Below are 144179 nucleotides of genomic sequence, written 5' to 3'. Positions count from 1 at the left end.
GTTTAGTTCTTGAAGGCAAGGCAGAAACAAAGGCATGGCCATTTCATTATATGATGGAGCTCTCTAGTAGCAGTAGTATTTGACAGGTCCTGGTGAACCACTGTGCCCAGCAGGGAACCTTGTGATGCTGAAGTGCTTTTACCAAACCATCTGTCACTATCAGCACAACTCTCCCATAGTTTAAGTCACTGCCCCTCTGAGATTTACATTTGCATCTAAAGTTAGGTGCTTCATACTCTCTACCCTGCTGTTTTGCTGGTGTTCCTAGCCCCTGGAAATGGCACCTGCTCCCTGTGTCTGTGGCACGACAGCTCACATGTAGCCCAACCCCTTCCAGACCAGCAGGCTGAGCTGAGGACAGTGATGTCCCAGCTATGAACACAAGCTGTGCCTTCCCTCCTTACTGTGAGCAGCAATGTCCTGGTGACTGTGGAGAGTGTTGTGCCTTCAGCCAGTAAGGACCCATGTCCAGAAGTCAAAAGGCTTCTCTGCAGCATCCTAGAACCTTTGGGTTCTAGGGCCTGCCTCGTGGGACAGGTATCCAATATTCTGTTTTGTTTTGGCTCTGCCTGTAGCCTTTGCATCTCATTCACCCTGGTGTTATTTCAGTTTTATGGGATATGAGTCCATCCAGCCCTTTACTGACAGGAAGAGGGATTTGGAGCCTTTAGACGGCCTTACCCAGCTCTGTAGGGGATGCCCAGACAAATGCTGCTAAATTCTCTGCAGGAGCAGGTTCAGCTAAGGCAGGTCTTGTAAGGACATCCAGCCTCCTGTACAAACCACTCAGGAGATCCTGCTCATTAGCCTTTAGCTACACTTCAGCTTTTGCACACTGCAAGATCCTTTGCTGCCCCTTTTGGAACTAGAGTTTCAACCAACGATTCCAGCATTTCAAAAAGTATTTCAGTGCCTCAGCTACTGTAGAAAGCTATGCTATCCTGAGAGTTTAGTCAATATTGTACTAGACTATTAAATATCCACTGTGTGAGAGTGTCTCATGTTCAGAGTAGTCACTTGGCTAATCCAACAAATTGACTGTTTTGTACACAAAGTGGAAGACTTGCAAGAGTAGAAGGAGAAAATATCCTTGCAGAGTTTCTCAAGGTCCCCAGGGGAAGTGGTAGGCAGTAAGTCAGACTCAGCTCAGAACACAGCAGTAGGGATGAGGTTTGGTTTGAGGCTAATGCTACACCCTGGCCCCTCTGTCTCCTCACAGCCTGCTGGGTCTGTGCCTCTACATTCATTAAAAATTAAATTACCCCAAAAAATTACCCAAAGTAAACCAAAGAAATATATTTCAGGTGGAACAAAATGCATAATTCAAATCAAATGCATTTGTAGTTTTTTTCCCTAATGGCATCTGAGTGGAAAAGTGTCTGGCACAGTTTACCAGTGACTGAAGCCATCTGCCTTAAAGGCTGGAGGTAGAAATGTGCTGTTGACCTTCCTGCAGGAGGAGCCTGATCCTGGAAGGAGCCCCAGGTGTCACCCCAGGTTTGACACCAGGACCCCAGTGTGGGGAGCTGGTTGCCCAAGCTGTACTCCAGCTGTGGTAGAAAGGGAGTGTTTCATTCCCTGTTTTTGGGTGCTGCCATGGCAGACTGGCCTGTGCTGGGTGCTGGGGTGAACAGAGGTCCTGCTCTGGCAGCATCATTTATAGTTACAGCAGATCTGGAGTTCTGGGGAGTTTAGCTGTTCAATTCTGCCAGAGTGGGTGGTGTTTTTCAGAGGCCGCTGACTCCATCAGCTGTGGGAGTTTGTTTTAGTCACAGCACAGGGTAACCATCTTTCCAAACATCAGGGGTATAGTGCAGCACAGGACACTGCTAAAGCTGCAACATGAAACATTTTAGTATGGGAGGGGAGGGCAGCTCCCTTGCCTCTTTTTGAACATCATGTTTTGGCTGGTAGTTTCCAATAAAAATCAACCAAGCATAGAAAGATTCGAGGGTGAAAAAAAGTTGTACAGTTGGACAAAATCATCAGCAACTGAAAATAAGACCTTGAAACAGCAAATCTCAGGGTATTTTTGACTGCATCTGTCACTGTCTGCTCTGCCTGTCAAAACAAGAGCCTGTTTCATACCCCCTTGTGTTTCTGACAAGTTCTGTGCGAGGTGTTCTTGGACCAGCTTTGCAGTCTGAGGGAAATGCAGCTGCCTCTGAGATGGTTGCAGCATGGGGGACCAACAGATCAGGGAAGGAAGATGGATACATTCATCAAGTCTGTCTTTAGAGTAAATATTAAGTAGACAGAAGTCAAATATTTAACTGGAATGTAGCCAGGATTCCAGCCTCCTATGTAAAACAAATACAATCAACTTTAAAAGGTAAAAGAGACTTGTATTTATCTTTGCATATTTTGTACAAAATTATTTGAAAATATTAGAGAAAATAATTAAAACTTGTAAAAATCTTTTTAGTAAGAAAGGGAAATCTCACAGCAGTTGTAGCTGAGACAATACTTTTGACTTATCACTTTTCTGAGATAATTAAGCTAAATAATCAGACTGTATATATGCCTCCAGGCAAATAATTAGTCATCTACTTTGATTGTTGTTTCTGTAAGGGTAGTTCTTTATGGTAATTTGCCAGTGATGAGTGGAAAGCAATGCTTCTAATGTTCATCTTCCTTCAGTGCTCTGCTGAGCATGCTGAACTGCAGATAGCACACTGTGCTGTATTAATCGTGTGAAGGGATTTATGGTCACTGTTCCCATTGGAGCTCGTGGAGATAATGTGCATTCATAAATCCTGCAAGCTTCCAGATGCCAGCATGCTTGCTAACTAGCAGACCTGGCCAAAAATATTGAGAGATGTACATTTTTTCCCCTAATTTGCTTCAGGATCGAGGTTCCCTGGAGAAATTTTTCCGAGCTGAAAATGCTTTGGTGAGTAAAACCAAATTATAAAATATGGATGGCAGGCGGTTTACAGATTTCCTTCTCCAAAGAAAAGCTAAAATCCCAACCTGACACCTCATCCTAAATGTATTCTTTGTGAGACAGTTGTAGGAAGAGCAGTGGGGACAGTCAGATCTCCAGGGCAGCCGAGCCAGGAACTGCCAGGAGGTTGCAGCAGACCCTTGCCATCAGTTTACCCACTTGTAAACTCATGCAGACCTTTCCTGTGCTGCCAGAGACACTCTCTGGAGGTGAGGGTGAGTGCTGGTCCCAGGAGTGATTTGAGTGGTGGCCCTTGCAAGCCAAAGAGGCTCAGAACAGGGGTGAAGAGAGCCCCAGGTGTGAGCAGAGCACTGATACCCTGCAGCCTTGAGCCTGAGCCCCCAGGCTGAAAGATCTACCAGGACCACACAGGCTGTGCAGTTTTTTTCACAAGTTCATAGACATACAGGTGGGAAGGGACCCCAGGACGTTTCCACTCCAAGCCTTCCACTCAAAGGGGTGCTATCAACAGCACTAGATCAGCTTGCCTATGGCTTTGTCTAGCAAAGTCTGGCATAACTCCAAAGATGGGAATTCACTGTCTCCCCTTATCTGTTCCAGTTTTGCACTACCATCAAGGTGGATGAATTTTTCCTAATGCGCAGCCTGACCTTGCTGAACTGCAGTCTGGGCCCTTATCTCATTTAGACATTTGCCACTACCAAAAATTGTTTGTTCTTTGCATCTGCCTTTTCAAAGGGGGCTCTTAGACCCCTCTTAGCCTCCCCTTTACCAGACAAAGCAAACCCAAAGTCCTCAACTTTCTCTTTATCTCATAAATTCTGGCTCCTTAATCATCTTGGTAGCCGTTTTGCAATATCCTTCTTTAAGTGGGGCCTCAAAATTGGTCCAAAAGTGCAACAAGTCTAATCCACTGATTTTATTGTAGATGATTTATTGACACCCAGGATTCTGGTATGAGTCCTTAGACATCACAAACAGCACAAAATTTTGAGGCATTTGTGATGTAAAAGTATTCTGTGCATGTTCATATTGATGGTGCATCAGGCAGATGCTGCTTAGGGTCTTGTAGGTCAGTGTGGTGCTGAAGCACTGTCTCAGCAGATGCCTCTAGAACATCCCGGAGAATGAGAATGGAGCCCTATTTTAAAAAATGCATTGGCTATAGATTGCGGCTGACATACATGAACTGGATGCATGACTGTGAACCCCACTGATGAGCAAAAGTTTTAAGATTGCCTTTTCTTCAAAAAGACAGGCAGACCAACAGATTTCTTTCATTCAAGCACTAAACAATATTTTTAAAGCAATCCTTTCAGAAGTCTGTACGTTTTGTACTACTAAGCCTAATTAGCTTTTTAAATGTATAGTTTCTTTATTCTGTATGTTATGATAAAAAAATTGTGATCCAGAGCTGTCTTTGGAAAGGATATAATTCTGCTGCAATTTCAAAGAGAACTGAAAATAATTGTTTAAAATGTATGTGTTAATTAGCATTTTTATATCACTCATCCTTGAACATTGGAACCTTGGGAGGCCCGAAATGATTTACTAGAACTTGGACATGTGGTAAGAAGAAGAAGGTATTTCCATCATTTGGTCCCAAGGCCAAGTTCTTCAGTGTTGCTAAAACTGCAGTTTTCTTGGCACAAATAAAGACATTTTCTTTAAACAAAATTAGGGTTTTCTGGCATACTCTAACTGGCAGCTCTGAGAAACTTTACAACATCTGAGGAAAAAAACTGAAATGGGAAAGGAAAACTGAGGCATCTGACACCATGTCTGGCCTTTGCTTATGGGTTTATTTGGAGGATGCTGACTTCTCCCTCAGCTCTGTTGTACACTCCATGTGCTATTTGTTCCAATTCCTGTGGTTATGGCCAGATGTGACCAGGGGCAGCTCTGTACTATTCCAGCAGCCCACCTGCATACATCCATCTCTCCACCTGCCAAGACACTACAGTGGGAAACAAAACCCCAGTCCTGCACTACAACATGTGATTCGTGGGGTCTGAGTAGTTTTGTCATCTCTGTGGCATAAGATTCTTTCCTCGTGATGCAAGCTGTGCCAGTGGGTATGTGAGCACTGCAGATAACTTCTGGGTGGAATCCATTTCAAGTAAAGCTGGAAGTCTGAGAGCTGGCTGGATCTAAAGTTGATTATGTGAGTTCCCTCTCACAGTCATGGGACAGAAATGGGCACCTCTGGAGGGGGAATCACCCTCCCTGTTTTGTCTGTTGCTCCTGACTGACACACGAGGAGCTCTCTAGCTCCCTAAGGCTGACAGCTGAGCAATATGGCTCAAGTTATTCTCTTAAAATTTTGTCCAGGTAAAAAGTCATGGCTGTTTCTTTGTAAAACTTTTCACTAAGTGGTCTGGCTTATTCCTTTATTCTTCCCACATCCAGGCACAGCCTTAGTTTTGACAGGTTAGAGACTGGAGCCAAACAATTGTGTGTAACAATCAATAGAGATCCTTGTTGAGGTCACAATCGTAAAACTGTATCACTAGGAAATAAAAGCAGATGATGTTGACATTAAAATAAATGTCTGTGAAATATGTGCCAAAAATTAATTTATTAGGCAAGTAACGCTGGTTCCGTTTTACTGATAATTTGTTTATATTATGCAGCATTCCTTCACTTATAGTTGTGACATATCACTTATTTCTTTAGGACTATTCCAGCAAGTAGAAGACCATATTAAGTCCTAACTGGACCTCTGGGACACAAAAAAGTTTCTGAATACTTTGAATTAATTTGCCTTTAAAAGCATAAAATAAATCATGGGCTAATCAGACTCTTCATTGAATTTTGCCTGCAAACCATACATATATTTTGAGTTCAGTTTCTTTATCATAGCAACCTTTTCCAGCAGTTCTTTTCTAATTGTACAGAGGCAGCAACAAATCAAGCACCGTAACTGTGGTTCTAAAATGCAGTAAAAAAATATCCTTACAATGTTAAAGATGTAAGCATGCGTCATCACACCACTTTTAATACCTGTGTATATTTGCAGTAGGAAAAGTCACAGCTAGAGAATATTAATAAGAGAAGAAAAAAGTCCTCACTATCATTCACACATATGGAGAAACAATCTTTCTTTCGACCGATGATGTCACCTTCCTAGAACAAAGTGCTGAGGAGGGCCAAGGAATAATGGAATAATTCATCTTGTAGTCTTGCTAAGTTTTCAGTGTCTGGTTTGTAAGATAAGTAATTGTTTTTACTGTATGTGCACCTGAAACAGACACAAAAGCTCGTTTTAGGAAAGAGAACCATCAAAAATGGTCAGAATTTCACAGGTTTCAGATTGAGGTATTCAAGCAATGCCTGTCTCAGTTTTCTGTGCAGCAACGCTCCCAGGTAGTGTGTTGCTCTGCACAAGCCCCCCAGTGAGTCGAGGAGTTGGACTGAGGATGTGGAGGTGTAACACACTGGTCAGTGAGGATTTAGCACAACAATATAAAAGGTGTGGGGCCTCAAGAAAGTAACGTGATTATTAAAAAAACAAATGGCCAGCCCATCCTGCATGTGGTCTGTACTCCTAAACCTACTAGCAAAAACATAAGAAAGTCATGCAATGAAAACTGTGTGTGGCCCAACAGAATCAGAAAGGGAAAAGACTGGAGGAGATTACCCAAAAGAGGGAACAGAGCACCCATAAAACATGGCAGCTCAAATGTAAACAGAAAAATAAGAGAGCTACAGAAGAAATAAGTGTGCCTGGGAAAGAGGGAAAACAAAAAGCTGAAAAGCAAGAATACAGTCAGGAAACTAGTAGGAGTACTCTGTGACCAACATGCCAAAAGGGCATTTACAGATCATGAAGCCAGAGCAGCAAAGATCAGTGAATTTTTTACATCAGTCTTAACGCAGAAGACCATGAGCAGATTCTTAGCAAATAGGGGAGCAGAGCTAGATCAGGTTGAGATGGAGACAGGGTATAGCAGTCTAAACAGAAAACCACATCCTGTCAAGTAGTGAGATTGGGATAACACTGATTTGGGAGTGCTGAAGAGCTCCTATGCACAACTAGGGGGCTGTGCGCCAAGGTGTGTGAGTTCTCATTACAAACAGCTTGTTAGAGAACTAGTGGATTTTCAGTGGAACTTGTAGCCACAAAAGGCTCCAAAAAGGCACCAGCAGTTCAGTGCCTCTGACTTCCAGCCCTGTAAGGTGACAAACTCTGATGCAGAACAGGATCGTTTGACCACATGGGCTAGCATTACTTTTTGGGAAAACTCAACAGAGCCTCTGTGAAGAGTGATGCCTTGGGTTTTAGCTTTCATATTTTTCAGATTCTCTGCTGCTTAGTGTATAACCCTGAAACTTCATTTTTGCACTGCCCACAGTGAATCCTTTCAATAAATGCCTATTTTATTCCTTTTGTTCTGTCTAGTCTCTGTTCCAGGTCAGCCTTTCCAGGCATCACCCAGTGATGCTCTGGGAAGGTGGTAAAGGGAGCATGCTGATAAAGGGAGCGTTCTTATTTGGATATAACAAGTGTAAAAAGTGTAGATTTGCAAAAAGCTTATGATAAAATTCCACACTGAAGGTTGTGAAAGAAGTTATGTTGCTATGGGACTGAAAATAGGTTCTTTTTGGACTGGAAGTTGGTTGAAGGATTGGAAACAAACCATAATTCCTAATGGTAACTTTCCAAATTCTAAATATCAGGGTTTTTCAAAACAGAAAGCATTTCTTTACAAGGTAGGAAAAAGTTTTTCATGGAAAGGGTTGTCAAGCCCAGGAAAAGGCTGCCCAGGGAAGTGGTGGAGTCACCATCCCTGGAGTTACGTAAAAGATGTGTAAGTGTGGCACTTGGGATGTGGGGATATGGTTTAGTGGCAGTGCTGTGTTAATGGCCAGATGCAACGATCTTGAATGTCTCATCCAACTTAAATCATTTAGTGATTCTAAGTGAGTAGTCATATTTTTATTACTTAGTTCTCTCAGGAGGTTGCAGAGCTGGGTAACCAGAGCAGATTAAAATAGAAATGAAACAGATTTATAGACAACAGGTTCAAACAAGAACTAAGGGGGAAAGACAGGTATTTATCCTTCAACATCCATCATGTAGATTAGGAATTGATAGCAGATTATGGGGAAGTAGGATGGGAAAGGACCACAGAAAGTGGCCAGGTGTCAGTTCTCTTGATAGTAGCTTTTTCCTAGGAAAAGTCAGAATTCTGAAAAATAATATACCTTGTTAAAAGTACCTGTGTTTCTAATCTCACCCAAGAATTGAGGGCTATGAGGAGGGAAGTTTATGTTTTTAATGAAAGGAGGCATGCCAATCACATATAAATGAACACAAGCAAAAATAGGGGAAATCTGGGGTCAATCTAACTACTCCTCAGGTGCAAGTCTGGCACCTGAAGCCCTCAATAAAAATGGCAATGTAGACCCCATGCTGGCATCATAAAACATCAGCTGGGATTACAGAGGGCACACAGTCAACAGAGTAAAATACCCTTCAGTCTTTTGTGTTGAACAAAACTTTTCTCTACCAGAACTTTGTCTTGACAAGAAAAGGAAATCCAGCTGAAGAGTCTATTTGGCTTTATCCCACTATGTCCCTTCCTTCCCTGTCTTGCCTTCATCTGTGCTGTGTCCTGTGAAGCCTGTGCTCTACTCCATCCTGGTACTCCCCTATCCCAGGAACCCCCTGGGGCAGATTGCTTCCAGGCAGCTTGTGGACATCAGGCTTGTGAGTGGAAACTGTATTGTCCATGTGCAGCACAGAGAAATTGCTTTCACCACCTGGAATTCTGCTGCTGGTTGTGAGCCAGCAGCTCCTGCTTATCAACCTGTTTGTCTCCCTCTCCCTCCTTCCATCCATTCCACCTCAATGGGTACTCTTCAAGGCATCATTTGTCTCCAGCTGTACAAATCCCAAAGCTGGCCTGGCAATCACCTCCCACAAACTTACCTGCTGAATGTTTTAAGTTTCATGGTTGGTAATTGCTCCTCTCATTAGGTACATTTGAAAATCTTGCCTTAAAACACTTTTTGAAGTTAAAGCTGTTTTTCCCGATTTGTTGTTCCCAAAGGATTTCTCCCTTTCCAGGTGTTCTCTGATTTCTACTGGAAGAGGGATTAACACCTGGACTAACAGCTGGGTGATGCCCCTTGATGTAGCAGTGGTGAGAACCAGATGTCATTTGCACTTTCACTGCTGTACATGCAGTACTAATATATGAAAGTTGTTCGCAGAGACACTTCCCAGTCTTCCCAACTCAGCATGGATTGTGTCATTCAGCTCTGCTGGAAACCTCTAACTGGAGGCATTAAATGATTTTCCTCTACAGAAAAATGCAGGCACTAGTGGCTTGATCTAAGTTCTTCCACTGTGTTTCTGTGTCTGTTTCTGAGTGTGAATTGTTGCACATTTATATTTGCTGGGCAGTGTAGGGTCAGATGGATTTATAGCAGATAAACATGTGCCTTTGAATATGCTACATTTATTTGTATGTTATATTCTTTTTTCTTTTCATATCTTGATCTGAGGATTATTAAATCGATATTAGAAAACACTACATTGCTAATGTTGTCTTTATGGCTCTTTGTCCAGGATGCCTCAATGATTGAGAAGAGGAAAGAAAATGGAATGAGGGCATTCTGTCAAAATGAGGGGTTTAGTTGCTATAAATCTCCATATACTGCTGGGAGACCTGGTAAAAATTCTTGGAAAACCAGTAGGAACTCAGAAAATGTTGGAATGTGTTTAGAAGACACTCTTCTTGTCCAGAAGACTCCTAAAATCTTGACAGAAAACTGTTTGACAGCTCTTATTTTGGAAGTGACGGAGGTGGTTTGCTGGATTAGAACGTGCAGCACCAGCATTAATGCAGAGCCTGGCTTATCTTCACAGCAGCAGAGGTCATTTGTAAAATCACACTATCAGCACTAGCATAGACAACTTAGAAGAGCTTCAAATATTCTGTGAAAAAATCCTCACAATTAGTTCATAGTCAAAAGGAGTATCTCCACTGCTGATATGAAGAATGGAGTCTATCTTGGGGATGGAAATTGTTGTGAAGAACCTTTTGGGACCATGTCTTCGTCTTCACAAAGGTTTTATGGGAACCTGCTGATTCTTATAGATGCTCCAGAAATACTAACTGAAGAAGATCACTGCATCCTGGTTTTTAATGTATAATTATGGAGCAACTCAGAGGACCATGACAAGTTCCTGATGGTTCAAAGTCTCTTCTTAGATGTCTGGAGGCAGACTCTGACTTTGGGTTGCTGAGATGAGTGTGTAGAGCTGATCTTGCCAGGCACTGAAAATTCTGGAGGGAGTCAGAAACGAGTGGTTGTGGTTACTCCACCAATGTGGAGTAAGCACAGAACTGGTTCCTTTGGCAAAATTACTCAACTGTTTAAACCTACGATCAGAGCCCTTTCTGGACCAAGACTGTGTACCCTACTTTAGGCATCCCCCACCCCAAAGATCTTACAAGAAGGAACTTATAAGTGACCTAAAATAACTGTGCTTTTGCTGGTGCAGCATATATGGAGGGAGATTTTGTAAGAGATGGGGGGCAGGACCTGGAAAATCAGAACAGTGAGAGGAAAGGGATGTGAATTCTATGTCCTCCTAAGCTTATGGGAAAGTGAATTGAGACCTCTTCTCAAGAGAGATCAGATTGCTGGGCAGTAATCACCTTTGTGGGCCATCCTCCACAGCCAGGGGCCCATGAGAAATTATTTTGTCATCAGGGCACTTGGCAGAGGGGCAGCTCCCAGGGACATGGGCCAGATTTTTCTGATCACTCTTTACAGACTTGAGGAGAAGTGCTTTCCTGAATCTCATCCTTTATCCTCCTGCATGTCCAGGATGAGCAAGATGAATATTCTGAATAGCTTTCACCTCATCCTTTACTGAGACTGTCAGGAGCAGCAATTCTCATGGTACACACTTTATCATCAAAGTGATAACTCCAGCTGGGAATCACCTCTCTGAGAGCAGCACATCCAGGTACATGCCAAGCCACAGGAGGACCAGCATCCACCAGCTTCCCTTACATCTTCCAGTGGTAGAAGTGCTGCCCCAGTGGGCCTTTCCCAGCCCTTCCTCCCCTCCCTTGCCAAGGAGGGGAGTTCCACATCCCCTCCCAGTGTTGTGTCAACCCCCCTCAAGCTGCCTCACACCTCACTTGAACCCTTTCCATCTGCTGCCCTGGAGGTTTAATAAAGGTAATGACACTTGTCTGCCCCAGGCCATCCCTCTAAGTCAGCAAAGAGTGCTCTGATCTTGTAAATCACACTGTAAATTGCCTACATATCTCTCAGATTTTGTTAGTTTATTTGTTTCAGTTCTTCTCTGCAGCTCTCAGCTGGTGCTGGACAAGGGAGACCGGATCAGACCAGCCCAACCGTGGATTTCAGCCAGCATGGCAAATCTGGAATAATTTATCTTCTTTCTTTTTTCTTTTTTTTTTTTTTTTTTCCCAAGTAGAGCAGCAGCAAGTTTGCTTTTGAGCCAGCACCTCACAGTCCCTTGTGACTATCACAGATACAAAAATCATGTGAGGTTGCTTGGTAACACTCAAATGTAAGTACTGTACATGTCCCAAGGACTGTGCTGCATTTAATCAAAAGTTACAAATACTATACAAACACACCAAATTCGGGGGAATCTGCTAATAATTCAACAGAGCAAGGGTAATAATGCTGCTCATAAATTTAAAACTCTTTACATATTAAACAGGAACTGCTGACAACATAGCACTTACCATAAAATCTGTAAAAATGGGAAAAAATATGATTCTCTGGTGATTGATAAATCAAAGACATGAAACCTATGGAGTAAACCCAAGAAACAGTGAAGGAAGTCTGCCAAAATCAAAGAAAACAGCATCCAAATTAACCCAAGCAAGATCCAGACTCAAGCTATAGCCACAGATCAAAACATTCCTTTGTATATAAACATCCTGCCATGGGGGCTGATCAACATCTCACACTAGTAATACTATATTCCCCTAGAAGGGCTTTCAAGGCGCACATCAGCACAAAAGATGTGAAGTTCAAAGCCAACAATAAGAAAACAATTAGAAACAGAAATCTCCCGCTCAAGGACTCCACCAAGAATGGCAAGCTATTTTATTAGCACAATAATCCTTGCAGTGGCAAAGAAGAACACTCAGAGAAGTCAGAGAAGAGACAAAATAGTCTGCAAAAATTAGAATAACGATATGCTAGTGTACAGTATTTTATATGTTCAAAGAGGGAAACAAACTTCTGCTTCAGGAGCTCTTTTTCTCTATCCATGTTTCCTAGATTTCTGCTGCAGCTGTTAGAGAAAATATCTCGTTGTAACTGTCATGGTGCTAATCAAAAATTGTTAAAATAACATTGTCTTTAAAATAAAACAATCCAGAGGCTGTGCTGCTGGATCACGTTCATCCCTTTTTCTGTTTTCTGACAACTGCTCCAAATAAAGGGCTTTACCTGCCCCCTCCAAGGTTTGCCACCATTACTGCTGTTGCTCCAGTTACTTCAGGCAATGTTGGAATTAGTTTGTCTTTTCCAATATTTACTCTTCCTGTGATTTTATTTGTTTCCTTGGCAAATGTAATTTCAGTGAATTGACACTGAAGAACCACCAAAGACAGATGTTTGCTCAGAGGTTTCCTGTGCAGTAATACAGTCCAGGGAGAGCTGTGAGGCCACTGAGAACAGCTTAACCACAGGTGAGACTTCCCTCCCAGGGAGGTACCCAGAGACTGGCTGGAGTGGAACACGTATAGCTCATCTAAGCATTGGCCTTGAGACCCCATCTCCTCATGCTTTTGTTGAAATGCAGCATCCACAGCGCTTCATTTAGGCAATTAAATGGGAAGGCTTATTTGGGGATGATCAATCATCCCCAAATATTCCATGTCTTTCCTACCAGCACTTTGATGTGCTGGATCATATGAATGTTGGAGAACTTTGGCTAAGATACAAGGGCAGATTTTTACTGTTCAGAACTGTTTCTTCAGAAACATTGAACAAGAGGAAACCGAGTAGTGGAGGAGGTGTCTGTGCCAGAGGAGTGAGTCGCCAGGGTGATTTCCATGGGTGAACTCTGTCCCATCACTGATGACCACTGCTCCTGTCACTCCTCTCCTGTGTTCAACAGCCTAAAAGGGAAGGAAAGAATGGGTGTTGGAGGACCATGCTGCCCTTCATTTCACACCATAAGCGTTTCCTAATTTAGTTTGAGAAAACATAAATCTCCCTGGAGTGGGCTGTCAGTGAGCTTCTTTGGGGAGGGGGTTAGAGAGAGACTGCCTTGGGCTAAAATAAACTTCCCCCTTCCTATTTGCTCAAACCTTTGGCAGCCCCTAGGAGCATAAACCAAGCAACTTTGTAACTGTGCCTTATTAAAAACAAGTTATATAGAACAAAAAGGACAAGTTTAAAAAGTGATAGGAGTGGTGATGTGTTCCAGACCTGGTCCCGAGCGGCAGGAGCCGTGCTCGGAAAGGTGTCCCAGGTATGGTCCCTGCAGCCATATCTGCTAGCAATAATTTCTCCAGCAGTTCTCTGAGGTTGTGAAATAAATATAGACTCCAATAAAATAGATGGTGCTTGTATTTAATTATTACTGTGCTCAGAAAGAGCTTGCACAGTGTCAAGAGGGCCATAAGGTGAACAAAGAAAGTGAAATGTAAGCTGAAGAATATCATGCAGCCATGAATTTTGATTGATTAAATGGATGAGAGGGGAAAAAAATCAATGCAGGTCTTTCACTCTGGGATATGACTGTGAATACTTTACTCTTAAATCCTCCAAAGACACATGCCAAACAAATTCTCACATGGGCATTTTCAATTTTCACTGACTGCCCTCAAAACAAAGCCCATTCAATGAACTCCATCACAATGCAAGACTTTTCCAGGGGACCTAGATCCCAAAAAATCAGCCTGCTATAATTTCCGAGTGCAAAGCACAGATATCAGCTCTGGTTGCAGGTTCTGGGTTTGCTTCCAGGGTGATGATGGAAGGTGTGGGTTTCTGCATCCAAACTGGGTGCTTCACCCAGTCATCTGTGAAATAATGGCCAATGAAAGGAACAGCGAATTTGGGCAGCTATGAATGAAGTGTGTTTAGATAATAGTGCTAAGCAACATGATACCCCTATGTCACAAATGTTTAGACAAACTCTGATCTGTCAAAGGTTATTTCTGCTGAGAGGACAAAATTATCCCACCAAGAGGTTTTACTGTTGAATCATTCTGTTTACTTATTGAGACAAATGGAGCTCTGTTTCTTGAACAGAAAGAAATCAAATAGCAATTAGCCATTAGTTTCATTTGCTCTTAGTTTCAAGTGTCTGTCAGTCATCTCTCAGCCCCTCATCTTTAGAGGTCTCCCTTTCAGCTTGTTCTGGGATCTATAACCTTCCACCTTTTTTCATATTGATACAATTTTGGGCAAAATGGCCAGTGACACTTGTTCATTAACATGTCATTTTAGTTTAGAGAGTTGTGCCACAGAAGCCACAGTTACTTCAGCTATTTGAGTTCACAATAGAGCATTGACAGTTTTGTGTGTGGATCTCAGCAGTTTGTAGCCCATCCATAACACTAATTCACTAGAAATGGCTGAGTAACTATAATGAATTAGCCATAAACTTTGTCATCAGCCAAGGTGGCTGTGCAAGGACATTAACCCAGAAGAAGAATGGTAGCAATCACAGAAGTAAAAAACTGCATCACAAATGACTGCATTGCTTGAGTAGAGTAAAACCACTGAAATATTTGGAAGGTCTCCTCAAGATGAGCCCAATTCCAAGCCCCACTACCCACAGGCTTGTGAACCATAGGGTTCAAATGAGATGAATAGTTGAGTATTACAGATGGTATTCATTCTTTTTCATAGCCTTGTATAAATTAAATTTTTAAAAATGGGACAATGCTGATTGTGTTGGTTTATACCTTAGAACTTTGTCTAAATATAGTAATTTTTAAGGTTATTTTCATGATTCTGTAATCATTTTGCCACTGACATTTACTTCTTTTCTAATCTATGTAGGCATTATGGTAGGCAATAAAATTAAAATGTCGGTTTTCTTTTTCACTGTGCCCTGTCTTTTTTATTAAAGAGAAATTAAACCCTATAAGGAAACACATATTCTTTTAACAATCATATTTAGATACTGTGTCTTGTTTAGTGTTTTTGGTTGGAATAACAAATCATTTAGAAAGGGCCCAGTCTGTTTGGGCCTTGTGGGGTTTTAATTGAACACCTTGAATGAACTGCTGTGAATCACAGTGCCTCTGCGAGGTCTTGCAGCCAGGAGGGTACATAGAGACATACTGCCTGGGCCTGGTGACATACTCTGTGGCACACACTGCAGACTGCCTGGGGCTCCAGCACTTTGTCTGGAGCAGATGAAACGTAAAACGCCCTTTTGCGAGGCAGCCCTTAAAACTCAGGTCTGGTTTATCCATTTGATGTAAGCTGCTGTGAAGGGCAGTGCCTCACTGCTCTGTGGAGCAGAGGAGGTCAGTGTGAAGGTCGTGCCTGGTTTGCAAGGCTGTGTGATGGGTTCACTGGGACCCGCTGGGGACAGAGGCTCCCGGATGTGTCACTGGAGCATCGGTGGGATGTGCACCAAGGGCATGGGCTCTGTGGGCCAGCCGTGTTCACATACAGCTGGGAATTTAAAAACAGATCATGCCCATGGGTAAGGTTCATCCCTGCAAGAGAAGAACATCAGAAAGAGCTTTGAATTTTCAATAAACAAAGATGAAACTGTTGACCAGAAAAGTTAGTAATGTGCAGGCCTTCTCTAAACCTTCAGAGCTTGCACCTTTTCCACATTCCCACCAATCTTCTCATAAATAATGGCAGCTGTGCCCATGTGTATGCCTGTGCAGCAGGCAGGAGAACATGCTAGAGACTATGCTTATAGCAATGCCAATAAATATTAGTGAAGAAATGCTAATTTAGAGGATAGGAGAGCCCTGGTAAATGGAGACAGGAGAACGCCACTTGGAAGACAATGTTCAATGGAAAACAGGGTCATTCATGTGAAGGTAAAATAGTTTGGAGACAAAAGCATGAAGATGAGAGTTAGTTGGAGGATGTGTTAGTTGGAATGCAAGTCTGCTATGGGAAATAATTGGGCACTGAGGAAGGGCAAGCCTGGCTGTACCACTCCTAGGAAATGAAATGGGCCAGGGAACATCCCTGAGCACAGAAATTTGCCTGTCTGTATTAGCACTAGCTATTTTTCAAGACGAGTTTAGGTTGCTCTGGGTCAGCTGGCCTTTCATTCATTGTCCAGTACAGAGACAAGCCTTTTGTGTATGTTTTTCAGATGAAGATGTCCTGAGTGTGGCTGAAGAGTTTCCCTGCTTCATTAGAGAGGCAATTTGGAGTCTAGTCACACTGCTCACATGGTGTGGGTTGGGTTATCCTTGTAACATGAAGCCAGGTCTCAGGAAGCAGGGAACAAAGCTCCAGTCAGAGCACACAAAGCAATTTTGGTCCTTGGTGCCTTTGCAGAGTGTTGCTTGGTGTGTGTGTGTGCAATAAATGTTTCAAGAAATTATACCACAGTGGCTCAGGATTTGTCCAAATAATTCCTGCTCCAAAGGACTTAGATTCTTCTGTTTAGATGAGGTTGAAGAAGTCAAGTTGGAAAACAGAGGGATAAAGGCTGCAGGAGGATCAATGAGATAATCGAAGTCCAACATAAAGGTTTGTTCAGAGTGATGAGAGGAGCTGCAGAAGAGCCCAGAGCCATCAAAGCATACACACAGGAAACATCAAATGTGCTGAAGGCTCACCAAGGTGAGAGGAAAAATATGAACCTCACTGGAGATCCTGGAGCATCCAGCCTCAACCATGCCATGCCGGCAAACATAGTAGTCTAGGGTATCAGGAAAGACCTGGAAGAGGCATGGGAGGACAGGTCTGTAGGATTTTAAAGATTCAAGGAAGGGAGAGAGAAGGGTGCTCTCTGCATGTGCTATGTGAAAGGTCATCAGAAGGAATTTGAGAAAGAATGGGAAGATGCAAGAGAACATTTGCTTGATGATGTTAAAGAGGGAGGGCTTTCTCTGTAACTGCACTTACCTGAAATAGCTAGCTCGCTCCTTCCTTCCTTCCTTCCTTCCTTCCTTCCTTCCTTCCTTCCTTCCTTCCTTCCTTCCTTCCTGCCTTCCTGCCTTCCTGCCTTCCTGCCTTCCATCCATCCATCCATCCATGCTGGAACACGACAGGTTTAAGGCAAGCAGATGGTCTTCAGGCAGAAAGAGGTGCTGAAGCTGCCTGGCCCAGAGGCATCACCACACATTTATTCAGACTAGGGTCTATTTTGGGCCTGGCCCCCTTCTTGGCACAGACCTGAGCTTCTCCAGTGACTCTGCCAAACTGTGAGCTGAGTCTCTTTTTTTTTGACAGAACTGGCACATGTTGTTCTTCATTCACAATCTGTTTTTTTAGAGTCATTTTTACAGCAAATAGCCAAAGGAAACAACATTTTATTGCATAACAAGACAGCTCAGAAATAGTGAAATGGAAGTGAGAAATACGTTATCAGGAATTAAATTAATCATTAAAAAAGAGGTATGAGAGCAGATTAGTTCATGCCTTTGTGCTATTTTTATGACTCCTACTATTGCATTGTCAAGTCCTGGCATAGCACTGTGTCTGGAGCTTCAGCCTGTGGTGCTGACTGCAAAATAAGCGCTCACTTTGGAATGCTCTTCTCATTTTGTAAATCATCTTTCCCGAAAGAAAATCAATGAACAAGTGACCCAGACAGTCAGGTTCACTCACTCCAACTGTGCTGCAAAGCCTGGCATGCCAAGGGCTGGTTGTGCCTGGTGCTTGCTGTTCCCACTATGCATTTGGACACTGATTAAATGGAGCAGGAACAAACCCACCGTCCCCAAGCTCCAAGCAAGGTGTGCAGGTGCAGGCTCCTCTCTTGGAAAGTCACTTGTTGTCCTGCCAGGTCTGAACAAGCCACAGCCTCTCAGCTGCTGAGGCCTGCATTTCCAGCATTGAATTCTCCAGCAGCCTGGCCTGAAACACAAGTATTGCTCCAATGTTCCTCTTCTTTAACATGTGCCATCAGCATTCCCCAAAGTGGTTCCATATCTCCTGTCACTGCACTGCTCCCAAACCTCCAGATACTGCTCTGGTGCCTCCTCGCTGTGGCAGCTTCTCCTACATGAGTGGTCATGGAGCAGACAGGCTGTGCTCTGAGCCCAGGACTGTGTCTGTTCTGCGCATGGGGCAAGCCCAGTGCTGGCTCTGAGCTATGTCCAGCAGCTGGTTGGGATGGGTTAGCTGTTCTGCTCCAAAATGTGCTAACGACTTAGAAGGGTGGGCATGTTCCCAGGCACTCAGACACAAACCAGGCTGTCTAACCAAGTGAAAGTTTTGCAATGTCCTCCCTGGGTAATGGGATAACTGGTCCCTCTGAATTTCTGTAGGTCTCAGGCTCCATGTCTCTCAGAGCACACAGGTCCCAGGTTTCCTAGTCTTGGCCATCCTGGAGTTTCATCCATCAAGAAACTGAAGGGCTACTCAATGAAAGTAGGAACAGGCAGAAGGAGAGAGAACTTTGACACCCTGCAGGTCATTTCTACCTACAGACTGTTTTGCAAAAGGAAAAGTGCTGGCATGCTAAAGGGAATCCATTTTCGGGAGGTTGTGTGAGTGGATGGGTGGATGGATGGATGGATGGATGGATGGATGGATGGATGGATGGATGGATGGATGGATGGTTCAATGAAGAGATGATGAGCAGGACAAAGACAAACTGAAGAACATTTACACAATATCTAAAGGCTGTGAATATAAACATGAAAGAAAAGTAAGGATAAGAAAAACACTTTCTTTCTAGAACCATCTTTTAATTTATCCACACCTTGTGCTAAATAGGGATCCTATTTAACAACCCTCTTCTAACCACAGACCCAAGGGAATTTCCATCTATGAACACGTAAACCAGGATTAGACACAAGGCCTTTAAAGTCATGGGAGACATTTCACATATAACAGCAATTCTTTTTATCCTGAAACTTATGTTTCCCACCCTTATATGCTCTTAAATCCTGTTCTTCATGCAGATGCAGACAAGTACTTTTGTAAACCAACCATTATAAACATACATCAAGAGAACCAAAATTAAGGGCACACTTTAACCTTCCCATGTTTTGTTGCAAAGACTAATATAAAATGTAGTGAGTATTTAGTAATGTGCACTGCACAGGTTGAACATAACATGCTTTTTTACAAACTGACCTTGGCTAGACTGCAACTTTTTTAGAAGGTTTCAAACCTCAGTGAACTGAAGAACTGCAAAGAACAGCTGGAACAATTTTAGCATCTAATCTCTCCTAGAAGTTTCTTTGGTAGAAATTCAAAGTTCACGTTTTTGCCCATTGGCAGGCTGATGTACGTGAGAATTCGCACGACATATGCTCTAGTTCATTAAGAAAGTAATAAAATTTAAATCTTTCTGCAGTCATACAAGTATTTCTCACCTGAATCTCCCCTACAGAAGTTTGTGAATGTACAAATTCTGAATGTTATTAAATCAAAATAATTTTCACCCACATTTGACATGCGCACACCAAAACATCAGCCTTACTACATCACAAATTTCATCCATTTATTTCCTTTACTTCTCTTTCTTCTCTTTTTATTTCTATTATTATTAATAAATCTCACAGAATCTAAGGAGGTAGAAACAAATGTTTCAATTTCTTAGGACATTGCTTGTTTACCTCCAGTTTTCCACAGCAGAAGGGATACACATTCCTTGTCTTCTGTCTCCTGGCTCTCAGCTTTGAATGACCAGGTTTGGTTTACTTAGCTGGTGCAAGGAATCATGTCCCAGCCTTCTCTCTTTTCTAGTGCTTATGCAAATATTTAATAGGAGACATCAAGACTCTTCCAAGACAAAACTATTCCAAGACTCTTCCAAAACTTCCCTATTTGATAGAGAAGGAAGCATCATCCATGCTGGCAGTGGGGCTGGATGCAATAGAGGCAGTCAGCTGCTGCTCCTGTGCCAGATGTGGTTCTTTGCATAGCAGTTACACGTCAGGGCAGAAGTTTGACCAGATCCCCACAGGTCAAGCTCAGCACATATGCTTTTTTTAATATCAAACTCTGGATGTTTTTTCTCCTTGCTCTAGCATGCAGGACCACATCCACATCTTCCAGTGCACGCAAGCACGCTGCACTCCCACCCTGTATATTGCTCTACAGAAATATCAGGACTTCTGTCCCTGCCTTGGTCCTGAAGCAGTAAAGGCTTAGCTGGTGCTTTCAGGATCGGTCAGGTCCTCTTTTAAACCCCAGGAGGGGGTTGCTATTCTCATGCCTCTGCATCCTCTAACGAATTTCTTTGTTTTTATGAACAAGCTTCACCAGTGCCATCATGCTGGGTCACAGCCTGTGTCTGGTCATGCAGTGTAGCAGCCACAGTGAGGCTGAACAAGCAGTTTGGCAGTGGATCCTTAGGACTGTGTGCAACAGGCATCCCTGAAAGAATGGGAATGATCCTCATACCGAGGGAGTGGGAAAGTATTTAACTGGTGGGAAACCAGCTGAATTTCACTAATGAAAATTGTTTCTTCATTTGGATAGCATAGGCTGCCAGCTTTTCTCAGTGCTGTCAGCTTTTCTCAATACTGCCTGGCAATCAAGTCCTGCACCCATATCTGGCAGGCCAAGTGTTTCCCAATTTCTTGACTTTCACCCCAGCTTTTAACTGTGCTCATCAGAGCCATCACTGGTTTATCTGGCTTCTGCCTGGTGTTGACCTTTGACTTGAGAGCTGGAGGTTATTTCCAAACTGCTGCCACAGATGGTTGATGAAAGTTGAGCCTCTCTCAGACAAGCATCACTAACAGCTTCCATTTCTCACAGGTGCTGCAGTGGGAGGTCCTTACCTCTTGCACCAACTGCAGAATCTTCTCTCCAGTTGTCTTAAATGTCTCAGCACTCCTGAACTATGCTCAAGCTAAAAATTTGCACTGAAAAAGTTCATGCAGATTGATGCTTTTGGACAATATGTCAAAAGCATAAACCCATGTTTTTTCCTACATCTTTTCCATGCATTTTCCTTCAGTGTAGTGCTTCAACTAACTCATCATACAATCTGCTGTAGATTAACATTGGAATGGAAACTTGTGTAACATCTTTTCTAACACAGAAAAAAGCAACTTGCTTACATTGGTACTTGACATATCAATGTGCATATCATCCATAGAAAATGTCAATAGTTGGCATAAGCAATTTCATCAGAGGGAATGAAATTAAAGTGAAAAAATGTAATTGTAGCTAACTTCCATTCTCTAGAAGAACATGTTATTGAAAGTTGTTATAAATTAAAAGATATCTTAAACTACAAACACTAGCAGGTAGCGGATCATTTGGTATGAATGTGTGAGCAAGAGACTGTCCAAAAATGAACTTTTGAGTGCTGAAGAAGAAACAACCTGCCTGTGGGAGGGACACGTAGGCCTGGAGGGAAGAAGGAAATGACTGCAGGATATAATGACAGAAGGCAAGAGCTTGGAATTGGGCTCTTAAATAAACCCCAGTACCCAGATCCACCACGTGTTGTTATTTACTATGTCTCACTTCTGACAAAGTTGTAATTAAACCTTGAGCAGAGCAGAGAGGACTCCATCAATGAGTAATGCAAGGAGGTTTTGTTTAAACAGGCATCTGTGGAACAGAAAGGGAAGAATATATGACTGGACATCTTCTTTTATAAATAAATTTTGGGTTTTGGATTTTTTGGAAATGGGAAACAGTTGGCTTAACAGCTGCCAGTTATCTGACTGCACAAGATTTGCAATGATGATATGATGAGCGTATTTGGAATAAGTTTTTGCTACACTATTAAAAACACACTGGCAGGGGAAGAGGCACTTAAAGTGTACAGATTTTGTTTTCTGTATCTGAAAGCATTCTTATCCCAAAAGATTTCTATCAGATTCTGAAGCAAATGGTATAGCAGGAAAATGAAGGCAAGGTAAAACCTGATAATCAAACAAAATGTAGGTGTGTAAAATGCAGTTTCCTTCTGACAGGTGAGAGAAAGCAAACTGCTCCCACAAAAGGAAAACTCCTCTTTTTTTCTGATCATCTTTGCAGTCAAAGTTTCTATAGTTTGAAAGAGATTATTACTTATTTTTTCATGAAGGGGACTTGTGAAGACTTTACAAGAAGATATGTAAGCCATATAAGAAGCTATTCCATGTCTTGGAAAACTCAGAAATATGGAAAGAGACATGACTGTGGTAACTAATCACAGCAAGAAGGAAGGATACTGTCAATGACACAGTCATACCTGGCATGATAAATGGCACTTGAATTTCCCAGGTAAGCACATTTCTTAACTAAACACTTCAGAATATCATTCCCAAGGTGGATTGATAGAGCTGTACATATATTAAAACAAAGGTGCTGGGGAAAAGACCTGAACACCCACAGAGGGTACACCCAGGACCCACCCTGTCATGGTACTAACCTGTTACACTACAGCTGTCCCCAACAATGTTTGATGGCTTCTGAGAAGTAAGTGCCTGGTATGTGCTTATCCAGCACTCCTTGAAATGTCAGCTAGGAAATATCAGACTGAAGAGATGGAGGGTTGTACATGCAAGCACAAGACCATCAACCCACCCAGCTCACACTGGCTATTCCACCTGGAGCTAGCAGGAGCCACTGGGAAAGGTTTCAACATAGTTCATGATAAGTAAACATGGAGTTCTCCGAGGTTCTGCCAATGTTTGCGTTGTGCTGGATTACAGAATCTGTTTGCACAAACTCCTGTCACCTCAGCAGCAGTGAGCTCAGCATCATGAATTTTGGGAGGTGTCTGCAGAGGGATGCTGTTATGCCCTGCTGTGCCATGCCACTGATCTCTGCCTTTGGTCTCTGAGGGACTTAGAGGGGCAAATGAGCAGGGGGGCTTGTACAGCCTGGATCAAATCTGGGCAATGCACAACTACTTACAGCTTCTGGTCCAAGCCCTCCCTTTTCTGTAGTTGACAAGACAGATAGTGAAATAGCTCCTTTCAAGTTATTATCACCCTGTTAAACCATCCACTTGATGGCTTTTCTTTCCAGTCTTTTATTCAGAAGCTTTGTGCTTAGAAGCATTTTTGTTGTTGATCACAGAGTTTAAAAAGAAGGGTTACCCAAAATAATGATCTTGTTGCTGGGTTTATGTGTGATTTAGTCTTATCATTCCTGATTTTCAGTTTATGAGGTTCATCCATTCTTCACATGCTGGAAGCCCTGAGATACTCCTGGAAAACTTCAGAGTGATGAGCTTAGGAATTTTTCCATTTCAGTTGATACTATCTCTTCTCTCCTCCTCCGTCATTTCTCATGGCAAGGCTTATGTCAGACACAAACAGCACTGCTTCTCAAATAACTCAGCCTCATAGAAGGAGGTGAGCTGTCATTTATTTTTCAATCTTGCCTAAATAACTCATAGAATCTGAATGACTAATTTACCCTGTGCTTGAAGAAGGACAGGAAATATCAGGGGAGTGCAAATAAGCAGACAGATTTTGCAAAGTCAACCTTCATGTAGGCTAGATTTCACCACTTAAATTAATGTCCCAGACCTCCTTCTCTCACTCCCTACACACAGTGTTCCCAGCCTCAAATGGTTTTGGCACAGCTGTGTGCCAGAACAAGCCCTGTGTGTTGTGCTTCACCTTAAAACACTGCTTATATGCTACCAGGATGGTGCTCAGGCTCTGTACCAGCCCTCTGGTTTCCCCCGTGCAGGGGAACCCTGGCACTGCTGCCAAACTCTCAGGGACTTGGGAAATGCACATTGCTCACATGGGGGAGATCCAGCAAATCTGCTGCTACTCAGAGATGCTTTAATAAGCTGGATAAATGGCTGATTAAAGCCTTGCCCAGCCCTGCTGGAGGCTGAGCTTGTTGCTTTGCTTAGACGGTGTCTTGGCTGAAACAAAGCACCTCCTGCAGCTCTGCGGGAAACCCCAGCGTGATCCGTCCTGTGAAGGTGTCACGTCCCAAAATGTCAGCAGGGAAATAAGCAATGATTTTTCTGGCTCTACAAAGATGGTTCTGCATGTACTGCCTCGTATCACAGCAGGACTGGGCAGATGATAGACAGGGCTGGTGGGAAAAGCTATTTTCTCCTGAAGCTCACAAGGCCAGAGAATGCTCATGTTGCTCCAGCCAGCTTGGTTGTGCCAACTCCTCAGATAAAAATCAGCTTCTTGACTGTGGGCTTTGAACAGCCCTTAAAAGGCATCACAAGATGCAAGAAGATTAAGGTGCTTCACAGTTTTCACTTGCTTGGAAAGCTTTTGGAGCAGAGAAATTCCCCTCTGCTTTAAGTTGTCCAGCATCTACTGTGGTATAAATCTTTCTAGCAAGCAAATACATGGAGTATCCTTCCTGGCAGGGCTGCTCAATCCCTTCATCTCCCATCCATTCTGTATGATACCAGGGGTTGTCCTGACCCAGATGCAGCACTTGGAACTTGGCCTTGTTAAATCTCATGAGGTTCGTATGGACCTACTTCTTGAGCCCATCCAAGTCCCTCTGGATGGCATCCCATTCTCCAGGTGTGTCAGCTGTGCCACTCAGCTTGGTGTTGTCTGAAAACTTGCTTGATCCCACTGTCAGTGTCATTGATGAAGACATCAAGCAATCTGGTTCCAATATGGACTCCTGAGGGACACTGCTTGTCTCTGATTTTCATCTGGAAATTGAGCTGTTGACCACTACTATCTGGATGTGACCACAGAACCAACTTATAAAGTGGTAACAAAGGGAGGATTTTCTGGAGGCTGTCCCCATACCCCATGGCCAATGTCTTGGGGTCAGCCAAGAAGTGGACACGCTCTGCACTGTCTCTGAGGACTGGTGGGTGAGGGGTGATGGACAGGGCACCTGTTACAGATCCAGGTGTTCATACTTTATGGAGACACTCTGGCTGTGGGAGATACTTGCACATGAATGTTTTAATTGCAGCTGGTAATGCCTCCTGCTGACAAGTCACAGTGTTTGTGTCCAGCACATTGGGGACAATCACAGTTCTAACACTTCAGAGCAGTTTCTACCAGGATCTAGTTCTGCTTTAATACCCTAAAGGGTAAATTTTGGGGTTTTTTTAATAGTGAAACAGAATATGTCTCATGTTTGCACAGGCAGGTGCAGTTCTCTCAAGGTTCTAAACTGCGAGAGAAAGTTGGCTCCTGAAGTGACAGCTATGTCAGTGTGAAAACTGTGACTACAAACATTGCTGGAGGTGGACTGAGAGTCTGAGCATAGTCTAGCTGCTCCTTAAGAAAAGCAGTGGAAGCTCCTTCCCAGAAAGAGAGCAAGTAAATTCATGACAGCTGATTTTTCCCCTATGACAGTTCTTCCCTTGGCAAAGCAAGATAAATTAGAAACAAAATCCCAACACAACATCAACTCTGCCCTTGTGGTGTGCAGCTGAAAGTATTGTAGCAGATGTCTCTGATGCCCTCTAAGAGCACAAGGACATGGTTATTTCAGCAGAGCTGAGTCCTTAGTCAGAAAAAGAGAGCACAACACAGTGGCTATGGGCTTCATGAGATGGACAGAGCCAGAAACAGACTGGAAAAAGGCAGGCATCACTCTCACCTTCAGGAAGGACAGGGAGAAGGCACCAGGCTGGTCAGCCTTGCTTCAGCTCCTGGGAAGATACCAGAGCAAATCCTCCTGAAAGCCATAATTATCATGTGAAGGAAAAGAAGGTGATGGGGATCCAGCCCCACTGGACTTACCAAGAGCAAATTGTGTCTGGCCAAACTGACTGCTTTCTATGGTGAAAACTCTGTGGTCAGGAGGGAGTTGCTGGAGATTTCAGTCAGATCTCAACAGCCTGGAGATGTGGAGAGACAGAGCCCTCATAAAATTCAGTAAAGACAAATGGAAAATAGCTGGAAGGGAATTACCCCTCTATCACAGGGCAGGCTGGGAGTGCACGGGCTGGGAGGCAGCTTTGCAGAGGAGGACCTGAGGATCCTGGGGTCAAAAAATTGGACATGTGCCAGCACTGTGTCTTTGCACCAAATAATTTCAACAGCATCCTGGGTTGAATTAGGCAAAGTGTTGCTATCAGATCAAGAGAGGGGATCCTTCACCTCTACTCAGTGCTGGTGGGACTCATCTGGAGTGCTGGATCCATTTCTGGGCTCCTCAGTGTCAGTGAGACATGGACACATATGAGTGAGCCCAGAAGGGGCCGTGAGGAGAGGCTGAGGGCGCTGGGCTTGTTCAGCCCCTGGAAGAGAAGCTCAAGGGGGACCAAGCTGCATTGTTGGCTACCTGGTGCAAGACACAGCAAAGATGGAGCTGGACTTTTCTTGAAGGTGAACAGAGAAAGGCAAGAGACAATGGAGACAAGTAGCAAAACAGGTAATTTCTCCTGCACAAGGAGAAAATCATCTGAATTCGGATAAGGATTGGAACAGAGGCTGAGAGAGGCAGTGAGAGCTCCATCCTTGGGAGGGTTCAAAACTCATCCAGGTAACCTACTGCAACTTTGCTTTGCGGGGGTGGTGGTGAAGCAAGAGTTCTTCCAGCGAAGAGGAAAAGAGAGTTTCAAGATTTTAACTGGAAGATACCATACAAAATGATTCCTGTAGTTCATTAGATGGAGTGCTGATGATTTCACTGGTAATATTGCCTGTCTCCATCTTCTCAGCAGGGCAGAAATTGTTAAGGGTTTGCTGGGCTTCCCTGGGCAAATGCTGACACCAGAAAGCAGAGTATAAATACTGTGACTATGCTACACTGAGCTGTCAATCTTGGCTTGTTTTTAAGGCAATCCCCATTTCTTGAAAACACCCTTTATTTGCTTTTCTCTCCCCACCTGGGTAGGGTTACACAGGCTCCTATGGAGTTTTACATGCTGTTTGTTGTCACTAATGGGCAAAAAAGAAGTAGCACAATAGAAAGGACTATTTCTGCTTTGAATTTGGCTCAGTCTCTTCTTTCCTCAGCAGCTGGGATAACGAACTTGTGATGGAAAGATACACGCGCTCAGCCCATTGGCTTCACACATGCCTGACACAACCAGATCACCAGATTTGCCCTTGAACTCAGAGAGCGACTTTGAAAACAGACTTTGGAAATATGGATCTAGCTCTGGTACAGCTTGAAAAATCCCATGTCTCAGGGACATTTCATACTGGTGTCAAGTCTGCTTGACATCAGCACGAGAGTGTGACTGCAACCCCAAAGGCTGTTCTCACACCAGGGGTGTGTACTGGGAACGTGCCTGAGAGCTGGGGAGCAGCCATCCTTCCCTGCAGTCCTCCTTCCCTGCAGCCCTCCATCTCTGCATCCCTCCTTCCCTGCAGCCCTCCATCTCTGCATCCCTCCTTCCCTGCAGCCCTCCTGCTCTGCAGCCCTCCTTCTCTGCATCCTCCCTCTCTGCTGCTGCAGCAACACTCCTGCAGCAACACTCCTGCAACAACACTGCTGGGGCCCGTGCCAGTGTGCTCTCAGCTGTCACCACCCTGCCTCCTGCCCTCGGCTCCAAAATTAAATTGACAAATCACCCAAACTAAACATATGCAGTCTGACTTGCAAAATGGAAATAATTGTCTGGATGGAGGAGTGCATTAACTCTGTGATGTTCAGGGGTGTCTAAGAATCTGTCTGCTGCAGGTGTGAATGTTCTGGGGACCTTTGTGCTGAGTGCCATGGTGCAAGGCTCTAATCCATCAGGCTGAACAGCACCTTGAGCACAGCTGGACTCTGTACCACCAGGTGACCCAATGCATCCTTTTATTTGAGCAACAGCTGAACACAATCTCAGTTTCTTATTGCACCCTGGCCAAAGCAGAAGGGACAATCAGCTTTCAAAAAAGGGAGAATTTCCCAAAGATGAAAATATTTATGAGAATAATTGACTGTAAGGAAAAGTGACACAGATAAATGTGAGCAATATTTGGAAGTTAAACCACTTTACCATGTGGTAAAAAAACCCCATGTTACCATGGGGTCCTAAAACCATTATGGCACAAACACATTAGGAACCTATAGATGTGGGTTTAAAAAGCCATGTGGTGTAGAAAGCAGGAGAAAGGGAACAAACACAAAAGGATGGAAGTTGATCTACCCAATTTAGACACCTGGTTGTTGGAAAATAACAGCAAAGCATCCCTTGAATCAGCCTATTTCTCACTGCTGACTGGGGGAGATATACAGACATCTTCTTCAGGAGGGTTTATCTATTCACTGCAAATTAGGAGCTCCAGCTGGGCACCCAGCAGGCTCTCTCAACTGGAAAAACATTCAGTGGTCAAACAGAGAGGTTATAGAAATGAAGATATAAGTAGCAAGGGAATCAACAAGAGAAGCAGAAGAGACCAGTGAGAAACTGGTGTCCAGTGAGGATAACAAGGACGATGCCCTCTCTTCCCACCTGAGTGGTCCTGTCATCCATCTCAAACTTGAAATGAGGGAACACCTCAGTGCAGTGCTGGACATCTGGAATATAAGGTCAGTAACAACTCAGACAGGATGCACATGGTTAATAAACTCTGCTGGGCTGCATTTAAATGATATTTAGCACCATGTAGTGATAAGGAGTTATTTTCTGTCCAGCATTAACTGAAAGGGATGTTAAACAGTAACTGCTAACAGATTAAAAACCTGGTCAGTATAGCTTATATCCAAAAGATCGATGTGCACTGATACTAAAGCAGATGTTACTCTTGACTAAATCTTTGACAATAAGGCAGGTTCCATCATAAAGCCCTAAGGATGAGGCTGGAGCAGTTTTCAGAAGGGGGAGATAAATAGCCAGACAGCTTTGCTAACACCACATGCCTCTTGTACAAAATGATGGAATGCCCACCTCCTCCCTGCAAGGACACAGTAAGGAACACAGAAATACCAGGGAAAATCACACAGGCAAAACAGTGTCCCAAATTATCATGCCTATTAACCACCTAGGAGCCATCCCCTTACCTAGCAAAACAAGGGTATAAGAAATCATTACAGTTTTCAGGATTTGTGAAGGATCCAAGGGGATTCATAGCTGTTTCAGTCCTCTTGATTTCACTTGTGTTTGTTAACATGCACCAGGCTATGCTCGTATGCTTGTATGCTTGCCACATTAGCTAAAGTGGCCTAAGTTCTGTATTTTGGAGGGCGTGTTTTCCTGGATGACCCTCATACTAGCTTCTTTCCAAACATTTGTTACATCATCCATTGTTTCTTGACTGCTTTTGTGTACGTGTGCATTTTCCACATTTGTATATTTGGATTCTGTTTTTGTTCTTTGCATCCATTTTCAGAAAGTAAATATAATGATTAATCCAAACATTTCCATATTCTCAACAGAGACATTTTAATAGTGATTTGAACAATTTTCTCAAGAGAAAGAACAGAGTTGAGGCTGTTTTATGTTAAAACTTCCAAACACACTTGTTTATCTTTTTTTAAGTGTCAGAAATTTATTCTTTAAATAAAGGAGAGCTACGAAACCCTAATGGGAACTAGAAAAGTACTTAAGTGTACTGTTTAAATGTCACCTGTTTCCATTACACATGTTGTAAGGAATCTGTGCAGGCTCTGCTGTAGCTGTGGTTTATGTCCTGTGGTGCCACGTCCTGCTGTGACACAGGGACAGAGGCTCCAGAGGGCACAGGAGTTACCACAATGCTCTCTAGAGGCAAGGACTTGTCTTCTAAATGACATGTACCTCAAGACCACAACTTCAGATATCCTCAGCTGGCAGCCTGATAGCAAGCTGCTAGCAAAATAAGAAGCAGAAGGTGCCTTTAAAGAACATGTACTCCAGTTTGGAATGGCCCTCAGGTTTTGCTTCATGAACTGGAACAGGTAGGAAACAGCTTATACTGGGGACAGAGTACAACACTACTTAGCCTCGTGGCTGGGATCAGTTCAGTCCTAAAAGTTGTGAGACACAGGTGTGCTGCAGGGAGGAAGAGATACAGGATACACCTTCCTGAAAATCTGAAAAAGGTGTTCATGGATCTGCTGGGACATCCCCAGGAATGATTCCCCCTCTGGCTGCCCACGAACATCAAAGATGGGTAGGGGAGTCTAAAGTGATTAAACACCATTTCAGGTGTCCCAACCAAGTGCTTAAATGTAGGTGAGATGGCTCTGGGCAAGAGTAATCTTAGTGCAAAACACAGGCAGTTATCTGAATTTTCCCAGTGGATACAAGGAATATTTTGATAATAAACCCCATAAGCAACAGGAAGCAGCACTTTCCTGTACCTCTGCAGCTGTGAGCAGAGCACTGAGCTGAGCTGTCTATAGGTCTGTGCTGCTCAGGGCTCCCACCTCCAGATTGGTAGGCCCTTTTACCATCGTGATGACTTCCAGCTCATTTTTCATTAATGAGAACTTAACTCATTACAGTAATTTCACAATTACAAGCCGCATGGACTATAAGCCGCATCTCTGGGTGTTGGCAAACATTTCGTTCTTTGTCCATACACAAGCCGCGCCCAATTATAAGCCACTCTGTCATTTGCAGCGAGGACCCGCGTGCAACAAAGTTGCCAAATGACTTGGCTTGGGCAGTGAGAGCTCGGGGCTGCCAACGGGGCCAGGTGGCCCAGCCCGGCACTGCCGCTCGGCAGGGCCGCTCGGGGCCGGCCGCCACTGCCACTGGGCTCACTCGCCCTGGTCCGACGCTGCACCGCGGTGGCAGGTGGGGACAGAGCCCACTGGCACCCATGGCGGTGGTGGGAGGTGGGGATGGAGCCCCCCCGCTCCCGTGGCGGTGGCGGCAGGAGGGGATGAAACCCACTGGCACCCACAGCAGCGGTGGCGGGAGGGGACGGGAACCCCCTGCCTTCCCCCGAGCCGCGAGGCCAGCAGGAGAGAGCCCCCTGCCTCTCCCCTGGGCTCCGCTGCCTGAAGGAGGGAGCTCCCCCGCCTTTCTCCCCCCCCGCGTTGCCTGCACCGAGCCTGGCTCCACCCGCGGTGCAATAGAGTAACCAATGTGTAACAATCGCGTAAATGCCGGGTTTTACTGGCAGGTTGCTTGACTCGGCACCTCGGTTTGCACTTCCGGGGTTGGAATTGTCAGAAAATTATTCACACATTTGCCGCTCCTGAGTGTAAGCCGCATTTCCGGTGTGGGAGCAAAATTTTAGTCAAAACGGTGAGGCTTGTAATCGTGAAATTACTGTAACTTAGGAGCAGATTCTCGTGCTTTTATTCTTGATGAGACATGCCACTCTTCACACACAGTCCCATGAAGTTCAAAAATCATTTTTATTGACATCAGCCTCAGTAAGCATATTATTTCTGCATGTGGAAACTGCAATGAAATAAGAGGATGTTTATATCTCCCGACTCTGAGACAGGCACTAGCCTTAGAAGCTCCATGTACCATTTGATTTTTGCATTTCCTTGTTATCTGCATCTCTTCTTTGGTTAGGGTAAAAGGTGCCAATCCTGATTCCTGCATCTTCCATGCTTCTGCTTGGACCTGTGAGCTGGAGGCACACAGGTCCCAGAGAAGGGACTGCTGGCTGTGTGTTCTCCACACCATCGTCTGCTTGATGATACAGATCAAAGCTTCTTGACTTCTGTAGCATTTTACAAACTCATTCTCTCAAAGTCCTGCCCATTGAGATATCAAGAATGGCAGGTCAGTGACAGACCCAGGTTTTTTTTCTTCCTTGGCTTCCTTCTCAGGGAAAATCTTCTCTCCATTCACCCTGCAAGTTTTAATGGGCGAAGCGACGACGCCTATGTGAAAAATAGCTGGGATCAGAGCGGGATGAGCACAGCTGGGTGCAGTGAGTCACTTCTCACACCTGTGTGACACTACTGACTTTCAGGGAGAGCACTCAGACTTACAGCCTTGCTGGTGTAACAGAGCTATATGTCTATTTCTTCCCTAGCCACTGAAGTCTGTGCAGCAAATCCTCTGGCTGAGAGAAGCTGTAGCTTGGTGCTGGCAACGACCAGCAGTACCAGTTGATGCAACTTTTCCTATGGAAACTGATTGTACCTCCTCAATTCACCAACCTGTTTCAAAAATAATCAAGAAAATATAAAACCTAGCCTGTCTGAATGGCAAATAAAGCTACAAGCACACTTCCCCCCCAAAAAATAAGAAATACCCAGGATCTTTGGCACACCCACAGTTGAGTGCGCCACTGAAAGAGCAGGCTTTAAACCAAACACCTTAGGCAAAACTCACACAAAACTGACCTAAGCAAGTGGCATAAAGCCCTAAGGAACCTGCTCAAAAGAAACAAAAGTTCCAGCTCTAATAACTACATAAACTTTACCTAAGCTGTTCTGAAAATCTTCCCTTTCCTTGTCTCATGAACACAGTTGGTTAAAAAACTCACTGACACAATAATTACTGACAGATAGCCTATCATATTTTTGTCTAATACAAAATGACACACAAAAACACACTGGAGGTGATGAAGTCACCCACAGTTGAGTGACTGTCCTGTCCTCTATGTTGAGCAAAGAACAACTTGGGGATCCAGCAAAATCCTCCACCCAGAGTCCACAGGGATGGGTGGTTGCCAAAATGCCAAAAAGCAAAGAACCAGTTCCCCCTGTTCTACAACATGACCAGGAGCTCAAAGGAGCAGAGATACTGGCCCAGACCACACAGCTTTTGTGTCCTGGGTAAGCATAAGCTGCTTTGAGTGAAAACAAATACCAAGGTAGGTGTGTTCTCACCAGAAAAAAGCCAAGGAAGAAGCCAAGAAATGGTCCCATTTTGGTTATGATTTTGAGGTTTATCAAATCAAACAGGGTCCTACTTGCTTTGTTCTCACAGTGCCCTCATCATGCGCATGTCATCAAAACTTACTAAGCAAAAATAGAGGCTGATGGAGAGGAGCCTTTATAGAATGTGTTTCATGTAACCATATCCCTGGAAATGTCTTTCTGTTCAGATCAAAGTCCTGCCTTGACCTGCAGGGGTGAATAATGGGGACAGGGGAGTATTTTTAACTCAGCAGCTGGAGCTGTGGGTGCATCCCAGAGGGATGCCCAGAGGCACCAGTCTATAAAAGGGATGGGAGAAGCAGCCTGGCCTTGAGCTCATGAGGCTGGGCGCAGTGACCTGGGTCTGCAAGATCTCCTCAGCCCACTCCCCAGACAGTGACACCACTGCAGGAATGGGAAGGGAACATTAATTTTTGGACAGACCAGACTGAGAGGGCTCCGGGGAGGTGACATACATTGTGCATCCTGACAAGTGATACACATCTGTGTGTGACACACACTTGGAGTGGTGAACTGGGGTCCCAGCACCTTTGCCAGTTTGGAATCAACCACCCATGCAGCTGGTAACTAGCAGTGACACACTCCTGACAGGTACCTAAATCCAAACTTCCAATTTCATATTTAAACATCCAAGTATGTGACCCAGAAAAGCTCTTTTTGAGCTGCCTGTTACCAAGCATCCCAGAAAGCCAATGTAAATATTGTTGGTATGAATTGTGGAATTAAATGTGAATTTAAGGGTCTAATTTTTGGCTACTAAGTTACAAAAATCTAAGTTTCTTGGTCTAATTCATAAGGGAAAATCCTTAATTTCAGCCTTTGTGAGATTTCTTTCCTGATGTGGCTATATCTGAGCAGTGTCATGTAATTTTAATCTGTGAGACAATTTGTGACAGGGGGCTAAGTGTTACTTCCTATTAACAGGAAACTGAAATGCTAGGAGCATTCTTAAAAATAAATGTTACGAATAGCAGAGGAGAAAACAGGGAATAGAGGAGAGAGTGGAGACAAGGCATTTTGAACAAAAAAAAAATGGAGGCAATACAGTATGTATTGTACTGTATTTATTATTAATGGGACAAATCAAATGAAATGCAGATCTGCTTTCCAAGGAGCCCACTGTGTGAGTGTAGGAGTGCTTACAAGTGCACACATTTCTCATCCCCTGACATCCTGGAGGTTTGGGGATTGGTTGATTTATGGCCACTGACTCAAGCTGCAATTCTCTTTCATGGGTTTTATTTCAGTGATACGGGTAGCACTAAAGTCAGTGTGGTCATAAATCACGTGCTGGTAATTCAGTGACAAGTGGCGATGCTTTGTCAGCCCTCATCAGGGCTGGCATGGTCCCCACACACGCTGCACCTCCAGCCCTGCCTGCACTCTCCACCCTTGCTCAGAGGGTAAAGCAAGCTCCTGGGAGGGAGGGACCCTGTGGCCTCCTGGAGCAGGGAGGGCACAGCTGTGCTCACAACAGAGCTGATTTTTCACGAAGAAATGCTTGATTACAATATTCTTCTCACTTAGCATGAGAAGTGGAGATGTGAGAGAGATTTTGAGCATGGTTCCCCAAATGGCCCCAGTAAAGCAGGAGACAGCAATTTTATTCTAAGGGATCTGACTGCAGTATTCATTTTAAAAGGAGTTTAAGTAAATTAAGTCTTCCTGCCCTTAGGAAAAAGCTGCAACACCTTCCTTAACATGCAAACATACTCATCTACCCTGTGCCAAATTATTCCAGTGCCCTGTCAGAAAAATCCCTCTCTAGAATAATGACAGAGCAAATGACTATGGCCAAAAAGAGGGATCCCATCCAGAAAACATATCCTGGAGATATGTCAAGGACTCCATGAGATCTGCTCACCTTTTGTGTTCATTTTACATGACAGACACTCAGCTGTGGCAGCAGTGGGAGACAGGTCCCCTACATAACCCACCCACATGAAGCAAAGAGGAGTTTGCTCTTTGGAAATGCCTCATTATCTTGGAAATTATTCTTAAATTAATTATCTTAACACCAATTAATTAATTACAGTAATTTCACGAATACAAGCCGCACCAATTTGACTAAGATTTTGCTCCTAAACCGGAAATGCGGCTAATAATCAGGAGCGGCTAATACAACCTCAGAAGTGCCTGCCAGAGTGCTGAGCCGAGCAGCTGCAAAGTCGGCATTTTGCGATTGTTACAAATCGCTACTTTGTTGCACCGCGGGTGGAGCCTGGCTCCGTGTAGGCAGAACGGGGGGCGGGGAGAGAGGCAGGAGAGCTCCCTTTCCTCCTCTGCCACAGCCCAGGGGAGAGACGGGGGGGGGGGGGCCCGGCGCCGCCATTGCCGCGGCCCGGGGAGGAGAGGGGAGACCCGGGCCGGCCCTACCGCGGCCGGGGGAGGGGGGGGGGGACCCGGGCCGCCATTGCTGCGGCCCGGGGAGGGGGGGGGAAGCGCGCGCCGCCATTGCTGTGGCCCGGGGAGCCGACGGGAGCCCCGCGCAGCCATTGCCGCGGCTCGGGGAGCCGACGGGGTGCTTTGTCCCCGCCCGCCGCCGCCGCGGCAGGAGCGGGGAAACTCCGTCCCTGCCCGCCGCCGGCGCCACGGGCGCGGGAAAGCTCCCTCCCCGCCCGCCGCCGCTGCCGTAGGAGCGGGGGAAGCTCCGTCCCTGCCTGCCACCGCGGGGCAGCGCCGACCCGGGGTGACCGAGCCCAGAGGCAGCGGCGGCCGGCCCCGAGCGGCAGCACCGGGCTGGACCACCTGGCCCCGTCAGCGGCCCCTAGCGGGCCGAGCCTGCACAGCCTTAGCTCAGCCAGTAAACCCCGCCCTCCCGCGGTTCTGTTAGTAATTGCACGCGGGTCCTCGCTGCGAACGACAGAGCGGCTTGTATTCGTGTGCGGCTTATCTATGGACAAAAACCAAAATATTTGCCAACACCCAGAGATGCGGCTTATAGTCAGTGCGGCTTGTATTCGTGAATTTACTGTAATTGTCTTTAAGTTGCCTTTACTATAGAGGAAGCTAACTTTCATCAGTTCATATTAGATGAGAGAAATGTCCCTTGATGTGTTTAGCTCAGATAAAAATACTGCAAGCCCAAAAGAGTTAATATTTACAGTAAGCTGAAAATGAGAGGCTCTGAGAAAACAATCACTGCAAAACTTTTAAGCATGGTCACACAAAGGTACTGAGCCATAAACAGTGCATCAGACTTTCCCACTTGAGGTTGATTTGGGTTAGGAAGTTTTTAAGAGATAATCTTTCTTTTTGTCTTTGGAAAAAATAAAAAGAAAAACCAACACACAACAAATTTCTTCTCTTTGATGAGATGTGAGATTACATTCCTTTTAACTTCACATTTAATGATACGCTGTCACAGCAAAGGGGTGATGAATATCCTGCGTACAAACTATTTCCAGCTGTTGATAAAACCACCATGACCAGTGGCTTGCCCTGGCCAAATGCTGCAGCAGCCTCTGCAGCCAGATTTAGAGGAAAGGAGCTGCTGTCTTAGTCCAACTCAGGAGGCCAGTGAGTTTTACTGATGGGCTTTGCTGGGGCATATGGAGAACCGACTGAATTTAACCTAATCCACCAGTTTTCTGGAGCTGGGATTCACCTAATTTTTAAGTCCAGACAGTTCATATATTTCTTGAAACACTCTTCCTTCATGTCTTTCTTTGAAAGCATAAGCACACCCAAAATTATGCCCTACGCCACCCTCTCCTGATGGATGCTCGTTCCTAAGCTCACACAAGAGACAGGTTTTGCAGCAGAAGGAGGAGCAGGATGACTTTTCATTGCTCTCCCCTGTTGCACAGAGCTGTGTGAAGGAGCTGTGGTGGGCAAGACAGAGCAGTGACACCACTGTGCACAACAGGCTGTGTTGACTGGCTGGTTTTCCAGGGACTGGAGTGGAGAGGAACAGCATATTGCTGACACCCTACCAAAACATGCACCTCTGCTCATTCTCAGTGCTGGGAAATGCCATGATGGTTTTGGTCCAAAGAAGCTTCTCAGGTTGGAAGAGCATCCACACCCACAGGGGCAGGACAAGAAATCCTGATACTTTGAAAGGCACTGGGGGCACTCTGGGCCCCAGATGCAGGGACAGGCACTGAGCAGAGGAGCAGGCTGCCCGGAGAGTGGCTTGTACATTGCTGGAAGTATTGAACTAAACAGATCAGAGGAATATGTTGGGAGCAGTGGTTGCTCTCCTAGGGCAAGGGGGATGAACTAGCAGGAGGCAGAGCCTACAGATATCCAGAAAATATATCTCTATAAAATACCTCGTGGGATCCAGAAAACAATGTTTCTAAGATCACTAATATATCTTTATTCTCTACTGGTGCCATTGCAGCTGTGGGTAATAAATATGTCTACTTAAGTAAATAAGTATGTTTGATTTTATTAAGGATTGCAGAACTGGAAACCTGATATGAGTTGTAAAGTGCTGTAGTGTCTTCAGTTTAACTCTTCCCTTAAATTGTACCAGATCCCATTTATGCTGTTAACAGGGAAAAAGAACCCCAACAAACAAAAAAAGCCAAATTATTTATTGTTCTTTGAGTCTCTCTGCCAACAGTGACACCATGTTTCTTTTCCACACTTTTGGAATGATACTCTCCTTGTTCTGAAGTTGTACCAATCACAGCTGTTTTTCCAGGCTGTGCAGGATTCACAGATGTCTACATGCAGGTCATATGCATTTCAGTGATTCAAGGCTCATCTCCAAAGGAGTAACTGCTGGCTGAAGACATTTAGTTTAAAGTAATAGAAGTCTGAAATTCTGCAAAATATATCAGGAGCTTGAGGAAGACTAACACATAGCACAGCCATAAGACAATTCCTCCCATCACTTGGAAACTAAAGCAGGCTGCATGCTGAAATTTCTATGCTAATTCTGTAAGTATTTTGAACAGCAATCATATTTGCAGGTTTTTTCCTTGCAGTTCACTAACGTGTGCATGCGTGTTGGTTGTGTCCTGACCACCCTCTGGTGAGCTTGACATCTCCACTGCTGGGTGATGGAGATCTTTCACTCCTCTGTTTTGATAAATTATTTCTGACAGGGAAAATCTGAAGTCATTGTATCACAAATGCATTCCCCTGGGCCTCTTCTAAAGAGCAGTGGCAGAGTGGAGAGTCTGAAGTACATCTAAGTGATTGCTGCCTGCTGAAATTTATTCCGAGTTCTCTGGTCTGGAGAAGAGGTTCAATATGTCACGAGAACAAGATGTTCAGCTCTTACCAAGCTTTTGGCCAGGTCAGTAATAATTTAAAAACTCTGTCATACTGTATATAACCTTATCTAGTCAACCTGCCAAGGCATGTGCTGTGCTTATTACACCCTAGTATTAGACTGCTCTGGCTGAGAAAATAATTACCAGGAAAGCCTAAGAGTGCAGGGCAGGATATATTGGAAGAGACAATATCTTTGATTAGACCTATAGATAGAAATTTTGAAATGTGGACAGGCCACCCCTCCTTTGGAGCTGAAATGGGGCTGGGGTCTTCCCTTCTTTTCTCTGGTGACACCTTCTCCTCTCCCAGATACCTTTTTCTAGCTGTCTGACAGATCAGCACAGTCAGACTGCACCCAGAACTGTTGCTCCGGACCTGTGTTGGATTCTTTTGCTGTGCCAGTCCTAACGAAAGCACTGGTTTCTTCCAGGCTTGTCTTCTCCAACTATGTCCATCCATGGAGAGATGGTATTAGCATTGCCTTGATTTGCCTCAGAAGGGGAAGATCCTTCAGGCCAGAGATCAGAGCAGGGCATAGAGAGGAACAGGAAATTAAAGTCACAATATGCAGCAATATGCTGTTCACAGGCTTGACCTGTTACACTGTGATTTTGCACCATGCTTCTACTTGCAGAGCTCTTGACCTTGTAGATAACAGCAGGCTGCTCTTTACAGCTGGCAGAGGGCAACCTCACCAGCCAGGAAGCTCAGGATTTGTGGACCACTTGGTGCAGCTCTTGCAGGGTCTCACTGGGTCTGGCAGCCCATGATGCAGAACTGCTTCCAGAGTGTCCCATGAGTGAGGGGTCAGACCCTGCCATGCACCCACATGTTCCTGGATGGGGAGCAGCCCAGTGTGGGCTTTGGGATGGCCACTCCATCCTGCCTGTCCCTGAGGAAGCTGTCTCATGTTGCAGGCAGCAGTGACAGCTACGTGCCTCCATGAGCCATCCCACCAAGCACCCACATCCATGGGAGCTTATTTCAGTAACCAGGTTGTGCAAACAATGCCTTTAAGAATTCCTCTTCTACTTGTCAGTTCTCAGGGTGTTAAATTTTTCTCTCTCAGCTTTTCCTTAGACTTTATCTGCACAGTTTTTCTTACTGATTCATGATGTCATCCTCACATGAAGGCTAGGACGAGCAATTAGAAGAACAGCAGAAGCTGTAATCTGGGTACAGCTGTATTCATGCAAATGTAATAGTAAAAAACACCATTATAGTGCAGTGTGGTGTAGTGCACTTACACCACCATGCCAAGCAGATGCCATTAAATAGCAGATGCCACCTTCAGCCACAGCTTGTCCCCGCCAGCACAGTTATGTAGGAAAGTCTTGCCCAAAACTGATGCAGCTGAAATTGTAATGAAAATTTGTACACTGCCTATGCAGGCAGGGTGTGCTTTGACAAGGATAAATTTTTATATCTGGGCAGAACAGACAGCTAAGACAGGACAGAGTCTAGACCCATCTGCTAAAAGTCCAGCATGTATACTGCTAGCAGTGCACTAGCAGGGTGCTCTTTACACTGTCCTGGCCAAAGAGTGATCCCCCTTGGAATGAATCTGCTTGGAGCACTACAAAGGTACAGTTCTTTCAGAAATACTGCGTCTGGAGCCATGCCTGTGGGACTGTGCTAGCACCCCTTGCCTGGCAAGCAGCATTCATCCCACTGTTTAGGAACCTCCAGCACAGCACAGACTCCTCTGTGAACAGCAGAAATTACTGGAAGGACTTTGTTTCCTTTGTAAATGCCCCTGAAATTTCATACATGTCTGTGCATCCGATGGCAATACTTTTATTTACCGCGGTGGGTATTGCATGCCTTGCTGGTTCCTGTTACTATTCCCTTAGAGGTGTAAATTCTGTCCATCAGTGTTTTAGGCCAATAAAAATGACTTTGGTTTCCTATTTCTTTATGCAGCTTGTCTCTTTCTTTGAGCATCTGTTTCCCAAATGTACCCCCTTTGTTCTGCACTGGAAACTGGTTAAAAACGAGGTAGGAGGTTGGATAGTTAGATTACACCCAGGGCTCTAATTTCAGGGGAAAAAATGAATAAAGGCTTGAAGGTGTGGGCTGCTTCTAACCAGAACAGCGTTTAGGGGACATATGCCCCAAATCTGATGATGCCTGTATCTGGGAGAGGAAAGATGGTTCTAGTGAAGTTGTGGGAGTTGTGCAAGATGGATTGCCTCTTGCACATGGGTTTTGTAAACTTAGCAGGACGCTTTACCTCACTTTCCCATCTTTACATCAGACCTTGCTGGGTAGGACTTTGCATCAAACATGCATTGCCCAGATACTGCAGGACTTTGCTCATCACTGTTGGCAAAGCACTTGGAGGAGCAAGTGTTCCAGGCATGCATAGATGTATCTTGATGTCAGATGATGTTTTTGGCAGAAAACATGAACTGCACCACTCTTGGTACAACCCCTTGTGCACATTAAGTCCTGCTTCCCCTTCCACATCGCTGCAGCCAGGCATGCCAAGACTCGGTGCAATTCTTTATGGACTGCCAAAGAAACAAATTATTATGCACTACAAAAATGAAACTGGCATTTTAAATCTAAAACACATGACATCATCATTACACGTGGAACCAGTACCATCAAATCACATGCCACCTCATAAATATTCAGGCTGGTGGGGCAAAACAAATGAGTGGTGGATTGCTGGACAGCAATGCTCCCCAGGGTCTACTACTTCATAAAAGGCTTTTAAGCAATATGGGGAGTGTACATACAGTTCATTCTGGATAACCCATGAGGAGCCGACTCTGCAGGGCTTTCAGATTAGCTTGGGAGGCTGCAAGAGGGATCTTTTTTGTACCAGAGCACTGGGATGGCTGTGTGCATCCAGCACAAGGCCCACAGGAGGGGACAAAGGCCAAGTAGCCATTAGCAGAAGTCATTTGGCTCAAAATCCCACAGGAGTGCATTGCTGCTCAGCATCTCTCTGCTGCCTGATAGTACATGTGGAAGTGTGTGAAAGCCCTGTCTGCTACCCCTCCCCTAAAGCTTCCTTCAGAACATGGAGGAATTGTTCCAAAAAGTACCACTTGTGGTACTTGCTGGAAGAGAATGTGGCTTCATGTCTGGCTTGCCAAGATCCCAGAAAACTGATGTACAAGATGGAAATTGTGGTTTGGTTGAATCAGCCCCTAATACAACCTCCTTCCAAAGCAGCTTCTAGATATTTTAAAACTAACCTGAATAAACTTTGCATTTGATTAAAATACGATTCACCAGTTTTTATTGGGGTTCTTTTTGGTAGCATTGGAAAAAAAATAATTTTCAGAGAAAGAACTCATCCAGAATTCTAAATAGCTTGGTACATAAGAAATGTAATCCTCCCATTATCTCCCTGCACAACCTTTGTGAGAAACTCTATTTAAATCCCATTTACATATTTCTAAGAATAGACTGTTCTGCTCTTAGTATCCATCCATCCTGAATTTATTATGGGTTCAACAAATATTTGCCTCTTTTTTTTTTTCTGAATGTAAAAATGATTTGAATTCAGAAAAATCTTATAGCATAACTGGAAGCTAAGCTTACAGAGGATTTGGAAAGCACTTATTATAAGACACTTCAAAATTGCTCCTAAGGGCCATGACAGGGCTCTTCCAGCATTTTTGATATAACCTGCATGCTGGAAGCAATAACTGCATGCTGCAGTAATAACTGTTCCCTGGTTTTTATACTTTACTTGTGGAGGACTGTTACCCCAAACTCAGAGAAGACAAAAACAGCAGAGTGCTTGGGGGAAGAGAGGATGAATTAGGGTTTTCTTTGCTCCTGAAGGATCTCCATTGATCTTCTACTCAGGCTGTGGAAGGGAATGGCTCCCCTAGCTGTTCCAAAGAGAGATATGGAGAAGATGTGTATGACCTCTGTCGGAAGCAGGGTGCTCCAGCTGGGAACCTCACTGCAGAGACCTGGCAGAGCTGCCACAGCCATGGCACTCCCATGTTGGCTTTGTCTCCAAAGGGGAAGGCAGAAAAGCTTTCCAAGGAACTAAATTGCAGTCTCTGCAGCCCAACATCCTCACACCAGGTGGGTGGTGTGTTTCCAGCAGCTTGGATGTCGGATGGAGGTGGAGACAGGAGACGTTTGGGCTAAAATTTAATGGCTGAAAAAATGTTTGACTTCATCATGAATGATCCTGCTGTAATTTTGCAGACACTTTTGCTGTCTCTCTGTGTTGTTACAGGACAAGGAGTGGTGGTAGCTGACTCTGCAGTGGTGAGCAGGAGGGTCCTGCATGAAGCCTGACTGTGCTTAGACAGGACCTTTATGTGGTTCTGAGGGACATGCTTATCTGTGCAGTTAAATAAATAGGGCACCCAGCTGTACTGTGGGGCTGCAGGGGAAGCTGTGGTGGGGTCAATCCACCCAGCATTGCCCACTAAACAAGTTCCCCAGGGCTAATTGCCAGAAAAGGCTGTAGCACACAGCAAAAGATCCCTCAGCCTGAAACACTGGGAGCATGAAAGGTGGCTGTGGTGGCCCTGGGCTGGGATGTGCCATCTCCTACACAACCATGGCCAGCAGGATGGCGACTTTCATCTCACTTCTTACAAACAGCAGATTTCCAAGTCCAACAGTTATCTGGAAAATGTGACCTGCAGAGGGTCAAACATCAGAAGGTAGGAACAAGAACCGGCTATTCATAAGTTTTATGGCACTTAGAGCCAGCAGGGCTGGGCAGCAGATCCATGCTGTTTGGACAGCAGGAGTTGGGAGCAGGGCACAGGGCAGCCTGCACCACTCTTGGCCCTGTGGATACTTCTGCCCTCTTCCTTTCTAGAAACGCAGGTTCAGGAGCAGTTAACAAAATAAGGGATTAAGGTGCACAGCAACAAACAACAAGCAATGAACTCACTACTAGAAATTGCTGCAAGACAAAAAATGAAGTTCTTTTCATTTGTTTTAGCTTTGGTTTTATATTCAGTTGGCTTACAAGTGCAGGAAGGGTCTCTGTCTTCTTCCCAAGTCCTGATATCTTTTTTTTTTTAAATGAAAATCTTTTCTCCTCTTCTGCAGCTGTACAACCAACCTCTGAAGATGGAGAAAGATTGCAGATACAAAGAGGCAATAGATTGCTGCAAAGTGATAAAGAGGGCTGGGTGAATGCACAAATTGGGGTGAGGCAAGCAAAATAAAAGAGACTTTTACCTCTTCTTTGCTTTCATTTATATTCAGCTACAGCTTTATTTGTGGCAAGGGACAGTAAGTACTTTACGGGCAGAGATGCAGTAATTTTTAAATTGACAGTGCCCTTGTGAGTACTCACTTGTGTTTCTAATAAATCTATTTAGGACAAGTCAAGATAAAGGAGGTGACTTTTTAATAAATGTGGCTTTTTGCTATTCTCCCAGACATGTGGGTTCTAGCCTTTTCCTTGCAAAGCAAAGGGCAGAATGGCTGTCTTTTCCCCTCTCTGCTGGTAGAATAGACAGAAACTGAAACTGAAGTGGTATGTAAAGTAAAATATTAAATAGAACAGAATAATACATGTTAAATTGCCATCACCTTTAACAAGCACAGGGAGGATTACAGAGGTTAATAAGGACATATTTTAAGAGTGTCTGCTTATCCTGAGTTCTACTCACTGTCAGTGCAAATGTTGATTAAGTCAAGTGGGAGGAGTACAGCCTTTTTTGATTGCACATGATGAGAAGAAGCAACCAGAGAAATATAAGAAACAGTTAAGATATATTCTATGCCACAGTGGATCTGTTCACCTGCTTTTCTGTTACTCTCTCTCATGAGCACTTTCCAGGATTTGTTTCTTAAGCCACATCTTGCTTAGGAATATAATGCCATAGAAGTAAACTTGCTTGCCTGCAGTTTAGACCTCAACTTTCTCCTCTTCCCTGCCATGGGCACAGTTCAGGTAGGCTCAGTGTATGATTTTTGGGGGCTTCCCAAGCTGTCACCTCCTTTTGAGGTACCAGAGCTGATGAGCCACAGCTGCACCAGGGTTAAGCTGCTGTAACCAAGCCCTGAGCACATCTCAGCCCGTCTCTGCTCAGGGGAATGGAGGTGAGAGGACTTGTGCCCCAGAAGTCTCGCTCCTGTGTGACAGCTTTGGGTGAAGCCTCCTTCAGCATCTTACTGAGACATGTGGCTTGTTGGGGCAGGGGAACACGCACATGACTGTGGTGACATCCACAAGTATCACAATGCTGATGAGCCTCTTGGCAGCTCACACCAGGACCTGGCTAACCCTGCCCTCAGCCGGCCCAAGCGTGGGGTGACGGATGAGGGGCAGGGTGACCTGGAAAAAAAACTCCCACTTTCAACAAGGGTAGTGAAGCTTGCACAGGGCTTGGGAAATATCTGAACATGGCTGCTGGTGCTAAGTGAGCACCCACTGAAGGGTGGTGTCTGCACACTGTCACTGGGGCAGTTGGCAATTCCTTATCCTGGGTATAAACACCACTGCTGTGCGAAGGGACACCATCAGTCTGCCCCTGTGCAGACACACACATGTACACAGTCTCTGCTCGCCAGGCTCTGTGTTTCCAGAGAAACAGAGGTGTCTCTGTGAAAATCAAGGTACAGGTGAGGCTGTGGCTTCATGCTCTGGCTGAGTCAGTGCAAGCTGTGACAAGAGGGACAGTCTGGCCCCCTGGCCCTGTCACAGTCTGTTCCTTGCTGTGAGAGAGGGGAACGCGGAGGAACAGAGGAGGAAGGACTGCTGGGCTATTAACAGGTTTTATACTTCAGCATACGCACAGCTTGGTAACACAGCATGATGGGTACTAGTAGAAATAAAGTCCCTTTCTGTCTGTGGCAAAATTTACTGCAATACTTGTAATATTTCCATTTGGCAGTGACGACATCACACGTACTTAGTATGGAAAATGTGTTTTTTCCCCCCTAGTTATTCCATTACATACTGGTCCATGGACTGCCTGACCAATTAATGCCAGTGGGAAAAGGCTGCAAGTTTCACTTATGAACTCCTTATTTTTTTAAGCTGCTACTAGGTTCTAAAAAAAATACACAAGTCTCTAGAACTATGTGTGATGTTTAATTGTCACTGCTTGAAGAGACCCACCTACCACTATCAAAGATTTAAATTATTCACTGCTTAAAGATATGTTTTTAATCACAGAATAATTTCGATTATTTTAAGGCCAGCTAGTTCCAATCCACTTGCAATGAGCAGGAATATCTTCAGGCTGATCAGGTCCTTCAGAGCCCAAACCAACCTCATCGTCAAAATTTCCAGGGATAGGGTATCTACAACTTCTCTGGTCTGTTTGTGACACAAGGTTTTCTCACAGAGGATGGCACAAGCATGCAGTAAGCCCTTCTTTGGACTTCCCTGACTCAAATACAGGGAAACAGCCTTTCTATTTTCCAATGGAAAATTTAAAAACGTGCTAGTTTGAGGTAAGAGATCCTAATGAAATCTTGATCATGTCTGTTAGCCAGCAAGAGAAACTTACTTCTCCTGTTCCTGGAGATTAATATACTAACAGGCACAATTCTTCTGAATTACAGAATATTTATTAGCTGGTTTTGCTTGTTTTCTTTTAATAAAAAGGGGGTTAAAAGTAAAAGATATTGGTCTAGTGGTGCATTGCCGCTGAATCCAGTGGGTAAAAGAGTGTACCTGGGTTTTAATAGCTTTATCAGGTGTTTTCCAGATGTAATGTCTTCTCAAATGTGATGATGCCAACTAACAACTTACAAGATTTCCATTCTCTCGTCATCAAGGGATATATCTGCTTGTCACCTCCATGTCTCAGGGCACCAGACTAATTTTTCGTGGTAGAACTGGATGTTTCACACTGGGATGCGTACAAGACAAACCTCAAAATGAACTCTAGCAATGCATGATTCATCCCAAAACATCTCATCAGTGAAATGAATGATGAGGAACTCCTGGTACAGAAGAGTTCTCTTAGTGATGGCATGTTGCCTAGAAAGAGCAGTTTCCAAAACAGTTGTGAACTTAAAACTCCAGAGTATGAATGTTCCTTACAGATGCTAAATTAATTACAAATAATATAGTCCTCGCTTTCTCCCTTGATTTAGCTTCAACTTTGACCTTCATTTAAGAATAGGGGACTGGCTGTACAAAGGGGTGAATATTTTAATTCAGAATGAACTCTTCAAGGAAGAACCATGATTTTGAAATTCTGTCATTTGGTTAATGGTGCAGAATATTATGAATTAATATCCTAAGTTAAAGACAAATTTATCTCCAAGAAAAATTAATCAAAAGGAGTTTAAGCTATTATGCTAATTTTCAAATCTCAGTTGGCTTGTGCTATTCCAAAATCAGTATGTTGCTTAGCTCCAGAGCTGGGTGAAGACTCTTGGGGAATGGCATGAGCTTGTTTGGAGCTGGCTTTTATAACATCCAGATTCAACTATCTGTGTTTTTGCTAGCCAGAGGCAGTCACACTTCAAATTGTGATTATTTGTCTGAATCAGAAAGCTTTTTTATTATACTGGTTTTGGTCACTAGGTATCTGGGACTGCTGCAGAAGGTGTTATGGTCCATTTTTATCCGCAGGGGCTTGCAATCCCTTAGCTTAACTTGTCAGCTGGCCCATGGCAATGGGCTGAGTACTCAGAGCTGAGTGGTCTCTGCTCAGGACAATGGTTTCTTACCCACCCATGGTCAGAGGTCAGCTGGGTAGGATCATTTTTATTATGCTCTATGACACAGATGACATCTTCTGATGTCCTGGGTCTCTTACTCCTTTTGCTTCTGCATAGGGCTGCTTAGCAGACCACTCAGTCTGCATTTCTCTCTGAATTTGCCTCTAAAGGGTGTACAGGCAAGTAGCCTGCTGTCAGAAAAGACAAATCACTGCAAAGTTGATGAATAAGAAATGTTAGTCAAACCAATTGAATTGATTTATCCTGCTTATCACAGTGGCTGCTACTTTGGGACTGACTTTAGACATGACTCATGTTGGACTTGCAAAATACCTGCCTTGAAAATACTTTGATAGGGTATCTCAAGTACTTGGCAGCATTTCTGTTAATGCTAAATGCTATGAGTGCCAGCTAACCTTTACAAACACAGTTCAGGGCAGGTAGAGAGGAAAAGGAGAACTTGGACTAATTTTGCCAAAGCTGAAGTACATGACAGGAGTTGACACAAACCCACTGATCTGCCTGACCAGCTCCTTGTCGTGCTTCTCCTTGCCAGGACATCTTGTGCTAGAGAAACACAGCCTTGCATGAGATGGGGGGCATTTTGACAGTTAACAAATGGCTGATTAAATGAACTACCAACCTAATTAATCATGAGCCTCAAATTAAATGACTGAGGGACTGATTCAGGTCAGGAGCTGTGAAACTAAATGAAGGTTATTGGGGTTATGGGCACTGATTTGCAGTGGAAACTGTTCATCACCGGAGGCTGGAAATCAGCCTGGTGTTTGAGATCCAAGCACATCACTTTGCCAGTTAGAACAGTTTTTCCAGGCAAACAAATAAAATTTAAGAATGTGATGATGAGGATGGTCTGCAAACAGTTATCACTGGTGTCCAGTGAACTGAGCTGCTATGTCTGTGTTCCTGGAGCAACGCTGGCGGGTGTTCCATCAAGATCTGATGCCCTGACCTTCAGTAATTTCATTATCCTATTTTACAGTCTCAACTGGTGTTCTGCAGCTCCTTGAGCCTCATGAGACAACTGTGAGCTGTGAGGGGCTGACTGCAGGCAGCACACCTGAGGGGCACTGTGCCATGGCAGCACAGTGCAGGGCATGGCCAGCTAGCCCAGCCCTCGTACTCTTCCCAGGCAGGTTCTTCTTTTGCTGGTGTCTGAATTTCATAAGGGAAAACAGGAAAATAAAATGTCTGGTCTGATATTTGGTAATCTGTTGGCCATGCAGAAAATGATGAGGAGTTGAAAACATGTCAATATGCAGATCTTACCACAATGTGACTGTATGGCTGGAAAACTGTTTCTGTTTTCCATAATCATTTCCCTCAAGTGTCCACAGCCTTCCAACATCTCAGTTGTTTAGGAATCATAACATGAGAGTTGCTTGGGTAACCAAAATCTGCCTGAACCCCTATATCCAGCTGACTGGCAGACTCCATGTTTCAGAACATGGGTCAGTCCTGGAAAGAAACATTGGCCAAGTGTGACATGGCTTTTCTGCAAAGGGCTCCAACAAGGTGCTCACAGTAAACTGAGACTCATGTACACAGACCACCTCCATGTGAGGAAATGGACTTGAACCATTGCAGTACACACTGATTGTAGGGTTTGATGCCTTGACAATATTTGGCATCATTCCACTGTTTAAGATGCCATGGGTCTCTGCTACAGGCATTAGGAAACATGTCCTTGGGGGACTGAATGAGGTACATCAGTAAGGTGTGCACTGTGGAAGGAATTGTGCTCTGGAAAGGAGCAGGAGACAAGCTAGCAGCATTCCTACCATGAGATCACTGCTCTTTCCCTCTGTTTCGTTACAGCTCAGAACCTGCAGGAAAAGACCCACTCTGTGGTACTGCCCAGTCCCTCTGCTTGCAGTGATTTCAATGCATGTGGGATTTTGTGCATCCTCTTTGAGAGCTCTTCCAGAGTTAGCCTGGACCTAGAGTTCTTTGTCATGCTGCCTCTGTGTGCCTGATTCCCTGCCATCCTCCACATACTTGTCTATTCTGGTGAGGAAGCACTGGCCTCATTTGAGAAATGGGGGCACAGGTCCTGTATCATCACAAGACAGGTTCAAAACTAGTTGCACAAGTCCTTTCCCCATGAACTATGGGCTATCTTACCAAGACAATAAGGTACAATGAATAGAACACTTAATCTTGGGAACAGAGGGCATGAGCAGCTCCCCTACTGCTGGACTGGACCCCCATGGTTTTCAGGACATCTCTCCTGGTTGTTCTTTTACGCAGATTTTTAGCTCTAAATTCTGATTTGGTGACTGTATACTGGAAAATTTCAGCATGTCCCCTGAAGATACTTCACCAGAACTCTTCTCCTCTCTCTGATTTTCAGAATTGATGTCATTCTGCTCCTACTTAATTAATGTGACCTGTTGTGCTGTGCTACTGCTTTTGCTGTTAGGGCTTTAACATCTATTAGAAGTGTGATGAATCATTTATGTTTTCCTGGAAATGTACTTGAATCTTCCACAGAATTGTCTTCAGTCTGTCTTCTCCCTTCCTGTCCAAAAACCTGCATATGTTTCTGCTGTGCTCTTTGGCTGGAAAGTGTTACTGAGTTCAGGACTGACTTGGTCTGAGCAGTTCTAACTGCTTATGATGCTCAGAGTTGTTATAACACAATGTTCTTTTGAAAAATAATTGTTTTCCCTGCTTTGTCTAAGAAGACATGCAGTGATACCAGGAGAAGTGTGAGCTCCTCACTCAGGGTGTTTGTCCTACCGGAGCACTCCAGCCAGGCGGGCTGAGGGCCCGTGGCAGCAGGTTTTGTATGAGCATGGCACAGATGGTCCCAATCCAAAGTGCTTACAAGCTAATTGCCATGTCTCTGTACTCATTAGCTGCGGGCACTTTTCCCAGCCCGTGGTGCGGGGCTGTACGTGCGCCTGGCCAGCTGATCCACACAATCACAGCGCTGCTTCCCTGCTTCCTCAGTGCAGCCGCCCGCAATGCTGGACCGGAGCCACCAACCTCCAGAGCCATGTTCAGGGCTCCTCCATTGTGCCAGGGTCTTCTCCTGTGTGTGAGGCTGCCACTCAGAGCTTCTCCATGCCTGACTCCTGCCAGCCTCTCCTCCTGGCACCGGTGACTCAGGCAGCCACAAGGATGGACTCTGCAGCACTTGTTTGACCCTGTTGTCAACAGCAAGAGACACCTGAGGACTTATGTGACAGCATGCAGATTAACCAGGGAAGTGTTCTCTGCTGGTACTGCCCCAAAAACATTCTTGTTTCTTCAACTGGTGGTAGCATCACATAATAAGTGAACATGTACTTACCTAAAAAGTCACTTCTTTGCCCATTTGAGAAGAATTGTTTCCCAAGATTTGCTTGCCCTCCTTTTGTGGCTTCCTCTTTCTGAGATGGCTGTCCTGTTTATCTCTTGTTTTTCACACTTCCAATTTGCTTTCTCTGAAAAATATCTGCAAGTAGTTAAATGGTGCTAATATATATCCACCAAGGGATGCTGTAAAATTTTTAATTGGTGATTGGGTGTTTGGCAGGCAGAAGGTGAATTGCTCTGTCTTTCCATGATCTCACACATCGCATAAGGGTGAACAAGGAATTTTCTGAACTGCAAAGTCCCAGTGCTGCTGTCATTCAGCAAATGTTTGAGCCACACATTGAACAGCTCCTATTTTTACTGGAAATATTTCACTGCAGCAAAAGGGAGTTGAAAACCAGAATACCATCCTGTTTCTCAGTCCCAGAGGTGGAATTCTCCGGGTCAGAGTCGAGCAACTCTGGAGGATTCTATGGCTGGGGAAGTTTGCATTGCTGTGCTGGGTGGGTGAAACTCACCGCTAAATACAGGATTTTATTAGGATACAGTTGTCACCAAGGTCATATGTCTTCCCTTCTTACTGACCTGTTCCATCCTACAGGAACAAAAGCTATGATTCTTCAGTGCCTTCATTCTGAAAAACCACATAAATAATATGTAGAAATAAACAGCCTCTGTGTGTGTGTTAGACCGGAAAAATACTGCCACACAGACTGTCCTGCCCTTGCTCTCACCTGTGCTACTGGCTATCATAAGTTCTTAGCCTCCCCAGGACCAATAAACAGGAAAAAGCGATACATGGCTAATTTTCCCAGTCTTTCCAGTTTTAGCTGCTTCTGTGCAGTGATTTATCTTCCCTTTTTAATGTGCTCTGAAATACATGAGCAAGGAGTGAGGACAGAATGGCTGTATTTCAGTGGTTGTGTCTGGAACAGCTTTATGTTGATGCTGAGCACATGTTCATGCTAATAATAATGACACATACGTCTCATTCCTACAGAGAACCACATCCAAATTAATCCCATGCATACAAAACCAAGGGAATTACTCATCATGCATAGGCCACCAAGATGATGAGAGACATGGAGCACCTTTCCTATAAGGGAGAGCTGAGAAAATTGGGGTTGTTCAGCCTGGAATAGAGAGGGTTCTGGAGAGACCTCATTGCAGCCTTTCAGTACCTAAAGGGGGCCTACAAGAAAGATGGAGAGAGGCTATTTACATGAGCATGTAGTGACAGGAAAAGAGGAAATGGCTTCACATTGAAAGAGAGTAGGTTTAGGTTAGATATTAGGAAGAAATTCACTACTGCCAGAGTGGTGAGGCACAGGTTGCCCAGATAAGCTGTGGATGCCCCAACTCTGGAAGTATTCAAGGCTGGGTTGGATGGGGCTCTGAGCAACCTGGCCTAGTGTAAGGTGTCCCTATCCATGGAACTAGACAATCTTCAAGGTCCCTTCCAGCCCAAACCATTCTATGACTCTTTGAGAGGACTATGTGTGCAGAAGCAGGACTGTGGCTGGCAGACAGCAGGGCATGTTGCAGCAGCATGATGTGGGGTGATGCCAAACCCCTGTGAGCCACCCTCTGGCCCTGTCAGAGCTCCTCAGGTGTGGTTTTGCTGCACAAAAAGCAAAAGGTTGTTTGAGAACAGTCTGCCCCAAGAGCCTCCGTACAGGGTTTGCATCCAGCACCGCAGGAGTGACAGCCCAGCCCAGCTGATCTCCCACTGGAGATGGCTGCATCCCAGAGAGTGCAGTCTCCCCACCACCAAAGGAGAGTTTTCACCTGCTTCCAAAAAAGCCCTGTTCTGGGCCAATCTGCCACACCTTTATTGTCTTTGTGGAGCTACACCTGCTTCAGCAGTTTCTGGAGCTGTACAGGGCAGCAGCCAGGACTGGGGAAGCTTTCTGAGAAACCTTTGCTTGCTGCAGTGGGGAAGGGGGCACAACAGATCACAGGTTAATTCCTGAGGCTTGCCTGAAAGTGATTCCTCAGAAGGAAGGAGAAAAAACACGTGCTTTGTCCCCTCCTCTTTTTTTTTTTTTTTTTTTTTTTTTATGCAATCTGGTACATAGCAGCCTGAGTTACCAGCATCTCATATTTTGGGTTGCTTCATCTACTCTAAATATCACTTCTTTCCACAATCTGTCCTGACATATTTCTCTCAGATTATCTCATTTTGCTGTGTACAAATGCATCTGTGGCTTTACCTAAAATTGAAAAGGAAATATGATAAAAATGAGTTATTCATGCCAAAGCAACCAGAAAGAAAAGCTTCTCTTTAGTGTCTAAGCACAACATTCCCCGTAAGTATCTTTGGGCAAAACCAGTTTATTCGAGTTAAATCTTGAATGTGGGTCACAATTCATCAAAAGACATTCTTAGCTTCCAGTCCATGACTGTCTCTATAGATGTCTAGTGAAAAACATCAGGATGTGCTGAAACCCTTCTGAAAACGTGCATAATTTGGGAATAAGTGCCTTTTGTGCCCTTGCTGCTTGAGTCTAAAAACCCGGAAACATGGATCACAGTTTTTAGCTTTGGAAATCAGTTTCTGCATAGATGTCTTTAGCAGGCAGGGTATAGAAAGCCAGGAAGGACTGGGTGCACAGCTGCAGTGCCCAGCAGCTATAGTAGTCCCACACTACACAATCTGTAGTATCACCGACATGCTCTGCCAAACCCCACGCTGCACTGTTTCCAAGGAGACATGAGACCATGTTAGTGGCTTGTAGGAGTTTGAAACCTGCTCCATCTGACAATTATTTAGTATTTCCATTAATAGAGCTTGGTGAAACTACCAATTTCTGGTCAAGCTTCTCTCAGGTCAGAGGCCAACAGCTACTCTTGCATATAAATGGGAGTTTTGGTGTTCACATGTGAAAATAGTGGGAGAAAACAGAAAAGAGAACTTGGAAATTCTTTGAGGTTAGAGAAGGAACTTGCAGTGAAATTCCTGAGCCAAATCCTTGGTTTGCAAGGGGCATAAATGATAGCAGAGACTGTTAGAAAACTCAGGGAAACAAATGGAAAAATGGAAGCATTTTCTGTTTTGTAACACCCTAGTCATCATGCGTTCAGGAGGAAAATGCATTAAAAGCTGAGTTTTGCTACTTAAAATTCACATTTTTTTCTTTCTCTACAGGGACATCACATCGAATAGTCATGAGTACAGAATATAAAAGGGACATGCCCAGGGCAGACTAGAAAAGCACACTCCTCTCCTGGGCTCATGGGGAGAGATGAGCGGAGCAGCACTGCTCACCTTCATGCTCTGAGATGCTCATTTGTTTTCCCATCTATTCTTATCCTCCAGAAAATGTGACTGTGTCAATAACAGTTTCACTAGTAAGGCAGTCATGAAATACTTACTTTGGCCTGGATTTTGACCCTGAACCCCTATAAGATACCAATGAGCTCTCAGAACTCCTCTTATCCATTGTTGCATTACCTCCCTGGGGATGAGACTGGCACACAAGTGGTAGTCAGCTAAATTTTGCAGCCAGAGACATTTAATTTTACAACTTTCTAATTAGAAGGATAATTAAATTTTTTTTTAAGACAAGGTCAGAGAAACATGCGTCAGGGACAGTCTGGATGTCTTGCAGCCTGTCTCAGCGCGGGGTTTGGACTGTGATGTCCCAAGGCGCTTTGCAGCCCTGTGCTTTCACACCTTCTGGTTGGAACGGCTGCAACCGGCTCAGCTCCGGACACAGCGCTCTGCCTCGCCAGCTGTGCTGTGCGAGCTTGTGCTGACAGGGAACACGGGAGCCTCTCCAGGTGGGAGAGCCTTAAAAGCAAATATAATCTTGCATTTTAAGTGGCAGAGCTGAATGCCTTCCCGTCCTTGCCAGAACCACTCACGTGTCACCTCACTGACATTAATTTTACTCTCACTTCATGCTGGAGAGCCGGACTGGGCTATGGATGATTGCTGAAGAATCCAAACGCTTTAGTAAAGCATTTGGGCTGCATGCTTCTGTTTTCCAGCCTTGTGAGAGGCTCTCGTGTGAAATACTGTTGCTCCCCAAGGAGGGATATGGGTCAGACCTGATGAATTTGCTTACTGGATTAGTGGACAAGGGGGAAACAGTAGGCACAGTTCATCCAGCTGTCAGGGGTGCATTTAATACTGCATTGCACAACAGATTGATTTGCAAGGTCAGAAAGCATGGCATAGAATAGGCAAGAAGATGCTGAAAGGGATTAAAAAATGGCTTAAGGGCAGAGAAAAGGCAAAGTCATTAATGAGGAAAATTTTAAGCAGTTATCTTTGTTATGGTACGCCTCTTTTTATTTTGGTGCCATTTCTCTTGAGGAAGATACTTGTAAAACAGCGAAGGGGGAGGATGCTCTGGCCTGGGAGGATGGCAAAGGAAGCAAATGCAGAGCATTCTCCTTTCTGTCCTCAGGAACTGGGTACCAGTTTACATCAGATTCAGATTGAACCCAAAAAACAGAAGTTGATGAGCAGAGGAGTCAGTCTGCTTCTGTGGGAACCCGGGCTCCTGCTTGCACACACAGCAGGACTGAGTTTTCCCCCTTTGCTTTCACATCTTCTCCCCAAGGTCCCCTATTGTTTGAAAAAAAGAGATATTTAAGTCCTGGGTTTCAATTCACCAAACAGATAAATCTTTCTCCCAGTGATGCTCAAGAGCTTGTCTTAGGTACTTGCATGGCCAGGCCAGGCTGTGCTGAAGTGCTGGAACATGGGGAGTTCCTGCAGAATGACCCTACACAGCTCCAGATCCTCTGCTTTGTAAGAGTCATTGAAAAAGTGGCTATAAGGTCACTTCAAACATACCTGAGCTGTAGCCCTCTTTGAGAAATTACGAGACCTTCTTGGCTTGAGGCAAAAAGGTGAAAGTGTAGGTTCTTGACACCACTTTCAGATTAATTTCTGCCTGAAATTATTAGGAAACATGGTTGCGGTGCCATTGCTTTTGGAAACCTAGAGCTTTTTATTTCTGCTTCTTTCTGGTTTTCAAATTTAACACATTTTCTTTTTTCAGCTATATGCTAATTAACATCAAACTGTAATGAGATAGAATAATTTAAAAAATAACTTAAACGAGCCAAGAGTTATAAAAATAACAAATCCTGTGGGTAGCATCCAAAAGACTTTCTATCATGCTGACTGATTAGAAGACTCACTTAATTGTCTGTATGGAAATTTTGTGTCACCAATTCCTGGCATTCAAAAATTTTGAAATTTTAAAATTAATAGGCTCACATCACTTCTATTTGCTTTTTGATTGATTTAGTAACCTCTATACTGCAGGTTCCTTTGTTTCGATATGAGGATTTTTTTCTGAAAACACAAGGAAAAGGAGCTTTTTTAATTCTTAAAGGCAAACTGGGATTCTCCGATGTTCACTGGGTTTCAGGAGCAATGGTCTTAAAATATTGAAGATGTTGGGCATGTCACAAAGGCCAAAAGGAACTGTAGGAGTAATTTATTTTCAATACAAAGAAAATACACAGATTTCAGTTTAAAAAAAAAAATTCAGTGTTATGATATTTCCATCAGACTAACTGTGTGCTGCTGGGCTTTCACGAGGCTGGTGGTACAAGGTGGACAGCCTGGTTGGAAAAGCAGGCCACACAACATGATTTTTTAAGGGTTGCATCCTGGAGGATTTAAATTCTTCATTCCTAAAATTACTGGAAAGGGTCTGACTCAAGTATGCCCATCACTGCTTGTCAAACACACTGGGATGGTGCCCATTTCTTTGGGTACAAGGGGTGTTTCCACCTCCATCTCACTCCACATCTGGGTTGAACCCTTCCTGCAAGCCAGGGCTGGACTCTCCCAGCAGCTATCCAGGTGGGCCAGGAGATGGATCCCTGGGCAGAGGACAGAAGCTCTGCATGGTGATGCCTTTGGGGAAGGGGATGTCAGGAGCACTGATGCTGCAGGATACATTTCAGGAGAGCAGGTCTGCTCAAAGTCCTGCTAACTGCAACCAGCACCTTGGCTACTAAGCAGAACTGGGAGACAACCAGTTTATCTCCCAGCTTCTTCTCTTTAGCTGGAGACACTTCACCCATGGTGAAGAGTGCTTTCCAGAAGCAGTCCCAGTAGCAGTGGAACTGGCCACAGCCAAGCTTTCGTCAGAAGTTCATCATCCCTGTTTCAGAGGGCTTACTGAAGGCAAGGTCTGACTTGAGCAGACAGGCAGTGCCTGAGAGCTCAGGAGACCAGGGGAAGTGACACAGGAGGGACAGAGCTGCATCATCATTCCTGGTATCAAGCATGGCTGTGGCCATAGCTGAGCTTTCTGTATAATGGTGTTGTTTGAAAACTGTGCTCAGGCCAGGCTCTCCTTGGCTAAGAGCAGCCAGATGGACACCATAAATCAGCTGGAAAACTCTGGGCCAAACTCCATGCTCCCACTGATTCAAACAGCCCCATTTAATGTCACAAATGGGATTTGTGCAAATGGAGCCCAGAGCAGAATTTGGCCTTGCATGTTTGTTTAGATTAAGAAATTTGGACGGTAAAAAAGCCCACTTATATTCTGGCTAGCAGAGTGGGTATCAGAGCACTCGAACAGTGGGAAGCCCAGACAGATGGTTACATGAATCACAGTGAGGCAGGTCTGATTATCCTGATATTTTCCGTGAGATAAAGCGGGGGGATGTGGTGCCATATGGTGGAATATGGCTGAGGGACTCTCAGCAGCTGGGCAGGATGTGAGCACTTTCCAAGGCAAGAGGAAGAGTTCTCAGAGGGTCGGACAAGGAAAAGGTGGCTTTCTGGGACAGCCAGGGATGCTGAGCCACTGGAGCAGCAGTGTCCTGAGAGAAGAATGAGAGAATAAAACCAGACAGGTTGGTCAGTGCAAAAGAACCACAGCATGGAGGGAAACAGAGAGGAGAAAGGTAAATGTGTGAGGATGAAGAAAGAAGAAGGAAAGAAGTTTTGCCTGGAGGAGGAGGGAAGCCAGTGGCATCTTTGGGGCTGAGTATCTACAGAAAGGGCAAAGGGAACAGAAGAGCAATGCTGACGACGGTTTCTGTCTCCAGAGGCTGCTGTTGTTTTGCTGAAACTCACAGTTTTTTCTTACAGGCTACCCTAGAATAGAAACAGCCTATGGTTTGCCAGTCCATCTTATCCTGAGGACTACAGCAAAAAGGAAATTGCATAGGAGTGGATTTCCACAGACATTTAAAAAAAGTGACCTTGTACACAGTCATTTAGACTCACTTCACTTCCATGAGCTGTTGGCTGGGCTTGGTGCTCCAAGGCTTTCTGTTTTGCTTGTAGCACATCTATTTGCAAAATACTAAATTTTAAAACAATATGCTACCTAAAAGCAAAGAAATTATTCTTCTGAGGTAATCAAAGGATTCAGTGGGTTTATTTTTTTGAGCCAAACCAACAAGAACTCTGTGGTACAGTGCCTAGGGGCCTGCAGGTGCACCAGGACAATGGATGCCATTCAAACAGACAGCACCAAGAAGATGCCACAGTGCCACAGGACCTACCAAAAATAGCTCTCCACCTCATAAGTAAATCTAGAGTATGGTGTTAAAAAACACACTCAAGAGGTCAAAAAGATTTTAGCTGCAACTCATTGGATAACCAAGAGTGCAAGGGGGTGATCCAAAATCTGGATACTCAAGAGTGGAAGCAGGTGCATGAGATGCAGAGACATGTGCAGTGCTGCATCTCATCTTGACCACTGTTTTCCAGAAAGAATGCTTTGGGTTTTTTTTTTTTTTTTTCTAGTGGCTGGCAGGCAAATCTCACATGTTCAGATTGGGGAAGTGTTATAGATGTTGTTTGGGTCTGGTCAGGAAAAAGAGGAATGAGTTTTCTTTTGTTTGGGTTCCGTGGTTTGCTTGAAGCTGGCTGCATGTTTAGCAAACATCAGAAATAAGGTTAGATACGTCAGTGAGCAAGTGGAAAAGTACTGGGGAGGAAGTGTGCAAGGGCTGTCTGGAAGATACCACATGGGCTGGCTGGAGCACAGGCTGGGCAAACCAAAGCTCATGCCCCGCAGTGCTGGGTCTGGCTGCGGTCACAAACCCCAGGGATACACTGTGAGCCCTGGTGGTGCTGCATCACAGGCCCTCCAGCACCAGGAGCCGGCCCAGCCTGGCAGAACTAACTGGAAAGGCAGCACTGGACATCACTTTAAGGGGCAAAGTATCAATTACTTGAGTTGCAAGGAAACAGCAGACTGGATGACTCACTGGAAGTTAAATGGGACAAAGAGTTTCAAACCAAGTGCCTAACTTTACTCATCCAGCTTGCAGCTAGTCGCCCTAATTTACTAACATTAGCTGATTAGATGTCCAGCACTAGAATTCCAGAGGGAAGCCATAATTCCCACCTTTTCTATAACTGTAGGCATCTCAAAAAGCTACTGGGAATACACATACAGGTAGTGCTGGGACAATTTTTCAGACTGAATTGCATGCTACTGTTTTATTCTAAGAATAGGAAAGGGACTGTACATTATTTCTGTCATGTCATTACCCCATAGAAGGGCTGACTGTCTCTTGCATGCTGAGGAAATAGCAAATGTCCCTTTTTAATCTGTCAGAAGATCAAATAGACAGATTGCACAACAGAGGAACTGGACCCTTGCATGGAGAAGTAGCTGTGTGGAGTAAATGACAGCCTTTTGTGGCAGCAGACAGCTTCATCGAGAAATACAAGGTATATTTGCAAGGGATGTAAAAGTGCCAGAGTGTGGGCAGCCTCTTACCAGGCCCAAGGGAATGGAAGTGGTGAGGGGTAACCTTGTTATACTCCCAAGGAGGGGGCTCACGTCATGACACACGATGTGAAAAGTAGGAATGATTAACTGTGGATGTAAAAAAAGCAGGATTTCGAGTGAGAAAAGAGAATTGATTTCAGATTTAGTGTCTGAGGCACTTCACAGAATGGCTCTGGCAATTTGTTAGCCAGATCAACATATGATTTCTTACTTCGGAAATGTTCATCTCTGCTTGACACACCAACACAGGGGTGGATGTCAGTGGAGGCAAGAAAAAGGACCTGTTGGCCTTATCTGGCCTCTTTTACAAATGTCTTCACTTTCAGAAGTTTATAGCTTCCATCTTGTCCACATAATTCAGAAACATCTCCAGACAATTCCTGACTTCAGAGGCCAAGCCACAAAATCCCTTGCCAGTAGTGACCCGGTATGCAGCGGAGTTGTGAACCGGCGGCCAGTCCTCTGCTGTTGCCACCGCCAGCAAGGGTGCAGTGAGAGGCAGAGCTCTCCTCCCAGGTGTCCTCTGAGCTCAGGGACAGGCATTTGAGAGATATGGGCACACTCCCAGGCGATGGGGTCTTCATACAAACAGCTGCCTGTATGTGCTGTGCAAAGCCAAACTCTGGGCAGCAGTACTGAAATGATTACTTGGAAAGCGATGCGGACTTGCTACTTCCCTGGAGCTGCTAAGACTGCAGTACAACACCATGTGTGCTCTGATCAAATGGCAATTACCCAGTTCCAAAGCAGAGGTCATGGCCATAAATGCCAGGGATCCTTTCTGGCCACAGACAATGCAGTAAATAACAACACTCATCCAGCCCACGAGTCCAGCACAGAAAGCACAGTCCCAGGTTTGACTTTCAGGGTGCTCACCCTTACCTGGGGACTGTAGCAGCTCTTTTCTCATCTTCTCTCTTGCTTGTACCAACACATGTGCTGGACTCATCTGTCCTGTGGACATAAAGTTGTGTGGGTTTATGAAGATCATACAGACTGGATTTTATGACTGCAGACACCTCCTGCCTCTCCAGCTGCAGCTCTCTTCCCAGCTGGAAGCAGAGACCACCTGTTTGGCTCCTGTTGCAGCTGCCTGTGGACAGCTGAGCAGGAGGAACATGCAAGGGCTTGCTGGAGAAGGTGGAGCAAGGGTTTGCACACTGGGACGATGCTGCCCCACAGGCGGCCAGAGCCCTTGGCTGAAAACTACAGGACAAAACCAGAGCAGGCAGGAAAATGATGGACAGGAAAATTATTAATCCATCTAGGTGCCTGTGCACATGAATATGTGTACATGTGAGGGGCTGAGGAAAGTGCAGAAATATAAACCTTCCAGGACAAGCAGGACAGATTATAGTGCCTCTCTTTGATTTACCCTAAAGGAGACCTTCCCACTATGTCATGGGGGAAGAAATACATTATTACTGTTTCATGGTGATCAAGGCAAAAATTTGTTGATCTGCCACTCTTTTGATCCAGAAAGCCTGAGCTGGTATAGTGTGATACTGAGTTTTGACAGATGAAGAGAGGGAAAATGAGCAATGCATGAGCACTGTGCTAATGAACAGTCATACCTGGAAAGGACAAGGGAAGCATTTCCATCTTTTCTGATGGTGGGAAGTGGGAAGCTCACTATAGACAGGCACAGACAGAGATGCCATTTGCAATCACCTAGCCCATGGATGGCAACAATCATAAATAACTGGAAAATATGTATTTCATTAGGCTTACACACAATTACTGTCTACTTTCCACACAATTTCTACCTATTTTCTTTTCTACATTTTCATATTCATTCCAAATCCTTTCATACACAATTTAACAGATAGAAAAGAAACTCTCCCTCTTTGTTTTTACATAAGAAGCTAAACTGTCAATAATAATCACCTTCTCCAAAGGCAGCTAACCAGTTCACCTTTTCTGTTATTTGTTTGAGTCACAGTCTTATTTAATAAAAAATTTCTAGAGTATCAGTTTTCTAGAAGTATGTTTTGATTGTTACCTGGTGAGATTATTTCCCCCAACAGCCATCACTAAGGTGCAAAGGGGTAGACTCACAGCATCCCTAGCTTGGGCTGTTCCTGCACATCTCCCAGGATGGCAACCACAGTGTTCCTGGGAAAGCGCAAAGGACAGTTAAGACTCCCATCTACTGCAGTGCTTGTGAGATTTGCCAGAATACTGGATGAATTGACTCTTTCTGAATACTAGCCAAGACAATGCATCAGAAGGTGCACGGATTTTTACAGCTTCCACTCATGCAGCTGTATTTTATGAATTAGGCTGCATTTAATAAGTTTTTTTGACTAAAATGATGTTCAGAATCTGAAACATTTTAAACCTTGGCTTGTTTGAGATGTGTTTTTACATTTTTAATAATGAATTTAATGAGATATATTTCCCTCAAACTTGAGCCTGATTATCCCAAATAACTTCTCCTCCCCCGGACGTTGCCCCTCCTGGGCACCACTGTTTCCCATTTGGCTGCTTCTGAGGGTACAATGTGAGCTGAACTGATTTATCCAAGCACTATGATTTTAGAACAGAAAATAGCATTGAGTTAACTTAGAGGCTGATGCAGCAGTTTTCTAGAGGATAACTTAATTTACACAGGATCTGAATTCTCCATCCCCGAGGTATTGAGAAGTCGCGTCTCTCTCACAGGTGACTCACAGCACATCTCAGCCAAGCCCAAAGTCTGCCTATCCTGGCATGTGGCACGGTGATCAGTGTCACATCTGGCTTCTGTGAAAGCACATCAGACTCAGTCAAAAATATTTCTGGGACAAACTTACAAAAATGCTGAATTGCAGATAGTTGCTAACCTTGCCCTCAGGACAACTGATGTAAAATACTTGTTTAGGACTTGTCTGTGACAAAAATCCCACAATGAGGAAAAGAAACAAACTGTTTCTGTCCTGACATTTGGCATGATTATTGCTGTGATGCTCTACAACTTGGCTCTCACCTTTCCTTATCAAGTGGATGCCATAAACTCTAAATCAAGCAACATTATCTCTGACATTTTGGCTATTATAGCACCAGACCAAAAGACTTATGTTTTGCTCAACATAAAAGTAGTTACAGCTTGTCTCTCCTGAGGAGAAAGTCACAAGTGGAATTTAGTGTCATTAAAACAATTTCTTTCTCCTTAAATCAAACCCTGTTCATTTGACCTATCTCTTGTCCTTACCACTGGCTGCTCAGTGATGCCTATTCAGCTTTTGGCTAGCAAAATAAACCCTGCTAGCAACATCCCACCAGTGTCCTCATGCTATCAAGACAAAAATAGGGACTCTGTATGAAGAAATTCAACTTCAGACATATCAGAAATTTGAACCACCCCCTTCCAAACAACCAGTTCATTTTTACATTATATACTGAACATACATCTTTAATTTTCTCAAGGAAACATACCTGTAAGATTTCCAAAGGCAAAAAACATATGCATATATACACGCTCAGGCTCACAGATACCTGAAACTACAATGTATTAACTTGTCTTTGTCAGTTCTCTATAATGTGTATATGAGCTAATTTTGAAGCCTGCTCTCCTTGCAGTTAGTAATTAACCTATGCAGAAGTAGCTGAGTACACCCACAGTAATCAAAAAATCTGCCAAGAGAAAATTCTTCAGTAGAGATAATATATTTAAACCTTAGGAACCTCCATGCTTAGGTACTCTACATTTTCAGAGATGTATATATATCTAAGAAAAGTCAGAAATGTATACAGTTAAGGTTGAAAACAGAGTTATCAGATTTGGACTAGTCTTTTCCAATGTGTCAATCTCCAAATGTTTCCTGTTTGTCACCCTTTTTTTCCTTCTTGTAGGGAATATGTGATAATAACCTAAAGAATGGAAGTAAATAGGAACACTGAGAGAAACCAGCGCATCAAATCTCTCTGAAATCTCTCACACATCCCATGCATTGTGCTTTCAAATTGGCCAAGATTTGGTTTACTAATTAAAAGCTAGGGCTCTCTACTAAATTGTGATGAGCCATGGTGTGATGGTAAACCAGCTCTGTGTGTAGAAAGTTCTTGAAACCATTACTGTGTTGGCATCATTCATGCATTTTACAAGTATTAGGTCTGCAATGCAAGTTATGAGAGAAATCTTTTTTGGTTTGGAAAGTAATAAACATCTGGGGGAAAGGATGACCTTCTCACTGAGAGCTAATGACAAAATAAACAAACAGCCTAAACCACATGGAAAAATAACACAGCTCCCTTGCATATGTGCTCTACATTATAGGAAGTGTAAATGCATACAAAATGATTGGTCAGGTATGAAACAAATGTGTGTGTGTCCCTCCCTTCTCTCACATTAATACAACACTAAGATTGAAAATATGAACATGAAAGATCAAGATGGCAGTGGAATAATGTGCAATAAGCCACATGTGTTTCTAAATTAAAGACCTTGCCAAACAGTCTTGATTACATTTTATGACAGAGTTTTTACTATTACTGGACAAAAGCAATGACATAAAGGAAATATTCTGGGATTTTAGGGGAAGCAAATGATAGGGTATCTCACAGCAAAGAATAATAATCAAATCTGGCCTGGAAATGAACATTGTCACATGGATTAAAAACTGGCTGGAAAGCTACAAACACAGAGCTGTGAAGCATAACAAGACATTTAGCAGAGAAGCTTCATGATCGGCTAGCCTTCAATTCATTTTGCAATAAAGCAGGGTCTAACAGCCAGGATCAGTGGTAGCCAACCTGCAGGTCAGGGCAACGTACAGCCCAGAACAAAGTCTCTGGCCTACAGCCAGCTAGCCTCAAAGTGCTCCAGACACAGGCAGCATGTGAGCACCACTGAGAACAAATGACTAATGCTAGCAGTTATTCAGAAAGATGAACAAACAACAAATAGGGGTGAAACAAGGGAAAACAATTTGTTTTATGCCTGGGAAAATACTTCTTGCCATAAGTAACTGTACAAAGCAAAGGGGAGAAGTGATATTGTGGCAAGAAATTTTAACTTTGAGATCAGGTAAATGAAGAGTTCTTGCAGGTTTTTGGACACCACCATCCTTGTCATCCCTCATGCAGGGCAGCTAAAACAACAGGGACTTTGTATCCACCACAATTGCACTTCTGAGCTGCACTTCAGTTGTCATTTTACATTTATTGCCATCCTGTGAAATTTTCTATAGTATTGTGGGAGTATTTTGCTCCAGTAACTCTATGGTCCCACTCATAAGTGAACATTACAACTTTACTGGTAAGCACCATATGAAAATGCTCACCACAGCTGATAAAATGCTCCACTTTACAGGGACTGTGTAAAATTACAGTGCTTTTTGCAGAGATTTGAGTAGCTTGTGAGCCAAGAAAGCTCCTTATTCAGATTAAGTCTCACTTGAGAACAGCAACAACTAGTAGACAAAATGATACTCGTTCCACATTGATCAATATATAGGCCAGAAAGAAAAAAAGTTTTATACTGAAAATCCTTCCATAATATCATTTAGATATTAATTTAGCAGCAGGATATTATTATTCCCTAACATGGTATTTATTTTTCTGACAGATTTTATAGTATTCAAAGCCCTGAGTAAAAGAAGGAGCTCTCAGTGATGATTGTTAACTTTCTGGTGTGACTCTCTGGAAGAGCAAATCATTTGTTGTCCCCATTGCCATGCTCATAGCTCATTACCTAACACTCTCATGACAATTACACTTCAATCCATATACACCCACTGGGCATTAAAGTAACCAAACCACAGTCAAGCCCACCTTATTTCCTGCAGTCTTTAAGACACGGAGCTTGAAGAAATTATTTTTTGACATGGGGTAGGCAGCAGCTGGAGGTAGAGGTGAAAACACTCATCCTCTTTGCTGAGTGCCATTCAGTCTACAGCGAGAAACCCAGGGTAGCCATCCCAGAGTAGAGGGGATGGATCAAGGGGAGACAAGGATGGAGCATGCTGGTGTTGTGGGATGGCCAGGGCTGCCTGGTGGGGTGAAATACCACCAGTACTCTGTTTCCAGAGAGTTTGAAAGAGGAAGAGACAGGCAGCTGCAACATTCTGGAATATCTCTGTTGTTTAGCAGGTTAATGAGTCTGCAAATGACATCAACCTGCTGGGCAGTGTGAGGGGCAGTGGATCAAGAGAATGGTTTTTATGTCACAACTCAAAGACCTGACATTATACCTTCAGGTCCAGACTTAATGCCCTGTGTGCCACCCCACGACTTAGCCAAGCACCCACCACATTTCTTGCAGGGCTGTAACACAGCTTTGCATTTGAGTGCCAGCCTCCTCCTGCTGGCCCAGCTCGAGGAAGGGGTATTAAATGAAAGGCATCTTCCAGGGGGAGTGTGGAGCCTTTCACACTGCTGGGTGGTCTGGAGGGGCTGGCAGCAGATGGGAAGCAGCAGGGCTGTGGTGCTTTGGGACCCACGTGGTGGAGCAGCCAGGGCTCCGGAATTTGCAGTGTAAACCGTGCATGAGGTGTGATGTGGGATTTTTTTTTTCGTCTGCCAATGGAAACTTCTAAAATAAAGAGGAAGGGAGAGATCTTGCATTGATGTACAGTAATTTCACGATTACAAGCCGCACCTGATTATAAGCTGCACTTCCGGGTGTCGGCAAGGTTTTGTTCTTTGTCCATATATAACTCACACTGGATTGTAAGCCGCACTTTTGTTCGCAGCGAGGATCCGTGTGCAACTTTCACAAAGTTGCCAATTGGTAACAGAATTGTGGGATTGTGGGGTTTACTGGCTCGGCTCGGGGCCGGGCAGGCTCCAGCTCGGCTCAGGGCTGCTGTGGGCTCGCACTTCTGGGTTGGCAAAATTCATAATTTCATCCATATATTGGCCACTCCTGAGTGTAAGCCACACTTCTGGGTTGGGACTAAAATTTTAGTCAAAAGAGTGCGGCTTATAATCGTGAAATTCTAAGGGTTTCCACTGATAGCACTGATGATTTGCAACCATATATCAACCTCCTTTCTGGCATCAGCTCCTTGTCAGACACAGTGTTACCCCAGAGGTTTCATTAACATCAGATTATAAACGCCTGTTAAAGAAATATGATTTACGAGCATCTTGAGTGTGAATGCAGAGGTGGAGGTTTCCTGGACTGTTTTCAAAGGGTTTGCATTCAGGTGCAGGAGAAGGAAAGGTAAGCTAGGACAGGTCCGGACTGGTGATGAATTTGTGAGTGAAATAACCATCCTCTAGAAGCTTTTTACTTTCCTCATCGATCCAGTGAGGTAACTGTAAAATTAGGGCATCCCAAGAAAATTGCAAAACATTAAATAAAGCACAAAGCCAAAATATATTGTAGAATAAGTGGATCAGTCTCAGCACAACCTTTTGAGAACCAGCAAAACTGTCCTAGGGACATAAAAATACGTGTCTTTATGTCATACTGCAAAACAATGGAAATCCTGGAATACCTAGAGTGTACATTTCTACACATTTGAATTTCATTTCAATCGAAACAGATTTTTTGCCGCCTTGGTTACTGAAATTGGCCTGAAAAGCACAAGACTTTGCCAAACCCCATAATTCACTCATTTTTCTTGACAGACCTCTCAGGATCAACAGTTTCCACTGACCTGTATGTCTTCAAGCCAAGAGCAAATCTATTCATTGCAGAAATTAATCTGTGAACCTTGAACAGAATCAAAATGATAGTCCTGTGATAACTACTTCAGATTTCTTTTTAATAAATGCCAGTACTCTCCTTGACAATAATTTTAAGCTGTTTTTTAAAGTTATTTTTTATTTTCATGACCAAGTACACATCCTCACAGGCAGCTATGTTCTGACAACTGCAAATACATAAGATGTGAAGCTGGTAGGCTTGCCATGTTTCCCATGTTCCATGAAGATGGTCCAGGAGCATCTAACAGTGATTATCTATGCTACATGCCTTATTTCTCAGGAAGGATGTTAGCTTGTATCCCAGTTACATTAAAATAATTATAAGGTGTTTCTGTGTTGAAGTTGTGAGCAAAATGTTGTAATGTGTGGCACTGCTGTATTGCTGATGCTGCCCAGCCCCATGTCAGAGAGCTCCCTCGAGAGAAAAACACCAATGAGAACCAGATCATCTAAGTGCAACATTGAAAAAAAAAAAAAAAAGTAATGGGGAAAAAAAGTCATGCTCCTTTAAGAAAAATCATGGCTTTCAGTGCTGTAATTTGAAAACACAATGTCCTTGATGCCTCCGTATCCCCTCTCACTGCATGTGGCATTTCTTGACTCAGTAGCTCCATGGCTGCCAGTTCTGAGCCTCCTCTTCCTCCCCATCTCCTTCAGGTCCTCTCTGCTCTTACTCTGGCCCAAATCTTCTGCATTCATGGCAATGAACATTTTCACTCTTCCAGCTACGTGAAGGAATCTTTCTCCAAAAGGTCTCAACCATTTTTTCATATTTTGGTTTTGCTACTTTGTGATCTAAAAATTTTAACTTTCAACAAAGTTTATTAAACAGTATTTTGTTTTGAACGATCTGGCATTTATGGCAGGGACATTGAACTGAATGACCTTTAGGGTCTCTCCCAACCCAAACCATTCTGTGGTTCTATGATTACAGTAACAACTCTTTTTTTCTTCCTCAAGCTTGAATCCTAAAATAATTCAAGCCCACTACTGTCCTGCAGCTTAGCTTTCCACTCAAATGTGTGCACTGCAGCAGCAATAACCTTTATGTTAATTTAAAAGCAATAGCCATTTAGCTTTGCTTGATAACCAGGGTCCATATCCTGCTGATTCAGGAGAAATGCTGGGTCACAGCTTTCATAAGTAATAAGTGTGATAGGAATACCTGCTGGAATCTCATCTAAACTTAAACCACCCAAATATTTCAATAGCTTTGTGTATATTTTCTGAGTTCAACAGTTAAAATGTCACCTAACATATGTAAAGTGAATGTGTTTTACTTTGTTAAATGGCTTTCCATATCATGGAGAATAAAAAAAAAATTTTGTAAAATATTAATGATGGACCGCCAACCTTCCTGTACCTCTCCCCACAGCTACACCTGTCTTCAGTTAATAAAAGAGCAGGGAAACATTTAGGTTGGAAGTGGGGTGTGAAAGGAAGAGAAACACGTGCACATCATTGTTACAAACAAAATATATCCTGCTTTGGAAATGATGATTTAGAAAGGAAATGTACCAAAATGGAAAGAATTCAGAAAACGAGATGGATTGGAGGATCAGGAATCATGGACTGCAAGGAAAGCTGAAGGATTTGGTATTGTTTAGTCTAGAAATAAGGGTTGTGGGGACATAGTGTCCAAATATGTAGAAGGTAGCTCTAAGAAGGAAAGAATAAACTCTGTTCATATCCCCTGGGGTTAGGACATGTTGTCATAGGCTTAACTGAGGAGGAGATGGTTTCATCAGGAAAAATAGTTCCCAGCTGAGGTGACAACAAAGAGACAGGCTCACAAGGGAGGCTACACGTTCCCATCACCCTTCATTTTCAAGAATTAGTAATTGAGGAAAGACTGAGAGAAAGCTGCCTGATGATGAGGTTAAGTGATCTTCTTAAGTCCTTCCGAAGTCTGCTTCTTACAACTACCATGTAATCAGGAACAGCTTGGATACACTCCAAAACCATTGTTTTTTTCCTTAAAACATTAGGATGCTCTAAGTAGCAGTTGTGAGGCAGACTGACTATGGTAGGAGCCTGGCAGAGACTTTGAGCACTCCTCTGCCTTGCTCCTGCTGGCCTCCCCTTTCTAGAAATTATACCCTCCTACATTGCAGTAAAAGTCAAACTCCATTTGGAGGCTGACAGTCCTCATTGTTCATATCAGACAGAAGATCCAGGATTTTCAGCCCTCACTTTATTTGGGTTGTGTGGCAAGGTTTTGGTAGTGTGTGTGTGGAGACTACAGGGGTGGCCTCCGTGAGAAGCTGCCAGAATCTTCCCCCATTTCCAACAGATCCAATGCCAGCCAGCTCCAAGACAGACTCATCACTGGCCAAGGATGAGCCCATCAGCGACAGAGAAGAGTGATGGCACAGCTTTGTAAGCACTTAGCATCCGACCAAGGTCCACCCACCACACTCGTGTAACAGACCATTAAATCTCTAAAATGCTGGGGGTGCTGTTATGGCCCAGACAGGCAGGAGAGCCAAGACCCTGCTCAATGGAATGCAGCGAAGCCTGGGCTCCCACCTTGGCTTACAGAGGCTGAAGATATGTACATCAGGTCATATGGAGTAATTCAACACTCTTTAAGAAAAATAGAGCTGTTTCCTTTTGGATCCCAAGTGAGTGGGAGGATGTCTAGTTCATTTTTTATTCATCTGAATCACTTTTGAAATCATCCTAGTCTTGCAGTGAAAAATTTTGCAATGTGTTATGAAAGGACAACTAAAAATCTTGTTCATCTTTTTTATTTTTAATGTCTGTCATTCACAGCCTGACAGTCCCACAAGCTATTAGGAAAAGGGAGTCCTCTATGGTGAATGGAAAATGGCAAATCCATGGTGGGATCAGAAGTACAATACAATCCATCAGCACGTTAAAAACACAAACTGACAAAAAATACGGCCCTCAGGGTTCTTAAACACACTCACAGTAAAAACTGTCTGGGCTGTGAATTAGAGAGACAGAGAAAGTGATGCCTGAAATGGATACAGAGCAAGGAAGATAACGTGACAACTTTTATGGATGAGTGTATGTTACACTCGAAAGGGTCCCCTATTCATGGGAGCTTCCTTCATGTTTCCTAAAAAGCCAATGTCAACAGTCCACTTTCTGCTTGCAATAAATTTAAGTCCCATCAGCCATAAAACAAAGATGCCCTATTCTTAGTGTAACCTCAATAACTTCCCATTCTAGTTACTATAAATATTTCTGTTATGAATATATAATTCTCACCAGTCCCTTGTATGCCAGCCTGACTCATGTTACCTAATTTATCACTCTGTGCCTCAAACCACTGAAGTGAGGATTTGGCTGTCTACGTGGCCAGTGCTTTGTGGAGCTCCTGGGAGTCTGTTGGCAACACCTGGCTGCAACACAAAAAATAGTGTAGGTAATTTATGATCTGTATGCTGATAACCATGTTTCTCAACTGCAATTTTGGGACAAGCATCTGAAAACACCCTCCCCCACCAAAGTTTAGGTGATAGAATGTCTTTTCTCAGGAATATGATGAATATGAATAGATACAAACCTGATGCTGAATATCACCGTGAGTGCTGAGGACCGTGGGTTTTGCAGGACTCAGGTAGTGTGATGGGTACACTGAGATCCAATAAGGTTCAAACTCATACTGAAGAGATGTGTGCTCTGCCCATATTTGAACACTTAGTAGATGTTTCCTAAGGTCACCCTCCTTTTTGTCTTAATGGCACCCACCTTTTGTACTCAGGATTAAGCTGCAGTTTCAGCTCTGTGTGTTCCCACCACTACCCACCTACCTGAGAGCAAAGTTAAATGGCTCCAGGCACAAGTGCTCAGATTAAGTTTGGAAATGTTGCACACAAAGGGAAGAGATTAGGCCTTATCTTAAATGAAATGCTATCCTTTCATGTCTAATACTTAGCTCCTCTGTGAGGTCCTTGTGGATGAATATCCCGTTACTGACTTTCAACTTTGTCTCGCAATTTGCAATTGAAAGACTGAACGCTGGACAAGGACAGAAAGAAAATCCTCAGTGCAGAGAAACCAAAAATAAACAATCTTATGAGCATATTAGTGTGAACAAAAGAAATGAGGCATAAAAATGAGAAGGGAGATATAGGAAAATCAGGGAAAATGTGCACAGTAGAAAAATTCAAATACCACTTGCTTCTGGGAGGTGTTAATACTGGGTCATAGACACTGAAATACACATTAAGATACTTATGCCAGCCATATTTGCTCACAAGCATAGTACTGGTTTAACTACACTGATTAAAAAATCAAACTTAATTAAATCAGAGCAATGTTTGCATGCAGGAAGCATGCAGCCCTTCAAAGGCAAGCTTCCCTTTGATGTGCTGGACTGAATTTCACAGAGCATATGTAATAAGACTGAAGGGGATATTAAGAATTGGTAGAAACATTGGTTGGTTCATCCATGAGGCTGGGACATAAAAGTCTTCCCTTGTATCTGGGCAGCAGGTGTAGCCATGGGAGGATGGCTCTAGAAGGCCACAGGGGTGATCCCATGTGGAGCACCCAGTGCTCAGACTCTCCCTGCTCTGCACTGTGCCTGTTGCTACAGCTGAGCTGTCAGCTGGGCTCCCCATTCAGTGTGCACACTGGTCCCTGCTGCTGGAAACACTCCACGTGCTGCAAACTTGGATTCCACACTCACATGGAACCACCTGTGTTTCTGGGGTAGAGAGACAGAGGACAGGTCTCTGTTTATTTGACAAGCTTTGACAGAACAGCCCACGTGAGGTGTTTCCCAGCCCTTAAGGAGCCAGAACATCTGGCACAAAAGGCCCTGCAGACTTTATTGCTGGGGAAGGGACAGAAGGGGATGCTTCCTGTTAATGTGGTACTATCTGCACAAAACATTAATAACTGCTGTGGCCTGAATCCCAGGATGTTAACGAATTCTATTTAGCAGCTACTCACATAGCATTTAGCAGTTTTATTAGCAGTTTGCTATCAAAGAGAAGGGTAGGACTTGGTACCCGGGCCACCTTCTACCCAAACCCTTTGAGACTAGAGCACAGAGGATGTTTTCAGTTTATCACAATCTTTTGGGAAAGAAGCAGCAGTAAACATCATGGAGATGTGCAATGAAGAATTCACACTGTAGGGTAAATACTTGCCTCTAAAAGCTCCTGTGCTGAGTTCCAGCATCGATTCCATTAATCCTGTTTCTTTCTCCAAGCCTTCATTTCAGCTCAGCTTTTCTCTGTCTGAGTAGCTCCAATCTGTCCAGGATATGGTCCTATTTTTAGCTGTTCACATGCACGAGCAGCACAAGATTCTAGGTACTGGGATATTAAACCAGAAAGTCATTGCATCAGATCTCATTGAAATACAACTGTCCCTGGAGTTTCCAATTCAGATCAACTTCATGTCCTTAATTGCATGGGGCACTTGTGAGAGTCATAAAATTAGTGCTCAGGCAACTGTGTCCTTTTGGGGTAGATTTGATAGAACCATGGGCTTTTAGTGCAGGTTAAGTACTGTTCATTCATTTATAGCCTCACATAGTTCCTCAGATACCATAGTTTTCTTGGAAGGGAATGTCTGCTAGTGCTAATGTGCTTGGAAAGCTCATAAACCCCAGAGGTAGCAGCAGCCTCTGTATCTTGCATTTGCTAACAATTCACTCTGGGTTTCTCTGATGTGGCAGATTTACAGGGGTCATGTTTCCACCTGGATGGGTTTGCCCATGAATAATTCTCCCGCCTTATGTACAAACGTGATTTTTCTACAACTCCCATATATTTCTCTGTCCCAGTTCTCCCCCTGTCTCTCTGGTATTTTTCTTCACACCACACCGTGGTCAAGGCAACAGAAAGAAAATCTTTCTATGAACATGCATGTTATTTTCTGAGTCTTCTATGTCTTTTCTGAGAGGGTTTGGGCTCAAGCAGGATTTTTGCTGGTAGTGATAACAGTGCAGTTTAAGGATGATCTGGTGCAATTACACACCTTGTCTTTTCATTGTTCAGATCAACACAGGCCAGAAATACCCAGACTGCAGTTAAAACCCTGGCAGCATGAGAAGTAGCATGTAGTAGGTGCCCCACAGCGTGGGCAATGTCACAGTGTGCCTGCTTTGTGCTGTGGGGTGGCAGGGACTGGGATGGCTCAGGCAGCAACAGCCCTGTCCTCATGCCTGGCCTCGCACCAGCCTTTGTGGGATTTTCTTCATCCTTGGACAAACACTGAGGCAGAGCTGGTGATTTTCCCACTGGGAATCTCCGCATAGAGGCAGGTTAACCATCAGGCAGAGGCAGAGGCAGTTCTGGGAATTCTGCACAGGTTGCAATCGCACCCTGTCCCCAGCCTTGATCACACCCTCAATTTTCAAGATTCTCTCAAAACCCAAATGAAAACCAACAAACAAAGTCCTGATCTGCCAGAAAGAAACTGTTTAACCAAGAGTTAAACGGACTGAACAGCCTTTTGGGAAAGCTTGTTTTTCCTGTTTCCCATTTTTGGCTGTTCTTAGCGAGTTCATTTATTTTTACCCTTTCAGATTAATCATGGTAAGGCATGAGACCCCCTTGCTGCTAATGTCACACCAAGCAAGGTGCTCCAGGCTGCTCGTAGATTGCTACTGTCCTCTGCATGCTTCCTCCTGGTCATTTGTGCTACAGCAAGGAGAAGGGAGGCTTCTAAAACCCTGCTCCCTCCCAGTCACTCCTCCCAGTTCACACCTCCTGCACTAACCTTCCTGTCCACTTTTCTGGCAGAGGAGGTTAAGGAAAGGTATGGAAACGTTGACTCCAGAGAAGAACTGAAGCTGACAAAACATGTTGGGTGTACGTTTGCATATGTAAACATATTTGTGCTTCAAAGAGAAGAAAGCTTCTCCATCTTGGTCACAAAACAGCAAGATTCTGATCTATTTGCCCCTGTGCATAGGTGAGTCAGTATTCAATGAAGAGTGTAGGAAATGCACTCATGGTAGTAGATAAAAGAATACCCCTAAGCATGTGCAAGCATTTCGGAAAACTTATGTAACATTTCCTTTTCAAATAAACATATACGTACAGCCCCGTTTCCAAAATGTCACCAAGAATATCACTTGCAAATGTTTTTGGAAAGGAGGTTGCCAAATTGCTAAATATATTCTGCGCTTTGAATAGGCATTTTGTACTGTTTCCTTTCTACCCTGATAAATCTTTTCTTAGCCCTCCCACAGAAACTCAGAGACCTGCCTGAGGATGGCAACCCCTGGGTTGGGTGCTTCTCCCCATGTTACAGAGCTGGATGCTGTGCCGGGGGAAGCCTATGGCTCTGCTTGTTCCCCCCTTGCTGCCAAGCCCTTGCAGGACTGGCATGGTGGAAGAGGATGAAGGAGCAGAATCAGGGACATGACCAAAGGGATGGGAGTGGAAGGACGGGAGAAGCTGTGAGAGCACCAGCACAAGTGTGTGCAGGGTCGGGTGCTCACAGCTGACCTGATGCCTGGCCTGCACCACAACCCAGAGGTGCAGAAATTAGCTGACATCATGGTTGTCAGAGACTCATGCTTTAAAAATTCAGAGGGCTTTTTAATATACTATTTTGCCTCAGTGATGAATGGCCTGTAAATTAGTACAGATACCAAGAATGCATCATTTCAAGGTTTTTACACTTCAGCTGAAAGACCTTACACACACAATGAAATGGTGCAACTCATGCACCACTGCATAAAAAACCTCTGCCCTGACCATCCACTGCTTTCCCAAAGATGTCAGGGACAGCCTCCTGGGCCTTTTGAAATCAGACACAGTGTCATGCAAGAGCTATTTCTGGGTGGTCACAGATATCTGTGATTTTTTTTCTTTATTGGTCAGTCATACACTGGGGAGAAAAAGGTCAGATCCACAAAACCCCACTGGTTCTGAGGAGGCAGAACTCGTACTGCATTCCAGACTTAAATATTTAATCTTTCCTTACTTACATGATTCCACTGACTTGCAGAAATGAGGGTGCAAGGAGAGGGCAGATGCCCACATCAATCTCAACAAAGAGATCACTGAAGCATTATTACATGGACATGCTGAGCCTAAATAATGCATCCAGAGTAGCTATATAACACAGAACCAAATTCATAATTTACTACTATTTCAGTCATATATGGCAAGAGCCACTGCCCTATGTGCAGAAGCAGCACATCCATTTGTGCTTCCAGGAGGAGAACCAGCTTGGGTTCTCCAGATGAAAAGTAACCTTATTAAAGCTGAATCTATTCCCAATCCAATACACCACAGGGATGTAAAAACTCTTCTTGCAGAAGGAAAGTTGCGGTTTTGAGAAGCGGCACGAGATGCTAGGATCTTTCTCGTTTTCTGCTTTTTCTTTTGTGATCAACGTGAGAGAAAATGCATGTAGAGTCTGTAACAGCTAGAAAGGCTGGAGATAAAAATAGTGTAGGAAGGGTTACAAAAAACCTCCTGGGTGATGAGGAGTAGCCCCTCACTGTTGAAGACACCACGTTTAATGAGGGTATACAATAATGCACCAACACGACAGCTGTATCAAACCAGCACCAGAGAGCTACACCTTCTGCTCCTGGCTGGCAGGGATCCTCCACAACCTCCTCCTCTGAGGATCAGCACGATCAGTACGCTTTCTTCCCTTCTCCAGCTGAGATTTATTTATAGCCTACTTACAACCATTTGTTCTCGAGCCAACACCATCCATTAAGGGAACTAGTGGTTCCTCCTTATTGCTCACGGCTTTCTGGAGCACGACGGCATCCCCTTGGCCCCTGGTGCCATGGTCGGGTCGCTTCTCCTCTGCACCAGGGACCCCCACCCCAGCACCCAGAGGGCTCTGGGGACAGCCGTGCCTCGTGCTGCAGGGACACACCGGGCACCGCAGTTCTGGCACAGCGCAACACGCGCCCCGCTCCCGGCACCCAGAGCAGCTCCCGGTGCCCTGCCCCTGCAGCGCCGACCGCAGCGCTCTGGCCCTGCCCTTCTGCGACCCTGCACCACGCACCCCGGCACGGGGACCCCCAGCCCGCCCTGTCACACCCGCCCCATTCCCGGGACCCCGCAGCGCTCTGTCCCTGTCACACCCGCCCCACTCCCGGGACCCCGCAGCGCTCTGTCCCTGTCACACCCGCCCCATTCCCGGGACCCCGCTCTCCCGGTTCCGCGCCGCCCCCGCGCGCGCCCCCCGGCCCCGCAGCGCGCGCAGGCGCGGGGCGCGAGCGCGCGCACCGCCACCCACCGCCGGCCCCGGGCCCCCGCGCCCCCGCAGCCCGCGCATGCGCGCCACCGCCCTGCCGTTGCCGGACCCCCTCCCGCGCAGAGCGGGGCCCGGCGCGGCCGAGGGGGCGTGGCCTCTGAGGGCGTGGTCATTGGGGGGCGTGTCCCGCGCCCGGGGGGCGTGGCGCGGCGCGGCGCGCCCTGTCCATGGTGCGGGCGGTGGCGCGGGTGTTCCCGCGGCGGGAGCGCGGCGGCGCGGGGCTGTATGGACGTGATGTCCCCGCAACAGGAGCACCTCGGCCCGGGCCGCTCGTCCTCGGTGAGCGGCGAGAGCAGGGGCTTCGCCGCCGCCGACAGCAAGAAGGTGAGGCCGCCCCCGGAGACCGCACGGTAGAACGCCCCCCGGCCGTCGCCCCTGTCCCGGAGCTTCCCGCGGCGGGCACCGCAGGTCAGCGCGGTCGCGCCATCTGCCTGAGTCCTGCCCGCCGCTGTGGGAACCGGGTTCGGGGAGCCGCTGGCGGAGCCGGGGCTGTCGGCGGGAAGGGTTCGTGCACCCCGCGGAGCCGGGAGCGCTGCGGTGCCCGGTGTGGCCGAGGGGCTCCTGACGGGTGGATAACTCGGGGGGTGGCTGCACGCATCCCCTGTCCCGGGAGCACAGGGAAGCTGCTGCCCGGCTGTCCGGGGTAGGTAAGGAGCGCCGCTGCACAGCTGTCCCGGAGAGCTCGGGAGGGGTATGCTGGGTGCTGTTCGGTGCAGTCACAGCGCTTTGCTGCATGGATTTCCCGGTGGTCTGGCGCGGAGGGTGCTGCTGCATGGATGTGCTGGAGCGATAAGGGGGTTTGCTACATGGATTTCGTGGGGAGTCCTAAAAGACGTTTTACTGGATGGATTTCTGGAGGTTTTGCTCCGTGGGTATCAGAGAGAGGTGGAGAAAGGTTTGCAGGGTGCTTATCCAAGGGATCGAAGAGGGGTCTGCTGCATGTGTGCCTGGAGAGCGCGAGGGAGGGTTTGGTAGAGATGAGGGTGTTTGGTGGCTGCTCTCGCACGTGCTTTTGTGCAAGAGAAATATAAGAAGCCTCCTGAAGAAGCACCTTGTACAAAGTGTATGCAACTGATAGCAGAAGAGCCTCATCCCACCTTCAGAACTGGTTGTAAAATCTGTCTGTTGTCTCAAATTGCTTTTCAGCATCTAACACAATCAAATGCAAAATGCTTTCTTCTGCCTACAGCCAAGCACTTGTTTCTGCCTTCTACTTAGCTGTAACAAGCAAGCTGTGATAACCGGATTCTTCCTGCCATATAAAACAGGAATTATTTTTTTTCTCTTGGGTTTAGCAAGTGCTGTAGTGTTTTTCTATCCAAAGTAGAGCTGGTATCTTGCTGCCTTGCTGATTTTGCTTCACAATGACATTTAAATCTATTCACTGCCTTGTCTTTAGAGGTGCACTTCAGACGACTGCCAAATAGACTGGCAGGATTAGAATGGCTGGCCAGGTTTCAGTGTCCCTTAGTAAATCTGTCTACCTGGTGACAATTTGGGATGGTAGTAAAGTCTGAGCTTGTGTCTGATCCTGTGGCTAAGCAGTCACTGGGACTTCGCTGGCCGTGGCCATGGCACAGAGAGAAGTTGTGCTGATGTGTCTCTTCAGGCTGGGAGGTGATGCTGTGTGTTTCCATGGGTTGTGTCCATATGTGCTGTGTCCCACCAAGCCCCATAGTGCTCCAGCCTGACTGCAGCCCTGGGGACTTCTTATGACAGCTGTTGTCAATGGTGGAAGGGTTGCCTGGAGAGAGTTTGGCCAAGATTTCTACTACGCTTTGCTGCAGTTAATACCTGATGGGTTTCTGCACTGGGCATGTGATACACCTATTCAAGGTGGTGGAGTACCTTCTGCTGCCCAGCTGGGCAAAATGATGGAGCAGATACTCACTCTCTCCAAGTACTGTGATCTAATTTGAGATGGCTACATGTGCAGCTTTGATTTTTATCAAACATGTATTTCATTTTTGCTGAAGATAGAATACTATGTACCTTCCAGCCTGGCAGAGCCCTGATGCTAGGCACCCACCTGAAACGAGAAGTTATGTTCAAGTACTGCGAAGATGAACATTTCTATCGTGCAAGTTCCACTTCATTATTCAGCATTCTGAGGACAAATATTAATTGTAGCACTTGTGTTTCCTATTCCTGCTCCAAAGAGCCCACAGTCAAAGGAATGCAGACCTTGTTTTTGCCAATGCTGACAAGAGAGCAGGGATATTACTTTTTACGGATCTTGGCAGCCCTTTTGGAATTCCTCAGCGTGGAGGCACATGCAGTGGGGGTACAGATGGAGATCCTCCTGTGGAGAAGCAGCTTGAGACCCTGGCTGTGCCCTGCAGCATATGGCAGCTTTGTACACCATGCACAGCCAACACAGGCAGCCACCAACATCCAGCCAACAGCTCAGCTGCTTGTCCACAGTTGTGGTGCTTCCTTGAGACTACTAGCTTGCCACCTCTTTATGCCTCTCTGGGGAAGAAGATTCCTGCCTTTATCCATGTATAGGGAAGGAGTATTCCTGATTTTGCCTGAAGCTGGATCTCAGTGACAGTTCAAATATTTCTTTTACTATTTGGGTCCTTTGGATTCTATATATATGTGTGTATATATATATATATCTACACACACCTCTGTGTTGTCTTTCACTCAGTGCCAAAGCATCATTTCTTTTACAGTACAGAAAGTCTTTTTTGGTACCAGGGAGCTTACCTTGTTTGTATGGGTTACATACAGTGAAATGGAAGAATGTGTTGGCAAGAAATCAGTTTTGGTACCGGTGACACAGCATGTCAAGTTAAACAATTTTGTTGCAAATATGTATTTAACATCAACTGTTTTACTTTCTGGCAAAAGCTTCCCCTGAATATGTGATGCTAGGCGACCACTGAACCTTTCTCCCTTTTTATTATCGTGACTATATTTTCTCAAATTAGCTGAGATTTGCTGCATTGTTCTGTGGTTGTCTGAACTCCTACTTCATCTTCCGCCTGGCTGTCAAAACGAAGCTGAAGGATCACGTGCTTGATCACACCACAAAACCAGAACAGGGACAGAAAATGTCTAGGGCATTTTTAATGTATTTTATGTGACCATTTAAACTAATATCTTGGAAACGTTTCTTTGCCTATTCTTGGCATGCAAAATAATTTGCTAACCTACCTCACAGTCTGTGGGAGGTTCTCTCTGTTAAATGCTTACAAGGCACTCAAGACACTCTGCTAACAGGTGACATTGAAATGCAGTGTTTTAGCTAATGCTTTTGGAAAATTCTGGGCTAGTTTCCCTCCTTTACTGGACTTACTGGAGTCACTGTATGTGATTGATCTACAGAGAAGTTTTGTATTGACTGTTTAGCTTAGTGACCAATACAAGTAAATTGATGCAACCCTTAAGTGGATTGAAGTAGCATGAGTAAATGTGATTATAGTAATAGAGCTTATTTCTACAAATTTGTCAAAACAAACTCTGCAGCAGAGACGTCTTTTATGCCCATGTCACTGTGTCAGCAGTAGCAGCTGGGTGATTTAACCATATTTATAAGTTCCTGGTGTTTCACTTCTCTCTTTTCAGAGGGGCTAGATTCCAACAAACCCTGAATATTTTACACAAAAGAGTATCTGATAGCACAAGGAGTCACTCCTAGGATTTTGATTTCAAGTAACTGCTTAAAATGTTTTGGAGGCTCAGCAATTTTTAATATTTGCACGTACAAATTGTGCAAAAAATTAACCATTTTGAGTACTAATCAAAGTAGGCTTTATGGTTTGAGACTTGGCATCTGGCAATTCCGTCACCATAAATATGTGTTTCTTTGTGATTCTGATCATAAATGCAACATCAGTTTACTGGCAGGGAAAAGGGAGTTACAGTGTTCCTGAACGGTGTATTAAATGGATAAATTCAAGCTAATTAATGGCATTGGAAGAATAATCATACATAATCTTCATCCCTTGTTTTACTCTGAAAAGATGAATCAAGTATGCATTTGCCATTATATTTTATGATACCTTGATCTCGTGCCAATGTATGTATGTTTTTTAACATAAATCTCCTTAAGCAGAGATTTCTTCTTCCTGCAAGACTCTGTCCTGTTTTCTGTGGTCCTGGCTGAGGATCTGATGGGTTGTTTCTAGAATCACACCTGGTAGTGCTGGAAATTTTAGCCATTAAGGAACACTTGTGGCACTATTTAGTGCAGTGATGAACAATTCCTATCATCCTGCAGACATACCCTGTAGCTCTTTTGTCTCTGATGAGGACTGAAAAAGCCCCTACTTTAATGAAATCACCCGTGAAGTGGGTTGTTAGGCTAAAATCACCTTGGTAGGCTGTGCTGGCTCATGGTAACTTACTGCTGTGGTGTGCCTCCTGATGCTGCTGTAATTATGAACTAGTGTTAGCAATCCTTCATTTCTCTGTCTACGAGAGAAACTGAAAACTATGCAGAACACGATGTGTTCTAGTTCTTGAGTTTCCTGTTCCTGGGATTTTTGTTTGCCCCTCCTGGTGGCAGTAGGAAAGAGGAGGGGCACGATAGGTAATGTGAGATCTAATACCCAAAACCCGCAAATAACAAATTATTGCGTCCTTATTTAATGTTGCTTGAAGTATGGATGTGGAATGGGGGGGAATCCCCTCTCTTTGTCATCTGTAAACTGCTCCTGAGAAAGTCTTTATGTACAGAAACTGGGGCAGAATTTTATCCATGTATTAACCTTACTGCTTTGTGGCAGGCTTAGAAGGAAACTTAGGGCTTCAACAAGACCACCACAAAGAAACTCACTGGTCTGGGCAGTGCCCTGACTCACCACAGGACCCACAAGCAAAATACTCAATGTTCTCCTCCTCTATGATGTTTTTACTAATCTTTCTCATCTTCATCTTTTGATGTAGATGGGTGGAATCTTTTGAAGACATCCATATCAGTGCTTCCAAAGATTTGTATCCTTTGGGAAGTAGTTGGTGGAACATGTTTTGGTCTTAGCTTCTTTTATCCATTTTTCTTTCTACTTTGAGATGGCCTTTGATGTGCTCTCTAGCAGCTGCTGTTCCATGATGATGTGCTTTTGGTTCCTCTGTGTTGACAGCTTTGCTCTCATGTGCCCCTGCAATTGCTTTCTCCACAATTATCCATCCAAAAATGGTTTTCTTTCTAGGAAGGCCCTTATAAGTAAAACTATTCTGCCAGCATAAACAAAAGCACATAGTTTTGTCACCTGCTCTGCCTTTATGGTAAATGGTCTCTCTGTGGGACCTACATCTCTCTTTGCTGCTTGAGCCAGCAGTTCAAATGCAGTCATCTTCACACCCTGTTTATGAGGGCTTGAGAATGTTATAGGTCAGAATAGGTCCATTTCTTGCTTTAACAAAGTACAAGAGATTCTTGTTATTTTTGGTACTTTTTGACAGCCCTAGTCTGTAAATCTAACAAATGCTGGATTGTAGAATGTAGGAATATATGATCTATTGCCTCTTGTAAGTGGCCCAGTGATATAGGGGTAAGAGTGAGGCCCAGTTGTCCTGAAAAATTAATTGCTGTATACTGAGGGTTGTTGAGATTTTTTGATTGTCAGGCAGTTAGCTGAACTTTGCCTCTCAGTTTTGGTAAGGATTTGTTGTCTGTGTATTGGTTCGTATCTAGCTAAACCCAGAGTGTGTGCCACAGATATGTTTTGCTGCTCAGACAACAAGAGCAGAGTTTGCATGGGTGAAATCCCTCACAGTTATTAACTTAAATACATTTAGAGAGTAGGATTTGTTAAAATCAGACTTCCTTTCATTAGCAAAATAAAGCAGTGAAAGGGAGAGCTTAGCCACTTGAAAGCAATCCTCAGCTCGAGGCATTGGCACATCTGAGGGTTGTCCCTGTCACCCAGTTAAATGACCCAGGCAGATGTCCCAGCCTTGACCCATTTCTGGAGTGAGCCTGTAAATCAGGAGCCTGAAATCCTTCAGTGTCTGAGGAGGCTTTAACAAGGTTATCTGCACATTGCTGAGGAGGCATTTCTTCTGTGTTTACCTGTCACTCAGGAACTAAATAAAATTTTCAATTGTTTTGTAAGAGTCTCTTAAACAAGCATCAAATAACATTATTTTCTCATCCTAAGCTCAAACCACTGCAAGAAGACAGTCTTTTCCTGTGTTACTGAGCACATACATTTCTCTTTGCTTGGATAGCAAGGAGAGGATTGATGATGATTAACTCTGTTTTCTTGGTCACCTACTTTTCTTTTACAGTCAGTGGAGGAAAACTACTTCAGACAAGATGGGCTGTGCCCCAAATTGTCCTTTTCTCTCTGACAGCTATAAAATGAGCACAGGGCAAACAGCTCAGGTGTGTGAGTCAGAGGCTGGGGGAGAGGAGTCTTCTTGCATGTGTCTGGCCATGGGTCAGGCAGCACAACCTGGCAATGTGAGCAGTGTGCTCCGGGGAATCACCACACACAGTCCCTGTCTTAGCCCGCCTGCTCTGACCTCCGGCACAGTAGCTTCAGCAGGGTATCCACTTACTGCACAGATTTTTAACTTCTCTAGATGCTTGAAAATATTATAAACACTCTGTGTGCATCACTTAAGTTACTTGTCATCACAGAGTAAATAGTAAGTGTCATTCATTTTTTTCATGCCTTCTTTATTTGATTCACGGTCTGCCATTCTCTTTAGAAGCATGATACAGTAAAGTGATACGCATAAAGTGCAGGAACAATTCCAGTTTTTTTGATCTTATGTTACCTTTTCCACAGTGGAAATAAATATTGTAACTTGGCAATATATTAATTTATATTAATTTCATGTAGTACCATCATCCACTTCAACTACAAGGCAGAATTAGTTGAATTCTGGAATCCAAGAATATATTTTTCTTCCCGCTGATGACTTGTGAGATACTTGTGCAAGCTTTACTGTAATCCATAGGAGTTCCTGAGCAGATTCAGCATATTTTCAGTGACGGTTTGCAAGCTTTCTGTCCTCACCATGGTGGGCTGATCTGCTCATAAACCGCCTACCATCGCAGTTTACAAAACAGTGTGTCAGGTTGTAGGTCTGATCGATATCTGGTGTAAATTCATTCTTTTCCAGTCTACAGGCCTATGACTTTTTTATACCAGATGAGGAACTGCCTAAGTACTATCACCAGTCCAACGACTGAAAATGCAAAACCTTTTTGTTTCTGTTAAAAAGTCAAGACAACCACAACCAGAAATGCGGAAAGTATGAAGTTAAACCTGAATCAGAGGGGAGGGGGCAGGCACTCAAGCTTTTGTATGTGAGGAAGACAGAAATAACTCTAGTTTGTCCTGACTGACACAAGATTATCATCTTTGCATCTGGTACACTGTAAACATTCATTATAGATACTGGATTTATGATACATTTCACATGGGTGTTACTCAACCAGCAAGTATGAGAATTTCTGTCTGTGTTGACCTTTCTAATATTTACATGAAAAAATAGGAGGTAATGATGTGGGACACATGTTGAGAAATGCTTCTCTGTGTCCCATGCTTAGATAATTGGTCAGTGCATCTCCTTTTCCTCCCAAACATCTGCTCTCACTACAGCTGTTCAGGATATATCTCCTCCACATTGCCATCCTTGCACATTATAAAAGCAATAAAAACGTGGATAGCGGGCAACTGGATCCAACTTAACAAAAAGTGAATTTATCCTCTCCCTTCTCAAAGTGAATCAATTCAAGTTGTCATGATGGTCACTTATTTTCTCTTCCCAAACTCTTTACATAGCAAAATAAAATAAATCACCCCTTTCTGTCTGTAATCAATGTCTCTGTGTAATGTGTTTATTTGCATACAGCTGACCTGACTCACTTGAGTGCTGTGAAAATTTTCCTTTTCTCATCAGTGATCTTTTTATGTTTTGAGGCTATTTTTTTTTCTGGTAAGATTTACTTGGTAGCTGTGTTAAGAGTTTGCCCAGAGAGGCTCGGAGGTAACACAGACCTGCACTGGAGGTGACCAGAGTGGCCTGCTTGAATGGGATCTCCTCTGACCAGGATTATCTCTGCCAGTTATTTGAGCTCTTACTAAACTTGCTGTAGTCTAGACTTTACTTTGAGGTACAGACGTTTGAGTCAAGACTAGAGTCTTGCTGGCACAGGCAGGTGCTATTCAGCACTGCTAACCCAAGCATGAAAAACAAAACGTTGGAATTGCCATAGATTTTAAAATACTGAAATTTTTTTCCCCAGTGCCTTTCTATTCCTAGTCCCTTCTATTCAGACCTGAAGGTCTCTTTGAAAATGTAACCAAACTTCCACTGCATTTGTAGGAACTGAGAGCAGTTTTTACTGCCCCTCAAAGCCACCTGCCCAGTAATGAGTAAACTGCAGTAAATTTCCCACTGGGAGTTGATGGTTTATGTAATAAACTCCTGAAATCTGCCTGTTGTGGGACATATGTAGCTGGTCTTCTGTAACACGTTACAATGCATTGTACACAGATCTCTTTTTCTCTTCATATTTGTAGGTCTGCTACTTTTAAAACCCTTAACAGCTTTTCAGATTTGCTAGCTAGATTTAATTCACTAGAACAATTCATCTTATTTATTTATTTTTAAAATAACTATTAAAAATTAGTAATCTTTTATTATCCTGTTATAGTCCAATTGGAGACAGCTAAATGTTCCCAGATCTAATTTATCAGTCTTGAGAAGGTTTTTTTTTTGATAAACTAGAGAGGAGGGAATAATTTTTAAAGGTGAATTGAAATTACACAGTTGAATTTATAACAATTGGCTGCACAATAGCTGTAATTGAGTGACAAAACAAACAAGGTTGCTCCACATCAATAAAGAGGGAACCAAAAAAATGACACAATAACAGATGGACTGCAGTGAAGAAAAGAAATGCACTTGTCACGAGCAAGTGAAATATGTAGAGTTCAGTTTCTCTGAAGGGAGCACACTGTGCACCTGCCCAAACAAACTGTGTGCCACATCCAGCACAGGCATTGGCAGAAGAATCAGTTGTTCTGAGTGCTGTGACATATTTGTCCTGGTAGTCAGTGGTTATTTTTGGTAGGAAGGAGGAGAGTCCCGCTTTGTGATTAGCTGAGAGCAGAGACTTCATGGCTGTCACAGGTTCACCTGTTTGTGAGCTCTCAGTGGTGACCAGGGCGGTGTAAGGTGCCACTGCATCATTGGATATTCTCCTGTCAGGGTCTTGGGAGCAGCTTGACCCTGGTTCTTTTGTCCACCAGTTTATTCTGAAAAGTATTTGAGCTAAATTAGGTAACAGTCACCCTTCTGGTGGAGGGTCAGTGCAAGGAGAGGTCATGCACCTTGGAAGCAGGCTGCGCAACTGGTTCAAGACAACCCTCCAGGGTTAGGGCCAGGACTACTCAGTCCAGCTTCTGGCTGCAGGAGGGAGACTGAATGCATCCTGGTGAATACATTTGTGTTCAGGGAAATGAGTGTTTTTGTCTCCTGTGGGTGCTTTTGAAAATTTCTACCTCTGGGGAAAACAGTGGCATTTATTTGCTCAGTATTTTTATTGTAGTGTTCGACTTCACTGACTGCAAATCCATGCTCCCTTGTTAGCTACTGACATTTTCATCTCTTCCTTGTGCGTTTTCTTTTTTATTCCCTGCGGTGTTCTCTGAGTGTCTCCTTTTTCTCATTCTCTTTCTAGTTCTGTGCTAAAAACTGTCTTGCCTCTCCCTATTTTATTTTTCTCATACATAATCAGGAATGAAAAAAATGTCATTGTTTACTACTGAGGAGCAAGATATAATGCTCCAGATAGATTACTAGGGAAGGAAAATTCTGTCTTCTTTAAAGATTTGTTAAAAACGGGTAGCCTAATGTAGCATGTAAGGTCAGGTAGGTAGAAACCAAACCTTAATTTATGGTAGATGTCAGATCTGACACAAAAATGTATGAAGCATTTGAAATTTGAACCACTGCCTGGATATTTGATAAATTTAAAGTACAATAAATTACTAAGGGACGAAAAAGTGGTTGAGGACCAGCTCTAGGTGTTTATTTCATGTATGCAGGGTACCTCAAGTATCTGCATATAGACACTAATTTTCAGCTTTTCTTTACACTGGCTTTCTGGTAATGCTCCTGTGATGTTTTCCCCCTCCAGGGTTGCTGAGAGTCTGGTTGTGCCCAGTCTGTATGCGTGCAGTTACTGTTCTGAGTCTCACCTGTGATTTCATTTTGTTTCTCTTTCCAATCAGAAAATGAAGAGTTTGGCCCAAAGACGCCAGTCTGCACCATCTTTGATCTTTGTTAAAGCACTCAGCAGATCTAGATCAGCTTCAAGGTGAGTCAGTGAGTTTTGCTGGCTGTACTGTTTTGCAGTTTCTCAGCCCAGAACTTGAAATGTTTTTGAACTGTTGTCCACAGCAGGTTGTTGAACACAATTCAGGCTCCTCGGTAGCTGCACAACTTTAAAGCCTGCTGAAAGATGTGACAGAACCAGCCCAGGCACCGAGCTGATCTCCTAGATGGGGTTTCCCCAGTGCTGCCACACTGAGCTGTTTGCACCTGGCTGGGTGGGCAGGGCTGCTCTGCAATTTGTAACTGGGGATGTGACATTTGGGCTGCTCATCTGTGAGCAGTTTGTGACTGGTTGTGATTGCCTGCTGTGGGCAGAAGAAGCCGAATGCTTACTGCCTTGGACACTCCACAGTGTCACGCATAACTCAGGATTGTTCCCTGTAGAGTTGCACAATTTAATTTGAGCTAAGTTTCTTCTCTTGCTGCCCGCTGCATGGTACAGGCTCTCCAGGGCTCTGGAAGCACCTGCTGATTCAGGACAATGCTGTGGACCAGGAATCTGGAGATCACAGCCTTCTCCTGTCCAGTATTAGCACTTGCGGGGCTGAATATGTGGGTGTTAAGCATTCAGCATTTTTGGCCTTGTCTTCTGCCAGAATTGGCCATCCTTTCTCCCCTCCCTTCCTCCCTCCCTCCTCCAGTGTATAGCTGCCATAGAAATGGAAGTTTCTATGGAGCTAGTCCCCTGTCCAGCCCCAGCCCTGACCTGCCATTTGAACCACTCTGCATACATAACTTTTTTCTCCCTGCACTACAGTTCATTAGACTTTAAACTTACAAAACGTGTTTATCGAGAAGCGAACCATCTGGTAGGCTGTTAATGCTTCCAGCTGTGTATTGCTCTTTATGAAGAAATGTTATTGAGGGAAATAAAAGTATGACTTTGTAAGGAATATTTTTTCCTACTCTGTGGTGTGTTAAATAATCAGTACGTGAGCTTTGGAAAGTTTTTTGTCTTTGATCTAATTAATACCTGGTTTGACATCATGCAGAATTCCACAGTATTTCAGAAACCTGTGAAAGTATTCTGTGAAAAAATCAGAGTTCCAAAATAGGGAAAGGCAAAATTCATTTACCTGTTGAAATACAGACATTAATATTTTTCTTCAATTCTACTTTTTAAATTTACTTTTTTACCTGCTCCATAAGTTCAGAAATAAGAAATAGCTGTAGAGACACTGAGTGTAGAGTAATTTCAGTATATAAGCCGCACCATTTTGACTAAAATTTTGGTCCAAACCCGAAGTGCGGCTTATAATCAGGTGCGGCTTATATACGGACAAAGAACAAAAGGTTGCTGTTTTAATTTGGAGGACAGGTGTGTCTACTGAGAAAGGCAGGAACTTCTCTTTGAAATGGAGAATGTAAACCCCCTCCCTCCAAATTAGTCGAATTTTGAAATCAAGGGGCTTTCAGGCAAAGATACGGGAATTAGGAATAACAGTTCTTTTCTAGGGAAATTAAAATAGAAATACAGTACTACAAAGAAACAAACTCCAAACCCTGACAAAGTCAGAGTACAACCTGACACCCTGTCAGGCAGGGTGTTGGTAGCAGTCCCATTAAATGGTGGCTGCATCCTCCTGCAGTGACAGATGTGATTCAGTTGAAGCAGTGCTCCTGCAGAGTATCTGTTGTTGAGATAAGGATCACTGCCCCCACCCTCAACAGATGGTGATAGAATAGATACCTTTTATCACACTCTGTATTATAATGTGCGGCTTATAATCAGGTGCGGCTTATGTATGGACAGAGAATGAAAAATTGCCGACAGCCGGAAGTGCGGCTTATACTCAGTGCGGCTTATAATCGTGAAATTACTGTAATACACACTACATTTTCACCTAAGAATTTAATGCTTTCTTAAGTGTCTTGCTTGTATATCCCAGATCAGAATTATTTCCTAATCTAGTGTGTGAAAGGATTCTTTCATAAGACCAGTTGGCAGAAGCTGTGTGGTGGAGACGACCGAAGAGGGGAATGCCTCTCCTTGTTCTGCAGTAAGCAATGCTTGTCCTACACAACAACAGATGGATGCTCCCTCAGTCATGTCTGTCCTGTGCCTGTGGCATGCAACAATTCAGCTGCTTCTGTTGTTTTGAACTGAAGTCTGTGGCCTTTGTAAGAGGTACTAGGTGATGACTGAGGATGCTGAAGTCAGAGCAGGTGATTTTGTAGCTTTGGAGTGTTTCAGTTTAGAGGGTGACACTTTGCATGGTGTTTATTATTGTTCACAGGAGCAGCAGTTCTCACCTGTGCCTGACTTCCTTGTTTGGCTGTGCAAAGCACATTCCCTTTCATCACCAAAACTGATGGATGAGTTTGATCTTTCCACTCCATTTCTTGTGTAAATGCTTAACTCTGGTGAAGTGCTTTCTCTGAAGAAGAGCTCAAGAGCAACAAAATGACTTCTCATGTTTTCTAATCTCCTCCAAATGTTTTACCTCAGACCTGTCTCTACTCTTAGTTGCTATAGACACAGCCAGTCTGAAAAATCTATTATGCTTCTCTGGCAGTGAACCTTAATACTGGGACTCCATAACACTTACTTGTTAATGGTTGATTAATGACTTGTAGGTAATAAAGCTCCTATCTGAAGTTCACAAACATCTGTGAGGGATTTATTTGAATACTCTCACCTCAGCAGCTGGCTAACCTCAATATTTGTTGAAATTAATGAACAAGTGCAAAGTTTAAAAGGGCAGGAAATACTTAGAAGCCGAGTCAGTTTGTATTTTTATACCACTTTATATGTCAGGTGTCCCTGGTTTATATGCAGGGCACTTTCATAAAATGTAGTGGCACTTTGGACAGACTTACTCTGGGGCATTTTAAAGTTTATTAATGCTATTTATTCGAAGAAACCACTGTGACATCTGGAGATGGCTATTTAGTATTCAGAGGACGAAGGTTTTTGATGGTAGTGTTACTGTAGCTGTGATGACCCAAGGATGTGTGTAAGACAAGATGATCTGACAGGAAAAACCAGATACTTGTTTGGGCCATTGTCCTCTTACCCAGTCCTGAAAGAAGAGCAAGTCTGAAAGTCTTGTGTGCTTAAGAACTTGTTGTCTTTTTCTCCAGATATATAATTTGGTTTAATGAACATTCAGCTTTCATTACAAGTCTTACCTTGCCTTGTCAATCATATAGAAGAAGTTACATGATATTCAGCCTAAAGAAGATTTCTGGGATGGCTGCACAGCATGGTGGCATACAGAAAGGAAACCTTGCTGTAATCCATGCCTCACTTGACTGGTACCTGCAGGCAGAAGAGAAACATAGTAAATACTGCAGATACTACAGTGGGATTTGGGCCCTTACATCTAGGAGATGAAGATATGCAGACCACCATTGCCACATGTTCATTTCTCTTTTTTTCCAGTACAGCTTCTTTTGCATCACAAAATTGTGATGAATAGCCATGTAAAGACTCTTTACATGATCAAATCTACTCTTCAGAAGCACTTTGAGAAAGGTTATTGTAGAAATACTTTGGAAAAGTAAGCTTTTGGTACTTTTCTTGGCTCATATTCAGGTGCTGAAAAAATAAATTTAATTGTTAATTCCATTAATGCATATGAAATTGGCTATGGATTTGGGTTAGTTATATTTATCCCCAGACTTGTTCTGCAGTTGTAATTTTCCTCTTACTTTTTCTTGGTGTCTTTTAGTGAAGCCTGCACAGCTTAATGATACAGTTCATTGCAATATAAATTACATGCTTGAAATAGAAATGTCTGAGGCCTGGATTTAAAGCATCAGGTATTGTCATCTCAAATAATTGATACAGATTATTAAAGACTTGTTTCAAGTCAAATGTTCAGCTTTTGTTCTGCTGTCCCTCAAAACAATTTTCACACGTGACAAAACACAAGTTTTTGCTCTGCATTGGTGGTCTTCTGCTTGCATCTCTAATATTTCACAGGGACAGCCAAACTCTGTGCTGCAGTCGCCAGCAACTTCCCCTTTTCTACTGCACACCTCAACAGATCTTTGAAAGTGATATTTTTACATGTTGAAACTAAGTAATACAATTTCACAGTTTCTGAATCTGGAAGACCATTTATAGATCTGTGTCTCTACACATAAAAGGTGTTAAAATACTGAAAATGTAACAACTCTTTTTTACAGTATGAAGTGTGTTTATGATGTTATTTTGGTGTAAGCTGGAAGCATAGGCTGTTTAAAAAAAACCCCAAAGGATATTTTTTAGAAAGTTTTATTAATAAATCCCCTGAATAAAGAACCTGAAAAAGAAGTTCCTAAAATGTTATGTAATTTTGTTATGTGGCTTTTATGGTTGAAGAAGTGGAAGGTAAAAACTGAAGATTTCACAAGTTTCCAAGGTGTTTTCTCCCCTTGTTTACATAGAAGTAATGTTATGCCATTCACAGAGAGATTGTTCTTCCTTCTTCCAGTGCACAGTAAGTGATTCTGGCATGTCATCTTTTAGGGGTCCTGTGCCAAAGGCTAAATATCCCAGATAACGAAGATCATATGTGTAATCTAGTAATACATTCCACTTGGCGCGAGTCAAATACAGAGTGTTCCCAGAGTCTCGGACATTGTGTTTTCAGGGTCTTAGTCAGAAGATATCTGGATGATCCAAGCTATGTGACTAGAAGAAGACAAAAATAGAGACTTTTAATAAATGTAAATTGCCAGAAGGCCTTAACTGTCTCTTTTTCACGGGGAAGATGAATAGTTGGTGTTTCAGGCAAAACCCATAGCAGGGACGAAGGGGATAAAAGTCCATTGGCAGTGACCAACTTGTTATATAGATATTTCAGCTGGGATAATTTTGCTGGTTCTCCAGTCGTTTCCATGCTGATTTTGCCTCGCAGTGAGGTCTGTGTGAGGTGTGCTTGGCTGGCGAGGCGATGAGAGGCAGCCAGGCCTGGGCCGCGCGCCGCGGCCGTTTTTACCTGCTGGCGCAGGACCAGGCCCCGATGCAGAGGCTGCCCTGCCTGCTCTCCTGTTTGCCCATGTGGAGGTGGGTGTTGCTCTCACACAGCCCCCAGGCACCATGGCAGCATTTGCTGGAGCGTGGGCCGTGGGTGGCACGTCCCTGGCAGAGGCAGAGGAGTGGCACGCTGGGCCAGGGCCACTGTGGCCTGGGCGGCCGATGGTGCCACTGCGGGTGGGGACATGGCTGAGGGCCAGCCCTGGGGTGGCGTGGGACGAGCAGTGCCTCGCCCAGGAGTTTGCAGGGCTGTGAGGGGCAAAGGCCGTGCTGTGTGTGTGTGCCAGTTTCCTGGCTTGCCTTCCACATGTGGGAATTTGCCTCTGGAGCAGCTACCAGCAGGGAGAGCGGGGCTGAGAACCAGAGCGGGAGTTGGCACAGACAGGCACCAACCATCCCGGCTGGCTCCAACCAGTGTCAAAAAGGAGGGAAATCACCAAAGCAAATGAAGGTTTCTTTGCTTCTTAGTCTAATTCTTAGATTTAATTCAGCCTCAAAACACTTGATCAGGATTTTTTTTGAGTTTTTTTTTATTTTGTGGAAAGTTCTGACGTTTTAACATTTTACGCTTAATCAAATTGGGCAGAAATCTCTGTACGAGAACTGCCCTGGATATTTCTCCCCTCAATATATTGTATTTCCCTATGTAAGGTAAGCATATATAAATTTGTAGAAAAATAGTAATTTTTTTAAAAATTGCTATTTTTTATTTAATACTCTTTCTTTTTAATGGAATTACATATAATTAAAACAATTTGTGATGATATTCTGGAAGTTGTCAGTTTCTAGTATATCTAATTCATGCCTGATTAAAGCTAATTATAATGCTGGACTATTGCTTCCTTAAACCATGTGTTTGAACACAGAAGTTACTTTTACATAATAATAACTGAGGACAAAATTTTATTAACTGTTAACAAGGTGATCTTTCTGAGGCTTCAGATGGCCTTTTAACTCAGAGGTTGGCAATCCTGCCCCTCTGCTGTGTTTTTTCTGTTTTGTTTTGTATGAGTGTATGTGTGCATATGTTTGTTTTTGATAAAACCCCTCAGTTCTTAATTTTTGACCTACAAACTGGCTTTTAGTGATGTTTGTACATCTGGAGATGGAAATGAGCTGTGGCTTTCAGAGATATGCTGCTTTTTTATTAAAAGGAAAGGACTAGAGGCAAGAAGAAAGGTTTGGAAGCGGGGTTTTGGAGGGATTGGAGTTTAAATAAGGGATTAATTTTACAGTAAATTACTGATAGTTTAACACCAGTGCCTAAAGCTGATTCCTTTGTGGAGAAAGTTATGGCACTATGAAGACAGTGGGGGCAGTACTCATCAGGATGAGTACAGGGCTCTGCTTGTCCAGATGTCTCAGTGTCCACATGTGCTTTTGGCTGCAGCCCATTTAAAGGACTTTTTGGATTGAGGTCTGGCAGAACGCAGCTGTTGTCCAACCATTGTGTATCACTGATTTTAGACAATAAAATCTCTGCCAGGTGACAGTCTGGCCAAGCAGTTTGGGCAACAGCATACCTGAGGAAATCACAGACCAACTTGCTCAGTCTGCTTTGAGATCATTTTATCTTGTGTAAACAAGCAGAAAGGCTCTAATGATGTGCAGGCTGATGTGCAGCCTCTGGTGCTCTCACCTCTGACAGGGGCCAGTGTTAAATACCTGTTGGACTCTCCTCTGGGCTGATAATGGAGCTGCTTCTCCTGGTCCAGCTGCGTCCTCATGGTGCACAAAGCTGCTGGTGTGGGGTTTTAATCACATCATGGGAGTACTAGTCTGTATTTAGGTATTTTCTGTGCCCATTCTTTAGTGTTTGAGTACTGGGAGCTAGATGTAATGAAGGATAATAAACCTCAAGGGCAAGACTCTAAATTCATGACAGAAAGACGTCTTCTCAGAGGCTTCCTGACCTCTCAAGTGCCTCTGTTCTTTAGACACTGCCCTGCTGACCGGAGAGCTTACCAAACGCCTGGAGTTCTGCTTTTGCACATCCCAGTACAGCATAACTTGGCAGCACTGAGCAGGTAATTATCATCATAAGGCATAGAGATGTAGGCAGTCCTCTAACACTTTTCTTCCCCAGCTCAGATCACTAGCTGAGTAGGAACCTCTGACTAACCTACCTGAGTAGCTGCATGAAAAACTTGTTGAGCAAATAGGTGGGCAGTTATGGGAGAGCAAACAGGTGCATGTGGCTCCATGCATGTTCACAAGGAATCTGGGTCACTACACTTGCTATTGCTGGCAGCAGCAGGCATATCAAGTAATCTCTTCACTGTAATAGGATAATTCCTGTGCTGTAGTACAAGTATCAAAATATATTCAAAGCCCTGGAGGCATAGCAAAGCCAGATTTGTTCCTGTAACAACTGGACAGGTGAAGTGACAGTCCTGTTGGCACCCATACTGGTCATCCCTCTTAGAGAAGTGGTGCTTACAAACCAAAGCTAATACAGGGGCTGAGGATCTCCTCTCTTCATGTCTGTGGTGGGGCTTTGTGGAGTTCACCCCATTGTGTCCCAGAGTTCATAGAATCCTAGGATGACTTGTGTTGGATGAGACCTTGAAGATCATCTAGTTTTAAGCTCTCTGCCATGGACAGGGATACTGTCCACTAGACCAGATTGCTCAGGGCCCCATCCAACCTGACCTTTAACACTTCCAGGAATGGGGTGTCTGCAACTTCTCTGAACCACCTGTGCCAATGCCTAACCACAATCACAGTATAGAATTCTTCCTAAGATCTAATCTCAACCTACCTATCTGAATTGCTTCTTCAATAACGGGAAAATCAGAGCCTAAACAGGGAGGACTGTTGAGCAGTGAAACATTGAGACACCACAAGCAGCCCCACTGGTATTACTTAGTAATTGAGTGGGGTGACTGACAGGCAGTAAACCGAAGCAGCAAACTAGAAAATGCCATTTCCCTGTTGAAAGGACATAGTCACACGAGTGCCTTACTCTTGCCTGTCTACAGCCTGTGTGACATATAACTGGAGATGTTAGGGTCAGCAGAAACATGTAGGATCACTGACAGCTATCCATGATGTTCCAGAAAGGATTTCAAAAGATGTCTGCACCAGTCTTTTTACCTCATATGCACACCAGCTTTAAATTACCTGTTTCTGTAGAGATCTGCAGAATGTCCTAGATATTTTTGGTAACCCAGAATTCCTGGCTGCTATATGACCTGTGCTGAACTGTTGTAATATACTTTACAAGAAGATATATGAAAACCCTTTTCAATAAAAGGTCAATTTTATCCATGAGGTAAGTCAAAGTCAGTGGAGTTGAGCTAGGCTTTTAAATGTTCCAGTTTTGATTAAGTGGGATTAATTATCCTAATTGAAATTACTGCTTCTCAAAAAAGTTAAGGTAGGACAAAAACCTTATCCCTTCAGCTGACTAAAATAATACTGGATCTCTAGTGGGACTGAGATGCCAGAGTGCTCCTCTGTATGCCTCCTGAGAATGGGTAGGAGGAAGTTTGGTTGGAAGTAGCAAAAGTAGCCTGTGCAATTTTTGTAGGCCATGAGAAGCTCCAAAAAGCCCAGACAGCCAGAACTGTAGAGGTGGGGTGTTTTGAGGTTTTCTTTCCCCTCAGTTCATCCTACTTTTTTTCCTATTTTTTTTTCTTGATTATCTTTCTTTTTTTACCCCCAAAGGTCACTTTTTTGTTGACTTTTTTTTTTTTTGGTCTGAACAATGAAGTCTTTGGAGTAGACAGTGCCTGGAGTGGCATTTCCCCGGTGCAACTGCGAAGAGAGAGTAACTCAAGGTGGTGCTGCTATGTCAGTCAGTAAAAGTGAGTGGGAACTGCAGTGGTGAACAGAGGATTGATACTCTCAAAGACCAAGAAGCTTTTACTGAATTCAGCATGCAAATGTGACCTCTCCCAAACCTCTCCCTTTCTCAGGGGGCTTTAGACCAAAACCCCTTGAACTTGTTGACTCCTGTATAGCAGGACTGGAGAACACCCACACTGCAAGAGTTTTTCAATAGGATTTAAATAACTTACGCTAAATTATTTTCTGGTGGCAATACGGAAAATACAACCAAAACGTGTGGTGCTAATTTATACCAATAGAGAATTTTACCCTTGTGTTAAATTTTCAGAGTAAACACCTTGCAGCTGTTTGTTAAAGTAAAACAAAGGGCCTGGAAGCAAACCAAACCACAAGTGTGTTTCCTGTCTCCAGCCTCCATGCTGTAGTGCATGCTTGCTCTGCAGAGAATATTGTCCTTTTGGCTATGTAAAAATTACTTAAGTGCAGCTTTGTTTATAGTTAAGCTGCCAAGCTTCCATCCTGAAAAGTGTGAGGATTTTGTTTTAATGATGCATTTCACCCTACAGCTATGTGATATTTTACTGCCAGACTACAGAAAAGTAGCCTGTTATGTGCCTCAGCACCTGAAACATTTCGTACAAACCACCTTATTCTTCATAATAATTTTTATTGTGTTTCATAAGGTTTTGACATCATGCAGAGATAATAAAAGACAATTTTTAGAATCCTATTATAATTGCATTATATATAGATATATATATAGTATTAAAATGTGCACACTGAGTTTTAGAAGCAGAGGAGTGATACCCAATTTCATGAATAAAAGTTTTAGCCTTGATTTCTGCCCTAAAATTTAAATTTGTCTATTTATCTGAGTATAACTTGCTCCCAGTCTCAATTAATATACATCTTCCTTCCATTGTCCAGGCTTGTGCTTGTCCTGCCTGTGCTGGAGAATGGGCTGCAGCACATTTTGGTCTGAAGTCTTTGTGACCATTGGGATTCACTACTTGATCTTGGGTGTGATTTTCTGAGGTCCAGCTGCTTGCCTGGGTAGAGCGAGGACAGCCCTGTGCTTGGAGGCTGTGAACTGAGGCTGGTATGTGCTCCAGGTCAGAGGACTCCCTGTGAGATCCAGAGGCACCGTCCATAAGGGAAAATGCAGGTGTGAGGGGTGACTGCCCCATATTTCTTCAAATACATAACTTGTAAAAAAGAAGTTGCAACCAGTAAAGAACAATTGTAAAGTAGAATCAGACATTGTAAAACTTAGCAACTAATGCTCTTTGAAAAACCAAGTAGAGCTCACTTGTTTCATGGTATAAAAGCTACTGTACCCGCAATGGTGATGGCCTAGGGGACTTTAAAGGAGTGCTGCAGAAAATAGACTTGCTATTTCTGGAATGCTGCACTGTTTTCACAAAGTGCTGCTTCAACTGCATAAGATTTACCAAAGATAACAGCATGCAAACATGCCCAGCATCCTCAGAACGAAGCTCCCTTGGCATAGCAGGGATCAATTGACAGCAGATTTTCAGAAATGGGTTGGCAGCCCATGTGATTAAGGGAGTTTTATGCTTGTTTATTCAAGTCCCTTCTAAAAATAGTCCGTGTCAGTTTACAACTGCATACTAACTTTGTACTGGCCCACATCTTACCTACCACCTTCCTGGAAAACACTCCTACCTCATACTTTTTGAAGATTTCTCTCATACTTTTTGTGCTTTCTTTCGCCCTCCAAGTATAATTATTATGTATTAAAATAAAGTGCTGTACAAGTGTAGATGAGGTGCATATTCAGGATCATGAAGATTTGAAGTGGGCGGATCCTGAGCATGTGGGCGACAAACATGTGGGCGACTTGCCGAGGGCACTGGTTTTGGTTCAGAGGCAGTGGCAGAAAGGAGCAGTTAGCACCTTTAAAAATGTAGAGGATTTTATATATCTCTCTCTATATATATATCTATAGCTATATATATCTGCCTGTCTAAATAGGGCTCTGAGCTGCAGATTGCTCCGTGTGGGTGAGCCTTGTCTGTATTACCTTGTTCACAGCCATGGGAGCTGTGGATGCTGGTCCTTGAGGCCAGCAAGGCTTTGTGTGGTCGTGCTGAACAGGCAGTGGAGATGGAGCAGGCTGGACTGAGCAAGTCATGGGCATTGGGCATGGCTGTTGGCATCCCTGTTTTCCACTCTTTGCTCCATGGATAGTTTGTGCCAAGCCAGAAGCCATCACAAGGGCATCTCCAGATAGATGGTGTTATTGGGGAGTACTGTGTTGTATCTCCCTGTTTCTTCCCTTTTCCATCTACAGCTGGTTTGAGGGAATGATAAAAAACTTACACAGGGCTTTGCTTGTTCCTCAACTGTTTTTCAAAGACAAAGCCCCTTGCTGACAGATTTTGGAGGTAGGTCTGCAAATGGGTGTAGTGCAATTGTGCCTTCTTTCTCTTCATGGTCGTTCTAGCCTGAGGAGTGATTCTTCAAGCCATATGCTTTAATAAGCTGCCAGCAGGCAACTAAATTAATCAGGAGCATGAACAGGACTGTCTCCATTGTCCTATGTTCAGGCCCAAGCATGGGCAGTTGTTTTCAGTGTACGAGAAAAGCTCTTTTATTTACGTTTTCACTCTTCTTTAGTACAGAACACAGCGATCTGGTTTGTGTGATTGCTTTGGCAAAGGCTACGACAATTTTGTCAGGTTGGCTAGGATACAGTTCAAGTCACATCCAGATTACCATCTATGATGAAATTCAATGTGTGTTCAAGTCCTGAAACCTTAACATTACCCTTTGGTGCACTGTAAGGAGTGCTGCAAGGTGAGTCAATACTCACTGCTGAGTTAAAGATTTGGTTGGGGTTTTTTTTCCACCTTATCTCACCTTATTTGGCAGCTCTTCCACACCAAATTCAGCCTATTTGCTTTTGGTTAGTTAAAGAATTGTTCTCACTACATTATTAAGCTAATTGCCTTGAATGCAAAACACCCTCTAGCCACAGTAAGGGTGATATGTCTGAGTGTTAATGGATTTCCAGCAATAAACCATCTTGGCTTACAAACGCCAGTTAACAGGCCCTGCCTCATTAGCAAAAAAACGAGGAAGCCATCTATTAAGGTCCTATTGAAGCTCCTTCTCACAGTACTCTTTAGGAGCTTAAGGGTTGGAGTAGGAGGTGCAGAAAATTAGTGCAAGTATTGTTACCTGATTTCCAATATACAGTAATTTCACGATTATAAGCCGCACCATTTTGACTAAAATTTTGGTCCAAACCCAAAGTGCGGCTTATAATCAGGTGCGGCTTATATATGGACAAAGAACAAAAAGTTGCTGTTTTAGTTTGGAGGACAGGTGTCTGCTGAGAAAGGCAGGAACTTCTCTTTGAAATGGAGAATGTAAACCCCCTCCCTACAAATTATTAGAATTTTGAAATCAAGGGGCTTTCAGGCAAAAATATGGAAATTAGGAATAACAGTTCTTTTCTAGGGAAATCAAAATAGAAATACAGCACTACAAAGAAACAAAGTCCAAATCCTGACAGAGTCAGAGTACAACCTGACACCCTGTCAGGCAGGGTGTCGGTAGCAGTCCCATTGAATGGTGGCTACATCCTCCTGCAGTGACAGATGTGATTCAGTTGAGGCAGTGCTCCTGCAGAAGGTGCAGTTTCCCTCTGGAGGTCCAGTGGTGATGTGGAGAAATCCGGTTTTCCACTGGAGTCCAGTGGAGAAAGGGGCTCCCTTAGTGTCCCAAAACCTCTGTTTTTATCTTGGTAGGAAATGTTGGGCTGTTCCCCCTGGCTGGAGCAACTTCCAATGGGACGCAGTAATTTTATCAGTCACACAGTGGGACTCAATGGGCCATTAGCAGAAAATGACTCGCTGGAGGAAGGATGGGTTGTGAAAAGATAAAGAACAATGGCCTGCCTGGTTTCAATGGATGGCCCATTAGCAGATTATCTGCCATTGAGATAAGGATCACTGCCCCCACCCTCAACAGATGTTGATAGAACAGATACCTTTTATCACGCTCTGTATTGTAACATGCGGCTTATAATCAGGTGTGGCTTATATATGGACAAAAAAGCAAAAAGTTGCTGAAACCCAGAAGTGCGGCTTATACTCAGTGCGGCTTATAATTGTGAAATTACTGTAAGCTCTATTAAGAAAGTGGAAGAATTTACCTTCTAGATCTTGCTCACTTTTGGGGGTATCTCTGCTTGTCACAAATGACATGTTTTCCCTGACTGATAATCCATTTTGGCAAAAATCCATAATGTGGGCTGAACTGTAGACATTTCTTATGGTGCAGATAGCTGCTGTTTTCACAGCATACCTCTGAAAAGATGTGAGTAGCTCCTGCTTCTCTCAGTGGGCTGCTCTAGCCCAAAGCTGTGATTCAGCAATGGTAAAGTATTGAGAGATGCTGAAGTTGAAAGTTCCTTTGCTTTATTATTCCTAAAGGAAAAATTCCTTATTCTTTAGAGCCATCCAAAACTGGCCTTTGAGATCTACAGAGTAAGCCTGATGTCTCTAAACACTGTGAGGAAGATTAGCAGGTGCTCTGCTTGGTGGCCTCTCTAGCCTGTAGCCGAAACAAGGTTAGATTTATGCTGCAAGGTCTGCTGTAGGCAGATCCTCTTCACTGTTTTTCATAAATGACTTGGACACAGGACTTGAAGGTACACTTACATCAGTTTGCTGATGACACCAAACTGGGAGGAACTGTTGACTCCCTGGAAGGCAGAGAGGCCCTGCAGAGAGATGTAGGCAAATTAATGAAGTTTAACCAGGGTAAGTGCTGGATTCTGCACCTGGCATGGGGCGACTGTGGATGTACAGACTGACTGGGGAGTGAGATGCTGGAAGACAACCCAGGGGAAATGGATCTGGGGGTCCTGGTCAGTGACAAGTTGAATATGAGTCAGCAGTGCCCTGGCAGCCAGGAGGGCCAAGCATGTCCTGGAGAGCATCAAAAGCAGTGTGGGCAGGAAGGGGAGGAAGGGGATTCCCCTCCTCTACTGACTGGTGACACCTCCACCTGGAGTTCTGTGTCCAGTTCTCACACAGAAAGAAAATGAACCTATTGGAGCCGGGAGAGGAAAGCCATGAAGATTACTAGAAGGATGGAACATCTCTCTGAAGAAGAAAGACTGACAGGATTGGAACTGTTCAGCCTATAGAAGAGCTCTGTGGAGACCTAAAGGTGGCCTGTAAGATAGGTTTCTCTGAAGGGTGTTAAGGTATCCCGTACCTGGAAAGATTCAAGGTCAGGTTGGTCAGGACTCTGAGCAAGTTGGTGTAGAGGAAATTGTCCCTGCTCTTTGCAGAGCTGTTGGACTAGATGACCTTTAAAGGTCCCTTCCAACCCAGGCTATTCTGTGACTCTGTGATTGAATGATTCTAATGGGTCCCTTCCACCTCAGGATATTCTATGAATCTATGATTGATTGTATGAAAACCGGAAAGATCCTCTGGTCCTTACTTGAGCATCAGTACCAGTGGAGGTTTGCAGGATTTATACCTACAGTACGTATTTGTGAAATGAGTGCAGGCCAAGTTGTTCACTGTTAGAGGAATTTGGAAAGGTATTATGTATGTGTTTGACAGACCAAGCACAGCCTCACGCATGGCTGGGCTGGGTCAGGTTTCAGCCTTTTGAATAGCTATCATTTCACTACTCTGCTGATGAAAAGGTGTATTTCTCACCTACATCTGAGAAAGACTTCAGAGGTTAAGAAGAGAAATGGCATTTTATTTCAATAGGTATCAATCATGTGGAGAGCACTGGTGCTGCATCATAAGAGGAAATCAACTTCTGTGGCTTTAGAGAGATCATCAGTGGAGAAAAGTTCTGGCAGAGAACAGCAACCAAAACAATGGAATGAGGTTTAGGACGGAGCATGAGCAGTCTGTGAGAGGATGTCATATAGCTGAGATACTTGCAGCAGCTCATTCCAGCTTACCTTGGAACAGGTTGTTCCCTGAGGCATCTTAGAGCTTAATCTAAACCCATGATAGGCTGAAGTCATCATCAACTGAAATCAGGGGAAAGCTTCCTATTGGAATAAATGACATTTGGATCATGGATTTAGTAACCACTTAGCACGGATTGTTGAGCTCTCCTTCAAAAAGTATTTTTTTTTTCATTGTTTTCACTATAAACAGAGAATAAAGCTATCATCTTCATTAACACCAAGAATAAACATTTTGTGGGTCATGCCATTCGGGTATCAGCTTTATTGGAAACCCCAAGGACACTCTTCAGGGGGAAGAAGTATGTTTTGTGTTTCTGTGGTTTCTGGTAAATAAAGGATCGATGAAGTGAGCTCTGATGTTTGCTTTCACACCAAATGCTGCCAAGATGTGTTTTTCAGTATTAGGCTGACTACTGTAGATTTCACCCTCATATGTTTCACCTACAAAATTGAAGTGGTCTTTTAAATCATAGTGTCTTTTGAATAGGCACAAAATTACTACTTTGATTAATTTGAAAAATAAGAGGTATAAGAATTTATGTACTGGAAACACCCAGAGAGAAATCTTCAATTATCTTTCTGCTAGTTTCATCCTGCAAAGTAATTTTAGTGTTTTCCTGAAGAGCTCAAGAATAACTCTGTAGATATCTTCAAATTAAAACATTTTGTCCTTAGTTAAAATCCCACATGGAAATTTCAGACCCCCAAAATAGTAATTTGAGAAAAAAATGTCCACTTCAGATTAGTTTTATAATGGCAGTGCCATCAAAACATAAGTGTCAACCCTGCTTCCTTACAAAATGGAACATTACTGATTGCTGGCTCTACAGGATCCCTATCTAACCCCATCTTTCAAGAATCAGTTCACAGTTCCTTCTTAACATTGTTAAGCCAGATGACAGCTTTTCTTTCTACCAAAATGGAAAGATGTTACTGTGTAGGATTTTTACATGTGCTAATCATAAAGTGGTTTTTAGGGAAACACAGGAGAGGCAGCGAGAGCCCTACATCACTGATTTTCATTTTTTATTTATATCATGTTGACCTGAGTTTTGCCTAATTTTATTGAAATAAATTTTCAAAGAATCAGTATTTACGTACTTAGCACTTTTTCAAATTTAGACCTATCAAATGGTGAGAAAAATCATTGAGCCATTAAAAACTGAGCTGCAAAAATACCTCTCTCGTATAAATCCTTATGCCTGAGGATATTGCTGATCTGCATTTTCTTCAATGTAACAACACTTGGGTTTCATTCATGTCTTGTAACAAAGGAACATTAATTGAGAGGATCAAAAGCCTGCTTTCCAAAAGACATTTCTGTCACTGCTGACATGAATTTCATCCATGTTCCTTGTTCCTGGAGCGTTAGAAGATTCTGGCTAAATTAATAGCTTTGATTTTTTTTTTCCACTTTGAAGAAAATACTGACACTTTTTTTTTTTTTAATAAGGCTTATCAGGTAAGGTCTAATATTAGTATATGTAAGAGTGTTTATTAGAGTTCAGCTGAGAGATGTGCTTGGAAGGCACTGGCTCAAAAGACAGTTCATTTTGCTGGACCCTTCTGGCATTACTAAACCTACCACACCTTCATTTGTGTAGCAGCATAGCAAAGATTTTGCTTAGTTTAATTTGAGAGGCTCCTGGGCTTACGAATCCTGATGTAGAAAATGTACAAATAGGAATAATCAAACAGAATTGCTTATATGGAGACATAAAAGCCAGACCTTAGGATTGTAAGAATGCTCACAGCAGTGTAACATGAAAAGAGTTTTCCTCACAAATGTTATTAATGGGTTCAAGTACAGGTGAGCATATCCCTGATTTAAGCTTTGAGGTAAAGGCCATGCATGGCTTTCACACAGGTGGACTCATCAGCATTCCTGAATTCTGCTTAAGTTTCTATGCCAAGTGCTGCTAGGGAGTTAATGGAGTCCCAGATCTAACACTCACTAATGAACTTGTGAGGTGGCAATTTCTAGTGCCGTGGGAATGGCAGGGTAGGAGAGGTGCTTGTTGTTCCCCTGGCTCCTGTTACTGGGCACACAATGTGTATCCCTGTTATGCTGGACCAAAATTCCTCCCTCTGCTTTAACCTTCAGACTCCTGGACACCCCTTCTGCATAGGAATGATCAAGTAACTTAAGTTTGTATTATTCATTCTGTAAGTCATTCCTCTTCTTTCTCACTTACCTGAAGGGATAGGTAATGAAAGACAAGATTAAGACACAGTTTAAGACAAAGTAAGTTGAGGAATTCTTTTAAAAACTGAAGACTCCCAGCCAGAAAGGGGAAACCAAGGCCAAATCCAAGTGTCTTCCCAGCAGCTAGAGATCCTTACCAGCTCCTTATACATCAGTGAAAGCATGTCCTGATAATGTAGGCCAGTCTTAGAGCTTATCCTTTTTCTCCCAGCTGTTAGGATTTCCTAAATAACTTTCTGCATAATCCAACCACAAGTATCAAGGAGAGGAGGGTCATGAGTCATCCAGGCTCTGAGAGGTACAAGGTTTATGACCTTCTTTGAAGGTTTCCTGTGCTTGCTCTTGTTTTCTTTCATTTCCCACCTGTTTGTTTTTTGACTTTCACCATGTAAGCTCCATTTCTTCTCCCAGAAAAGTCGTTAGGTGTTTGTCATCCATTCCAGTGGGACCAGGAATAAACTGGAATTTCAAAGCTGTTCATTTCAGCTTGCTCTTGCCAAGCTCATGTTGCCAAGTGATAGCTTGATTTTTCTTTAAAAAGAAAAGAAATAGGTGAATACATTTGAATAAAAATTGAACTGCTTCATTTTGCCAGAGGGAAATACTTCATTTGGAGGCTTCTCTTGAGAAAGCCAATAATTGAAAAGTTGAATTTTAAAATCATGAGTAAAGATAGTGATGGTTCCTGGATTTAGTCCAGAAATTCATTATTTAAGGTACAGCAGGGTATAGCAGACCCAGGTTCAATTCTCTCAGCTTTGTATGAGAACTTTAGGCCATGCCTCTGGCTTTCCAAGGGAGAACCTGACCTGCTACAAGCTTCTAGGGAGTACTAGTGAAAGAGTGTCCTCCTGTCAGACCCTCACGTTCATTTGGTTTGGCTCCAAATAAATGGTTGTTTGTTAGAATAAGGCTCAGAAAGTAGGGATATCCTGTCTGGGTGAGTAAGCTGACCATCATGTTGGAGAAAATCTATTTCTGCTTCAAGAACTATTCAGCTGCTTTATGTTAGAACAGTTATATCAGGAGAGTTTGAGAGAATCACATCTCCACCTTGGGCTGCAACTTATTCAATACCTCCGTGGCAAAGATCAGTGTCTTCTAGGAGGGAGCCTGGTATTTTCCCCACAGACTTGGGCTTGGATTACCCAGCAGCATAGCTGGGCTCCAGCCACATAACCCAATCCTGCAGCAGGAGCTTACTTCAATGCTTGTGGGTTGTGTGCTGGGAGAGAGAAAGGCTGAGCAGCCTTCTCATGTTGAATCTATGCGGTGTGTCTCTAGCAAGGTTCAGTAACACCTTACATTTGTTATTGTTTCTGAATAATTTCTGTAAATGGCTTTTAACCCTGAGTATGAGTCCTATTCTGATCAAGGTGGGTGTGCAGTTATCTGTTCATCATGCATCTGTGTCCTCTCTCTTTTTTGGAGAGCCTACATGAGATGAAATATTTTCTCTAATACTTCAATACAAAGGGAAACAAATATAAATAGCAAAAATGGGATGGGCTGTGTCTATATTATTGTCTTTTGCTAAATGCTACTCATGCTAAATGCTACAGCTTTTACAACTTGGGCTGTAGAGGTTCAGTGAGGACAGTCCCTAACAGATTTTGTGTCAGAATCTGACTGCTGAATTATCCTGTGAGTGCCTCTCACCTTTCACTGAATTGTAGTCAAATAATAAATTACCTTTTGGCAGCAGGTATGAGAAGTCACTGCCTGGTTCTCACTCACAGACTGAGTAGCAGCCGATTTGCTTTCCTTTATATTCTGTGTATTTGATGTCGTTTTGCAGGGAAGGCTGCTTGTCCCCCATCAGCCCAGAGGCATGGCCCCTTGTGCAGTCTTTCATCTGCCACAACCGAACATTCATCCTGGATGGCCACGTGCAGCTGAAGACAAGTCTGCAAACCCAAGAGCGACACCTTTTCCTCTTCACTGACCTTCTGGTTGTTGCCAAGTCCAAGTGAGTATGGCCCTCAGGCACTGCTCCTACAGAGTGCACCTTTTCTTCAGTGGAACATACCATGGATTTAGTAGCAAATCTTCCCTGAATTATAAGGAAACGTTTTATTTTGACCTCTCCAGAGACCTTTGAAAACCGCATAGCCATAGAGGAATTTCAGGATGCAGCTTTTTATGGAAGAATATCAGATATTCTTTGATATATTTCTTGTTTTCTGTTGTCTTCTCCATTTTGGGAGTGCAGTGTCATAAAATACTCACTGGCACTCAGCTGTGTCCAATGTGCTGCCTTCAGCTTCTTGTTTTAGACAGGTCATCTTCAGTCCTGTGGGGTTTGGATAACACCAGTGATTGTGTTGTAGAGGGATTGGAGGTTTTAACCCTTACCTGGAAGCTGCTTTGATATACACCAGGGATGAGTAGCTGTATAAAAATAGGGATTGCAGGCAGCACTGCCGTGTCTGTCTCTGTAGGTTGTCCTGTGCCAGAAGGAGCGTGGGGAAGGGGAAGCCATGCTGAGCAGTCTGGGTATGTTCATGTGTAATCAGGCTTGCTGTTGAGCTCTGATTATTCACTCTACCATTCACAATTAAATCACATTTACAAGCTGTGTCTAACATGCCAGTTTCATGCGGCATTTGTGGTTTAAGGCAATTTTAGAGGGTGCTTTCACTTCTTGTTATGGGTTGTGGAGAAATAATAATAAAAAATCCTGATGTAGCTTCACTCTCTGTTAGGCACTGTGTTGTGGTTTCACAGGGTGGGCAATCTCAGTGTGAATCCTGGGCTTTTGCAATGTGTCGTTTTGCTTAAGCAGTTGTTTCAGGGGCTTCTGGGAAAAGCCAGAAGAAATCTGCGTTTTCTGTAGAAATGCGAGCTGTGTCTGTTTGAATCACACATAGTAAACATAGTCCCCCCAGCTGAACTCCCTCGTTTGATGTGGTGTGACAACACAGAGGATATTTTACACAAAACATGTCCCACTATGGGTGGGTGGAGAACATAAGGATATTTGGGGGAAATCTTGGTATTCTACCAGCACTAGCAGTAACAGCATTGTTACTGTATTAACTTTTGTTTGTTGCTGGTTTAGGGTGGAATTCACCTCACCTCATTTCAGCTGTAAAGTGAAATACTGACAACTTACATAGGTTTCTGGGTTCCTCTTACAGGCACTGAGACAAAACCAGCTCCTTACTGTGGCTAACTCATGTGTGCTGAGAGAGCATCGATAGTGGATGAGGGGAGTCATGCTCTTGGGGGTGTCTCTCTCTGTCCACTGGCGATTCAGTGGGCATGGTCCATCAGCTTAGCTCCTAAATTGTGAATGAGTACAATCAGGAGGGATTAAGCCCCTTCTCCCTGGTCAGCCTGCTGGGCACAGGCTGTGTTACAGCCCCAGGCTGAGCTGCACGATGCTGCCGGTTTGGCTGGGTCCCAGTGGGACTATTTGCATAGGAAGGCACTACTTGGTGTAACCGCACAAAAATCTGGTCTCCAAGGAGTAATAACAGCTCCTACAGCATGGGATTTAATGTGGTGAAGAGATACAATGTTTAAAAAAGGTGGAAGAGAACGATTTGTGCTTTTGCATGTGAAAAAGTGGGGGGAGCAAGTCTTGGTAAAAATAGTATTTTGAGTGATTTTACTTCATGTATTTTGAAGAACTAATTGGGATGTTCTCTCTACAGCTGCCCTGTCAGCAATTAAAGCATCAGAGCTGTCACTAATGAATACTACTTAAAAATCAGCATTTTTAAAGCTGTCTCACACTAAAATGCCGATGCTGATTCCTAGAAGGAAAACACAAGTGTGTGTATTGCTATGTGGCCTTGACTGTTGGTGGCTATTGACGTTTTTAATAACAGGTACAGAGTTTCAAAGCTATCAATAAATGACACAGTCGAATCTGACTTCACTTCATAATTATTCCTTGTGAATAATTCTGTCCTAAGTAGTTTTTCAGCTTGGGGGCATGGGAACCCCTAAGGTATCGTCGGTCCAGGTGGGCCCCGTGCGGGTGTGAGCTCAGCTGCAGGTGACCAGTCCCTGTACAAATGGAGCTCAGTACAATCAGGCTTTGTATCACCAGAAAATGGGTACAGGTTTTTCCTAAAGGGAACAAGTATCTTGTGTCCTCTGAGCTTGCCGAGTGAACTGCTTGAGCAACACTGAGCTCCTGCTTAAAGGCAACAAATTGGCATTGTTCCCATTGGAATTTGTGAGGGATAAGTCCTCTCTGTAACTGGTCCTTCTATGACTTTGGACAAGGGACCTGTGCATTCATTTTTTTCCTACTTTCTAATAATTTCTGAAATAAAAACTCCTACGGTTTCCTAGGATGCATTACACCAGTTTATAAAAAATAAGAATGATACTCACATGCTGTGCTCCTCTGCTACCATGTCCTTCACTACCTTTATGGGATAATTAAGTCATAAATTAATTTATTGAAGGAGTTTTTCCAATTAAACCAAAGTTAAGTATGTAAAATATTATACTCTTATTTATATATTGATTAGATTTCTTACAGAATGTATGTTTTTATTTGGCAAAGTAAATATTTCAAGGATCTGTCAGTTCAGTGATGAAGGTGTCTCACATACATTTTTGTGTGGGAGACACAGAGAAATGGTTTCATTTTTCTCCTTTGCGATGTACACCTCCATTCATACACATGCCTTTTAAGGGTATTTTCCTGAAGAGGCTGGGCATAGAAATTAATGGCTGAGCTCATACATAGAATTACAGTTCTCACAGTAGATCCATAAATGCTTTTGTCAGGGAGTTCAGTTAAGGAGATTAGCAAATCTAGAGAGAAATTAATCTTCCATCTGTTATTGGCTGCAAGGTATCCAATTGTTAGCACAAGAAACTGTGTGTACTCTACAGAGGTAGCATAACTTGGTTGTGTCAGTATCTATTGGTCTTCATTATTTTTCTCTTGATTTCAGTCAATTTGGGATCTGCCTGATATTCACAGTAACATTTGCTAGGGGACTTCCTTAAAAAATATACAATACTCCTTAGATTGTTACTGTACCCACTTTTAAATGTTCTATCATGCTGCTTCCTTAGTCAGCAATGTATTCATTTCTAAAGGTGATGCTTTGGCATTTAAATAGAAGATTCATGTTTCACAAATGCTGAGAAGCCATGGATTGCATAAAGGGCATGGCAGATAGGGATAAAATTGTGCTTCAGGCTCTCTAGATGTTAATGGAGGCTACTGTTTCAGCATCTCTGGAAACCAGGTCACTTGAATATTGATAATAGCTGAAAGCTGTGACTAGGCATGGCAAACAGGGTAGGAATATACATCAAGCATGACTGGAGACCATCCTTGTCTTACTGCCAACACCCTGCTGACACCCGCTACTGACACTGTAGGAATCTGGCTTTATGGACTGTAAATATTAAAAAATGAAACAGCATGTAGAGTGTTCAATGTACTGGGTAATGGCAAAAAGAAGTTGAGGAGAAAGGGAGGGTCAACGGATTGATTTGGTGGAGTCAGACCAGACATCCACTTATTAACATCTACATTAGAATTCAGAGCAGTATTTTTTTGTAAATCTCCATTTTCACAATTCATTCCATGGTCAGTCAGAATACAGTTATTTTTGTATTCTTGACAGACCTGACTTGTTGCATCATAAATTGATTTGCTAACAAGCATGTTGAAATATGCTCCTGTACTTTAGTTTTCTCTTTGATTGAGTAGCAAAATGTAATAAAGAGAGATGAAATGTTCAGCTTATCAGGAGACACCATAGCCTTAGGTTTGATATATACTGATGGTTCTTTCTTGACCTTCCTCTGAATGAGCTGCACTGTCCCACCACACATGTTGGCACAATTTCAGCTGGACAACTCAGACAAACCAGGTTCATCTCTGTCCTCTTTAAATCCACAAAGGTTCAAGTGCTTTCATGTTTCAGACTGTATTAGTTCAGTCTGTCCTGAATCAAATACCTTGTAAACGAGGCTAATCTCAGAAAGGTAGTCCATGTGTACCAAAGCCCTAAGAAACTGCTTACCTGGAGTATTTATTTATAGACCACTAATCCCCATGGTGCCCAGCACTGTCCCCATCCACATTTGCAGCACAGTAGTGAGCTGACATGCTCTTGGTTTCAGGGAGGGGTTGCTTTTCCTCCAGCCTTTCCCTTCTGGCCCAGGAGAACCATAGCTCAGTAATTCTGCAAGACTTGAAGCAAGAGGCTGTAGCAGAGCTGGGTTGACTTGGGGAGTTTTTACTTGTTTCTCACATAGCACTAATCCTGCAAAGGAGAGACACTTCTAAAGAGAAGTCTATTGGAAGAAAAGAGTTGAAGTTAAAATGTGAAATTCTGTAGATTTGACCTTTACTCAATTGTTTAGTAGCATAAAAGATAGGAAGGGCCAAATTTGTAAAAATTGGGACAATTATGTATCTTCCTTGTAGTTGAGTAAATATTTTGAGAATGTAAAAGGTCTTGACTCACTCTCCAAGTGATGTGGTCCTAAACCTACCATGTAGAAAGTTTGTGAAGGCTATATGGTGACCTGTACTGTAGTTAACACAAATGGCAATTTTTGCTTGTTCTTTCTTCAGGTTTGCTTCATTTGCCCTGGCCTAGTTGTCACTACTTAAACTCATAATATTTTTGACCCAGGAACTAAGCAATAGAACTGTGTTGTGAACTCCTCAGTGGCATTAAAGTCTCTGAAAGGAGACGCAAATTCAAGTGGCAATCTTTGCCTCATAGCAAGATTTGGAGGGCTACTGTGGACATGGACCAATTTCCCCTGAGAAGGGGGATATCCAGGGATGTCAGAAGCAATCTATTTAAGAAATTTGTTGATCCTATTTAAATTAAAAAATAGTATGCTTTTATATACAATCCAGTAAAACATTTTCTTTAACTGAAGCAGAAGTGCTTTTTCTCTCAGGTCCAGTGCAAGCCTCACATGTGCCTGAAAGAAGAAAAACTCTAGTTTGTTTAATCTGCTGTCTGTGTTTTCATGTGTGTGACACATCTGTGAATTTCCACCTGCAGGTCACACTCTCATTTCAAACTGAAGTGCCAAGCACGTCTCTGTGAGATGTGGACAGCATTTTGTACAGAAGAAGTGTGTGAAGGCAGCACAGATCCAGACCGCTCCTTTGTTTTGGGCTGGCCCACCACAAACTGTGTGGCGAATTTCAGGTAAGAATTGAGATATATTTTATTTAACAAGTCACATAAATGTTTCTAGGCTGGCAGGTCATGAGACTATCACAGATTCATTTCAGCACCAGTTAATGTGGGGAGCAGGAACTTGCTGATTCTTAAACCAGTTCCTTCTGCTCTGAGCAAGTTGCCCTCCATACCTCATTTTCCATCTTGCCTATCATTTTAAAAATTGATAAAATATGTGATTTGACAAAGCACTTTCTATGCTGCAAACTTGCTCAGTGGAAATTACCTTTTTTGGTATAACTCGACAAATACCTTGGCTAATTAATAAGATGAACTACAAATATTAAATAGCCGAGCTAATGAAAGGATCAAAGACCCTCTCATAAGACAATTTTAAACAGAAGGCCATGTATTGGAAATAGCAAGAAACTTACAGTGAAATACTGACCTTGTCCTATTTCTCTTTTTGATTTAATTTTGCCAGAGAAAGTGTCAAAATTCTTCTTAAAGCGGAATCTCTGAATTTTAATAAAGCAAAAAAAAAATTGGTCTGTCTTTGCAGCATTGACTGTAAGGCACATAAGGGCTATAGAGGTAATTTCAGTGATTAGGATAATTTTAGTCTCAGCAGGAGGGCTCTTTCGTCACTTCAAATGAGGGAGGGCACCATCCCCCTGAAATCCCAGCTGCTTAGCCACATTAATTTGCCTGAGTCTTGGAAAATGCATTTTCTTCTTTATCAACACAGAGCAAAAGCTGAAGTATCTGGCTTAATTTCTATGTCCCATTGTCCATACCTAAGGACAATGTTGTCTACAAACTGCACTCTCTTGAGCTGGCTGTGCTGTTTATGTTTTTTACACTTAATAGACCTGGAACAGAGATGAAATTTTCTGTTGATTTTCAATTGAAGTCTTGCCAATAAACAAGAGCTTTGAGCTAAAGACAGTATGTGATCCTTTACAGATAACTGAGATTAGTTGAATAGGAAAGCAATAGCTTCAGTCAAAAAGACCCAGAGATTTTACAGAAGTGAAATTATTTGATATCTGGAGGTACACAGACAAATCTAAAGTGCCATGCATGATTGCAGAGATGTCTGTCCAGTAGAACTGAAACAACCAAATCAGAATCATACTTGTAACATTTATAAAGTGCATTTCCCTTTCAGCACCATTGAGTAGGTTTGTAGTTCCCTAAATGCCTGCTGTGGAAATTTGAAAAACTTGATTTGCAGAAGCAGCAGTGGGAATAGCAGCTACATCTGGGACAGGATTTAAGTCAAGAAAGTTGAAACAAAATTAGGTTAGATTCCTTGAACTGTCATATTATTAGCCGTGTTTTACTGGACAGCTTTGTATCCTTCCAAGTATACACATGAGATAAAAATAAATGAGATAAGCCTCAAAATGTCCAAAGTTAAACCCTACTAAGTACAATGGGCTTATATGTACTTTGTGATGTACTGATAAAAGAGGTAATAAGTAAGAAGATAATTAGAATAGTGAAAGTGGAAATAAATCTGTGTACCTGAGGAAATACCTTTAAACTTTTGAATTAAGCTCTTTTTCTTAAAATGCCCACCTCTTCTGTTTGGACATTACTTTAAGAACTCAACACATTTCCTACCGAATGCTGCTGTGGCAAAAATTGGTAACTGGGGCTTTTGATCTCCCTGGCAGGCTTTTCAGTTGACTTTGCAGGGAAGCAGACTTTTCATTCAAATCTGGATAAACCTTTTAGTTTTTGTAGGTATGTATGAAATTGCAGCCAAGAAATGGTGGCTTGTAGAAGGACTATTTTGATATTAGAATGATGGCTGATTTGTCCTGTTTTTTTCTTTAATTCTTTCAGGTCTGCAGAACAAAAGGAAACATGGCTATCTTTTTTGCAAAGGTACTTTATTATATGGTCTTTAAAGACATTGGAAAGAGTCCTGGTCTAGACCAGTAATTCCCAAGCTGTGGTGCCTATGCCATCATGATAGATAAGCTCTTTCAGAGTGATACTAAGAAAAAAATAAATCTCATGTCTTCTCCCTCAGAAGATGTTGTGTGCTTTCGTGCAACAATCCCTGTGCAAGGAGGGAATTGCTTCTCTGTGCTCAGCAGAAATCTGGCGCAATTCCTATCACACACTGTTCCTTCCCAGCACAGCAGCAGGAGCCTCTGCCACCATGGCTTGAGTTGAGCCTGGAGCTCTTTCCATGGTGGTGGCATTCAAGCAAGTCCAGCTCAGAAACCTCTGCTCTAACCTTTCTGCTGCTGAAGGTTGGCTGCATTTTGTTCTGAAAAAACGTGCCCAAAGCTGGAGGGTTATGTGGGAGGGTTTACATAAATAGAACTGTCTTACTTCATTCAGTATTTGGACAGAAAAGTACTTGTGATGGTTCTGTTTTCTGGTCGCCCAGATCTTCTGGTTGATCATCCTTATTGGGATGATTTCCAGTTCACTGTTCTCCTGCTCAGTCCTTTGAACTAGTCTGTACTGATGTAACTGATTCCTGATTTTTGTAGGAGTCTGTAGTGCAGACTGGTGTCACAATAATGGGTAGTTTTAGCCTGATGTTTTCTATGCTCTTTCACTGCTGCTTACTCTGATTTCTGCAATGAACTTCAGTACATGAGGGCATTACTGGGGGCCACAGTCAACATCCCATCCAGATACTGCTGGATGCCTTCTTGTGTTCAGAGATCTTTCTACTGCAGTACATCTGCAAACAATCTCCTTCTTACCAAGTTACTGCTTGATTGCTGTATAAATCTACATCTTGCTATTTATGTGTGCAATATTAAAAATTTACTTGTTTTGTACTTGCTTTGTCAGTCGAATAAGAGAAGAGAAGGAGAAAGACAATCCTAAAAGCATTCCTCTGACGATAATTGCAAAGGACGTGGGAACTTGTGCATACGTAAGTGTTCTTGAGCTAAACAGGGGTCTAAATCCACATCACCTATGAGTGCTATTCATCTGCAAATCCTTTGGATATTGAGAGGTTTCCCTTGGTTTGCAGTCTCCTTTAAGGATGCAGCCCCTTGAAAAGTTTTGGCATAGACTGCCCTGAAATGTTTGTTGCCTGTCTTTAATACATGATATCCATTTTAAAGGGACTGTGCTTGGTAAGAAATACTTGTGCTGGCTCATGAACTAAAGACTATGTGAAGTCCCAAGAAACACCTCTAGCAGAATTTATGCATAAGCATCTCCAGAAATGTCAGTACAATGTTCCTTTATTTTTTTTTTGCCTGTAAAACTTACCTAACCCCACAGCTGCCTTCATTAAATTCTGCAAAGTTGCAGTTGTTTTATTGTTTATAGTGATCTTAAGTCAGTAAAGCAGTATATAAGAGCACCCTGAAATTGCCTTAAGCATGTTAATCATCAAATAATTGATGTTGGTGGATTTATAGGCAAAGAGTACATGGTAAGGGAAGGTCATCCATAGTGTGATTTGTACTCTTTGGACTATATAATTTTAACAAATTTAAGCTAAATTCTTGAATGTAGCCAGGTCCATAGACATACCCTAGCATTCAGTGATAATCAATCCATTCTTTCTCTGCTTTTTGTCTTCTTTTTGACTGTGCTTGTGATATCTGTATTTCAAGCTCAGAATCCTAAGGAGCATGGGCATGGGCATAAGAAATTTTCACAGAAGTTAGATTTCACTGTAAGTCTTTGCCCAACAATGACTCTCCACTTAGAATTCTATATTTGCATAAATGTAAGCATAAAGGAGTCTGCCTTTTTCATGTTTTTTTCTCCAGAAAATCATTATTAAGGTAAACAGTGATAGAAATGCCAGGTTGCTAAGACAAAAGTTAATAAGCAATACTAATAATTGTGAGTTCAAATTCAGGACTGCAGATCAAGGTCTACTCAAGTGTAAAAGTCTGTAAATCATACATGAACTCAGGTGTTACAGTCTTGTACCAGGGTTTGTTGGTGCTTTCTGCAGTGTCTTTTCTCCTGAGCTAAAATTAGCTCTTGTACCATATATACTCTCTTGATACTGGCAGTCCTGGGAATGACACACTGTAGTCTAGATGTTATCAGCAATAAAACAGAGGAGAAACAGATGGAAATTTTGTGATGCACATGGTTCTTATGGTGCTGTGGTTCCTGTACTACAGCAGCTGGAGATGCCCAGTAATTATTTAATTTTTGGACAGTAGGGAAGGCTGAACACAAGGCACAAACTATATTCTAGCCAAGAGCAAAACTTATGCAAATGTGCTGACCTACTCCTGAGAGCCAGATGTCATTGCTTGAGGCAAATGTTAAATTTTTCATGGTATGAGCATTCAGATCTGTCCTGAAGCAAGATACACAGTATTCTCACTACTTTCCTTTCATTGCCATGGCAGCTTGTTACTGTCAGGGTCTTACACTCAGGTACATCTCAGATCTTTTTAAATGCAAAATGTCAGGGTTTGTTTCATCCAAACATCTTATGGCCAGTGTAAAACTGATGTGCTACGCAAAGTGTCAAGGTATTGCAAACTGTCTTGAAACTGGCAGTAAACATCTACATCCCAGCTCTGCTGCCTTCCCTTCTTTGGGCCATCAGGTGGGCCTGGATGGTTTGTTGCAGTGGGCTTTGTTCTGCCAAAGCTTTAGTCTGGCTGTGAACCAGCTGCAATCCCCACGTTATGTAGCTCTGGCAGCAGAGCCAAGCCAGCTTCTAAGAGGGGCTCAATGACCTGTGCTTGGTGTGTGGGAGTTGGCTGGGATGTTGGCCAGCATGGGTGTGGTGCTGCAAGCATTGGAACAACCCATGGGGCTGAGGTACAGAGCGCTGCCCAGCAGTGCAAGGAGCAGCACTGGTGCCAGGCAGCAGTTGCTGAAGTCTTACTCTGGAAGGACTGCCTGTGGAAAGTGGCACTTTGGCTGACACAAAGCTTGGCACTTTGTGCTGGTCACTGTATCTGGTTAGAAAGTGGGGTCTCTGCTGTTGCATGCTTTTCCAAACTGCCTATCAGCAGATTCTGGAGGATGCAGGAAAGGTCATGTTTTAACTGGATGGAACATTACCAAGAGGAAGTGCGTCTGGTACTAAGCCAAATCTAGCTTTGAGAAATCTATATAGAATGTGGGAAAGGTTATGGGGATGAACAGCATGTGTACAGTACTTTCCTACCATGGAGATCTTCAGTTGAAAAGGACAGAAATTAACAATTGATATTTCACTGAAAAAAAACTCTCTGAAATGTTTCATTTTTCAAAGGAAACTTCCATGCTTTTAAATTAATCAAACCATTAGGTTTCCCTTATGCAGTGTCTAAAAGTGCAGTTAGTGGTTCCTTCTTCTTGCATATTTTAATGTGGAAGTCATGTCCCCAGTAATTCTGATACTCTCTCTTTGGATTGAACTGTTGGGGAAGCAGGAAGCGAATACAGAAAGTATGTGACAAAGCAGAGAAACCAAACCTTGGTCTCAGGCAGCTGGACCTTTATCTGTGTAGTATAATTTATTAATCGAGTAAAATTTTAACAGGATATTCTCTTTTTTTAAACAATGAATTATGCAGAGCTGCTGCGCTTCAGATACTCTTTGCAAATCCAAACTTTTAATGTCACTTTCTCCTCCTTTTTTCTGTTCACAGTCAAAAACCCTAAGTGTAACCAATGTTGATACAGCAAATGATGTAATTATGATGGTCCTGCAGCAGCTGGGAATTAATGTAAGTCCTTGCACCAGTTTTAATGAGTGTTTCTTTGTAGTTGCTTTCAAAAATCAGATCTTCCCTTGCACTTCTTACAAGTTTTAGGATATGAACATTAATTAAATTCTTTAACGTAGTAGTTCAGAGTTGTTGAAATGCAGCAAAAGTTCCTTGTTAACCTCCAGAGATTATCAAGTGCCTTAAAAGTTTTGAGTAAGCCTCTCATCCCTGTAAGGGATCAGTCATGTTTCAAGTTGCTTTTGAATCTCTTTTGCTGATGCCTAAGAGGAGATATCTTGACACAAGAAGTGGGAGTTTGATAGAGCTCCTTTTGCATGCTTCAGTGTGAACAAGAAGCCTACCGGTCTGCCTGTTAGTTGGTTTCAAAGTGTGCAAGCATGCATGATCAGCTGTGTCCCCAGATTGCACTGCTCTCAAGTGTCCCAGTCAGGTTCTGTAAATATCCATGGACCTTTGGAGCTATGTGAGATACGAATGTAACTAAGTCATTGCCTGGAATCTGAATGCACCCAATTTAAGCAGTGTCCTGAAACTGTTTTGGAAAAAGGCTTTTACAGAACATATGATAATGCAGGATAATGTACCAGATAGATGCAGTGATCCCTGCTGGATCAAGTACTGCCTCAACTGGCTTCCTTTGCCCTAAACCACACTAGGTAGTGCCTCAGGTATAGGAGAGGAGTGCCAGGGACAAGAATTCTGGCTCTCTCACTGTCGTAGAGTGTGGCACCAACCAATACCAGTGATCATACAGAAGCTCCTGGATGACAGCTTTTTAACTGGTCTATCAGCTTGCTGTATTTTAATACTGTTTTACTTGTGATGCATATGTTGATCTCATTGCATGGAATCTGACAAGTAAGTTTTCCTTACCACAGCTCTGAGTGTGAAGAGTCAAATATGATAAGCAAAATACCACTGTTATGCTTCCCTGGGGCTTCTGGAGCCTCACAGCAAAAGCTGGAGTAACCTCAGAATTTGCCTTCCCCAGCATCCATTATCCCTAATTTATACAGGCTTTTAATGCAGGAGTCTATTCTGCTAGCTTGGCATTTCCCAGGCACAACAATTTGTGTCTACACATCTTGTTATGGCTCAGACATCTAATTTACATCAGGGCTGGGGCTCTGGCTCAGAATCCACCAGTCCATTTAATTAAGGAATCTCTGGAGTTGATAGAGGGATTGCAAGGTGAAAAGGATAAAAGGTGAATTAAAATTAGGATTTTAATTGCGGATTGTCTCCTCTGCTCTGCACCAAAAATCAGGAGACTAAGTGCTATTATAACTGCAAGTCTTTATTGGGATGTTCTTCATTTTTACCTATTTTATGGGTGTCATTTATGCTTCCTCACTTTATGTACAGGAAAAACAGGAAAATGGTAGTATTTAAAGAGAATACTTTAAGATAAGCAGGAGGAGGAGCTGGTTGGGTTTCAGCATTGTGTTCTTTTGTATGTATCACAATCAATCTTTTCCTCCTTTTTACATTTTTATTTCAAGTGGAAAAAAAAGGAAAGCTATCTGAAAGATGTAAAATCTTGCCTGCAGAATTATTTGCCCAACTAATATACTACATTTTTGCACTGCTTCTTTATAGCAGAAAGCCTTTTTTTTTTCATCAGAGGCGTATCATAAGATTAGCAATAAAATCAAACAAGCTAAATAAATTGAGCTGTAGCCTGCATATCAGTCAAACACCCAGCCCCCTGGTAGGATGGTTCTGGCTGCAAGGAAGCTCTGCATCATGCACTGTATCAAGGTTTTTTATTTCTGTCCACAGAGAACCACTTGAAAGGAGCTCCATGACATTTCAATGGCAATTATAAAAACTACATTTCACATATTGTGTGATTAATGGGGCTATTACTTTGGCTGAGTTCACTCTGGTTTAACACATCAGGGTTTTTTCCTCTGTGGTTTCTCTGGTAAAATGACAGCTAGCTCGTGCAAAATGGCATTGATCATATGTTCCAAATTATCAAGTGGGGCAGAAGGAAGGGCTTTGGGTTTCCCAGCTTTGTAAGTACACTTGCTGACTTTTCTGGGACAGTCACATTTATCCTGACAAATGGCCTCATAAAGCCATAAAGGACAGCATTTGCAGTCAGAGATGAACAGCCTGCCTCCTGGAACCACTCTTACTGGCTCTTCCCTTCCCCTGCTTCCCCTTCACAGCAACGAACCCTTTCATATATGTATGTGAAAGGAAAAGCAAACACCCTTTCTTGTGCTCTTCAGCTGTATTTATTTGTTCCTGGCTGCTTGCCCTGAGGCATCAGAGATGTCTCCAAAGCCTATTTATTTTCCTTCTGCCCCCTGCTAGCTGACTTAACAGCAGTGCTAATATGGGCCAGAAAGCTCTGTCAGTCAGAGAGCACACTGCAAAGGCTTTATTGGGTGTATCAGCATTACATCAGGTGCATGCAGCAAGTAGGAGGAATCTCAAAAGCCTTAGGAACACCAAGTGAAGCTCCAAAAAATGCAGGATAGTAGACAAGTCTGTTTAAAAGGAGGTAGGAATTAACTTTGGGTCTAAATAAATGTTGTCATGAGGTATTTATTGCTTTTTATAGCCAGGAAACATTTAGATTTTAACTATCCTGATTTAGTAGCATCACCAAAAAGGTATTTAAGATAAAATAGATCACTTTTAATGCAGTGTACAGTAATTTCACGAATACAAGCCGCACCAATTTGACCAAAATTTTGGTGGAAACCCGGAAGTGCGGCTAATATTCCGGGGCGGCTAATCTATTAACAAAATTCTAAAAGCTGCCAACACGGAAGTGAGAGCCCGCGGCAGCCCCAAGCCAAGCTGGAGCCCGGCCGGCCCCGGCAGAGGTGGGAAAGCCTGGCAGAGGCGGGGCCAGCAGTGTCGGGGGCGGGCGGCAGAGCCTGAGCCAGCAGGGCGGGGGAGCCCGGGAGAACTGGGGCTAGCAGTGCAGGGCAGCATGGCAGAAGCAGGAAGGCCGGCGGGTGGGGCTGCCTGGCAGCGGGGGAAGCCCAGCATAATCGGGGCCAGCAGCGTGGGGGAGCCCGGCGGTGCGGGGGCCTGCAGTGCCGGCCAGGGCGAGGAAACGCGGCGGCGGTGCAGACGGGAGGGGGCGGCCGGCGAGCGTGGTGGCGGCGGCGGCAGCCCTGCCGGCGGGGCGAGCGAAAGCGCCGCCGCTCGCGAAAGCGCCGCCGCGAGCCGCGAACCGCGAGCCGCGAACCGCGAGCCGCGAGCCGCGAGCCGCGAGCCGCGAGCCGCGAGCCGCGAACCGCGAGCCGCGAAAGCGCCGCCGCGAGCCGCGAGCCGCGAAAGCGCCGCCGCGAGCCGCGAACCGCGAAAGCGCCGCCGCGAGCCGCGAGCCGCGAGCCGCGAGCCGCGAGCCGCGAGCCGCGAGCCGCGAGCCGCGAGCCGCGAACCGCGAAAGCGCCGCCGCGAGCCGCGAACCGCGAGCCGCGAAAGCGCCGCCGCGAGCCGCGAGCCGCGAAAGCGCCGCCGCGAGCTGCGAGCCGCGAACCGCGAGCCGCGAAAGCGCCGCCGCGAGCCGCGAACCGCGAGCCGCGAAAGCGCCGCCGCGAGCCGCGAACCGCGAGCCGCGAAAGCGCCGCCGCGAGCCGCGAACCGCGAGCCGCGAAAGCGCCGCCGCGAGCCGCGAGCCGCGAAAGCGCCGCCGCGAGCCGCGAACCGCGAGCCGCGAAAGCGCCGCCGCGAGCCGCGAACCGCGAGCCGCGAAAGCGCCGCCGCGAGCCGCGAACCGCGAGCCGCGAAAGCGCCGCCGCGAGCCGCGAAAGCGCCGCGGGGCGGGCGCGAAAGCGCCGCGGGGCGGGCGCGGCGCTCGCGAGGCGCGGCGCGGGGCGAGCGAAAGCGGCAGCGGGGCGGACGGCGAGCCCGGCGGCGGCAGCCCTGCCAGCCGGGCGAGCGAACGCGGCAGCGGGGCGGTGCTGACGGGAGAGGGGGGCCAGCGAGCCCGGCGGCGGCGGCAGCACCACCCGGCCAGCCCCGCCGAGCCGTGGCGCTGAGCTGGGCCACCCGGCCCCGTCGGCAACCATGAGCGGGCCGAGCCTGCCTGGCCCCGCCCCGAGCCAGTAAAGCCCGCTATGCCGCGATCCTGTTACTAATTGGCCAATTTGTGAAAGCTGCGCACGGATTCTCGCGACGAACGAAAGTGCGGCTAATATTCGGGGTGCGGCTTATCTATTGACAAAGACAGCAACATTGTCGAGGCACCGGGGGTGCGGCTTATAATCCGTGCGGCTTGTATTCGTGAAACTACTGTATTTATTCACTTTCTATTTTCTTTTGTACATTTATGCTAAAGGCAATATTTAGAATTTGCTTTAATTTGGTTTGATTTAAATCACAGCTTTTCCCAAACACGATCACATTCCCCAATCCTTTGAAAATGGTCTCTTTTGATGTAAATTTATCCTCTCTGCTGTAGAATTTAAAGAGGGCTCAGTACTCTTAGAACACCACTCAGCAGTCCTAAGCCCTTCCACACATAAGGACTGCATAAAAAGGCTGGCAGCAGCCCTACAGCAAGATTTTGGGGCAGCATTGAGTGCTAGGAACGTGGGGCTGCCATCCTTGCCTTGTCACCATTAGAGTGGGCTCAGCTCTCAGGTGAAGGTGCTCCTGCCCTGTGCTCCAGTGTCAGTCACAGGATGCTGCTGGCTCACCAGCCTGAGCTCCTCCTGCTGAGAGATGTAGAAAAGCTGGGGACAGGGTGGAGCAGAGTAGTGAAGTGGGCTCTGACATCTATCCCTCTGCTGCCAGGAGTCACTCCAGTCTGAGGGAAAGAACTGGGGGCAAATCTCTCCCCTTCTTCTTCAGAAGTGATGGGCTCCAGCACCTCTCACTGCTCAGAGCTGAACCCAGGTCACATAAACCACATTGCATATGAGACACATTGCAAGAATTTCGCTGGTGGCAGACTTGGGCATTGCAAAAGTAAAGAGGATTCCTTTGACCCTGCTGGCAAGGTGCAGATTATCCTTATATTGTGAGAAACTTTGTGAGAACCTGTCCCTAATGGGTGACAAACTGATTCCTAATTTTGGTTTTAAAGGGATCTGAAAAAGACTACAAGCTGTGGGTGATTTCAGGAAGAGAACATGCTCCTTACCCTCTTATTGGTAAGTTGTTGACATTGTTTTGTTTTTCAGTATTCACTCAGTTACTACTGCTGCAGGAAGCAAGAAATAGAGAGGAGACTGAAATTCAGTTTCCTCTTGTTCTGTTTTTTCTCTTACTTCCTTATCATGTGAGTTTGCCTATCTGGGGAGTTAAAGAAATGCTGATCCTTTGTTTTGAAGAGCAATTGTCTGCTTATATCACTAAGAGGTTAAAGAAGTTCATTTATTTGAGCCCCAGTGTTTCTGCAGGGTTGGCCTCTTCAGTCACCTCCTCTTGTGTAGGTTGTCCAGCTTTCCTATATTTCTTCCTACACCTCCATAACATTGTTTACTCCCCTCCTCAGCAAAATTCAGCTCAGTCTTGAGAAATGTTCTTTTCTTCCACAGCTCAAGTGATTCAAGGGGTCCTTTCCAATCCTTTATTTCTCATTCTGTCTGACAACTCCCCTCTGATTAGTGCTTATTCGCTATCTAAAATGCTTTTCAAAACATTTCAGGACCAGGAGTCAACACAAAATCTCAGAAGTGATTGGATGGAGTGATTTGATTTTGGCCCATGATTCACTAAGAACAAATCCTTTTCCATTAGTAAGAACATTACCCTGTAGAAGCATAGCATTACTTGTGCTGCATGAGTTTGTGGATGATTAGAACAAGAAAAACTTGTGGTTTTTCTGGTTTTTTTCTCCTGCAAATTTTAATCCCAGGAAATCTTAGCATTCCTTCTCAAAGCAGCCTTAGCTACAAATGCTTCACTGGAGTCAGACAACATTAATATTTATAGAATGTCTAACTTGTGCACCTTATAGAGAGTGCAAACTTTCTGCCCTTGAACATACCAGACTTTGGATTTATTCAGATCAATTCACATCCATGGCTTTAAGCACAGAACCAGAGAATTCAGAAATGGGGAAGGCATTTCTAATTGACTGACTCTCTCTGCAAATTCAAGTTGCAGTCCTTGGAAAAGAAGAATCTGACATGAAAGTGATGCTGTTCTTGATACTTACACAAAGGTTTATTACATAAGCCAAATATTTGTCATAGGTGCACATCAGAAGCAGTCTGACTGTGCCATAGCTTCATACTATAATCTCAAATAACATCTCTTCCTTTCTTTTAGTGTTCAAGTCTAACTGCAAGCTAACTAATACATCTTAGCATTGCATCTACATTTAATATATTTAATCCACCAGGTCTTTAGGCAAGTCTGAAAAGCATCTTTCCGGTGGCATGTGTGAAAGCTCCTCCAGAAATGAATTGCCTCTGTGTAGTCCCCAAAGATGCTGGTTAAAGCCAAGCACAGCTCATTTGCATCAGCCCTGTAATTAAGGTTTCCTTCCTGTTGCAGCCTCAGACAGGAACCATAATTGTGTCTTATTTGACTGAGTTGATGGCTGTTGCACTTAACATGTTAAGGGAGGGAAGATCACTTCCACACTGGAATTCTTTGGTTTTGCATGCTTAGCAAAAATTTGACGTGACTGATCCCAAAATCTCATTTCTCTCTAGAATGATATGAGTAAGCAGTACCTAAACTTTCAGTGCCACAATAAAAGCAGTAGAAGGAGTAAACACTGAATTCAGAAATAGGCATTTTTATTATTTTCTGATGGGCTTTTATGTGATACAGCTGTAATAGATCTAATTTTACTTTTATATCTGTTTAACTACACCAAACACAGTAACTCCCTATCTGCCAGTGTATGATTTATGCCCGCACAAATACGGAGAAAAGCAACAATTCTTAGATTACTGACAAAGTGCTGCGGGCCAGCAAGCAAAATCTGCTTTTCCTCCAGGGCAGATGGATTTTTGCAAGTCTCCAGTCAATCCAACGGAGATTATTACGATTTCTCTTTGAACAGGACATGAATACCCCTTTGGAATTAAAATGAGCCACATTCGTGACGCTATGCCCCACGGATCAAAGCACTGTGCCTGCCCCAGGCAGCTTCAGGGCCCTTTCTTGCCGGAGCAGCTGCCCCAGGAGCTGCAGTGCCAGTTTGTGCTGAAGCCCAGCCAGGTGGCCGCGTGCCAGCAGCTGAACGGTACGTTGTCCCCTCAGCCCATATCTCTCCCTCCCCACAGCCTGGCCACCTGGCCTTGCTGCAGAAGGCAAATGTGCCGGGCTGGGGCGCAGCAGGAAGCATGGAGGAGCACACAGGTGTATCTTCCAGCTGCTCAGGGGATTGTGCTGTGTAGCTCTGGCTGATTTGAGTGTGCTGTTGTATATGTGTCATCTTTGTGAGTTACATTTTGACAAGCTGCCTGTCAAGTGATTGTTCTAAAATCAGCAAAAGAAAGAATCTCTCCCCTGCAATTTTTGTCAGTCTATTAGCTGAGCTTCTCTCTGCAGCCCTTGCTGTGCTCTGCAACAAGGCAGGGTTGTTTCACAGTTCAAGAGTCAAGGCTTGACTTTGGCACAGAATTCCCATGCAACATTTGGCAGCATCCTTCATCTCACTCTGGTATTTAGGACTACACATCTACCTCACTGGGACCCTCAAGTGACAAAGTCTAGGCAGATACTTGGCTACCTAGATGAGGTGAGCAAATAGAACTTTCTTTCGGTTCTATTTGAGTAAAATAAAGAAAGTAATATTTTCTTCTGCCTTTGGCCTTGATGCTGCAAAAATATGAGCACCTGCTCTCTCTTTTGCACTCTGTTGTCAATGACACAATGACTGCACTCTGCTCATGATAAAACAAATAAGGAGATAGTGACAGGACTGGAGAATTAGACTTAGGGCAAGGATACATCGTATGGTGTGTTTTTGTTGTTCTTAACACACTAGCATACTCAGCCCAATTTGGAACTCTGCCCTACTCCACCATTAGTAACCATATAATAGAAAAAAATAACATCTACAATATTACCTTGGGCACTCCCCAATACGTAAGATCTCCCACAATATATGAATATGAATAGAATCCATTTGTAATGTTTTTGGAAATTAAATACAGTGAAATTATACCAGAGTCCATTGCAAATTATTCTGGAAATTGATTGCATTTTATATAAATTAATTTCCTTTCCACATGCATTCATCCGCCCCTTTTCCAGTGATTTGTATCATATATTACTTCATGGCATATTTTAAGAGTGAGGCAATCTAGCAAAGGGGTGTAATTAGGTTTACAGGCCCTGCTTTGGCAGCTGATCTTGACTGGCAAAAGAAAATAGAAATGCAAATCAGGCCTGTGGAGTTCTAATGCAGATGTGTTATCATCGGTGCTGTGCAAGCTGCAGGAATGGAGTGAGCCTGGCTTGGGACAGCAGAAGCCTGGGGCAGCCTGCAGATCTTGCCCAGGGACTATGCTAAATGTCAGAAAGACGCTTTTAGTCCATTCACCTTTCCTTCTTTCATCAGAAAAAAACCTGTTAAAGTGATGTATAGCTGTAACTGCTTGCAAAACTGGTTATCTCACATACAGGGGTGTTCTTGTGCTTTTCCTAACTAACTGTTCTTGGTTTGGAAAATGACAAAAATTACCTGCATGCAAGCCAAGGCTATCATCTGGCTTTTGATCTTCGAATCAGCAAGCTAAAATCTGTATTGGGTACCCAGTGGGCACACTGCCACTAACAGGGTGAATTTACAGAGAGCAGTATCTGTAATCCCACACTTCACTGCCACATGCTGTGCTGCCCTGCCATCACTTCCCTGCAGAGGGATACACTGCTGGGCATGCTGTCCCTTCTGGAGGCAGCAAGGAGCAGCTGCCCAGCTCCACCAGTGTGCAACACAGTTAGCAGTGTAGGTGCTGACAGGCAGGCATGACTGACAGCTGGCCCTCATGTCAACTAAGTAGTTGTGTGGACACCAAATGTGGTGGTGTTATTGCATCAACTGCCCTGGCAGGATGGTTAAAAAAGTACTGGAGAATTTTCTATGTGAAGGAAATTTTCTATGCTTTCTGTTGCCTCTGCTGTAGCCTTTCAGCATGTAACAGGAATGGTCGTCTACCAGTTAAACATAGCCATTAAATTATGCTCATGAGCACATTGTTAAATAAAGTTGAAAATTTATTTAGAAGTTTCTGATTAGTTTCAAGGAGAGGAAATGCCATTTCCATGGCTAAGACACTAACTATGAATAGACATTCTCTTCATGTAAAATACGAGCAGAAGAGGTGGCTGCTGTGAGCTCTGACTGAAATTTTCCAAAAAACTGGTATTACTTTTGTCTGATTCTGGCTTAGAATAATCCACCAGAGCAAGGCCATGAGGTTTTTGTATGGAAGTACTTCTGCAGAGCAATAATTGGCATTTGTCTTGGTTGAGAGGAGTCTGGCCTTCTCCTAGTATTATACCTTTACATAGATTCAAGGAAAAAAAGTGTACATCCATTCCATCTCATCTCCTCTTCAGCTTAAGATTTCTCAACACCCTTAAAAAGGGGGTATGAAAAGGATGAGTTTTCCTGTTTTTCAGTGAATATTAATTTGTAAGTGGCAGGGCATTTCATTGCCACACATCAGTTGTTGGTTTCTGCCCTGGTATGCTAAAGAGCCCTGGCTAAGATTTCCTTCCTGTCCCAGGAGAGAGCTGCAGTTAGTTGCAATGCTCCCTTGTTCACATTCTCAATTGGAGAGATGGCTGTTAAGAAGGCAAGAACCACTAAGATTCTGAGAAGAGTTCCTAATTTTAAGACTCTTTTTAAAATTCACTTCTGCTATTCTTTGTTCTCCAAAATAGCATCTTAATTTTTGCTTCCACTAAAATCTACAGGGTTTACAGAAAAAAAAACACCAGTATGTGTTTGCCATTGTGTAACTAGAACGCTGGCAAACCTTAATTTGTGAAGCAAACCTTAATCAGGCACTAATATCCAGCTCATCTGAAGGAAAAAAATGGCAGTTTGAAAGTTGCAGGTCAGTTATATTCTCCCAAAACATGATGTGTCAAGTAAAGCCTTAGACACTGCCAGACTTGTATTTCTTGAAGCTTTGGACTGCTTAAAATGTATACCCTCATTATTTTTTATTAAAAGCATTTTTCTTCAGACTTTCACATTCATACGTTCACATTTTGAGTTAAACTGTAACTTTTCATCCTGTAAGCATCTAATGAAAAGACTTCCACCCATTCCCAAAGGGAGCATGATCTGGAATGGAATGACGTATAATGAAAATCACTCTTCAAGCTAAAAACCCATTTCTAATAAAGTATAGGGGAGAATAAAGTATTGGAAAGAAAAATCTGGTATTATACCACAATCCTTAATTCTGCAAGCTTTGGTTTCTTACCTCCACAACAGCAGAAAGTACAATGTTTGGAAGAACCAGCTAATTAAAATGTGTATGAGGTAGGCAAGCAACTAAATCAATGCTGATTGGCTTTGAAAACACTTCAGAAAGGAAAAATATATCAGAATAAGTTTTTCCCAGTTAGCACTTCTGTCATAAACAGTCCACACGCCTTTTCCATTTAGCAGTAACCCATGCTGTTAAGAAGACTTCACACTGGCTGATGTTGAGAAAGGTCATATAAAAAACCTTTTTTGTGTCCCAATACCACTATTTCTTTCTCTCCAGAATCCAAACAAGAGTTGCAGTTAGTATGCCTCTGTTGATATCTCATGGAATATGTTACAATGACGACGAGCAGAGCCATCAGTGTGCTGGCAGCATGCTGAAATGCCATCTGGAAGGCATTGATTAAAGGGCAGACACCATAGTCAGCAAATGCTTGGAGGACACTGATGATGCTCCTGTGTTGTGCAGAAGAGAGCAAAGGCAGTGGCTTTTCCTGATCTGAAAATGCCTTACACCATTAGTTGATTCTCTGGTGTAACTTGTGGGGAGAGTCTCCCACATTATCAGGAGAGCTGGGATGGCCCTGGACAGCATGCTGAGGTGAGGGCAGTGGATTTGCACCTGTGGGTGGAAAATGAGTTACTTAGCAGAGTGCGGCTCTGTGTGAAGTCAGCAGGCTGAGGTTTGCCATCCTGCACTTGGTGGAGAGTGCTGACACTGCTCCAGCAGTGCAGGGCAGATCCTGCTGATCCTCTTCAGGGCATGAGTAAGGCAACACATTCTATACACACACACATGCAGGTATGTACATGGTGGATTAGGCTTAGCTGGATGTAAGGAGTTGGTTGGGTTCGTGACATTTTTTTCCTTTGAAACCATAGCAACCATCAAAACCCAAATACTGGAACTAGAATTGAAATGCATTTCTTGTAATAAACACCTTTCTCTTTCCCTAGACTTAAGCCAAAAGTCATTTAAAAGGAAAAGATCTATCATAAATTGGGCTTTTTGGCGTGGCCCAGGCGCTCACTTGGACAATGCACCCCTCTCCTCAACATCTGCTGCTCCTGGGAAGCTCTTTGGCCTCTTACTAACAACCATCTGTGAGGATGACAACCTGCCCAAACCCCTCTTGGTGAGTCCCAGGCTCAGGGTTGGGTCTTACAGTGGTGGAATTTCTCTGTGTAGTAAATGAGGATATGCTTGTAAATGGGACATTGAAATTACCCAAGCAAAGAAGCCAGAAAGGTTTCCATAGGGAAACCTCATTTGTGGCTCCCAGCAAGAGCTTTGGTTTTTAACTCATACTGTGGTCAGCCCAGCTTGAGAAATGTATGTAATCAGTCTGCTGCTCTGGGCTATTTCTTCTCTATAGCCCATGCTATAAGGCTGCTTTCCTAATCCTCACTTACACAGTGTAAATAAATGCCACATTCACACATACTTTTTAAACCACTCCCAAGATCTCTGTAAAATCCCCACATCCATAAATGTCTCATCTACTGTCCCATATAGGCAGCCCACGCATGCATAAAAATGCCACCTGCCCATAACTAGGCAATTTCAGAGCCTTTTTTTGAAGTCATTCCAGGGCAGGCAAGCACTCCTGAGTCCTCATTTTTGGTCTGACAGCACCACTGCAAAAAATAGGTGGGAGTGTGGAGGCTACAGTAGCATCTTTTCATCCGGTCTTGAGGGAGCTCTGGTGCTGCGGGTGCTTTCAAAGCTAGACTAGGACCATGAAAAAGGTTGTCCTAGAGCCTATTCCTAAGCATAATTAAGGTATGGATGTGGTATTTTTGGTCATTGGAAGGCCCCATTGTCAGTACAGCAGATTAAGTATTTATGGAGTGGGAATGAGCCGTGCAGGATTGGGCCCTTCATCCTGACTTCTGGCTGGAAGAAATTGCCAGAACCCCACTGAAATCAGTGGGGTCACATCAGTTTGCAGGAAGAGATGTTTTGTCTTCTAAGCTGTGCTTGATGTTGCCTTATCACTGCCTGAATAGTGAATCATACCAGGTTTTTTCAGGTCTTTTAATAGTGTTTTCTTTTTAAGAAGTGTGTGCTTTCATTATTTAGGTTATTTAAATAAGCCTTCCAGAAATGGATTCTGTATGACTATATCACCTGATCCCTCCTTCTCTCTGTTGAAGAGATGAGCCAGTGCTGCATTTCAGAAATTTCTCCAAAACATAAATATTAGTAAATTTTTATTTGAAAAAAATCCCCAGAGTTACTAAGCATAGAATCACAGCTTGGTAGACTTCGTGCTTTGAATTTTAAACATTGTGTTTATGCCACAAAATATAACTTTTTCTAAATTCATGCAGCGTCTCTGAAGAATAGAGTACTGGGGAACTGAATGGGATTTACCTGCAAGAGAAAGAAAATATCAGGGATGAAGGCTGCAGGCAGCTGGATAACTGCTTCAGAGCCTCCAGTTTGCTTTCACAGCTGAAGGGCTCTCTTTTAGCTATTGCCACGCTGAGTTGTCTTGCATCATAGCTTCATTCGTGTAATTTCATCTGGGTTTGTTAGTTTAATAGGGGCTTCCCATTTTTATCTTGTGAATATTTTGTTCAAAATGTATTTTCAAAGGGTTTGTTCATGTGCTAACATCCTGTGCTGTGGGACTCAGTCTGTTTTGATGGGAGAGCTCTAAATTCCTGCATAGAGAATGAAAATGCTGACGTGAGTCCTGCTGCCTCGAAGGCACTCCTCCAAAGCATCTGCACTTACATGAATTCTTGATCTTGGACTTCTGCAAGAGTGAGAAAGAAACATTAAAAAATAAAAGCAAAAGGAATAAGCTTCCATTAGACTTATTTGCACTGCTATGTGGCAGGAAGACCTACCTTAGAGCCCAGACCAGGAAAGTCCCCAAAGTCCATTCCTTATTCATCACTGTTCACTAGTTCAGTTTAATGATGATGGACTAGTGTCCTAGGATCCCTGTGTTCCTTTTCTTCCCATCATTTTTGATAACTGGGCCCTCAAGCCGCTGCATGCATACACATAATCCCAAAGACTGTCTGCACAAGCTTCCCCTTTCAAAGAGATAAACATGACAAATTCTAGACTGCTTGGAGCAGGCCTGCAGGAGTTGACCTGCATGTCTGAGAGATGGCCCACAAGGGACTGCAGAGAACTAAGCATCTGGAAAATATCCTGAATATATTATCTCAGGAGAAGTTTCAGCATTTCCTTTTTTCCTTGTTGTCCTTAACAGAAAAAATCAGTCCCTCCTGTTATTTTAAAAGCTAGTCAGGAATCTGCTTGTTTTCCCTGCTCTGTAATAATCTGCCTACTTGTTTAATCCTGTGCAGCCTCACTGGCTTCAAGGGAGCCACAAGCTGAGCTTTATCCCCCTTGGAGTGACCTCCCAAGCAGGAGCACCTTGCCTCAGAGTTGGTCCTGCTGACAGCCCTGAGCTGCTTGCAGAGTCTGATACCACTGACAAGCAGCAAAGGGAGTAAAAACCTGACTTTGGTCAGCTGTAGAAGTGCAGGTATATATGAACAAACACATCACTTTCTAGTTTAGATAAGAATCTCATTTTTTTTAAGATATCAACAGTGAAACAGAGTTCTATCTGTGGTTGGTGATAATATTAGCTACAATGATGAGCAGAGAGGGTCTCACATCTTACGCAAACTAGTGTCTGATGAGGCCACTGTCAAATGCAAAGCTTTGAATTAGATATATCATTCTCTTTTTCCCATACCACAGTCTTTATATATTTAAATTACTTGGCTGAAACTTGCACGGGTTCTGGAAGGTCATGCAGAAAGTTAGTGCTCAGCAGTGGCAACCTGGTATTTCTGAGGGGATGTTTTCCAAAATGAGAGCCCCACATCACAGCTTTGCCGTGCAGTTTGTCATGGTTTGGAGAGTGAGCCTTGACTTGTGTTTGATTTCTGATATTTTTTAAAACGAAAAGGTTTTCAGCTGTGGCAAAATGGCAAAACTTATGTTTTATAGCACTGGACAGTAAAATATATTTATGAGAAGTTGTCTTTACTTTTTAAATTTTTTTAGGACATGCTTTCCCTCCTTTACCAAGAGGGGCCTTCCACCAAGGGTATTTTCAGACGCTCTGGAAGTGCAAAAACATTCAAAGAGCTAAAGGAGAAGCTTGATGCAGGCACTGAAGTGGACCTGGCCCGTGAATCCATATTTGTGACAGCATCATTGTTTAAGGTATGTAAAGAATGTTCCTGTCCCCTTTTTGGGTGAGAGCAGCACAGATTCTGCGCTCAACCAGGGAGGGCTTTTCTCCAGGGACAGACCCAGAGGGGAACTGGTGGACTGAATTAACAAGATGGTGGACTGGCACATTAACTTTGTGAGGATCTCCAGAGGAGGCTACCACTGAATTAGGTCGGGGAAGAGGAGTAGCCAGCTTGTTTTGCTGACAGATTTCCTGAGGTCTCTGCTACAACCTGATCCTGTTACTCTCTATCTCTGCATATGAAATACTAAAAGGCATGTTGGCAGAGCTGTCTCCTTACACATCAGTACTACCCTACACTGCAGATCCCAGGGAGTTTATAGTGTTGCCATAAATATTTGGATTATTTTTTCCATGCATTATCTTTTGTTACAGTGTTGTATGTCAAAACCAGTCTTCTTTGTGCAAAAAAAGCATCATAGCATCCCTCACTCTTGCTATTTTGGGAAGCTAGGATTTGGCCTTCTTACTAAATTTCCTAAACTAAATTTCCATATCCATGGTTTAGGTGTTAGAAAAGAGGAATAGCAGGACTATCAATGACTAGTTTAAGTACTCCATTGATTAGGAGAAGAAAGGTAGGGATGCCTTGGAGTGCTTATGGTCTGGAGGTATTAGAGCTTGTCAGCTGAGGAGAAAAAACAGGGACTACAGATGAAGTTAAGTGATAAATTAAGGCAGATTTTACTGCATCATGAAAATAACTAGTCTCACAGGAGATTTTCGATTCCTCAATATCAGATGAAGCATTGAAATACCTCTGTTTTGACAGGAAAAGGTAGGGAAAGGCAGGAAAATACTCGCTTTAAGCATAATGTAAAGTGCCTCTATCTCCCAGATGACTTTCTTCTGGTTTTAGTTGTTGTGTGTAACAATATGCTTGCCAATGAGTGCTGTCCTGTGGATATGTCCTCTTGTATCTGTGTATCTTACTCCTACTCCCTCACGTGCCCCAAAGCAGCTGCTCACGTGTTTTGTTCTTCTTTTCTCTTGATAAGGATTTTCTTCGCAACATCCCAGGCAGTATTTTGTCATCCCAGCTGTGTGATAAGTGGATCTCTGTGCTGGATCAAGGAAATAATGAAGAGAAGATAAAAAACATCCAAAGGTAATTATTTATATTCTATACATTCTTTTCCTATAAATGTATATTCCAGGAATTATTTATATTCTGTACATTCTTTTCCTATAAATGTATATTCCAGGATGCAGAATCACAAATACTTAACTAATTTTTTTTTTTTTTTAACAAAAACAAGAACACCTATTTGACACCCTCCCTGGTTTATTTAGTGGTCCATGTTACCCTGTTTTTATTATCTTGACTTGTGTCTATCTGTGGAAAGTAGTCACTAATGTGAAGAATTCTGGTTTTTATATGTTTTCAGGTTAGTAGAGCATCTCCCCAGAGCTAATGTTGTTCTCTTACGTTACATCTTTGGAGTACTGCATGGGATAGAAATGAGATCTGAGGAGAACCAGATGAATGCCTTTAATCTGGCTGTCTGCATTGCACCTAGCCTGCTCTGGCCTCCTGTTTCCTCCACTCCTGATATAGAAAGTGAATTTATTAAAAAGGTAAGAAACACTGCAGCGTAGCAGAAAACCAAGCCAACCTTCATCCCATTCAACCAGGCTGTTGGTTACAAATATGAGAACACTCAGTACCTCTTCAGATCAGGACTTGTCCTCTTATCAGGGCTCCTGCAACATTCATCAATCCATTCTTATAATCTTCCTGGAAGAAGGGGAGAGAGGTCATAAAGCAATGCCCAGTGTGTCAGCGAAATGCTTCTGTCATCAAGAAGATCTCTGGTTGTAGTGACCTTGGAACAGACAGAGTAGAATTGAAAAGATGTTTACAAGGATGTATACCAGGACAGTTTATTGGGCCCTGGGGACTGAGAGAGTAGTTCCTAGCTGCCTTCATGGATGACAGTTTGCTTCTGTTCCTCATCTGTATGTTGAGCTTGTCCTGAGTTGAATAATAGAAGATCTGGCATCTCTCTCTCACTGCTTTCTTGCAGATTTCTAGTCTGGTACAGTTCCTCATTGAGAATTGCTGCAGGATTTTTGGAGATGAAATTACGTCCCTCTTCGGAGAAATACTGATGACATGCAAGAGAGAGAACAGCTCAGGTAACACAGATTGATGTTTTGATCCCATTAAGACAGCTGAATTCAGCCAGGCAGAAGATTGGTATATGCCATGGAAGAATGCTGATCCTTTATGTGGTGTTCCCACATACTGTTCTCTTTCCATTTAATTCCCCAGAGAATTGGTCATAATCACTGATTTAACTTGCCATAGATCTGGACAATATCACAAAAGGCTTTCACAAAGACTTGCTCTCCTATTCCAGTTATCTGAACCACTATGGTTAAAAAAGGAGGAAGGGGAAACAAAGAAAATAAAAAGATCTAGAGAAGGTTTCCTCTCAAATCTAGCCTGTGTTATCCCAAAATATCAGGAGGTCAGTGATCAACAACGATCACAATACAGCTGTCACATCATTACGTTGGGGTTTAAAGTGTCTATTCACTATCAGAAGAGAGAGGTCTCCAGAGTTTCAATGGGACATCCAGATTTTTCTGCTAGCACAGAAAAATCATGGATCTGGTGACTGGAAGTGTTTTGCAGACTAGTTGTCAGAGCTTTCCAGATTATCATTAATACTTTTTTTTCTTGCCAGCCCTCTGTTTTTGACTGGAGTTTTGTGTCTTTCCTTGAAGTATTTCTGAAGCAACATTTTTGTAAAATAAATTTTGTCACCGGTGGCCTGTACTGAAAGTGGTAATGGCACTTGTGTCAGCATGTCTGACTGACTCAGTGTGGCTGTTCCAAACTCCTCATGCTCTACCCTCAGTGAGACTGGGTGAAATTTGGCCTGCCCCCTCCCCAGGAGTGTAGCACATGGGATGTGCTGGCAGTGAGAGCTCAGACCCACGACAGGTTACAGCAGCTGAAGGAGCTTTCAGGCAGGCACTGAGGCATGGTGACTGCCCATGCATGAACCATGTCTGCTGCAAATGTGAGATAAGGCAGCTTAGCCTAACCCAGAGCAAAAAAGATTTAATGTAATTCCAATTACTGCAGATACAGGAGAGGCCCAGGTGTGCACTGCTCAGTGTAAATGAGGTGGCTGTTTAAACTGAGCCTAAAACTTCACCGTGTTGCTCTTAAAAAGACTGTATTTTCTGGAAGAAGTAGAGGTAAGAAGTATGCCCTGTTCTCTTCATTTGTCTGAAAGAAGGAAAAAAAGGTTAAATGTTGCTTTTGATACCCCATAATGAAAAGAAAAATTAAATACACTAGCAATTCAAGCTATGTATGTATGTATGTATGTAAATTACTGTTTACAACTGGATTTGCTACTATCCACTTAAAAAAAGCACAAACCAAAGCAAAACCACAACAAAACACCCTAACACTTATTTGTGCCATTTTCCTGTATTTCTTGACTGAACTTAGTACTTACTTCAGCTTCTCCAGTTCAAAATGAAGATAGTAATTTTTAATGAAATTAATAGTACTTTTGCTTGAAGAATCTTTAAAGAGCAAATGCTCCTGAAAGTAAAGGATACTTGCCAGAAAAAAAAAAAAAAAGAAGCTGCTTGTCAAGAGGGTGGTTCAGTCACTGATGTATTAACGCTTGGTTTGTCCTTGCAGATGTTGCTTCTCTGCATCAGAATGACTCTTCCTATGACAGCCTGGAAAATGAGGCAAATGATGAAGCTGACTCTTCCTCCAGTGACTGGATTAAAACCCATGATCAGGATAACAGAAGCAGGGAGTCTGTCTTCACTCTGAGTGATGGCGATTCGGAGCAGACGGAGGTGGATGAAATCCAAAGCCAAACCAAACTGAAGCAGTTGGCAATCTCCGCTGACGCGCACCTGAAGTTTTCCTTGCAAGAAAGCTCCAATGAGTCTCCCTACTCCAGTGGTTTCCCCTCAGCAGCTACCTCAGGTGCTCCCAAAGCTGTGCGGAGGCAACGGCGCTCCTCGGAACCTGCGGTTGGCCTGCAGAGCTCCAGTTTCGCCCGCGCCGATGCCGGGCGCGAGAAGGCGACACGCAAAGCCAGCTGTGACGTTGTCCTGTCTCATGGAGATCAGGACTGTCTCTGCCAGCGCCGCTCCTTGCAGGTGGGGAGGCAAAAGCTTGGCCATCAGAGCCTGCTCATAGGGACTAACGTTGGTAAAAGTGACAACACAAACCAAAACGTTGAAAGGAAAGACCTGTCCCATTGTCTCCAGCCTCCAACGCCAGAGGGATTAAATATTTGCTCAGGATTTAGCTCTTTTAGCCGGTCTTCTTCTGGGACATCTCCATCTGTGTCATCGATTTGCTCCCTGGACAGTTCTTTCTCAGTGTTTTCAGACCAGGCTGTGTTTACCTTAAGTGAAACCTCCTGCCCTTTTGATAGCATTTTCCAGTCGCTGAAGAAACATGAAGATGCTGCTGCTGCTCTGGCTGATGACTGTTTTCTTCCATCCACCACGGTGCCACCATCTCCACAACCTACTGACATTGGGGCTGAGGGGGGCTTGGTGGGGCCCAGCAGCAGGTCAGTACCCCTGAAACCTACTGATGGAGTTGATGGCTGTTTGATTAAGCCTGACCTTCAGCCATTGCCTCTGAAAGTCACCGGGAGAGACAGACTTCGTGATCAAAGAGGAGGTCTAGAAAAGCATTACAGCAGTCCAAAGTTTGAAGAGACTGACCAAAGCTTTTTGCAGAGGAATCTTAATGCTTAAAATAAACACCATAAAGAAAATGCCTTTGGTGTTGATGTGTGTTCATTTTAAGTTTAACATCTAGATTGTTCAAATTTAATTGAGCAGTCGCCGGACTCACAGGTTTTCTTTTTTTAGGAAACTGAGTAATGTTCGAGTAGAAAGCTTTGCAAGAACATTGTAGGAATAATCAAAATTGCTGAAAAGCAAGCCAACAGAAATCTCCTGAAAATCTAGAAGGGACCCAGGAGGTAACTAAGGCCAGTGTCCTGTTCCCTGACCCTGCCAGGGCAGCGGGCTGCCTGCTGGGCCTCTCTCCTTGTCCACTCGAGTGTTGAGCCTTGCAGATGTGAGTCCCAGTCCTTTGTGCTTTTGATGTAGCGTGCAAAGTCGCATAGCTTCCATAACTGTGGTATTATACTGCTGTTCTGAAACTGATAAATATTACTTTCATTGTCCTTCAAGGAGTGAGTAAGTGTGTTGTTTTCTGTATGTTTATACAGTATGTTCAATAGGTGTAGTTATTTCTTTCGCACTGCAAATGGAAGAAAAAGTAAGCCCAAAAGTATGTAAAGGGAAATGCTGAATCTTGTAACTAACACCTTGCAGCTCTGTGTTTCATTTATTGTGCTTTGTTGACTGTTCTGTTCATGTTTAAGTTGTGAATAGTTTCTTAACATTGCTGTAAATGGCATTATGTATTATTGCAAGCAGAACACGTGTAATTTTATTATGCAACATCTAAAATATAAAACCACAAAATGGAATTGGATTGGAAAGGACCTTAAAGATCATCCAGTTCCAACCCCCTGCAATAGACAGGGACACCTTCCACTAGACCAGGTTGCTCAGAGCCCAGTTCAACCCAATCTTGAATACTTGCAGGGATGGGGCATCCATAACTTCTTGGGATGACTTGTTCTAGTGCTTTACCACTCTCTGAGTTTAAAAGCTTTGCCCTTGTCCCGCCACTATCTGCCCATAAAGAAGTCATCTCCCTTCTTTTTATAAGCCCCCTAAAGGTACTGGAAGGCCTAGCTGAGGTCTTCCTGAAGCCTCTTCTCCAGGCTTAGCAAGCCCAGCTCTCTCAGCATTTCCTCACAGAAGAGGTTTCCCATTCCTCCAATGTTCTTTATGGTCCTCCTCTCTACTCGCTCCAACAGGTCCTCCCTGTGCTGGGCCCCCAGAGCTGGATGCAGCACTGCAGGTGGGGTCTCACAGAGCAGAGGGGCAGAATCCCTCCCTCCCCTGCTGCCCACCATTGGATGCAGCCCAGGACACCTTTGGCTTTCTGAGCTGGGAGTGCACATTGACAGCTCATGTCCATTCTCTCACCTGGCAGCACCCCCAAGCCCTTCTTGGCAGGGCTGCTCTCAAAGAGTTCTCCCAGTCTGTACCTGTACCTGGGCTTGTCCTGACCCAGGGCAAGATGCAGCACCTTGCACTTGGACTTGTTGAAGCTCCTGAGGTTCTCATGGCCCCACTTCTCAAGTTTGTCCAGGTCCCTCTGGGTGGCATCCCGTCCTGTTGTGTCCACTGCACCTCTCAGCATCCTGTCACCTACCAGCCTGCCGAGAGTGCCCTCGATCTCACTGTCTGTGTCATACTTCATATAATATATTAGAGTAATGCATTATCTAAATGCTTTGAGTTTGTATAATATATCCTGTTAAATTTTGCTATTATATATGTTCTGAAAAATAAAATGTGTATTTTTGTACTTGCAAAAAACTGCTGCTAATTTTACAAGTTCTGTTTTGTTGTTATGGCACTGGTATTGATGTGTATGCATTCAATGCTATATATTAAATATTATTTGTTATGTCATAAATTCTGTTTATATTCTGTGGAATTCTTTTATGTGTCAGTTCTACAAGCTATTGCTGAAGCAGAAGTCCCAATGATATCATGGAAAATCCTGTATGGGAAAGGATTGAAGCATTTTTCCTCCAGTTTGGGTGGCATCATTCCCACTGTATGCCATCATCCTGTTGACTTTTGTAAATTCTAGTAATTATCACACAAGAATTCCTACCCTTTTTCTCTTCGTCTAGGAGGATGTTTTCAGCTAATGGGATTCAGTCAACAGTATGGAGGTGAAGAGAGATTTTGTGGGATAATACATATAAGGATTGGGAGCAAGGAAAGGAGAGGAGTAAACCAATGAATGAGAGCAAGACCTATTCTTTAATATTTGCAGGCTCTTCTTTTTCATATTCAGCTATTTTATTGAAAACACTAGTATGCAGAATCTGATCTGTAACACAAGCAAATGTAAAGGTGTTTTACCTTTACAAAGGTAAAATAGTTTGTATGCATTTTGAGACCTGTCATCTAACAGCCCTATATATACACCTCCAAAACAAACAAAAAAAGGACTGAACTAATGCTATTTTGAAATAAAGCAGCTATTCTGTGTTTCCATTTCCTTTCAAAACAGTAAAAAGCATATTGCCATGTTGCCAAGATTATATCAAGGAGCAAATACTGATTCATTGCATCAATAATAAAGCTTTAGGAAATCTCTAGTCTCTGCAATATAAATTTTCTGTCCTGCAAATAGTATCTTCCTACAAGTCATTTATCTCTGCTGTCTGAAGAAAGAGTATATCAAAGTGTGCTTCGATGTGAAGTGAGTTATGTGTCTGCTTTTGAGCTGTAGCTAATGCTAGAGTGCTTTCAGCTTTAAATGTATGGCAGACAAGCTGGATGTAGACCCAGCATAATTTGAAATGCACTCCTGTCTTACAAGACATACATCCTGCTGCTGCACGAGGTGTGTTCTGTGACAATCACAAAAAAGAGCACTAATGGAGAAAATCACTGTCTGCAACACTCTGGGCTGTGAGCGCACAGTGAAGGAGTTAAATGCTGGTAAGATCCAAAATGGATTGTACTGAACCTCTTTAGAGTGTCAGATGCAGCTGAGCACTGCAGTAAGCCTCCTCCTGGCTCTGCTGGGGGTCTCCTCCACCAGCTCCATGTGGAAGTCTGCATCCCCATGGATCTTCATGGGCTGGAGGGGCACAGCTGCCTCCCCATGGGCTGCACCAGGGGCTGCAGGGGAATCTCAGCTCTGACACCTGGAGCACCTCCTGCCCTTCCTTTCTGCACTGACCTTGGTGACTGCAGGACTGTCCCTTTCCATATTGTCACTCCTCTCTCCAACAGCCATTGTGCATTCTTTTGCCTTTCTTAACTCTGTTACTGCAGCTGCTGGGCCCAGCCATGGCCAGCAGTGGGACCATCTTGGAGCAGGCTGGCATTGGCTCTGTTGGACACAGGGAAGCTTCTGACAGCATTACACACACACACACACACACACACACACACACACACACACACACACACACACACACACACACACACACACACTCTCTTCTGTAGCGCCCCCCCTACCAAAACCCTGACATGTAAATCCAACACATTCTGTGAGAAGGTGGTGTGGTAGGGGTGGCCCCAAGTGCTGAGCCCCTTCTTCTGCCCAGGCTCCAGATGAGTGTCCCCCACACATCCTGCTCACTGTGGGTCACTTGTCTCCATAAATTCCATGTAAGTCTGTCTCCATAAGCTAGGGTGGCTGCTTTGGAGGAGATGTTGAAGTTTTTGTGACAAATGGTAGGTGGCATTTTCCCAAATGCTTTCTTCTTTCGTGAAATACCAAAACCTCACAAAAAAACTATAAAATAAAAAGATGAGTGAGTTAGGTAAGAAACAATGGCTGTGGCTATATCTCACTACTTGGACTTACTGTCCCATCGAGGTTCATTGTTAATGAGCATCCTGCTCTGTTTCACAAGTTCTAGCCATCATTGCTTTCAGGTAATTTCAGAGATTACTATAATGTTAATTTAGAGCAATTTGTTCTCAGCCTGCTTTGAAGGTTTTTTCAGGTTTTTTTGGCTTGGTGGTTTTTAGGGCTTTTATTGTGGACTCTTCCATTCTTCTTCATCAATCTCATAAATGCTATTGCTTCATCCCTGCAAGTTTCATCTTTCCAGCACAGCCCAATTCAGGAAGCAGGAAGACATGTATCTTCTAATCCTTGTCTAAACAGGTTTGTAGAGTTCAAGCAAAATAGGTTATAGATCCAGGAAATTAAGCATGACCTTTAAACTGTAGGTGTCTGTATCCAAAACTCCATATCACTGGATTTCCGTTAATAGCTGCTGTTTCACACTCTTTTTTGTTCTGGTCCCAGAACTGAGCACAGGATTGGAGCTGTGGCCTCAGCAGTGCCCAGCACAGGGGGAGGTCACTGCCCTGCTCCTGCTGGCCACACCACTGCTGATCCAGGCCAGGATGCCATTGGCCTTCTTGGCCACCTGGGCACACCCTGGATCATGTTCAGCTGCTGTTTGCCAGCACCCCCAGGTCCTTTTCGGCCAGGCAGCTTTCCAGGCACTGCCCCAGCCTGGAGTGCTGCCTGGGGTTGTTGTGACCCCAATGCAGGACCTGGTTTGGCCTTGTTGAACCTCATGCAATTGGACTTGACCCATCAATCCAGCCTGTCCAGATCCCTCTGCAGTGCCTTCCTGCCCCTCCAGCAAATCAACACTCCCACCCAACTCAGTGTCATCTGTGAACTGACCGAGGGGGCTCTCAATTCCTTCACCTAGATCATTGACAAAGATACTAAACAGAGCTGGCTGCAGAACTGATCCCTGGGGAACATCACTTGTGACCTGTTGGATTTACCTCTATTCCCCTCCACTCTGGGCACACACATCCAGCCAGGAAAGAGTTTTCATTCAGCAAAGAGTTCACCTGTCCAAGCCATGAGCTTGACTGTTTGCTCCAGGAGAATGCTTCAGGAGACAGCATTGAAGGCTTGTGTCAAAGACATGTAGCTCATGTCTGGATGAGGGACAGCGACGCTCACCACAGCTACAGAAATTTAGTTAGAATAACTAAACTATGACAAATAAACATCATGTTTTGGAACAATGATTACAGAATCAAGTATCACAGAATATGCTGAGTTGGAAGGGACCCACAAGAATCAATGAGCCCAACTCTTGGACCCTGCACAGCACCATCCCCAAGAGTCATGCCATGTGCCCAAGAGTATTGATGATGGATGATGTCCTAAATAACCCAGAAAAGGTCCAAGAAAATGCTGTGGTCTTACATCCAATCTTCAGGTTATCCCAATAACTTCTATATTAGGAGCAGAGACTATGATACATTTTCCCTCAGTATCTAGCATCTCCCCATATCCTGGGTTTTAAATACCTGAACCCTAAGGACACAGCCTCAGTCCAGACACCCCTGGGCATCCTAAAGCACTCACATATGGAGGCACCAGCCACACTGGGGGCTTTTCCCTCTCTAGCACTGGATGCAGGAAGAGGCTGAGCAAGGGCTGCATGGAGCCTCATCTTTGGCATTTGTGCAAGGCCACTTCCCCATGGAGGAGTCCTTCGCTCCTGCCAAGTGTAAGAGGCACTGGAGCATGAGATCTGCCAGCTGAGCAGAGCCTCACATCACATCAGGGGAAGGCAGCCAGTTCTCTCTTTCACAGACTGCTTGCATGGTTTCACTTGCTCCCAGGATTAGTTACTGATGTGTCTGCATCAAGGGTGCTGTCAGGATAAACTAATTGACCCACTGGTGTCCAAAGGGTGTTAAAGATGTTGAATATTTCTGTTAGGGCATGGTTGCCTCACAAGGCCTAAAGGTTTTGGACAAAATTTGTGTTTTATAAATATGTACAATGCAGTCTGTAATGGATTTTCCTTGATAGTAGGTTTGCTCCAGGCCCTGTTTTGTTGGGTTTTTTGTGGCTTCACTGTAAATGTCAGCAGTTCCTCGAGGACGAGTACTGGGTAACTGCTGCCAGTTTCATTAAGTTGAATATTTCAGAATTTAGCCGTTCTGTGACCCTGCATGGGAGAAGTGTTTTCAGTGCAGAAATTATTTCTCTGCACTTGATTCTCATGTCACAAACTATTTCTGTCAATGTGCTACAAATCTGCTGTCAGGCTCAGCAATAATTCTGATTTGACCATTGAAGGCAAGGCTCTCCTGCCCCTCCTCCTTCTCCTCCTCTTGGATTCTAAGTTTCCACAGGGTTCCTTTCTGGCCCAGAGGCTGGGATGGGTGGGAGTGTGGGTGGTTTGCCAGCCAGGAAGGGAAGGGACAGGAATGTGCTGCCAGCGTGCACAGCTGAGGCTACACCATCCCAGCTGAGAGTTTAGACAATGAGCCCTGGCAGCAAGGGCTGATAAAGACAGAGAGCCCTGTTCTCTGAAGAGACTGGAGAGTGACCCACTGGTGACTGAAGGCTGGACTCCAGAGGATCCCCACAGGAATCAAAGGGCAGTGCTGGTTGTAGGATCCCAGTCACTCCACCTACACCAAGGGAGCCCCATCCCATTCCCTTGGACTGTCAGAGGAGAGTGCTCAGCTCAGGGCTCCTGGGTGAGCCCCTCCAAGGCATTAGTGGGACCCTGCAGGAACACGAGGTTCATGGGGGCTGTGGGGCAAAAGCGTTTGGGGATGCTGGATGGGAAACCTCAGGATGTGTTCCAGGTGGGCTATAGCACTGTGCCAGGCTCATTATGGGATGGTTAGGGTAAGGATGAAAGGCAGGGATAGGGAGGGATTGAGATGGACAGGGGAGGAACCAGCATGAGAAAACAGAGGGAAAAGGGGATTAAAGTATGGGTGACAGAACACAACCCTCTGTCCGAGCCCTGCACCTCATTGCCACAGCCTGCCCTGGTCCTACTAAATATTCAGAGCTAATGATGTAACTAACTACACATTACTGCTAATAATTACTGTTTCATTCTTTAGCTGACTTTCTGTGTGAGCACTCCCTCTACTCTGAGTCCATGTGAGAGACCAGCACCAACCTTCAAGCCCGACAAATGGGCAGCTGCACCTGAGCCAAGTGCCAGCTGGAATGAGACCATGAACCTCAGAGACTGGAGGGTGCCAGTGCCAGCACCTGGGGGAACTGGGGCCAACCCTGGGGCACACTGAGTAGCCAATGCCAGGTGCTGGAGAGACCCATTTTCCACGTGTGTGTGCACATTTGCCTGGTGGAAGTCAATCCTGATGAGCTGGAAGGAGCAGTACCTGCCACGTGTGCTGTTCTCGTGTGTGCCAGCACTGTGCAAGTGGCTGCCTCACAACAGAAAAAGCAGTTTTTAACAAGAAGGGGGGTTTAAAATGTCAGGTGCTCCATGGACAGCTTGCTCAGACATAGTGTAAAATGCTTTGAAAGAATTTAGTGCAGGAGAGGGAAGGGCTAAATCACCATTTGCTGCAGGGAGCACCTCATGTGCAGCCTGACCTTGAGGTGGCAACAGCAGCTTTGTTAATGCTATGATTTAAATGTTTTCCCTGAAGAGATGGTTTGTACCTGAAACCACTGAAAGCACCATTGGAAGCTCCCCTAGCAGAGCTGGGGGCCTGGTTGGCTGGGGGTGGCAGGAAGGAGGCAGGGCTGAGCTTAATTACAGTAAATTCACGAATACAAGCCGCACGGACTATAAGCTGCATATCCGGTGTGTTGCCAACATTGTTGCCTTTGTTAATAGATAAGCCGCTCCCGGAATATTAGCCGCAATTTAGTTCGCTGCGAACTTTCACAAAGTTGTCATTTAGTAACACAATCGCGGGATCGCCAGGGCTTACTGGCTTACTGCCGACCTCAGAAACATTGTTTCCAAGTGAAAAAAGACACACCCTTTATTTACAAGCCGAAAAAGACAGGAACAATAGTGTGGTCATTTTGCGAGCATTCCCAATAGATCTGCGTTGCCTTTAAACAGCCGCTCAGCCACGCGGGCAGGCAGCTGAGCTCCGAGCGGAGCCACATCTCCGTGCTGGCACAGACACCCCGCTCAGCCCCGCGGGTGAGCGGCCCCCCACAGCCCTGTCCCAGCAGGGCGAGCGGCTGCTCTGCCCCTCTCCCAGCAGGGCGAGCGGTTGCTCTGCCCCTCTCCCTGTGAGCTGAGCGGCCCCCCCCAGCCCTCTCCCAGCAGGGCGAGCGGCTGCTCTACCCCTCTCCCAGCAGGGTGAGCGGCTGCTCTACCCCTCTCCCAGCAGGGCGAGCGGTTGCTCTACCCCTCTCCCAGCACGGCGAGCGGCCGCTCTACCCCTCTCCCAGCACGGCGAGCGGCTGCTCTACCCCTCTCCCAGCACGGCGAGCGGCTGCTCTACCCCTCTCCCAGCACGGTGAGTGACTGCTCTACCCCTCTCCCAGCAGGGCGAGTGGCTGCTCTACCCCTCTCCCAGCAGGGCGAGCGGCTGCTTTACCCCTCTCCCAGCAGGGCGAGCAGCCGCTTCATCCTTCTCCCTGCGAGCCTAGCAGCTCCCTCAGCCCTCTCCCTGCAAGCCCAGCCAGCCCCGCAGCCGCACAAGACTGAAAACACTTTAAAAAGTACAGAGAAATATCACACACTTTTATCGAACTGCCGAGGTAACTCGCCGAGGTAACTCACCCCGATAACAACCCCCACCCCTCAGTAACGCCGCCATCCACAGGCAGGCAATAAGCTATTCTCTGATTGGTTTATCGTCGGAACAACGGGAAACCATGGATTTCAAAGTGTTTCGGCTCGGGACTGGACTGGTATGATACTAGGTAAGGGCAGATATCACATTTTTGTCCATAGATTAGCCGCACCCAAATATTAGCCGCACTTCCGGGTTTCCACCAAAATTTTTGTCTAATTACTGCGGCTTGTATTCGTGAAATTACTGTATTTGATTGGCACAACTGCTTGGGAAAGGGACATCTGACACCAAATCCACAGGTGTTTGTGACTTGAGGAACCTGAGGTGACCAGGCAGACATAGAAGTTCATGGCCCAAAGTTGTCTTTCCAAGCAGGACTTGGTCTCCACAGATGGTTGTCATTGAAAGATGCTCTTCACTGCTCAGTCCCATCTGAATACTTTCATGGCATTGCTATCCCTCTACTGAATTTCCAAATACTTGCAGAAATGTGCAGCATCTCAATGATGTCATGCTTCTCACCCAGAGATAGATGAGGAGTCTGGAAGGTCACCTTCAGCAGAGTTTCTATGTGTAAATAGTCCCAGAGAAGTCCAATAAGATTGCTTATGCATTTAAATTCCTTACTGGGCTGGAGCCATGCCCATTTTCTAAATAAATTAGAAACCATACCAGATGTTCCTGCTTTGTTGAAAAAAAATTATCCCTATGAAGCTTCCATCTACAATTTTAATTTATATTACAGAGGTCTATCTATTATTTGATAAAGTAAATATTCTTTTATTGTGTAAGAAATAATAAAAAATATTCAATACTTATGCATCCTGTCTAG

General features: G+C 43.9%; 1 protein-coding gene across 1 annotated transcript; it reads left to right on the top strand.

Annotated features, from left to right (window-relative positions):
- Window positions 1–75619: 75619 nt before the first annotated feature.
- On the top strand, window positions 75620–136706 carry ARHGAP20 (Rho GTPase activating protein 20). The gene is given in 16 exon segments (XM_033051884.1): window positions 75620–75771; window positions 85653–85738; window positions 104495–104665; window positions 109707–109856; window positions 111684–111725; window positions 112656–112740; window positions 115436–115513; window positions 120576–120642; window positions 122511–122693; window positions 126861–127039; window positions 129946–130107; window positions 131137–131246; window positions 131527–131716; window positions 132166–132277; window positions 133809–134807; window positions 134810–136706. Coding segments are annotated over 16 exon segments (2757 nt in total). The 5' UTR covers window positions 75620–75672; the 3' UTR covers window positions 134854–136706.
- The last annotated feature ends 7473 nt before the right edge of the window (window positions 136707–144179 follow it).

This window comes from Catharus ustulatus, chromosome 2 (assembly GCF_009819885.2).
Source record: "Catharus ustulatus isolate bCatUst1 chromosome 2, bCatUst1.pri.v2, whole genome shotgun sequence".
NCBI lineage: Eukaryota > Metazoa > Chordata > Aves > Passeriformes > Turdidae > Catharus > Catharus ustulatus.
Note: the sequence above shows the minus strand (reverse complement) of the source record. Positions and strands in the feature narration are given on the sequence as shown.